A 130640-nucleotide genomic window follows, 5' to 3' on the forward strand; every position below is an offset into this window, starting at 1 on the left:
GACCCAAAGCTCCAGAATGGCCCATTCCTGCCTGCTGCAGCCGCACCCACAGACCCCCCCCCGTCCCCACAAACTCCTGGGACTTGGCAGAGACCCGGCCTGGCCACCAGGGGGCAGGTGCCACCTCGACTGCCCGCTGGGCTCCCCCCCCCCTCGTGCCTGGGGAGTCCGGGCGTGGGACCCGCCTTGGGGAACAGGCCCTGGGGGGGACTCGCCCCCCGCCTGCACCTGCCTCAGCAGCCCTCTCCCCACAGCACAGCGGGGCTGCAGGGACTCGCCAGGGTCACGCCGGGCCCCAGAACATAACAACGAGGGAGGGCTGAGGCCTAGGAGAACGAGACCTGTCCCCCCTTCCTTGGGGTTAGAGCCGGGGGGCTGGGTGCCAGGACGCCTGGGTTCTCTCCCAGCCCTGGGAGGGGAGTGGGGTCTAGTGGTTAGAGCAGAAGGGGCTGGGAGCCAGGACGCCTGGGTTCTCTCCCAGCTCTGGGAGGGGAGTGGGGTCTAGTGGTTAGAGCAGGGGGGGCTGGGAGCCAGGACTCCTGGGTTCTCTCCCAGCCCTGGGAGGGGAGTGGGGTCTAGTGGTTAGAGCAGGGGGGGCTGGGAGCCAGGACGCCTGGGTTCTCTCCCAGCCCTGGGAGGGGAGTGGGGTCTAGCGGTTAGAGCAGAGGGGGCTGGGAGCCAGGATGCCTGGGTTCTCTCCCAGCTCTGGGAGGGGAGTGGGGGTCTAGTGGTTCCCCTGCCCATACCAGACTCTTTCCCAGTAACACTATTATTTTAAGTAATTTCTTTCCACCCCCTTCCTCTATTAGCAGTTCCCAGGGGGTGATGGGGAGTAGGGCCCCAGTTCTGATACATTCCCCCTCCTCACCCCCTCACAGCAGGCATGACAGATGGGTGCCTGCCCTGGCCCCATGCTGACCCCACACCTGGCTGCAGGCTGGGTTTAGATGCTCTGGGGATTTGGGATTCCTGCGGCAGCCGACTCCAGCCTGCGGCTAGACGGGAGCGCTTGGTAGACGAAGGCTCCTTCCCCCTGCGGGAGGGGGGGTCGGTAGCTAAGTTCTCAGCCCAACTGCTGCCGCAACACTGACCGAGCCCCCTTCCATCCACAGCGACCCTAGCGCTCAGCCCGGCCAGGGGTCAGACCACACCAGGGAGCTTATTGCCCTCTGTGGGGCAGTAGCACCTACCGGTCCCGGCCGAGATCGGGACCCCGTCGGGCCAGAACCCCCCCCACACACACACCCCCAGCCCCACTCCCAGCTGCAAGGACCCAGTCCGCAGGACTTTGTCTCCCTGTCGACAGCCCCCTCAGCTGCCTTCTGCCAAGGCTGTGAGAGCAGGGGAAGGACGAGTCCTGACACCCCCCACCCCGTGCCTGCACCCAGCAGCACCTGGCTCCCGGCACCCCGGGGATCCAGCAAGGGCCTGGGTCGTGCTCTGCTGCCAGGAAAGCGCCGAGACGGGTCGGACAGTCCAGAGCCAGCGGCCACACAAGAGCTATTTACTGCTAGTGTTTACAGGAAGGTATAAACACCGGCTGGAGGGCGAGCGCCTGATCCCCAGCCCCGCACGCCACCAGCCAGAGCCGCTCAGGGCGAAGCAGGGACCCCGAGCAGCACACGGCAGGACCTGCTCCCCAGGCTGCTTCCCCCCCCAGGGCAGGGGGTGCATCAGAGCATCTGTTCCACTCATGCACGCCCCAGCTGTGCTCCTGCCGCCCGAGTCGCTCACAGGATTTGGCTTCACTGCTGGCCCTGCTTTCTCGCTGTGCAGCTGCTCGACCAGCTGCCACGTTACACCCCAGAGGTGGCACCATCTCAGTGATGGAGCCAGGCTCCATCTGGCAGGAGGAGGCCCAGCTGCGATCTTTGGGCTGGAGTCCTACCTTAGCCAGTGGCTCTGGGGGGCAGCCTCCCCCCACGTGAATTGCACCCGGGGTCGCTCCCAGGGGGTGGCTCAACTTTTCCAGCTGGCTCTGGGTTCCACGCAGGGCCACCCTTCAAGTCCCGCACGGGAGGCGGGAGTGTCCAGTTGTGCCAAGTGCCCAGCAGCATCCCAGGGCCCCGGCCGCAGCCACGCGGGAGGCGAACGGCTCAGATCTGCCCCCGGCTCGGTCAGGGAGCCCTGCGCTGGCACTCTCCTACGGCCGCTCCTTGCAGGAGCTCGGCTCCAGCCCCGCCCAGGAGGGGCTGGCATGAGCCCAGCGCTCGCCCCAGCCAGCCGCCTGCAGGATGGATAGGACCACAGGGAATGCCCGGCACATGGCTAAATATGGAGCCGAGGCGCAGCGCTCACCAGCCCAGCTGAGCCAGAGGGCACGGGGGGCAGGGCTGCTCCGCAGCCCAGGCTGGGTGTAAAGCGAGGAGGAGGAAGCAGCTGTCTGGGCGAGGCACAGCAGCAGGTTGCTGCACAGTGACCCCGGTACCAGTGCATGACCCAGCCGCCTCCCCGGGGAGGCACGAGCCGGAGACCCAGCCCAGGCAGAGCCCCTCTTCCCACCACCACCGGGCGCTGCCCCCGTGCAGGGAGCTGCAGCAGCTGCCCGGTCCCTCGGCAGGGGCATTTCCCCCTGCCCAGCCCAGCCCCCTGCCAGGCCAAGTGCCATTGAGCAGCCCCCCCAGGGCAGGGCAAGGACAACAGGGCCAGAGACAAGGTGCCATAGTGCAGCAAGAGCGGTTCCCCACCCTGCCCTGAGCCAGAGGGGTGGGGCGCTGCCCCCACTGCAGCCCAGGCCTGCTGGCTTGGGGATCCCTCCCGCAGCCAGAGAGAGGAACAGCAGCTCTCAGCACCCGAGTCCTGGCCAGGTCAGCCCAGCCCCGGGCCCGGCTGCGTGTCTAGGCAGGGCCAGCAGAGCCCGGTGCCCGCGGCAGGGAGCAGACCGAGGCCAGCTCCATAGCAAGGCTTTATTACAGACTCAGAGGCACCCGCGGAGCCCCAACCCCTCGGCTCGCCAGAGCTTTACGCTGGGGCAGGGGGCTACTGTCCAGGGGGCTGCTGGGGGGCAGGGGGCTGGGCACTGCACAGCCAGGCCTGTGCCACCCCCAGGTGCAGGGGCACAAGCTGTCGCCTCAGGAGGCTCCAGCAGCAACCCCCGGCCCCAGGCTGGATTTGCAGGGCCTCGCTGGTCCCACGCGTCTGGGGGAAGCTGCCACCGCCAAGGGCCGCAGGGGTCACACTCGCTCCTGGAGCTCCGGGCTGGGCCGCCGCTGCAGGACCTGCTGCTTCTGGAGCCCCCGCAGCTTGAGGAGCAGCTCCTGCACGAAGGCCTGCGGGAGACAAGGGTCCTTCCCCGTTAGCCTCACTGCAGCAGAGACGCTCGCTCCAGCTGTTCCCACATCACCACTGCTGCCCAAAGCTTCCCAGCTGTGTCCAACAGCTGCAGGAGCTGACGCAGCCTTGCCCCGAGCCAGCAGCTCTCTCGCCACCCAGCCCCTCCCTGCCTGGGAAACCCTGGGATGCCAGCTCCCGGGAGCCTCCGCGCCCATCACCGGGGCGTCTGGGTACCAGGCGTGGAGGTCAGGGCCGGGCACTGGGGCTCAGGCTGCTGTGCGGGAGGGATTCCCGAAGAGGAGGTGCCCCTGCAGCGCCAGGAGGGAAGGAGCCAGGTCTGGGCAGGGAGGAGACCATTGCTGGGAGAGCAGGGCCCCAGGGGGGCGGGCACCGCAGCCCCACAGGGGGAGGGGCCTGGTCCCTGCAGACACAGGAAGGCTCCGCCCTCCCTGCCCCCCGCCCATGCTGCAGAGCCCGGATATGGCTTAGCCCCCCCAAGCTCGTAGCCACAAGGCCAGGTGGCCCAGATGTGCAGCAGGCCACAGCTGGGTCTGAAGGGGAAGCCCTGAACAGGGTTTGGGGCAGGGACTGTTGGGGGAAGGGCAGGATACCAGCCCTGGGCCTTGCACCCCCTGGTCCCTGGAGCTGCCTTGTGCAAGCAGCGTCCCCCAGCCTGGGGGATGGGGCAGCTGGCCGAGCGGGAGATAAGCGGAGGTGGGGGAGGGGAGTTCCAGGGCTGCCCCCTCCCCCCCACGCCACCAAGGAGGAAGCGGAGGGAGGAATGTTTTTCCCTTTTAAAGCTCTGCTCGGCGGCGCAGCGGGGCCGTGATGCTCCGGAGCGGAGCAGCCTGGTCCCGTGGGAATCGCTGCCCGGGGTCAGTGCTGGGAAAGCTCTGGCATGTTCTGGGAAGGGGGCTCCAGCCTGCTCCCTTCGGCTGGCTGGCGACCAAGCCCTTGGCCTGAGCTGGGCGGGGGGGAGATTCAGGGGCCAGCCCGGCGCTGGCAGCAGCCCGGGGTCGCTTTGCTGGGGCAGAGCCTGCCAGCTGGGGAGCTGTGGGCAGGCAGAGGGAGCCGGCGGCTGCAGGGCCTCTGTGGGCTGTGAATGAAGATACAGGAGATGGGGCCCTGCCAGGATCGGAGCAGGGAGCAGTTCGGGTCTCGGCAACCGGCACTCACCTGCGTGTTGTTGTGACATGACTTCAGGATGCCCTGGAAATAGAGACAGAGACAGACATGAGCGCGGTGCCCGGGGTCTCCGGCACAGATCCACGCCCCGGCCCACGCGGGACGATGGGACCTGCCAGCTCCTGGTCCCAGCAGCCCAGCAGCCCGGGGACAGCCCAGCCCCAGCGGCCCCGGCAGCCCGGGGACAGCCCAGCCCAGCGGCCCCGGCCCCAGCAGCCTGGGGACAGCGCAGCCCCCAGCCCTGGCCCCAGGGGACAGCCTGCCCCAGCCCCAGTCCCAGCAGCCAGGGGACAGCCCAGCCCCCGGCCCCGGCCCCGGCGGCCCGGCAGCCCGGGGACAGCCCGCCCCAGCTCGGGACCTGCCCCCCAGCTGGCAGGTGCCCTACAGCAGGGGGGTTGATCTCCCCCGGACTCCGGAGTGAGCCCAGCACACCCAGCCGGCCTCCTGGGGCAGAGCTGTCCCCTCTCACTTGTGTGGAACAGTTCCCCCATCCCTGTGCTTGGGAGCGATTGCGGGGTGGGGGGCCTGACCCACCCGGGTGCTGCAGGAGGCCAGGCTGGCGGAAGTGCGGCCCCAGGAGAAAGTCTCCCTGGCCCCGTCAGCGCCGGCTGTTTCTCTGCCTGAATTATCCAGCCCCGGGGGGCGCCGCTGGCCGAAGTCCCACACGGCTTGGAAGAGAAGCCATGGAACAAGCCCTTGGACAGCAGCCGCTCCCCACGGCCGGCGCCGCCTCCATGCCAGGACAGAGCCCGGGCCATGCCCCTTGGTCCATGCAGAGCACAGGGCTGCCCGGACCCCGGCACGTACCTGCAGCTGCGCGGCCCGCGCCTCGTCTGCATCCAGCTCCAGGAGTTCGTCAATGTTCACTTCATCCGGCATCTCTGCCTCCTGCAATGAGACGGGGCTCAGGAGGGGAGTGGGGGGGTGCAGCCTGGACAGCTCCCCCCCCCCACACACACACTTCCCTGGAGCTGCCAGGTCTCTGCTGTAATCATCTCAGTGCTGGAGAGCGGATCCTATGCCAGCCCTGCCTAGTCCCCCGGGAGAGCCATGTGCAAGGGGCCCCATCCTCACCCTGTGCCCCCCCCCACAGAGCCCGCAGGGTCTCCTCACTTGCCAGCTCGGGGAAGCTGGGGCCAGGGGGTTCCTGGCTCCTGAGGCCAGAAGGGACCTTGTGCTCATCTCAGCCGACCTCCTGCACGGCCCAGGCAGAGCCCAGCCCCCCCAGTAACTCCTAGGGCAGAGCTGCTGCGAACCAGCCACTCTCGCTCTGAACTGGGCAGCGATGGAGATCTACCACCCCCCCATCCCGGGTGAATTGTACCGGGGGGGGGGGATTTCGCTCATCAGAAACAAGGTGCAAACATTTAAGAGTCTCGCTTCAGCCTCCAGCCTGAGGCTCGTCAGATCTTCCCGCGCCAGACGGAAGAGCCGAGGATCAAGTATTGGTCCCCCAGGGCCCATAGATGCTGATCGCCTGATCAGCCCCAACCTTCTCTCTGGGCAGCTAAATGTAGCTCGTTCAAACCCAAGGCAGCTTTTCTAACCCTCTGCTGGTTCTCGCGGCTCTTCTCAGACCCCCTCCAACTGACCCACCTCCTCCGGGGGAGCAGGACGCAGGACCCCAGCAGCGGTCGTGGGTTGGAGCATGTGGCAGGAATTCGGGCTCAGAGCCAGTTAAACCCAGCGCCACCCAGCCCTGGAGTGCCAGGCTCCAGCCCCTCGGGCAGGCTCCAGCCAGGCCCTATGCACATTCGTGGGGGCTTTGCCTCTCGCTGCACCCGGTGCCCTGCATGTGGGTGACAGAGCAGGGAGTGGGGCGGACTGACCTGGGAACGTTGCGTGGGAGTTTTATGGAGACTGTCTGCGTTGGTGATGGGATGCCAGGGCGAGGATACCTGAGCATGTAACCTGAGCCCGGGACGGGGTTGGGGCCAGGGGACCCCTTTTGCCCGGGGAGCTGGACAAAGGCTGGGGGAGGAGCCGGGGGCGGTGGCTGGAGGGGTTTCAGTTTAGAGCTGGCTGGGAAGCACAGGGAGCCCCAAAGCCGAGGGATGAGCTCCCTACCCCCTGGGGACCCGGCTGAGGGGTCCTGGTTGGACCTACAAGCCCTGCTTGGGACTGTGTCCTGTCGGCTAATAAACCTGCCGTTTTACTGGCCGGCGGAGAGTCCCGGGGGATCGCAGGAAGTGGGGAGCCAGGGCCCTGCCTTCCCCACACTCCGTGACAATGTGACCCCAGGCCGGGCCCTGTTGTCACATGGGATCTCCTCCCTCCTGGCCCGTTTGCTCATAGGAAACGCCAGCAATCAGCCTGGGGCATGCAGGCTGCTTCCTGCCAGAACCCGATACAGGGGCAGCTGGCCCCGGTCTGGCGAAGGGAGCCGGGCCAGGCCCCAGGGCCCACGTCGGCAGGTCCGTCCTCACGCCCAGTGCCACAGGACAGGGCCTGACCCAACAGCACCCGCAGGCACCGAACCCAGCCCAGTGGGTGAGGGCAGAGGGCTTGGCCCCGTGATGGGCTGGTTTTAATCCCTCTTTGTTCCCGAGCTCTGGCAGAGCCCCCCCCCCCCCCAGCCTGGCTGAGGCAGAGGCCCCCGCCCCCCCGCCCCCCGTGCTCTCCTGGCCTGGTGTCCCCGCAGACCCGCTCCTGCCCTGCCCTGCCGGAGCCCTGCACCCCAGGGCCAGCCCTGCACCCCAGGTGAACTTGGGGCCTGCTAGCGCCTGGCTCCTCCGCACCCCCCTGGCCACTCCCACCCCAGCTGGCAGCTTCCCCCTCCCTCGGGTCCAGGGCCAGGCTGCTCCGGATCTGCCTGGTACAGAGCCCCATTGTCCTGCTGGCACCCAGCGCTGCCAGGCTGTAAACCCCACGCCCAGCACCCCCCGGCTCTACCAGTCACCAGATGGGCTGCAGGCCCCGCCCCTCCCCCCACTCCGCTCCTTCTGGGCCATACGCAGCTCGGACTGACCAGCCCGCGGCTTGGGGGCTGCTCTGCAGGGACCTGCTGGTCCCCCCGGCCAGAGCCAGTGTCCAGGTTCTGGGTTCCTGGAGGAGGGAAGGAAAGAGGCTCCCATCCCCCACCAGCAATCAGCCCCCAGGGGGAGGGGAACAATTTGTGACAATGGAACAGCTGTTCCCAGTCCCACCCCATCTGGCCTGGAGAAGGGAGGGGGGGAATGAGAAGGGTTAAACCAGGATTTCCCACACGCTTACAGCCAATGGGCTCAAGGCACAACGACCCCCCCACCCCCAATGCAGCCCCTTATGCTCCCCAGCTCCCCGCCAGGCCCTGCTCTCCAAGCTGGGTGCAGCCTAGGCAGAGCCCATGGGCAGAGCAAATGGGGCCGTAGCTGTAGGGGAGGGGCTGGGCATTGCACCCGGGTTTACAGGGGATACGTGGGGCAGGCTCCAGCCCTGGGTTTTATGGCCTCTGCCTGAGAACTGGGCCATGGGCTCAGCGGACCCCCGCAGTACCAGCTCCCGCAGCCAGGGCGGGGTTAGCGGGAGAGCAAAGCGCCCGACTCCCAGAGGAGACCCTGGACGGGAGCAGGCTGGGGCCCCGGGAGCAGGTGCGGCTGGAACATGTCAACACCCCCCAAGCTCCGCAGGGCACCAGGGGGCAAGATCCTCAGTGGGCAGAGTGTGTCGCCTCCCCCAGTTTTGGGGCCAGCCCCCCTTCCCCCTCCCGAGCAGAGGATGTGAACATGGAGGCGGCTGGGGAAGTCTGAGCCATGCCACCAGCCACAGGCCACCCACGGTTCCGCTTCCTGCTGCGGAGAGCACCTGCGGCCTTGCCCAGCCAGGCATCCGCAGGGAAGCGAGCTGCCAGGTCACCTCTTCCTGCCGGCCCCCGCAGGCTCCTGCCCCACGCGCCAGCTTGAGAGCTGGCTGGGCTCCCCTGACCTGACCGGGTAGCTGTGGTTTCCCCTGCTGCAGGTTTGCAGCCATTTCCCCCCAAGCCGGCACCCGGCCTGAGCGCCAGGGGCCAGCTCCTCACAGGCTGGGCAGCACCAGGCCCCATGTGCATCTGCAGGGTGCCTTGCCTCACCCCCCCCGGCACCCAGCCAGGAGGGGCCCTGCCGTCACAGCTCGCTGCAGCTGCTCCCCAGCATCCAGAGCTGAGCCTCGCTCGACTCCCTTCCAAACAGGTCCCCCAGCGCCATGGAGCTGCCTTAGGGATCCCATGCTGGGGGCCGGTTTCCTCAGAGCCCTGGCACGAGGGAGCAGCCTGGCCTCGCCTGCTGGCCCCCTCACGCCCCAGGCAGCCGCGTTAACAGCCAAGGCCTGTTCTATGCTGCAATGGGGCGAACCCCTAGTGCAGACGCTGCTCCGGCGCAGTGTGACAAGGCTGCGCCAGTGCACGGCTCACCAGCCCCTGGCACGTGCAGCTCCCGCGGTGCGAGAAGAGCCCAGGGTGAGAGCGGCGATCTCCCTTTGCCTGGGAGGGAAACGCAGCTGGAGCTCTCCCGGCCGCCCGCGCCATGGAAGGAGGGAAGCAAAGGAGAAAGTCTCTATTTTTATAGCTGGAGATTCCTGACTCGCAGCACTTCCTGCTGCGGGTTCCCCAGGCCAGCTGGCCGGGCGGGGGCGAAAGTGCTTTAGGGTTTGGCCACCGAAGGAGAAATTAAAGAGCAGCAGCAAGGTGCATTTCAGGGCTTGGGGGCTAGGCCCTGATTCTGCACTTCCTTGGGCAGCCCCGTGCGCCCGCACAGAGCAGAGCGGGAGCCTTTGGCCGCGCTGGGTGCAGGACGGCAGAGAATCAGGCCCAATATTCGGAAGCGCGAGATGCAGCTGCTCTTCCCCAGAGATCTGCTCAGCTTGGCCGAAGCCCCGGCGCACGCAGCCCGGCACGCTGGACGGACCCAGCAGAGACAGCCAAGTTCAGCCTCTCTCCACGAGGGCCCGGCCGGAGTTCAGCAGAATCCCGGCGAATCTTCGCCCCAGAGGAAGGCAGAGGTGGGAGCCCAGGACAGCTGGGACGGGGAGGCACCTGCCGACTGCAGACCAGCCCCCCAGTCAGCGCCATTGCAGTGTCAAACAGGCCCCCGGGGCAGCCCGGGGTGGGCAGCCTGGCCAGGCCTTCTGCAGTGTGCTGCTACACTAGGAATTCGCTCCGTCGTGCCCCGGCCCCACAGACTGGAGACACCCACGTTTCACACAGCCACACACGGGCACCTGGCCCAGGCCCCACTGGAGTCACTCGGAATCAAACCGCTGCTCTCGGGGGAGAGCGGGAAAAAGTGGAGCGCGCGGCCAGCTCAGCCGGGCCGGGAGAGCCCAGTGCAGGGGCCCGACCCTCAGGCCAGGCCCGAGGCTGGAGATGGCTCCTGGGGCTGGCAGAGCCCCGACTGGAGACCCCTTGCAGGGCCCTGATGACTTTCCAGACACCACTGAGGCTGGGGCAGGCCCCTTGAAGGGTCCCCCACACGCCCGGTTGCTTTGGAAAGTCGCCCCTCCGCCCTTCCCAAGCTCTGCAGCCAGGGCAGCAAAGGGACCCACGGCGCAGCCGGGGCCACCAGCCGCTCTGTGGAGCCCCAAGAGAGGGAGGGAGCCCCGAGTTCCTTGTTCTCCTCCCCCAGACCCAGGGCAGCCGGGGAGTCCCAGCACTGGCCCAGCCCAACCTGTGGCAAGGGGCCCCAGCAACCGGCCATGCAAGGCAGCTGGCTGGGGCTACTGAGCCGGCCCTGCGGAGTGGGGCTGACTCCAGAATGTACCCAGCTGTGCCCCACCATGGCCCCCGAAAGCAAAGGCTGCACCCCAGGCCCCAGGGAACCATTCACCTCTAGCTCAGACACAGCCCTTCAAACCTCACAGCCAGAGCCACCGAGTCAGCACAGAGCTCCCCACCCCAGGAGCAGCTGTGCACCCCTATGAGCCGCAGGCTGCTGTCTCTGGGGAGGGGGTCACAGCAGAGACCCCTCCCCCACATCGTTAACAGAGCTCATACCCAGGGTCACCCCAGCATCGAGCCTGGCTCTCAGGGAAGGAGGGCCCCTGGCAGCACGGGGAGCTCCCTATCCGCCCAGGGCTCTGGAAGGGGAGTGAGGTCTAGTGGTTACAGAAGGGGGGCTGGGAGCCAGGACTCCTGGGTTCTCTCCTGGCTCTGGGAGGGGAGTGGGGGCTAGTGGTTAGAGCAGGGGTGGCTGAAGCCAGGACTCCTGGGTTCTCCCCAGCTCTGGAAGGGGACCGGGGGCTGATGGTTAGAGCAGGGGGTGGGGGCTGGGCACCCGGACTCCTGGGTTCTCTCCCTGGCTCGGGGGGGGGGGGGAAGAGTGGGGGCCAGTGGCTGTCCCATGGCCCTGCCCAGTGATCTTCACCCAGCACTAGGCAGGTGCCAAGTTTTGTCCCGAGCTCGGGGAGAAGAAATTCTGGGTGTCCCGGGACTGAGGATGGCGGAGCCGCGCCCCCATCTCAGCCCCGGCGCTCGCCCGACCCGTCCCGTCCCGTGCGCCCCGGCGCAGCTCACCCGGCCCCGGTACAGCTCCTCCAGGCGCCCGTCGATCCATTTCTCCGTGTCCAGCCGCCGCTGCAGCTCCCGCCGGTCGTACTTCACCGTCACCCGCGCCTGGCGCTTCTGGATCCCGGGGCTGCGGGCCGGCTCCGCCCGGGGACTCCCCGGAGAACGCGCCGGGGACCCCCGTCCCAGCCGCCTGCCCACCCGGTTCGCAGCCATCCCTGCCCGGCACCGCCACGGGAGCCGCAGCCCCGCTCAGCCCGCGGCTTATGGCGGGGGCCGGGCCCGTGGGGCGGGGCTGGGGGCGGGCTAGGCACTGCCCCCGGGAAGCGCACGGCCCGGGGGGGCCCGGGGCGCGAGGAGCGCGCGCCCGCGATGAGGAAAGGTTGGCCGGGCCCCGCGCGTGCGGGGCGCTGGGGGGCAGCGAGGAATGGGGGGAGGCAGGGCTGGGGGGCAGCGGGGCAGGGCTGGGGCACTGGGCTGGGGGGAGGCAGGGCTGGAGCCTGGGGCAGCATGGCATGGGGGAGGCAGGGCTGGGGGCAGTGGGGCAGGGCTGGGGCACTGGGCTTGGGGAGGCAGGGCTGGGGGCAGCGGGGCAGGGCCGGGGCACTGGGCTTGGGGAGGCAGGGCTGGGGGCAGCGGGGCAGGGCTGGGGCACTGGGCTTGGGAGGCAGGGCTGGAGCCCGGGGGCAGCATGGCATGGGGATGCAGGGCTGGGGGCAGTGGGGCAGGGCTGGGGCACTGGGCTGGGGAGGCAGGGCTGGGGGCACCGGGCTTGGGGAGGCAGGGCTGGAGCCTGGGGGCACTGGGGGCAGCGAGGCATGGGGAGGCAGGGCTGGGGGCAGCGGGGCAGGGCCGGGGCACCGGGCTGGGGGGAGGCAGGGCCGGGGCACCGGGCTGGGGGGAGGCAGGGCTGGAGCCCGGGGGCACTGGGGATTGGGGGCACACAGGGGGCTCAGTGCGAGGCCAGCACACTGCCTGGGCTGGGGTGCCCACAGTCAGGCCCCAGGCGCTGGGGGAGGGGTTTTCCCAGGCTCTGCCTGGGCACTGGGTGGGTGGCAGCCCCCCCAGGCCGCTGGGCAGGTCTCATGTGGGAGGCTGGCAGGGTTATCAGTCAGGCTGGGTCCTGGCTCTGCTGTGGCTCCCGGTCTCACCTGTGTCCTGGCAGGTGGGGAAGGGAGGTGGGGGAGACACAACCCCCAGCTGGTGTCAATCCACGTTCACTGGGTGAGGATACTTTGCACCTGGGAGGGGTTGGGCCCGGTGACACAGCCAGTCTGGGGAGGCAGGGAATTGAAACCTGGCTACATGCGCCCCAGGCCAGCATCCTAACCACTAGACTGTGCTTCCTCTCTGCAGAGGTTGGTGTAAGGTGCTTGCCCAGCGTTGCGGCAGAGCCTCCCAGAGAGCACTCAGGTGCCGTACTCCCGGGCGCGCCCTGAGAGAGGCAGGGCTGTGCCCACGGGCAGGCAGGGCAGGGGATCTGATCTCGGTCCCCTGGGGCCCAGGTGAGCACCCCAGCCACGGCCCCTCAGGCTTCCCCTGGGCTGGGTGAGCTGCGCAGGAAAGGAGAAGTGACCTGGCCCCAAGCATTAATTTGCATCGAGACGGTTCTGCTGCTTCCATCTCCGCACCGTTTTCTCCTCTCTTCCCCTGACTCGGGAACTGGGAGCATCTCCGGGGACCTCTGCATGTGTTCGTTGTTCCACCCCCATCACTAGCACCCCTCTCCTCCGGGACAGCATGGGCTCTGGGGCGCTCGCAAAGGCCCAAATTCAGTACCCAGCCTGTTGTGTTACCTGCAGTGCAAGGAACGGGCCAGAGAGTCCCAGGGGCGACGGGACCTTGGCACCGGGGCAGGGGTTCACGCAGGGAGACGCAGCCTGCTCGGTCCCATGGCAAAGGCCCCGTTCCTTGTTAGAGCATCTGTTGGGCTTCGTTTTCACAGCGCCTCCGGTCCCTGCGGCTGCAGCAGCGTGTACAGAGTCAGAGGCCGCTGAAGATGCTCTCAACCGTTCTTTCACTGTCATTAAAGTCCATCCTGCTTCTCCTAAGACTAAACAAGCTAAGCCAGGCAAAGGCAGAGAACAGAGATGTGTGAGAGAGGCCTGGGCGTCTGTCACGCACTCCCAGATCGTGCCCACTCAGGGCCCCGTGCAGTCCGTGGGGGGGAGCCCCTTCAGTGCGACAGCCCCTCTCGGGGGGCCCCTCTCTCTCGGGGTCAGGCCCCTCCACCTTCTGCAGCCGCACCTCTCTGAGCCTCAGCACGTCTGTCTCTGCCGTGGGGCCCTCAGGGAGTCCCCTCGCTCTGGGCCCCCGGGGCCTCCTCACATTGATGCCCCCTGTTCTCTAGCCCGGAGTGACTCTCACCCAGCGTAACACAGGAGGGTTTATTGAGAGTTGAACCCAGCACAGGAAACTCTCAGGGCCTCAGGCCTGGCCTCCCTCAGCCCAGCACATCCCAGTCCCCCTGCAGCCAGGGGGGCTCTGCCTGCTCCCCATCTCCAGCCCAGAGCCCCCCTGCTTCCCAGCTGGGCTCCCTCTGTCCATTGTCTTCTCTCCAGGTAAACAGGGTCGTAAACAGGGGCACCTGAGTCTTCTCTCCTCTCAGCCCCCCTCTGGCTGGAACCGGCTGGTCAGGTCGCAGCCCATTGTCCCCCACTGGCCAGAACCGGCTGCGACTCCTGAGCTGGGTCTCCGGGTCACCAGTCACTGGGGTCTCCATCCTCCAGGCCCTCGGCAGGGGTCCCGAGTCCCTCCCCAGTCCTGTGTCCCAACAAACTCCCTCTCCCCTCCCCTCGTTAAACCAGTGACACCCGGGGACACTGAGTCCCCCTCCCTCTGCCTGCAACCAACTGGAAAACACGGAAAACCCAAGAAACCCCCCACTTCATCACATCGTCTGTCTCCACCACCGACTCTCATCTGCAACCTCAGTGCTGGAGAAACACGGGCCCAGGCCGTGGTGTGACCAGCCGCGCCGAGACCTGGCAAACTCATACCAACATGAGCGGTTTAACGCTGCCTCTCTGGGCACAGGCTCCCAGCAGCCCTGGCGAACAGACAGGCCTGGCCGGCTCAGACAGGATCTTAGGAACCAGAGAGGAAAAAATACACTGAGGAAGATAAACAAACCCAAGGGAGGGGGTGGCAGCTGCCGAGCCTCAGCCCCAGTCTCGTGGCCCAGGAGGCGTTTGGAGAGTTGGCCGGAGCTGCCAGAGGGGACGATCTCATCTCTGGCCTGGCCTGGATGTCTCAGGACTCGGACGGTGAAGGTGCCGTGGCGGATGGGATCCCGGGGGCCCAGCAGACAGATGACAAAGCTGCTTCTTTCCGCCGCCCCCCCATATCCTCCTCCCGCAGTCTCTTGTCAAGGGCCCCAGAGCGGGGATGGGCAGCATAGTCCAGCCTCCTCATTACGTCGTCCACCAATTAAGCCGTTTCCAATGCACCAATTTGGCCCATTGATTTTCCGTCCCGTTCTCCTTTGTTTACCGAAGACGAGCTCCACACCGGCCGTGGCTGGGAGCCGGAGACGTTTCCGTTTGGCCCAGCCCAGTCTGTGCGTCGGCCTTGGGCCCCTGCCCCGTCAGCCTTTATTGTTACCGGCGACTCCGCCTCTCGGGAGCTCTCCCCGCGTTCCAGCGGCGCGGCCCCCGATCAGGGCAGGCCCGGCCCGGGCCTTGGCCTTGGCCCGCAGTGGGGTCAAGGTCTCTTTGCGGGATCGGGCCCTGTGTTGCTGGCAGTTCCACGTGCCCAAACAGAACCCCCCTGCTGCCCTCTGGTGGGGGAGGGAGGTCACAGCATCAAGATGGGACAGAGCTGAGGCGATTGTGGGACGCTGGTGGGACTTTGGTTGCAATGGCAGGTGTCTGTCACCACTAGGGGGCAGCACCCCGGCCCAGCTCTGGGTGGGGGAGCCTGGCTGGACCAGTTGGGACGGGGGAACTGGACTATGCGAGCTCTGGCTGGCTCCAGGGGTGCAGGGGCGGCTCCAGGCCCCAGCATGCCAAGCGTGTGCTTGGGGTGGCATGCCGCAGGGGGCGCTCTGCCGGTCGCCGGGAGGGCGGTGTCCCGCGGCTCCGGTGGACCTCCCGCAGGCGTGCCTGTGGAGGGCCTGCTGATCCCGTGGCTCCGGGGGACCTCCCGCAGGCGTGCCTGTGGAGGGCCTGCTGATCCCGTGGCTCCGGGGGACCTCCCGCAGGCGTGCCTGCGGAGGGCCTGCTGATCCCGTGGCTCCGGGGGACCTCCCGCAGGCGTGCCTGTGGAGGGCCTGCTGATCTCGTGGCTCCGGGGGACCTCCCGCAGGCGTGCCTGTGGAGGGCCTGCTGATCCCGTGGCTCTGGGGGACCTCCCGCAGGCGTGCATGCGGAGGGCCCGCTGGTCCCGCGGCTTCGGTGGAGCCTGCGGGAGGTCCCCCGGAGCCGCGGGACCGGCGACCGGCAGAGCGCCCCCCGCGCCATGCAGCCGTGCTTGGGGTGGCGAAATGTCTAGAGCCGCCCCTGCGGGGGTGGGGGTGGGACATGGGGGCTGAGTCTCCTTGGGCAACGGGAAGACAAATGTCATTAACCACCATCCCGCAGGCTGGCAGCTTTAGCGCCTCTCCTGCCTAGACAGTCCCTCGTTTGCCTCCAGCTCGTTAGGACCAGGCATAGCCCCCTGGCCCCAGCTCACAGGTGGCCTGGGGCTGGGCCGGCTCTGGGCTCGCTGGAGACAGACGGGTGCTGTGGCAGGTCCGATTGGCCAGAGGCTGCAGAAATGTGGCCTGAGCCCTTAGCTGGAAGTGGCTCGAATCTTTAACATGCACATCTCCCGCCAGGGGTGAGGCCTGCCGCTCCCCCAGGAGCCCTGGCCAGTTCCTGCAGCCGGGGGCATCTCCCCTGGGAGCACCACCCGAGGCAACACCCCGGGGGCTTAAACAGCCTGAATAAATGGGGCTTCGTCGGGGCTCCGCTCAGGCCCGAGGGGAAAGGCTTGTCCAGGTTTAGGTGCAGCCCTGGCAGCTCCGCATAAGGTCCCTGGTCAGGGCAGGGACAGGTTTGTGCAGGGCCTGCTCGGTGGCTGAGGCCCCAGGCTCTCCAGAAACACACCTCCCCCACCCCCCACAATCCTGCCCGTCCTCCCTCACCCCGCAGCCCCCTGGAGCCTGGGTCCCGGGAGTCTCCCCAAGTCCTGCGCCTTGGCACCGGGTGCTGTGGGGTGCCAGGCTGGGGGGTCCCCCTGCAGCCCCCAGCACGGGGGGGCATAGACCCCATTTCCCCTCAGGACGTGCTGTGGGGAGGGGCTGGAGTTCGGGGGGTGGGTCCCAGACCCCCGGGGTGGGGGTCCCCCTGCAGCCCCCAGCACGGGGGGGGGGATAGACCCCCGCTGGGTTTGGGGGGGTTGGGCACAAACGGGGCCGCGGGGAGCTCAGTTCCGGGGGGGGGGGCGCTGCGGCCCCACTGACCCCCCCGGTCCGGACCGGGACCCGCCGCCTCTAACCGGCCCGAAGGGCGGAGGGGAGCCATCCCCGTATGCAAACGAGTGGGCGTGGCCTCCCCGTGCTGGGGGCGTATCCCAGGTGAGGGGGCTGCGATTGGGTATTCGCGGGGGGGGCGGGAGCTCACCTGTGTGACGCGCCGAGGCGGGGCGGCGCGGATTGGTCGCGCTGCGCGGGGGGCGGGGCTCACCTGTGTGACGCGCCGAGGCGGAGCGGCGCGGATTGGTCGCGCTGCGCGGGGGCGGGGCTCACCTGTGTGACGCGGCGGCTGGGGCCGCGCCGCGCTCAGGCGCCCGGAGCCGCTCGCGGGGCTGGGGCGCGCGGGGCGGGGGCTGCTGCGGCTGCGGCTCGCCGCGCTCGGCCCCGGGGCCCGGGGCCCCGAGGGGCCGGGGGGGCCCGCGCCGGGGCCGCCGCTGCTGCAGGGTAAGGCCGGGGTCCGGGGAGGAGAACTGGGGCTGGCCGGACAGTTCGGGGTTGGGGGCGGAGTTGGGGGCGGGGAGGAGACCTGGGGGCCTGGCCGGACAGTTCAGGGGTTGGGGGCGGAGTTGGGGGCGGGGCAGGAGGAGACCTGGTGGGGCCTGGCCGGACAGTTCGGGGTTGGGGGCAGAGTTGGGGGCGGGGAGGGGTGGTGGAGCTGGGAGAACAGCTGTGCACGGGGATTGGGGGGTGGGCGCTGGGGGAACCTGGCCAACCTTGGGGGGGCTGGACATGGGGGGTGTTAGGAATGTGGGGGCATGTGAGGGACTTGCTGGGAGGATGTGGGGCCGAGCCCTGGGGGGCTGGGGGCGTAGGCTGAAAGGGGCATCGCTCATTGACTCCCTATGGCTGTGGGGTGCAGCGTGGGTCTGTGACGGGGGGGGGGCGGCGGCGAGTGACCCCAGTTGCTGCCCTGGCGGCCTCCAGGATCCGAAGCCCTGGGGCAGGGGCTTGGTAGCCAGGGGTGTGGATCGCTTCCCCTCCCCCAGTCCCTCGCTCTGCTGCTGGGTCTTTAACACCTGTTCAATGTAGATCAGGGCCAGGCTCTTTGCCAGGGACCCCCCCCCCCGGGGGGGGGGGCTGCCTGGGCTCTCCAGCAGAAGGGAGCCAGTCTTGAGACCGGGTGGGGGGTTTACACACCAGCCAGCCCAGCCCAGCCCAACCCACCCCGGCTTAGTGAGACTTCCTGGAAAAGCCTCCTGGCCGGTGGTGGATGTTCCCTGTTGCTGTGCAGTCAGATGGTGGGTGTGACTCGATGGAGGGGGGGTGTCCTAACAGTCCCAGGGCACTGGCAGGGTGTTTGCTCTAGTGTCTCTGCCTGCTGGCCTCCCACCCCAGAAGTGGCTGCACCTCACTGGGGTTTAATGGTTTGCCCCGTACACTGCGTTCCCTGGCGGAGGGTCTCAAAGCTCTTTCCTTCGCTGCCCCGCCCGTGGGCTGGGATCCCACTGTGCTAGGGGCTGCACAAACAACAAAAAGGTGCCACCTGCCCCAAAGAGCTGGTCTCCTGTCCCTAAGGTGGGACCTAAACCCAGGAGTCCTGACCCCCACGCCCTGGGCCGAGTATCCTCTGTGTTATGCAGTGGTGGTGTAGCCCTGTGGGTCCCAGGATATTGGAGAGACAGTGGGTGAGGTCATGTTATTGCACCAGCTGCTGTTGGTGACAGAGCCAAGCTGGTAACAGATATGACCTCACCCACCTTATCTCTGGGCTGCCCGTTCCTGGGGCAGGGCTCTAGAAATGGGCATGCTCATCCCTGGGGCGGATGGGATCAGGTTTCAGTAGGAGAGCGCCTGCCCTCCCCTGTAGCTAGCATGAGTTACAGCGGTGCTCAGCCAGGGGGGCGCTTACCTGTGGGGTACGCAGAGACCTTCCGGGGGGCACATCCGCTCATCTAGAGAGTGGCCTGGATTTACAGCCGGCTCCCTGGAAAGCCCCAGTGAGGTCAGTCACAGTGAACTGTCACACGCTGACTTGTTTACACGGCTCTGAGTTCTATCCATGACATGCCAGGGCCATATTCAGAGTCCATCGATGTATTGTATAGTTGTATGGTGAAGGGGAGAGAGCCAGCGATTGTTCAGCGCTACTGTGCGGGGACACTTCTGTATTTTTAGGCCTGATTTTGAAAGCAAGTAGTTAAGTGCAGTGAAACTTGGGGTACGCAAGACAAATCACCCCCTGAAAGGGGGACAGGAGTCTGGAAAGGTTGAGAGTCAGTGGCTGACAGTTGTCAGGAACCGTGTCCTGGGCACAGAGCTCCCTTGGTGTCCTTCCCCCCCCCCCCCCCCCCAACACACACACCAGAACTTGCTGCAAAGTCTAGTTGTAACAGGGGCTGGAGAGAGAGGGACGATGGCGCGGCTCGCAGCCAGGATCAGGTTACCTGGGCCATCGCATCTGGCTAAGGGCAGCCCCTGGCAGCTCACCGTGGGGGGAGCCAAGGCCCAGGCTGCAGGGGGACTGAGCAGCGCAGACCCTGGGGCAGAACCGTGGCTAACAGGAGAAGAGGGTGCCGGAGTCACTGCTAATTCCCTGGTGTAACGTGCAACCCTCTAACCCAGAACCATCCAGGCCCCCGTGGTGTAAAGATGGCTCCACCGCCCTCCTGCTCTGAGTCTGAGCAGATTGAAGGTCACTGGCCTCGGAGCAGGGAGCTTCCTCTCCCCACCCCACATCCACCTCGTCAACAAAACAACTTCCTGGTGAGCGCAGGCTGCTCCGAGGGCCCGGCCTCTCAAGGATTCTTGCTGTGGGTGAGCTCACCCTGCACCCAGTGTAACCCAAGCGGTGAATTTAAAAACGGGTGCAACCCTCAGGGTGGCTGCTCCGATTTGGGTTGTTACTGCTTAACCCAAGCCTGTTCCTGCCGGCCATAGGAAACCCGAGTACCCACACAGGTTTGCACTGTTTAACTGACTTGGCTTTTAAATCGATACAAATGGCATCAGTTTCCCCCTGTAGAGAAGTCTGTTTGGAGGGTGTAATGTGCAGAGACACAGGGGGGCCCTGGGAATGCGATGGCTCCCCCGAGCTAAAACTGGGGGGTAGCAAAGATGAAGGGACTTGCCCTGCACTGAGGCCGTGTGGTCTGGAGACTTGGGACCTGCCGATTCAGGGTCGTCTGAAGAGTTTCAGTGGGGTTCTGGTGAGGCCGAAGTGCGAGAGCATCACAAGGGGTATCTTTGATTGTTACTGGACACGTGCAGCCTGTGGGATGCTGAATTCACATGCGTGGGGTGGGAGCCGGTCACCCTCCTGCACTCAAAGGGCTGTTAAAACATTGTTAATCACATCTATTATGGGGGAGCATCTAAGGGCCGGGTGTGTGAACGGGGCCGGGTGTTCGAGAGGCTTTGCAAACAGGGGTGTGCGAAAGGGGCCGGGCGTGCAAACGGCTGTGCAAACAGGGCCGGCGTGCAAAGGGCTATATGAACGGGGCCAGGCATGCGAGGGGCTGTGCGAACACAGAGCAGGAGACTCTCTTGCTGCGGCTGCATCTCCAAACCCTTCCCAAGTGCTGCTAGTGCCATAGCTGTTCTGTGCCCCACGCAGGGCTCTCCTCCCAGCTATGGCTCAGGGGTTATTTCCTGTGTTTCTCCAGGCCAGGGCGGCTCCGTCTCTGGCCTTGGGGCAGAGAAACTCAGGGGGTCCGAGTCTCCGTGTGCTGTCGAAATGCCACGTTCCGACACGGCTGCTTTATGCCTGCTCTGCAGTGGGTTAAACACCTGCCCAAGGCGCAGGGCAGCGGAAATGGTGCCCAGGGGCTGGCAGCTCCACGAGTCTCCGGAGCCTGGTGTGTGACCCCCCCCTGCCCCCGGCTCGTCAGCGGTGCCTGTGCCAGGCGCGGGAATGAGCCCGCCGTGACTCATGAGGCGGATGTGAACCTGCCCTGCTGAACTGCTGCTCTCAAACCACAAAGGCCTGGCTGGGGAGGGCGGGTGCCCGGCCGGGGTCACAGCAAGGTGGTAACTACCTGCTGGCCGGGATCTCTCGATTGCTGCTCGGTCCGGGGGCAGGGGTGTGTGTGGTGGAGACGTGGGAACTCCAGCAGGTAAATACTCCCTCAAATACCCGCCTCTGTTGGCAGCGAGGCAGCAGCTTGCGTTTAAACTTGGCCGGGCGCGCTGGGGTGGCCTCTGATGGGAACAGAGTTATTCTTTGCAATCGCCCCCGGGCCGCTGCCCACACGAGCGGGTCACAGGGCGACAGTTCCTGGCCCAGTGAGGTCACGGTCTGACTGTGGCTCAGAACTTCCGCTCTCAGCCCCTACGTGTCTGGGATTATAGAACAAAAACCTCAGCGAACGGGATCCAGAGCAAACAGGTTCACAGTCTGTCTTGCCCCTCCCTTGTGTCTGGGGCTGAGTGAATCATAGCTCCTCTCTCAAGGCCTCCCTCTGCTCCAAGGAAAGGGGAGGAACTCGGGAGCCAGTGTGCGCCTGGGTCAGGTCCTGCCTGCCGTGGGCGGAGTGTGCCGGGACACGGGCCTAGTGAGCTCTGGTGCATTGAAAAGCCTGCCGGGCATTTCCGAACAAACCCCAGCCCGTGGCAGCTTCAGTCCAAGGTCCCGATCCTGCGATTAGCGCCACCAAGGAGCACAGAGTGTCACCGCGGCTCCCTTGCTGAGATCGGGGCCAAGGAGAGCAGGGATCTGGGGCTTTCCCGTGCGTCCTGCCTCCCACTGAGCTGCAGCGGGACAGGGAGGGGGGCTGAGCATGCCAAGCTTGAGCCGGCAACCCATTGAGGCCAGTGGGTTGGGTCAGGCCCCTGGGAGGGGACTGCTTTGGGGCAGGGGGTGTCTCTGGGTTCGTGGGGGGCCCTGGACTAGGAGTGAGGCTCTGAGGCATGACCCCAGTGTGAATAATAGTGCCAAGCACCCTGGGGTTCGGGTCATTGTGTCTTGCTGCACAGCCGCAGCTCGGGTGTGAGCCAGAGTGAAACTGCGGGCGGCAGAGCCGGTCCAGCCTGTTCTGGGTGACGTCACCGAAGGCTCTGGCCGGAATAGCTTGTGCCGGGAACGGGTGCTTCGGGGGGGGGGGCTCCAGCTGCCCTGCCTGGCACCGCAGCGCTGGAGGTGCCATGGGAGGCTCGAGCCTTGAACCTGAACGTGGAATTTCCCACAGCTCCCTGATCAACCAGCCGAAGGGCTGGTGCCTGGGCCCCATGGCGGCTGCCTGCCCTGGGAGCTGGGCTTGTCTGCAGAATAGCTGGGCATGGGAAGCTGCTTTGATCCCTTTGTTTTCTAACTCCTCCCTCCTCCTCCTCCCAGTCCCATGGGGCCAGGGACACCCACTGAGGGGCTGGGCACAGATTGTTTCATTGCTACCTGCCTTGTAAAGGAGACTTGGGGGGGGCGGCCCTGGGCCGGGCCTGAATCTTTGCTGCTTTATGGTGCTCGAGCCTGAAAGGGTTAAAACAAACTGCTCTGCGGGGTGCCTGGCTTTTGTAGGGAGCAGGGGGGCCTGGTGACCCCTCAGGGGGGAGAAGAGCAGGCTTAGCATGGGGAAGTGAGGGCTGATTTCCCCAGAGCTAGGGGAGGGGTTTTTCTGGCCCCCCTAGGGAGCTGGGAACGCAGAGGCTGGCAGCTGGCAGCCTTCCTGCCCCTTCGGGAGGAGTGCGGTGTAAACAGGCCAGGACCTCGAGCCCCGTGGGGGAGGAAGCTGGTCAGGTTTGCAGCTGGGTGGCTCAGGGCTGTTCCCGCGCCCTCTGAGCGTGCAGCCCCTGGCGCGGGGGCTGGAGCTGGGATTGTGCAATGCTCTGTCCAGGCGGGAGGGGCCTGCCTGTGGAGGGGTTGCTGGCTCCTGGCACCCCCGTGCTCCGTCCCAAGCAAGGCGAATGTGTGGGGAGCTGGCTTGTGGGCCGCTTGCCCCCCAGCCCTGGGGCGTGACCCCCGGGCCGCCCTTCTGCTTTTCTTGTCTGGAAAGCACAGCTGCTAGTTTGGGAGGGGGGTTGAGATTTCCAGGCAACGCTCCTCTGGCTGCTGCATGCAGGCTCTTCGGCTCCCCAGAGCACGGTGGGGCTCGGGATGCAGTTAATCTGGTCCTGGCCCCAGGGGAGGGGAACGGCCTCGGCCTTTTCAGAAACAACCCAGAAAGGAGGCAGGGCGAACAGCCTCGCTGAGCGTTTCCTGCTCTCCCCTGGGCCTCCTGCCAGGCCTTTGCTGTATCCCTGTTTACCAACCACAGGCTGAAACCGGAGTGTGGAACCAGGAAGCACTTGGGGTGTTTAATTTACAAACTGCTTTGCAAGAAGTGCTCTGAAAACAACAAAGCCTGGAGCCAGCCACACTGCCTGGGGGCAGCCCTGGAGAGCTGGGGTCCTTGGCACCCCATGGCCCTGGGCCCGCAGCTGCGCTCCACCCTGCAGAGCGCCGTGGGCTGAAACGCGGCAGCTCTGGCCCCGTTCTCAGCCTGCCATCCCAGGCAGTCGCTAGCGATTTGCTGGCCCCTGGCGGCCGGCACTCACTTGGCTCCAGCGCAGGGTTCTCAAACGTCCCGGCACCGCGACCCCCTTTGGACAACGAAAATTACCACCTGGCCCCAGGAGTGGGGACTGAAGCCTCAGCCTGGGGGGGGGGGGCAGAACCTCACTGCCCTGGGTGGGGGGATCACAGCCAAGGGGTTCAGCCCCAGTTGGGGGCCTCTAACCTGAGCCCCGAAATCCAGGGCTTCTGCCCTGGGCCCCAGCAAGTGTAACGCCCGACCCCATTAAAACTGGGTCCCGACCCACAGCTTGAGACCCGCTGCTCCAGCGTGTGCCAAACCCCAGGGGTGGAGCAGTTTTGAGCAGCGCTGGCTCTGCAGTGTCCTCTTTGCTGAACTGCCGCTTTGCGCTTTCACCCGGCCGGGAGGAGCTCCCTGTAGGCAAAGCCACTTCATTACCCTGGGTGTGCTGAGAGCGCGGGGCTGCCACGCTGACCAGCTGTCTGCCTAGATTGCCCTGTCGGTGCGGTGCCGAGATTGCTGGCTGCTGGGGTCAGGGCCTGTCTGGGTTCGGCTTCTGCAGCACCTAGAAACACGAGCTTATCGCTGATGAGACGCCTCTGCTTTGGTCTCCAGAACGCTGCCTCTTGCCCAAGGTGGTGGGCAAGTGCCGGGCCTCCTTCCCGCGCTGGTGGTACAACGCCACAAGCCAGACGTGCCAGCGTTTCACCTACGGCGGCTGTGGGGCCAACCTCAACAACTTCCTGGTGGAGGACGAGTGCCGGGTGACGTGCGCTGCGGCCGCAGGTGAGGGAGCAGGGGGGTCCCGCTGTTGTTTTGGGCTGCGGCCCCGTGTGGGCTGGCTGCTGCGTAGCTTGGCGGAAGGTCTAGGGAGCTGTGGGGTGCCTGGCCCTCTTCCTTCGGCTGCTCGGGCGTGGCACACGCCTGCCGGACAGGGAGCATTAAGGCAGGGACCAAGCGGGAGCAGATCAGGACTAGGGAAGAAACGTCTCTCACCCCTGAGCCGCTCAGAGGCCCGATGGGGCTGGGCTGGGACTCGGAGTCTGTGGAACGGACAATGATCTGCCCTGGCTCAGGGAGCACCTGGCTGCAGGGGAGCCCGAGCCGGGCTGCAAGGCAACAGATCTCCAGGTGCGGTGCCAACAGCCAGTGGCACTGACGCTGTCCGGGGGAAGCGCTTGGCTTGCGTGTTTCACTGGCAGTGCGGGTCTGATGTCAACCCCCCTTGATTTCTAGATGGGGAGAACTCGAGCGAGATTCCGCAGCCCAGCCAGAGTGTAGTGCAGAGCGCAGATGGTGAGCATGGGGCGGGGGGGACCTGCCTTCTGGGGGGGAGCCCCTGCCACTTGGGGGGGGAGGGTTACTGCGATCTTTAGGGACCAATCCTGCTCCCCCCGGGGCTCTCCCAGCCCTGACGTGCCGTGTGGCCCCTTGCTGGGGCCGGGCGCCTTTCCCATGCGGAGATAAGCAGCTACCAGGACGGTGACCTGGTGAACCCGGAACATCTGACGGGGGGTTGCTCAGCACCCTGCTGACTGCGGCCCAGCCCTGGTGAGCCCCGCAGCCTGTCCAGGGCCGGCGTTCCCCTTAGCCGGCCCGACCCTCCCTTCCCAGGGACCGTCAGCTGCCGTTCCTCCTGGCCCCCGGCGTCCCATCCCCTCGAGGGCACGGGTCTGTGTGTCACATCCGGAGCCCCTCAGCCCCCCTCCGGCTCTTTTCCTGCCCCCCGAGGTGGGGAGAACGCTCAGGCCAGGGTCACTGACCTCTCCTCCCCCGGGGGGTGACGCAGCCTGGGCTGCTCCCAGGGCAGGACCGACCCCACCTGAGTCTGAATAAGCAGCCAGGTATTCCCGGGGAACAATCGGTAACAGCAGCCATCGGCTCCGAGCTGCTCCCGTGTGGCCGGCGCAGCGGCACAGCATCCGGTCCAGTGCTCTGGGGCGGAGTGGGGGCGTTAAAGCCGCCCCGATGCCTCTCCTGAGGTGGGGCGTTGGCTAGGGCCTGAGACTCCCTGTGCCCTGGCGTGAGTCTGCAGACCGGGGGGCGGTGGCCAGGAAGGGGCTGCAGGGCTCAGTAGGGACCCGCCCTGCAAAGGGAGCTGGAGCTGGTTCTGCGGCAGCTCTGGGTGTTGGATCGGCTGCTGCGAGGCGCCGGGCCGGACCCCCCCCCACCAACGTGCCCGTTCTCTTCCTCCCCCCCCTTCCCGCGCTGGTGGCTCGATGCGGAGACGAAAACCTGCCCCCAGTTCACCTACGGGGGCTGCGGAGGCAACCGGAGTGAGGCGGAGTGTCTGGCCAGCTGCTCGGGTCAGCGCCGGCCTCCAGGGCCTGGGCCTGCACCTCCCAATGTCCGGCCACCGCGTGCCAGGGGCTAGGAGCCCAGGACAGGCCCTGGCTGACCTCTGTCCCTGCCCCACCAAACCCCACGGGACAGGCGGAGCCGACTGACCAGGGAGGTGCTCCTGGCGCGGGGGGGGAAGCAGGCTGAGGAACTGGCCTCTCTGGACACCTCCGGGTAAGGCCGAGCCGGTGCTGTGGGGCAGGGAGTGGGAAGCCAAGTCCCTGCGTTGATGTGCTGACCTGTCACCCCCAGAGTCCTGTACTGCGCCCCGCCTGACCGGCCCCTGCCGCGCTGCCTTCCCCCGCTGGTACTACGACCCGGCGGCCGGGGCCTGCAAGCAGTTCATCTACGGGGGCTGCAAGGGGAACAAGAACAACTACCTGCGGGAGGAGCTGTGCCTGCGCCAGTGCAGCGGGGCCGCAGGTGAGGAGACGCCGGCTCCCTGGGAGCCGCTCGGTGCCCGCCGTGGGGCAGGCTGGCTGGCGGAGCTCTGGATTGGCTGGCACGGCCCTGGGGGCTGCTGTTTGCGTGGGGCCTGACCCTGGGGGCCAGGCAGGGAAGGGGCCGTCTAGGGCGCAGCCCGTCTGAACTCGCTTTTCCCTCTTGCAGGGGGTGCTGAGGGGCCCGAGCCGGGCGTTCACTCCAGCAGAGGTAAGTGGCACTCGAGCCCTGTCTGCCCGGTGGTCTGGGCGGGATCCCCGTGGCCAGCAAGCTGGCTGTGGCCGGGTTAGGCTCCCCCCAGGCCTGAGGGTGGGGACATGGGCAGAGCTGTGCCCTGGTTCCAGCTGGGATCTCCCCTCTCCTTGGGGCCCCTGCTGCTCCGCTCGGGGTCTGGGGCCACGGCCACAGAGCGGGAGTCTGCGCTCAGCAGCTGCCGCGTGTCCCCAGCTCTGCCTGCTCAGGACTCGCCCCAGGCTCCGAATCCTGCGGCTCACCTGGCCCTCTTCTCCCCACAGTGGTGGCCCTGGCCGTGCTGCTGGCCATCCTCGTCGCTGTCCTGCTGGCCTCCGTGGTCGTCTTCTTCGTGTGGCTGTGCAGGAGGAGCCAGGAGCTGGCCCTGAGCGTGCCCTGGAGCCCGCTGGACGACAAGGAGTATCTGATGAGCAACGCCTACACGCTGTGAGGCCGGGCGGCCGGCCCGTGGGCGGCGCCTGCTCCGCTGGGCCTCGCCCGTGTGCACAGCAGAGAGACTGGAGCCGGCTGTGTAGGAATATCCCTGGGTCATAAACTCCCTGCGCCAGCAACCGCTGTGTTTGTGCCCCGGCCACACGGGCGGGGCCTTCGCTGCACCCAGGCCTGTCTCGGGGCCTTGCTTCCATTTTTTTAAACTTTTTTTTACCAGAATAATTAGTGTGAAACCTGCTAGTGGCAGCCGCCTGGGGTCTCAGACACCTGCCCACCCCTCCACCCTGCCTGCAGCCAGCAGGGCCTCGCTGGGGCTCCTCTGCTTAACAAGCCTTTCTAATCGGGGGCTGGGGGGAGATTGAAATAGCCAGATCCACAGGAGTGCCGGCCGCATGCTGCCCGTGCCTGCCTGCGGGGCCCCCTTCCCTAGAGCGCGGAGCAGCCGCCGGGGGTCCCGCCCTGCGGGGCTGCTCGGGGAGTTGGTAGCAGGCTGTCCCCGGTAGGCGGCGTCAGGTATAAATGCACAGCGGGGGGGAGCTGTGAGCCCCACAGGCAGGGGGTCTGGAATTCTGTGAGCAGCCTGCCCAGCCCCCAACCGCCCCCCTCTGCTCTGCCTGGGGGACCCCGAGGCACCTGGAGGGCAGCAGTGGCTCCTGCCCCCCAGCGTAGCATGGATATGGTGCCAGGCTGGCTGTAACTTCCTGCCGCCCGGGGCGGTAGCACCGTGGCTGCGGCTGGGGTGGGTGACCCAAACCCTGGCCCCGTAACCTGGCATAATGCCCTGGGACAGGGAGCGCCTGCGCTGGAGGGGTCCGGCACTGCCTGGGCCCTGGCTTCCTTGGGGGTATATTTCCCCTTCCCCCGTTCCTACCAAGTGTCTGAGCTGCCCCTGCCTGGGTTGCCCTGTCCCTGCAGAGCGGTGCTCCTGGTCCGTGCCGGGGATCCCAGCCACGCTGCCCCATCCCTGCAGAGCGGTGCTCCCGGTCCGTGCCGGGGATCCCAGCCACGCTGCCCGTCCGGCAGAGCGGTGCTCCGGTCCGTGCCGGGATCCCAGCCACGCTGCCCGTCCGGCAGAGCGGTGCTCCCGGTCCGTGCCGGGATCCCAGCCACGCTGCCCGTCCGGCAGAGCGGTGCTCCGGTCCGTGCCGGGGATCCCAGCCACGCTGCCCCGTCCCGGCAGAGCGGTGCTCCCGGTCCGTGCCGGGGATCCCAGCAATGCTGCCCCGTCCCTGCAGAGCGGTGCTCCTGGTCCGTGCCGGGGATCCCAGCCACGCTGCCCCGTCCCTGCAGAGCGGTGCTCCCGGTCCGTGCCGGGGATCCCAGCCACGCTGCCCCGTCCCGGCAGAGCGGTGCTCCCGGTCCGTGCCGGGGATCCCAGCCACGCTGCCCCGTCCCGGCAGAGCGGTGCTCCCGGTCCGTGCCGGGGATCCCAGCCACGCTGCCCCGTCCCGGCAGAGCGGTGCTCCCGGTCCGTGCCGGGGATCCCAGCCACGCTGCCCCGTCCCTGCAGAGCGGTGCTCCCGGTCCGTGCCGGGGATCCCAGCCACGCTGCCCCGTCCCTGCAGAGCGAGCGGTGCTCCCGGTCCGTGCCGGGGATCCCAGCCACGCTGCCCCGTCCCTGCAGAGCGAGCGGTGCTCCCGGTCCGTGCCGGGGATCCCAGCCACGCTGCCCCGTCCCTGCAGAGCGAGCGGTGCTCCTGGTCCGTGCCGGGGATCCCAGCCACGCTGCCCCGTCCCTGCAGAGCGGTGCTCCCGGTCCGTGCCGGGGATCCCAGCCACGCTGCCCCATCCCTGCAGAGCGGTGCTCCCGGTCCATGGTTGAGCAGGGCAGTTCTGGCCTGCAGGCTGCTCCGGTGGCCAGTTCGAACCGGAGCTGGGTGCAGCCCACACTCCAATGCCTTTCCATGGCATAAACCTCATTGAAACACACCAGGAAACCGGAACCCCTGTGGCTGGGTCTCCCCTTTGCCGTGTCCCCAGAGGTGGGACTGGGGGGTGCTCACTCCCCCCTTCCAGCTCCACCTCCGCTCGGTGTCTGATGCCAGCCAGCACCTGGGCCTGCTGCAGCCACCTGGCTCCCAGCGCTGTTGGGGGGGTCTAGTGTCTGAGCCCCATGTCATGGGTGTCGCTGGCAGGGTTGTTTTAGAGGGTGGGAGGTGGAGCTCGCCCGAGTGGGAGGGGTGGAGTCGGGCACTCGGCCGGGGTAGCTGTTAAATTTGTTTTTTACACTGAGATTTCTTTGAATAAAGGAAAAAAGGAAATGGTGCCTCTCCTGTGCCGCCTCCAGGTGGGGCCCGGCCGTACCCCAACACCTGTGAGCGGCGCTCAGGGCAGGTCTACACATGCTGTAGTGCTTCAATGGAGATGCTCTGAGTGCGCAGGGGGGAGCAGCTCTCCCAACCCCATAGCGCTGGGGCCAAGTGTCGCCCGTTGTCTCCCTGCGCAGGCTGAGCTGCAGGCCACACACCCTGTCCGGGTGCAGCGACCTGCAGCGCTGGGACATCAGCCTCCCCCTGTGCGTGTGGCTGCTGGCCCCCGAGCCGCTGGGCTGGAGGGCAGAGCCGGCTGCTACGAGACGCCTGCAGCCCAGGCCAAGCACCGAGCGAAGCCAGCCCCGGACCTGGCCCCGTTAGCTGAGGCGCGGGGGCAGGGCCCCTGGGCGAAGCCGGAGACCTCGCGGCCCCGGAGCGGCGCTGGAAGAGAGCAGGGACTGAGCCCTGTCCAGTCTCTCCGCAGGGCTCCAGGCTGCACCAGACTGAAGCCCGGAGCGGGTCCCTGGCACGCCGGGGGCTGCTGCATGGCGGGGGGGCGGGGGGCTCTCCAGTGTCTGTCCAAGGCAGAGCAGGGGTGGGGCTGCCCCAGGGCAGGGGGAGCAGAGTTCGTATAAAATGGAAACCGGCTGCTGCTGAAGCTCTTTATTTACACAGGACCCCCTGGGTCGTGCAGGTATCCGGGCTGCACCGCGCGGCCGTGTCCCCTCCTCAGCCCCCGTGGGCTCCTCTCAGTGGAGGGGACCAGGCCCCTGGGGCTCCAGTGCGCAGGGGGCAGAGCGCTCCACTCCCACGCTTGCTGCTCCCCATTGCCCAGGGGGCTAGAGCAGAACTGAGAGCAGCCCCGAGGCTGCTCTAACGGCGCAGGACCCAGCACAGTGGCCTGCACCCCCGCAGAGGGGCTAGTTACGTTTCGTGCCTCCCCCAGCAGCTAGCTCCACATTAGCCCCGGGGCAGGGGGCGGTTGCACTGGAGGCCTCACAAAGGGGAGAAGAACCCAGGCGTCCTGGCTCTGGATACCAGCCATGGCCTGCAGCACCAGCGCTGCCTCTGTCCCTCCAAGTGTGGGGTAGGGGATGGGGCCATGTGCCCCTCCCAAGCTCCAGCAGCTGGGCGCAAGTCCTAGCCCCCGATGCCCTGGCTCCCGTCGCTCTGCCAGCTGCGCACACGGGTCCCTCACCGGCCAGGGTTCAATACGGTGCCTGGCTGGGGTCTGAGCCCGGTGGGGGCAGCAGGAGCCTCCTACCCTGGGATCCCCACCTCTGACCTCGCGTCCTCCAGCCGGCCAGGGACCAGCCGTGTGCTCGTCTTCCCCAGCCGCTGTGCTGGGAGCAGGTCGGCGGCCGGCCCGGCCCAGCGCTGCTAGGAGACAAAGCCTGGATCAGAGACGTTCAGCCCCGTGTGCTCCCGCAGCCCAGCCTGCAGCCGCGCTACCCCAGGCCAGCGCTGCCCCAGGCCAGCCCTGCTGCTGTTAGCCGGCCCGTGGGCAATATACCCCCCCCCCGACTGTGCAGCCCGTGGGCAATATACCCCCCCCCGGCTGTGCAGCCCGTGGGCAATATACCCCCCCCCGGCTGTGCAGCCCGTGGGCAATATACCCCCCCCCCCGGCTGTGCGGCCCTTGGGCAATATACCCCCCCCGCCTGGCTGTGCAGCCCGTGGGCAATATACCCCCCCAGCTGTGCAGCTCATGGGCAATATACCCCCCCCCCGGCTGTGCAGCGCATGGGCAATATACCCCCCCCCGGCTGTGCGGCCCGTGGGCAATATACACCCCCCCCCGGCTGTGCGGCTCATGGGCAATATACCCCCCCCCGGCTGTGCAGCCCGTGGGCAATATACGCCCCCCAGCTGTGCAGCCCTGGACACAGCCCCCGGCCTCCCCCAGCAGCACCCAGCTCCACCTACGGCCTTGGCTTAGCACTTGCCCCAGGGCCCGACGGGGATCGTCTCTGCCAGGCGGGGGGAACGGGCCCAGCTGGGGGTCCCACTAACGTGCTCAGGGCTGTTCCCGAGCGAGCAGCCGGGCCCCCCGGGACCCCGAGAGTTCACAGAGCAAAGGCTCGGTGCCGGTTCTGTACCTGGGCTGCCGGGCGGGACCTGGAACCAGCAGGTGCTCACCTGGCGAAGATGTAGAGCACGTGGCCTGGGTCAGAGACCAACACCCTGCAGGCGGGAACAGTCTGTCAGCCAGGGCCCATCCCCCTGGCCTCTGGGCCCCACCACCCTGTACTTTCCTCCTGGCCTCCCTGGGGGATGGACCGAGCTGCCCCAGGGGAGGTGGCAGCAGAGATGGTTCCTGAACCCAGCGTGCCTAGGGCCAGGCCTGACCCTGCCTCGCTGGCCACGGGGGCCATGGGGCTTGGTCACGGGAGCAGGCTGCTTCCAAGGCACCGGATCCAGCCCCGCTGAGCCCAGGGAGAGCCACAGCCACCCCCTGCTATCCGCTGCCATGGGGGGCAACAGGCCAGAGGGGTCTGAGCTTGGGGCAGGCTGGGAGCCAGGACTCCTGGGTTCTGTCCCCGGCTCTGGGAGGGGAGTGGGGGCTAGTGGTTAGAGCAGGGGGGGGCTGGGAGCCAGGACTCCTGGGTTCTCTCCCTGGCTCTGGGAGGGGAGTGGGGGCTGGTGGTTAGAGCTGTGTGGGGCTGGGAGCCAGGACTCCTGGGTTCTCTCCTGGCTCTGGGAGGGGGCTGGGAGCCAGGACTCCTGGGTTCTCTCCCTGGCTCTGGGAGGGGAGTGGGGGCTGGTGGTTAGAGCAGGGGGCTGGGAGCCAGGACTCCTGGGTTCTCTCCCATCTCTGGGAGAGGAGTGGAGGGGGCTGGGAGCCAGGACTCCTGGGTTCTCTCCCATCTCTGGGAGAGGAGTGGAGGGGGCTGGGAGCCAGGACTCCTGGGTTCTCTCCCATCTCTGGGAGAGGAGTGGAGACTATTGGTTAGAGCAGGGGGGGCTGGGAGCCAGGACTCCTGGGTTCTCTCCCTGGCTCTGGGAGGGGAGTGGGGACTAGTGGTTAGAGGGGGGGGGGGCTGGGAGCCAGGACTCCTGGGTTCTCTCCCTGGCTCTGGGAGGGGAGTGGGGGCTGGTGGTTAGAGCCGGGGGGGGCTGGTGGGTAGAGCAGGGGGGGGCTGGGAGCCCGGACTCCTGGGTTCTCTCCATCTCTGGGAGAGGAGTGGAGGGCTGGGCGCCAGGACTCCTGGGTTCTCTCCCATCTCTGGGAGAGGAGTGGAGGGGGCTGGGAGCCAGGACTCCTGGGTTCTCTCCCATCTCTGGGAGAGGAGTGGAGGGGGCTGGGAGCCAGGACTCCTGGGTTCTCTCCCATCTCTGGGAGGGAGTGGAGACTATTGGTTAGAGCAGGGGGCTGGGAGCCCGGACACCTGGGTTCTCTCCTGGCTCTGGGAGGAGTGGGGACTAGTGGTTAGAGGGGGGCTGGGATCCAGGACTCCAGGGTACTCTCCCTGGCTCTGGGAGGGTAATGGGGGCGGGTGGTTAGATCATGGGGGGCTGGCAGCCAGGACGCCTGGGGTCTCTCCTGGCTCTGGGAGGAGTGGGGGCAGCAGGGGGCTGGTGGTTAGAGCAGGGGGCTGGGAGCCAGGACTCCTGGGTTCTCTCCTGGCTCTGGGAGGAGTGGGGCTGGTGGTTAGAGCGGGGGCGGGGAGCCAGGACGCCTGGGTTCTCTCCCTGGCTCTGGGAGGGGAGTGGGGGCTGGTGGTTAGAGCAGGGGGGGCTGGGAGCCAGGACGCCTGGGTTCTCTCCCGCTGTGGATTCCCTGCCTGCAGCTCAGGCCGCTCCCATTGCTTAGGGCAGTTCCACTCCTTGGCCCCTCGCCAGCTCCGCTCCCTGCCTGGGCCCCTGCCTCTGGGGCAAGGCAGATGCTGAGTCGCTGGGGAGCAGCCAAGCTCCATGTTGCACCGGAAGCGGCCTTGGCGCCCTGCAGAATTGGCCCCTCTCTGGGCAAGAAGCTGGGGGAGGCACTGGCAGCTGGGCCCAGGACCACCCGGACCCCTCGTAGCTCTGCACTGGGGCAGGAGCTGGGAGAGAACCCAGGAGTCCTGGCTCCCAGCCCCCCAGCTCTGACCACTAGACCCCACTCCCCTCCAGAGAACCCAGGAGTCCTGGCTCCCAGCCCCCCGCTCTAACCACTAGATCCCACTCCCCTCCAGAGAACCCAGGAGTCCTGGCTCCCAGCCCCCAGCTCTGACCACCTCCCAGGCAATCTTGCCCTGAATTAACCTCTTGTGCCAGCTTGGGGTCCCGCTGAGCCGGGCCCTGGGAAGCCGGGCGGGCGGGGGTGTGTGTGTGTGTGCAAGGCCCATGGGCGGCCTGCGTGTGGAGGTGATGGGTGGCTGGCCTGGCTGGGGGGGGCTCCCATGGGCCTTGCCCTGGCACCTGGCCCAGGCGGGGACCCCCCGGGACTCACCGCTCCCCCCAGTGGTAGAAGGCTCGGTCCTGGTAGAAGTTGCACAGGAAGAGCCAGAGGCTGATGGTCTCCATCCAGAAGATGAGGAAGAGGAACCAGAGGGAGGAGAGGAGGAAGAGCTCGCACGCCATCCTGCCGGGGGAGAGGGACGCTGCTGGGACAGGTAGTTCCACCCCCCGGGCTGGGGGCAGGCCGCCAAACCCACACCAGGCCACGGATGGAGACCCAGCACGCAGCCCCCAGCTTCGCACAGGGAGCGAGACCAGAACCGGGCCCCTTCGATAACACTGCACGCATGTGCTTTCACGTGGCACCGTCGTGTGCTCGCACGTGGCCTGCCCGCACGTGGCACCGTCGTGTGCTCGCACGTGGCCTGCCCGCACGTGGCACCGTCGTGTGCTCGCACGTGGCCCCGTCGTGTGCTCGCACGTGGCCTGCTCGCACGTGGCACCGTCGTGTGCTCGCACATGGCCTGCCCGCACGTGGCACCGTCGTGTGCTCGCACGTGGCCCTGTCGTGTGCTCGCACCTGGCCTGCCCGCACGTGTCACCGTCGTGTGCTCGCACGTGGCCTGCTCGCACGTGGCACCGTCGTGTGCTCGCACGTGGCCCTGTCGTGTGCTCGCAGGTGGCCTGGTCACACGTGGCACTGTTGTGTGCTCACACGTGGTACCATCGTGTGCTCGCACGTGGCTTGCTCGCACGTGGCACCCAGCACACGCGTGTGCTCTGCTCTCTGCCCACCGCAGGCTGCCGGTTCTGTGCAGCCCGGGGGGGTGGCGCTGGGCTAACCGGGTGCTGGGGTCCCAGGCTCCAGCGGGACGCCCCTGCCCCGGGGTTCAGAGTTGGCGCTTGCTGCCCAGACGCGATTAACGGCTGGAGCAGGAGGCTGGGGGGGTCACTGGCAGCAAGCGGCATCCAGACCCCTTTGCGCCCCGGCTGGGGCGCCCCCCACATCCTCGGGCACTGGGGCCAAGGGGCAGGAAATGCTGCCCGGGCTGGGGGCGGCGCTGGGCACCTGGGACAAGGGCGGGGACGGGGAGAGCTGCACCCCGGGGGGTTCGTGCTCCCACCCCCAGCTGCCCTCGCACCGGGGCACAAACACACACGTGCCAAAGACGTCGCACAAGTGTCCCCAGGTGCCCCTCACTCCCGACCTGCAGCCCCTGCTCCCCCAGCCCTGGGCTCCCCCCAGCCCTGCCAGTGCCCCTCACTCCCGACCTGCAGCCCCCTGCCCCCCACAGCCCCGCTGCTGCCCCTCACTCCCGACCTGCAGCCCCTGCTAACCCAGCCCCGCTCCCCCCAGCCCCGCCGGTGCCCCTCACTCCCGACCTGCAGCCCCTGCTAACCCAGCCCCGCTCCCCCCAGCCCCGCCGGTGCCCCTCACTCCCGACCTGCAGCCCCGGGCCTCACTCACCCTCTGCCCCAGAGCAAGACCCGGGAGCTGCAGCAGCGCCCTCGGGCCCGGGGATCACCAGGCCCCGCCTCTCCGAGCGGAGCCTCCCCTGGGTCCTAGCGCCGCCTAACAGGGCTGCCAAAGCTCCCCCACCCCGCTGTAAAACTCCCCGCCAGGGCCCCCCCGGCCACTGCCCCGCCCCACGGCACCGCCCCCCCCCCCAAAGCTGCATCGCTCAGACTTCGGCTTCGCCCCGGGTGCCAGGCCCGGGAGCCCCCCAGCCCCCAGGTGTGAGAACCGCTGGTCTGGGGGGGCTGGGAGCCCGGACGCCTGGGTTCTCTCCCCCGCCCGTCGGTGCCAGGCTGAGCCCCAGGCTGGGGCGAGGCGTTTGCACGCAGAGCCGGGGGGTCGGGGGGGGGGGGCCGGGCACAAGGTTCGCTCGGTCCCGCCCTGGAGCTGCCCATAAAGCCCCGCCCGGCCCGGCCCCGCCGCGACTCGGGCTGCGGAGCAGGATGGATTGTAACCGGGCGGCGGGTGAGCGGAGACCCCCGGCAGAGACCCCAGGGGCCAGCAGCCCCCCCCCAGAGACCCCAGGGGCCGGGAGCCCCCGCAGAGACCCCCGGGGCCGGGAGCCCCCCCCCGACAGAGACCCCAGGAGCCGGGAGCCCCCCCCGCAGAGACCCCAGGAGCCGGGAGCCCCCCCCCCAGAGCTCCCCACCCCCCCAGCAGAGACCCCAGGGGCCGGGAGCCCCCCCCGAGCAACACCCGCCCCCCGGCAGAGACCCCAGGCCGGGAGCCCCCGCAGAGACCCCAGGAGCCGGGAGCCCCCAGCAGAGACCCCAGGGGCCGGGAGCCCCCAGAGCTCCCCAGCAGAGACCCCAGGGGCCGGGAGCCCCACCCCCCCGGCAGAGACTCCAGGGCCGGGAGCCCCCAGCCGAGACCCCAGGGGCCAGGAGCCCCCAGCAGAGACCCCAGGAGCCCGGCAGGCCAGACCCCAGGAGCCCCAGGCAGAGACCCCAGGGGGTGGGAGCCACCCCGGAGCTCCCCTAGCCCCCGGCAGAGACCCCACAGGGGTCAGGAGCCCTGGAAAGAGACCCCCACAAGGGGTCAGGAGCACCCCCAGAGCTCCCCCAGGCAGAGACCCCTGCAGGTGTCAGGCACCCCCAGAGCTCCCCCGGGGCAGAGACCCCCCCCAGGCCCCTCCCCAGCAGAGGCCCCTGGGGCCCAGAGCCCCCCCTGAGAGCTCCCCACAGCAGAGCCCCCCAGCAGGAGACCCCTGGGCAGAGCCTCCGGGGACCTGCCCCAAGCTGGTCCGGGCTGGGGGGTCGGGTGCTGGGGGCTGCGGTGGACGGGGAGCGGGAGACACCGCAGCAGCCTGGCCCGGGGGCCCCGCCCGCCCCCTGTGCCCCATATTCCATGGGGGCGGGGGGCTCCTGCGGCACACCGGGCTGGGCGCGGCCTGACACGCTCCCCTCTGCCCCACAGCTCTTGGCTCGGACCCCAAGAACCATGAGGCGGGGAAGAAAGAGGGGCACGCGGGGCACCCCAAGCACAAGGTGAGGAGGGGCTGGGGCCTGGCCCCCAGCTCTGGTAACGGGCAGAGACTAGACCCCGGCCCGCCCCTCCCCTCCCCTCTCTGGAGTGGGGGTGGTTCGCTGGGTGGGGGAGGGGCCCCTCCCCGTGACGTGCTGGGACCCCCATGCTGCGCTGCGAGGGGGCCCCGGGCCTGGGGGGGGGGCCCAGACAAGGCTGAACCTCTTCTCTCTCTCAGGACGGGCACGGATCCTCCTCGGACTCCAGCAGCAGCTCCAGTGAGAGCGACGGGGGGCACCACGGCAAGGTAGGGGGTGGGGGCCAGGACCCCCCTGAGCAGCCCTCCCCCGGGGCCTGCTGCCACCATTGCAGGGAGCCAGGACTCCTGGGTTCTCTTCCTAGCCCCACGCCAGGGGAAGGGGGGGGGTCTATTCCTCACCCAGGTGCCGGGAGCCCCCCCCAGCAGCCAGCGAGGGTACATGGCCAGCAGCCCCTGCATGGGAGCCTGGTTCCTGGCCCCCCGTCCCTGTTTGCCCAGGTCTGGGGGCCATGGCTGGCTGCCAAGGGCCGTCCCAGGTCCCCAGGCGGCTCTGCTGCCCCACACACTGCTAACCGCTGCCCCACACACTGCTAACCGCAGGGCTGTTTGCACCCGTCGGCCCAGCCTGGGGCCCGGGGCTCGAATCCAGTCTGCTGCAGGCAGGGCGGGACCCACAGCCTCCGGGCAGAGCTGGGACCCGCCGGATCCAGGCAGGGCGGGACCCACAGCCCCAAGGCAGGGCGGGAGCCACGGGACCCACAGGCCCTGGGCAGGGTGGGACCCAGAGTCCCCGGGCAGAGCTGGGACCCGTGGGATCCAGGCAGGGCGGGACCCATGGGACCAACAGCCCCCAGGCAGGGCGGGACCTGTGGGACCCACAGCCCTCGGGCAGGGCTGGGGACTGGCTGCAGAGGGCAGTTGGCGCTAACCCCCCCCACGCTCTCCTCCAGCCCCCCGCTAAGCCCCCCCTGCTCTGCAGCCCCACGGCCCTGCCTCACTAACACCCCCCACGCTGTGCTCCAGCCCCACAGCCCTGCCCCCCCGCTAACCCCCCCCCCCGCGCTCTCCTCCAGCCCCACGGCCCTGCCCCCCCGCTAACCCCTCCCCCGCGCTCTCCTCCAGCCCCACGGCCCAGGCCACGTGCACAAGGAGAAGAAGAAGAAGCTGAACAAGGAGAAGAAGCCGAAGGAGAAGAAGGAGAAGTCCAAGGAGAAGAAGAGCCACTGATGGCAGCGCCAGGCCCGGCCGCGTCTCACCCAGACTCCACCCCTGGATCTGGGCAGAGACCCGGCGCCAGAGCAGGGCTGGGAGGAGACCCAGCGGCTCAGCCTGGCACCCGCGGCCGTCGGCTGGTATCTTGGGAGCCTGCCCTTTGGAGCCTTCATTGAAATAAACAAGCTCCGACCCAGCCTGGCCCTGATTAGCCCGAGCTACCGAGCGGGAGCTTCCTCCAGGTGCGGCCGAGCCCAGAACAGGTTCTGGAGAGGCAGGAGCTGCTCTCAGCCCCACCTGCGGGGAAGGGAACGGCCGCTTGGCAGGTGGCCCCGGGGAGGGGGGCGGCTCCAGGCTCTGCAGCCTCCTGCCTGGGCACAGCAGAGCTGGCGTGTGCCAAGCCAGCTCCAGCGTGGACAGCACCTGGGCGCTGCTCTCCTGGGGGCAGGGAGCCTCCCTGGGGTGCCCCCCCATGCACTGAGCAAGGCCCCAGTGAAGCCAGCACACAGAGCCACCATCACGGCTGTTTATTGGCTTGTTGTGGGTACAGGCGTTGTGGGGGAGGTCAGGCACATGCAGTCCCCGTGGGCCCTGGCGAGGCAGGCCTGCCCCCCAGCAGCAGCAGCACAGTAATACTGAGAAACCACCAGGCAGCAGCGCACATGCACTAACATGCACCAGGGGGGCGGGGTGGGGGGCTGGCAAAGCGGGGAGCTGGGGGCCTGCTCAGGCATTAGCGGGAGCTGCAGGAAGCCAGCCCGAAGGCAGCGTTCAGGGCAAGACTGGCCCCCGCTGCCCCACCCCCAGCCCCCCAGAAACCAAAGAACAGCGGCTGGTTCAAAATGGCCGGTGGGCCATGCACCGAGCAGCCCCCCTGAGTGCTGGCCCGGCCCTGCCCAGCCTGGAGATGGGGGCGGCGCCAGGCATTTCACACGCACCCCAGCTTGGTGCAGAAGCAGGCAGGGGCAGGGCTGGCGCGTACAGGACTCCAGGCAGGTTCCTCACGGCCCGGCTGGAGGAGACACTGCAGGGTAAGGGACACCCCCGCCCCCCAGACACTGCCCAGCGGAGGGTCCCACCCCTCCACAGACACTGCCAGGGCAGAGCCTGGCATCTCCCACGTTGGTCCCAGAGACAAGCCAAGCTCCAGCTGCCTCCCCCGCTGCCAGGGGGAGGGGACACCCTCCCTTCCACACCCCAGGTTGGGGTCACAGGCCCTTCAACAAAACCCTGCAGTGGCTAAACCCATCAGAGAGGGACCCCCCCCGATCCTGGCCGGGAGCCGCTCACACAGACCCCCCCCCGCTAGCCCTAACACGAGGACGCACCGCAGCCCGAGCCTTGTTTGACGCCCGCAGGGAGCCCGGCTGGGCCTGGGGAGCGAGGGGCAGGGGCCAGGCAGCAGGGAGGCCCCATCACCTGACCAGGTGGAAGGTCAGCCAGTACATGAAGAGCGGCTGCAGGGCGGCGATGGCCATGGTGAGGTACATGCGCAGCTGGTTCTTGGCCCCCCGCACCAGCACCCCCTCCGCAGCCGCCTCCGACAGGATCTTCAGCCGCAGCGTCCTGATCTGGGGGGAGAGGGGAGAGCGCTGGGCCACGAGCCCCATGCTGCCACCTCTTCCCCACCCAGCGCTCTGAGCCCAACGTGCTGGGCACCGCTAGCCCATTGGTCTCCAGGACACGGGCCTGGCATGGGACCCTCTCCTCGGCTCCTGCATCCGGACAGGAAGTGCAGGGGAGAGGCTGGTACCATGGGGCCCGGCCCCAGACAGTGCAGCCCTGAGGTCAGGACACCCACCCTCCCTCCCTCCCAGGGACTGATCCAGGCCGCCTGCCCCAGAGCCGCGGCCGGCCCAGGCCGCCTACCCCAGAGCCGCGGCCGGCCCTTACCATGAAGACAAAGATGGACAGGCAGCACCAGCTGAGCAGCAAGTAGTAGCCGGTCTTGCCGAAGAGCAGGCCAGACACGATGCCGACAATCATCCTACCACAGGAGAGGCATGAAGTGAGCGGGTCTGGGGTGCCACCCCGAGCCCTGCCATGCCAGGGCCCTCAGGCAGCACCCCACTGTGGCAGCGTCACTCACAGGGGGGGGCAGGGATATGTTCCCAAACGCATCCCCTGGCCCCAATCTCATTTGAGGGGTCTGGACCCACACCCGAGTCGTGCCCCTGTTAACTCTGCACACAGCATGTCTGCCGGCACCAGAGCGCTGCTCCAGCCGGGTCTCCCAGGAGATCCCAGCCTCTCTGCCGCTCAGAGACTGGGACATGCTCCCCTCGCGGGCACAGGACTGGCCTCCTCCCCCCATTCGAGTGCAGCTCCAGGCCGGGGAGGGGCCAGCACTCACCCGACGTACTTGTACCCCGAGAAGGCGACGAGGTCGATGGTGGTGAGGTCCGTGTTCACAGTCACCAGGTAGAGGCTCAGCAGGGTGGCCAGCACCTCCACAATCAGCCAGGCCAGGGCCGAGCTGGCCTGCAAGCCCAGGATGTCGGGAGAAAACCTGCATTCGCACAGGGGTCAGGAGGGTCAAAGGGCATCAGCCTGCAGACGGGCAAGTTCCTGGCAGCCTCCTTTGCCATCTGCTGGCAGCAGAACCTACAACCCTTCCCACGCAGCCAGCTCCCAGCGCCCAGGGGAGCAGGGGCACCAGCAGCAGGGTCAGGCTGACCCCGCGGCCTCCCTCTGGGCACGGAGAGACGCAGAAAGCGCCGGTGCTGCTGGCTACAGGCCACCACAGAACTGTCTCCTCCAGGAACAGGAGCCCGGCGTTCCCAACTGAGACTCCTGGGAAGCTGGGGTCCCCCCACCTGGAGGGCATTCCTGGACAGGCGCCAGTTTTACCCTGGTGAAGCTTTCGTTCACATGGATCAGCCTGGCCTTTGGTGCCTCAGCCCCAAGCTCGGCCGTGCCCCGGCCGCAGCAGGTGCAGAGTGTGGGGAAGAAGCTGCTTTGTGACTGTCACAAACCCACCCCCAGCACGAGGCTGCTGCGCCCCAGAGCTCGGCGAGAACCACACGCAGACGGGGCAGATGCGAGTCCTCAGGAGAGCACAGACCCAAGGCTGCTGCTGTACCTGGGGAGCAACGTCCTCACCTGTTCTGGGTCCCCAGCGCTAAGCCAGCCACCAGGATGTACGTGATGAAAGCCATGACTGCGAAGGAAAGAGACACAAGACTCACTGCTCCCATGCGGTGGGGACCGTTCCGGCCCGGCCCAGCCTATGGGATAGCGAACGCATAGATCTCCCTGGAAGGGCACATGCAAGATGCCAACCTGGGCTACTAGCAGGGCCAAGAGGGCTGCCAATGCCCACAGGAAACTCCGAGATGGGGGAGGGAGTAATTCTGCGCCCTTTACTCCCGGAGAGGGCCTCACAAGGAGTTAGCAGCCTAGCGGCAGCAGAATAATTCCTCCACCGTGGCCAGGCTGCTCAGCTGCCTCCCGTAGACAAGGCCTCGGAAACCAGGGAAGGTTTCAGGGAGGAAACCAATCCCTGTGCCTGCTCGGTTTGTGATCGGTTTATTTATATCCATGGTGACCTGCGCGACTTTCGACCCCCCCATGCAAACACCCCCCAAAGTCAGGCCATAACACCCAGGGCTGCAATTTGCATGGCTAGGGTCTGCGGGACTCAGCCTACAAGCCTGTCCGGAAGGATGAGACCCACCCTCTGCACGGGGTCAACAGACCACGCTCTGCTGCCCAGCGAGGTACCTGGGATGTAGAGATCAGGGGCGTTGATGTCAAACCGGGGTGCTACGGGCGTGTCCTGCTGGTATCGCACCTGCCAGTCCTGCCAAGAGACACCCCTGTGAGGGGAACCCCAGACACCCAGCTGCTGCAGAGCCAGAAGGAGTGAGCTGGCAAGGGAGGGCAATCTCTGCATGGTGCCCATCCTCCCGAACCAGCCTCACAGCACGAGCCAGCCAGGCCACCCAGTGAGTGTCCCTCGGTGCAGCGCTCAGCAACCAGGAGCCAGCGCCCTGGGGCCAATTGCCCTGCACTGGAGAGTCACTTACGCAGTGTAAAAGCAGCAAAGCGTCCTGTGGCACCTTATGGACTAACAGACGTATTGGAGCATGAGCTTTCGTGGGTGAATACCCACTTCATCAGACACATGTAGTGGAAAGTGCGGGTCTGGGGTGCTGCATCGCCCTGAGCCCTGCCGGCAGCACGGCCGTGCCACCAGCGCCCCCCTCCGATGGGTGTAACTCTACAGCAGAGTGGTTGTAAGGCGCTGCAGAACGGCCCTGTGGAGTCAGACTGGCTCTGGATGGGGCGACACACATGACCCTGTATGCGCAGGAGATATGTGATTGCAGGAGTCCCTTTGGGGCACCGCTCAGACTTAGGAGCCGGCTGATTTTGGTGGTGGATGGTGGAGGTGGCGTCCTGGACTCTTCAATCCTCCATTTAAAGTTTTCAGGCCAAAGAGCCCTTTGCAACACCCATCACCCAACCTGCTGCTGAACAAGGCCGTGGCTCCGGTTACCCAGCCAGGTTCAGCCTTTCTGGGCTCACCTGGTGCATGAACGGGAAGAGAAGCAGCCCCAGCTTCCTGCCCACATAGACGGTGTCCACAGCAAAGTAATATTTCAGCTTGGTCACGGGGATGAAGCGGTCAATCTGCAAGGAGAGAAAAGCAGTTCAGGGCACGGGGTGGGGCGGCTGGGGGGTCCAGCACCAAGGGCAGAGCAGGGGCATCACAAGGAGAGGGCAGGGTCAGAGAGAAGCAGCCCCTGGGTCTATGGCAGCAGCGGGACGAAGTGGAGGCCGCGCTGTGGGGTGGGGACGTCTCCCCCGGCCCCACTCACATTCCTGTCGACGATCTCCTTGCCCTGGCTGGCCAGGGTGGTGCCGTAGGCCACGGCGAAGCTGGAGACGGGCTCGGCCAGGAAGGAGCCCGCAGCGGGGGGCTGCTGGGCAGCGTAGCCCCTGCCCAGGGCGCCGGCGCTGGTGTCATCGAAGAGCTGGTGAGGACTGGCCATGCTGGCGGCCGGCAGCCGGCGCTTGGAGGCTGCGGGAAGGAGACGGCAGGTGAGTTGGGGCGATGGGACCTGGCACAGGGGGGCTCCCCCCCAGCGAGCTGCTTAGGGGCCGGAGACGCTGCCTCTGCGCATCCCCTTCTGCCGTGGGCCCACGGGGCGGCCTGCGACGCCTGCCCCCGGGGGGGCCCCGAGACAGCCCCGGGGACGGGGCGAGACACCCCAAGCGCCCCCCCCCACGGGCTGGGAGGCAGCAACCACCAGAGGGCACGGCAGGGAACTGCCCCGGACCCCCACACACCCCCCACGCCGGGCTCCAGCCCCGGCCCCGAGACCCCTCCCCGCCGGGCTCCAGCCCCCGCCTCCGAGCCCTCCCTCCGCCGGGCTCCAGCCCCGCCTCCGAGCCCCCTCCCCGCCGGGCTCCAGCCCCCGCCTCCGAGCCCCTCCCCGCCGGGCTCCGGACCCCCGCCTCCGAGCCCTCCTCCCGCCGGGCTCCAGCCCCCGCCTCGAGCCCCTCCCCGCCGGGCTCCAGCCCCCGCCTCCGAGCCCCCTCCCCGCCGGGCTCCGGACCCCGCCTCCGAGCCCCCTCCCCGCCGGGCTCCAGCCCCGCCTCCGAGCCCTCCCCCGCCGGGCTCCAGCCCCTGCCTCCGAGCCCCCTCCCCCGCCGGGCTCCAGCCCCCCGCCCCGAGCCCCCTCCCCGCCGGGCTCCGGACCCCCGCCCCTGAGCCCCCTCCCCGCCGGGCTCCAGCCCCCGCCCCGAGCCCCCTCCCCGCCAGGCTCCAGCCCCCCCGAGCCCCCCACCGGCGCCGCCATCCGGGTTCATCTTGCTCCGCTCCTGGGGATCTGTCACCCGCGCCTCGCAGCCGCTTTAATCGAAGCCCCGCCCACTTAGGGCCAACCGACCAATCGGAAAACGGCACTGTCCGCCATCGCTGCCAATCAGCGCTCGTCGACGCTGCCCTGCCAATCACGGGTCGGGCGGACGCGTCACGTGCCGGCGCGCCGCCGCGTTCATTGGGCAACAGCCGGGGGCCCGTTGCCTGGCGCGGTGTCGTAGCGCGTGCGTTTGACAATGCGCCGGAACGTCACGTTGCCAAGACGCTGCGTTGCATGAATGGTCGCGTGACCAGAAGTGCCCCCTGACCAAGATGGCGACTGCGGGGCAGTCACGTGGCTGCAAGTCCCCTTTCCAAGATGGCGGCCGGTTACTCTAGCTCAGGCTTTCCCCAGTGCTGCAGGCCCAGGACCAGGCGCGCCCCTCCCGCCAGGGCCTGGAGCTGGGACCCCGCGTGGCTGGAGTCTCCCTCCCAGCCTGGGTGTCAACTGGGCCCTGCGGCAGGGGGGGCCCTGCGGCGGTGGGGGAACCCCTGGGACCTACGCTGCCCTGCCGTGCCGCGCACCCCAGAGCCCCCAGCCCCCCCCCCCCCAGCCCCCAGCAGGCAGCCCCAGCCCCCACACCCCACACCTGACAGGGCACCACCTGCCTGTGCAGCAGCGCCCCAGCAGCAACTGCTGCCCTCCCAGGCCTCCCTCCCGCCAGTGCAAGGCCACAGTGCAGCAAAGCTGGCCAGGCCCCGCCCTCCCGCCCCGCCGCCCGCGCCGCCAAGGCATGCTGGGACTGCCGCCCCAGGCCCGGCTCGCCATACAGTGCAGCAAGGCATGCTGGGACTGGCCATACAGTGCAGCAAGGCATGCTGGGACTGCCGGCCCAGGCCGGGCAGGGGCCGGCCCTGGCGGTGGGAACCTGGGCCTGGGACCTAATGCTGCCCGTGCGGCAGGGCACCCTGCCCCAGAGCCCGCAGCCCCCGCCGGGCCCAGGCAGCCCCAGAGCTCACGCAGCCCTGCTCACACCATACAATGCAGTGAGTCATGCTGGGACTGCCGCATCCGCAGGCCCAGCCGCCCCAGTGCAGCAAGGCATGCTGGGACTGCCGCCTCCCCAGGCCCGGCTCCCGCCATACAGTGCAGCAAGGCATGCTGGGACTGCCGCTTCCGCAGGCCCGGCTCCCGCCATACAATGCAGTGAGGCATGCTGGGACTGCCGCCTCCGCAGGCCCGGCTCACGCCATACAATGCAGCAAGGCATGCTGGGACTGCCGCCTCCGCAGGCCCGGCTCACGCCATACAGTGCAGCAAGGCATGCTGGGACTGCCGCCTCCGCAGGCCCGGCTCCCGCCATACAGTGCAGCAAGGCATGCTGGGACTGCCGCCTCCGCAGGCCCGGCTCCCGCCATACAGTGCAGCGAGGCATGCTGGGACTGGTATCTCCATAGGCGACAGCCCTCAGCTCAGGCTGGAATGCTGTTTGCTGGGCCTCGCTGGGTTCTGGCAGTTGGGTCAAGCAGGAGCATTGCAAGCTGGGACCTGGCGTTTCTGCAGACTGCGTGTCTGGGCAGCACATTGGCTCCACCTGCATTATACACCCGAGCTCCTAGTTGGAGGGGATTGACTGAGGTAGTTCCTGTGAGCCCCAGGTCAGGGAAGACTGGCAGAGGTGCCAGATCGAACCTTCGATCTGGTGCTGCTTGAAAATAGCAGGTTCAGTCCAATACTCACCCCCTTGGTGGTGATACGAGGGGTTTCCTCCGTTCTCATAGGAACTGTGAGGCTGGGTCCAGGGGCGGCTCTAGGCATTTTGCCGCCCCAAGCACGGCAGGCAGGCTGCCTTCGGCGGCTTGCCTACGGGAGGTCCCCGGTCCCGTGGATTCAGCGGCAGCCTACGGGAGGTCCCCGGTCCCGTGGATTCAGCGGCAGCCTGCGGGAGGTCTGCCGAAGCCACGGGACCACGTCCGCAGGCTGCGACCGGCAGACAGCCCCCCATGGCTTGCTGCCCCAGGCATGTGCTTGGCGTGCTGGTGCCTGGAGCCCCCCTGGCCGGGTCAGGCCTGGGGTCTACCTAGCCCATTAGCCCTTCTCCAGCAATGGCTGGTAGCCGCTGCTGGGAGTCCAATGGACCGTGGAGGAGGTGAGAACGCCTGCAGTGGAGCATTCCTGACCCTGCACCCACAGGGAAGTTCCCCCAAACTCCAGCCCACAAGGGGCTCCGCTGTGAAGGGTTTTAGGGGCATTACAGCTTCCTCTTTTTAGGTGAAAAGAGGAAACTTAAAATAGTGAGTCACAAACTGAAAACTCCTCATTTACCTGAGTTTCCATCACCTCCTTGGTATGAACAGGGCTTAACTTGAACTTATCAAATCCCAATTAACATTTCTATAAGTGCTGAGTGGCCCCGGGCCGGTAAACACAGATCCTTTCATGCCCATTTCTGAGCTTAATTGCCAAGCTTTGCAGGCCCTGGCTCCTCTGTTCACAGCTCTCCAGGCTGTCTGTATTTCAAAGGGCCAGCCTGGCGGCTGGGGAATGGCAGGGGCTGGGGGATGCTGCTTCAGCTCTTTATCTTGACTGATTGTTTCCCGGCAAGCAACTGAAGGGAGATGTGCTCAGGCAGGTCAGAGCCCAGGCCCCTGCAGTGGGAAATGGCTTCACCCAGGGGGAGCCCAGCAGGGCCTCAGCGAACAGGGTGGTGGCACAGGCCTGGCACCACAGGGAAACCAACCCCTGTGCACAGACTGTGGCCTCATGACGGCTCCTCCAGTGCCCTGATTCGAGGTTAACACCTGCTAACGCCCACTGCCTGCTCTGCGTAGGGCTTGGCTGCGGTGGCACTACCCGTGCCCACCTCCCCAGAGCGGCAGCTAGCTTGGCCGGACTCTCCTCCCTTCCCCGGACGCTGTCTCCAAGGGTGGGGGTGGGTAAGTTGGTTTAAGTGTGTTACACTCACACCCCTGCCCTGGGGGCGTAGCTGGGTCCAGCTCATTTCCTAGTGTAGACGGTCCCCGAGCTGACCTGGTGTTTGGCCCAGCTGCTAGCGCGGTGCAGTTTGTGCTTCCCCTTGTGTTTTAGTGTCACGCAGGCCAGCGCTACAGCTGTGCCGAGCGCCAGCTACAAACCAGGCCGTGCACTGAGGGCTGGGAGGCCGTGTGCTGGGCCGGTCCATACGCCGGCTTGGTCTGAGCCAGACAGTGCCCAGTGACCCCTGCAGGGGATAATGAGCCCAATGGTTGCCCACTAGGCCCTAGAATGTGTGATGCAAGGCAGGGGGCGGGGGCTGCACCTCTGTGAAGGGCTCGTAGTCTGGAGTCAGGTGACGTGAGTTCCTGTCAGGCTCAGTCAGGGCCCCCCCCCCAGGGTCATGACACCCCTGGGGGCCCCCAGGACAGATCGAAGGTGCTGCCAGGGGCTGGGATAGTTCCTTACAAGCGCTGCCCAAGCTGGGCTTTCCTGGTAGGTGGCTCTGGCCCAGACGGCGCAATCTGCAGTGTGAGGGGCCGATGGCAGAGGGACGAGGACTGTGACCTGCTCCCCGGGCCCCTGTCCCTCCTTCCCCCGGGGTCGAGTTGGTTCCTCTGCGTGTTTTGTTCAGACAGTGACTTTGGACTGGGATTTTCGAAGCTGCCTAGGGGTTGGGAATTGGGCGCTAGGTTCCTTAGGATGCTTTGAAAAGCTCCAGCAGCCTCAGCGTTACTGGGAACAGAGGGGAGGGGAGGGGACGTGCCCTATGGCGCTGCTGGGATACACAGGCACCCCAGCACTCTCCCTCCTGCACCCCCTGCCAGTCCCCCTCCTGGCAGCTCCCTTTGCCCGCTCCTCTTCCAGGCTGCCCCTTATGCCTGGTGCATAGAGGCTCTGTCCTCGCGACCCACCAAATCCCTGGGCTGGGTTCGCTTTGCAGTTTGTGCTGGTCTGGCCTGGCCCAGCTGGGGACCTCAGACCAAGCCCTGGAGCAGGAACGCGGCGTTATCAGCAGGGCATGGTTCACTCCACGCTGCACAGCAAGGATGCTAGGGCAGGGTGTCCCCCCCCCCCATTGCTCAGCAGGCTGAGAGGATGAAGAGAGGGGAAGGGGGTTACACAGGGACAAAGCTCGGTCAGAAGATCAGGAGAACACCCAGGCCTGAATCTCCTCCCACCTGCACCAGTTTTACCCTGGTGCAATTTCACTGACCTCAGCTGCTCCACTCCCAATTGACCCTGGTGCCTGAGACCAGAGCCAGGCCCAGACTGCACAGGTCAGGGAACGGGGGCGGGGGGAGGGGGGGGGCTCAGAGGGTACCACTGGAAACAGCCAGGAGGCCTTGTGGCACCTTAGAGACTCACATTTATTTGGGCACAAGCTTTCCTGGGCTAGAACCCACTTCCTCAGCCGCACGGAGGGGAACATACAGTAGCAGGTATCAATACCCAGCACATGAAACAGGGGAGCTGCCTTCCCAAGTGGGGGTCGGTGCTAAGGAGCCAGTTCAATCAAGGTGGAAGTGGCCTAGTCCCAGCACTGGACAAGAGTGTGTGAGTAACAACGCAGGGAAAACGACTGTTTGTAGCAACCCGGCCACTGGGGTCCCACTGGCACCCAGCAGGTCACCCCTGAGCCGCTGATCCTGCCTGCAAAGAGAGTGTGTGTGTGGGGGGAGAGCGAGACCGCCCCATGCCCTATTTACTCCGCACAAGAGAACCAGCTCCGGCCTGGCCTTGGAATCCGCCTCCCCCCGGGGAATCCCCTCGGGTCCCCCGAGGGCGGGCGGGCAGGCGGGGCGCCAGGTCCCGCCCCGCCGGGCGGGGCTTGTCCCGAGCCCAAGGAGCCGCGCTGGGCGGCAGGCAGGGGTCGCTGCGCGGCCGCTCGGGGACCGGCCCGGCTGGGCTCGCTCGGGGCTCGCTGCAAGGTGCCGGCAGCTGCAGCAGGAAGCTCCGCTCCGGACACGTAGCCGGGAGGCGAGCAGCGGCCGAGGGGCTCCGGGTCCCCCCGTCCCCTGGGCGCGCACCGAGGGCTCTGTCCGGGGGGCCCCGGTCCCTCCCCGCGGGGCGCTCCGGGCTCCGCTCGCCTTCCCGCGCCCAGGGCGCACGGGGCTCCGGCCGTGCCATGAACCGCTGCGCCCTGCTGGGGCTCTGCCTGCTCGGCTACCTGAGCTACCTGCTGCTGGGCGCCCTGCTCGTCTCCTCCATCGAGCGCCCGTACGAGAGCCGCCTGCGGGCCGAGCTGCGCGACCTCAAGGCCGCCTTCCTGGGGGCCAGCCCCTGCCTGAACGAGAGCGCGCTGGAGCGCTTCCTGGAGCGGGTGCTGAGCGCCAACCGCTACGGGGTGTCGGTGCTGCGGAACGGCTCGGCCGGCGCCTCCAACTGGGACTTCGCCTCCGCCTTCTTCTTCTCCAGCACCCTGGTCACCACCGTGGGTAAGCGCGGCCCCCCCGCGCCCCTGCGCGCCCCCTCCCCAGCGGAGCGCCCCCCGCCCCTGCGCGCCCCTCCCAGCGGAGCGCCCCCCGCGCCCCTGCGCGCCCCCCCCAGCTTCGTAGGCCGGGCACAGGCCCCCGCGTGGGGCAGCCGCACCCAAATACCGCGTGAGTCTCTCGGTACCACCCCCAGGCCCCCTGTGCTCCCCCAAGGAATGAGGTGTCCCCAACAGCTTCCAGCCCATGGCGCCAATCCCCAAGGGGGTCCCTCCCAGGACCGTATCCCTAGGCTAGAGCCCCCCCGCGCACACACGCCCTGTTCCCGAGCGCATTACAGCACCAGGGCGAATCCCGTGCTTGGTTGCAAGTTTACAAATCCAGCAGCGCTTGGGGGGGGGGGTGCGATTCGCGCTCTGCTCGGGCAAGGGGGGGCTGTTCCCGACGGATGCTGCCCGCCCCCCTCAGGCCGGGCCCTGCCCTGTCCCGAGCCGGAGCCAGCTGGAGAAACTTTCAAAAAGTTTGTGTGTGTGTGAGGGAAAGTGTATGAGCGCCGCCCCCGCTAACACAGCCCCCCCTCTCCTCCCCGCTAACACAGCCCCCTCTCCTCCCCGCTAACACAGCCCCCTCCACCCCCGCTAACACAGCCCCACTCTCCTCCCCGCTAACACAGCCCCCTCCTCCCCTGCTAGCACCCCCACTCTCCTCCCCGCTAACACAGCCCCCTCTCCTCCCCGCTAACACAGCCCCACTCTCCTCCCCCCCCGCTAACACAGCCCCCCTCCTCCCCTGCTAGCACCCCCCACTCTCCTCCCCCCCGCTAACACAGCCCCCCCCTCAACACAGCCCCCAAACCAAACATTGCTCCTCCCCACAGTGCCCAGTGGCCCTGAGACCTTGATCCTACCTGGGCTCTGCCCCACGCGGCCCTGACCCATGGGGGTTCCCTGCAGGGCCTAGGGTGGGATCGGGTTTGGAAAGGTGCCTTAGCAGGGTATTTGGCCGTGGGCCCCTCTTCCTGCCCTGTGTGGGGAGGGGACCTGGGAGGTCTGTGCCGGGTCCATGGGGTGGTGCTAGGGGCCTGGGGTGTCTCTGGGCCCAGCTCCCTTAGCCAAGGCGGCTGCAGCTGTAACTCTGAGGCCCTTTCTCCAAAGTGTCTGCTGGGCCTTGGAGTGACCTGGGGTGGGAACGGGGCGCTGGGCCTGGTGACTGGGCTGACGTGATGCCACATGCTGCCAGGGTGGCAGGAGTTCCTCCTCCCTTGCACCCGCCTGAGCAGAGATCAGGGCCTGCCAGGCCCCTGCCAGCTGTCTAGGAGCAAAACTGACTGGAGCAGGTCTCTGGGCTGGTGCCGGCTGGGCTCACTGGCTCCTGCCCTGGGTCCTGAGCCCACCCCTGTGCTGGGACTCTGGGACTGGCTCCTGCCCTGGGGGGTATGTTGTGAAATGCTGGGGCTTCTGAACGTGGCTTTGGAAGAACTGGCTCCGCCCCCGCCCCCAATCCGGCACCTGGGCCCCAGATGACAAGGAAAGTGAAAGTGCAGAGTTGGCAGCCCCAGCGCGCCCCCCCCCCCGCCGGTCTGGGTTAGTTCCTTCCCCAGGAAACCCTAGAGCCCAAAGGTGCTTGGGGGCTGGCTGCTGGGCCGTGGATCCCCGGGTGGGGGGGCTTGTGAGGCCTTAGCTTCGGGGATTCCCGGCCTGGCCTACACCAGAGCCAGCAGCCCCGGTGCTCAGACTGGTCCATGGGGTCTGACCCCCAGCCTCCGACAGGCTGCCCTAAATGAGCAGCGCTCTCGGGTCGGCAGGTCCTGGGGTGGGTGCGTTGGTGCTGATTACAGCTGGGTCCAGCCAGAATCCCTGCTCCCCAGCCTGGCCCCTGCCCCCACTGCTCTAACCACCAGGCCCCACTCCCCTGCCAGTGCAGGGGGTGGAACCCAGGAGTCCGGGCTCCCTGATCTGACTCATGAGCCCACACAGCTCAGTCCTTCAGCTGCCTCTGGCTCATGTGACTCGTGGGTCCGGCGCCCTGGGGGTTGGGGGGGGGGGAGTGTGGCTGGCCCCATGTGCTGTTAGAAACGCTGAGCCAGCTGCTGGCCAGGAAGGGAGAGCGGGTCCCAGCTCAGCTGAGCACTGCCACGCTCCTGACAGAGTGTTGAGCGCTCCCTGCCGGCAAGCGCAGCCCCCTGCCCTGTAGCCGGCCCCGGGGCTCTGGGGCTCTTTCCCGCCCCTGTACGGGGGTTCGGAGCTGAGCCCTGGCAGGGAGGGGGTTAACCCGGACGTGAGCTGGGCCAGGGCGTTCTGGCCCTGCCCGGGGCTGGCACCGAGCCAGGGAGTCCTGCTGCCAGGCCAAGGGTGTGTGCGTTGCCAGTGACGCCAGGGCAGGGGCTCGGGGCCTGGGGCTGGGCTCTGACCCCGCAGCTGGGCTGTCCCTGGGGGGGATGGGGCCTGTGGTGCACCCCTTGGGGGTGTCGGCTGCATGGCGCGGGGTGGGGGGGAGACATGCCCGTCTGTCTCCAGGGTCAGTGCTGAAGCTGAGAACTGTCTGGCTCTGTGTCTGTCAGCCCCCCGCCCCCTGCCCACGGAGCCGGCAGGACTCCTGGGTCCCGAGGCAGCCTGCCAGCGGGGGGATCCCAGGGCAGGGCTCACCCTGGGGGCAGGGAGGTCCCGCTGACGCAGAGCGAACTCTGCCCCATGCCTGCCTTGGGTCAACACTCCGAGTAAACAGCTCCCTGGCAGCTGGGAGGGGAGCGGGCTGGGCTGCCTCCCAGGCTGGGTGGGCAAGGCCCTAACGGGGCTGGCTCTGGTGGGGGGGAGCCGGGCTCTCCCCTGTGACTCAGCCCAGCCCCCCCCGGGACTCACCCCCACAGCACGGGCGTTCCCTGGCGTCCGGCCCCAGCCCCCGGTGCAGCCGCCCCTGGTGCGGATTGACTAAGGGGCCGGAGCACCGCCCCGGGGCTGGGGGGTGGCGGACGGAGCCAATCCCTGGGGTAGGAAAGGCCTGGGGATGCAGCCGTGGCTTTGCCGCTGGATGAGCGGCCGGTGCGGCGCTGCCCCCCACAATGGAGCCTTTCAGTGCCCCCTGCAGCCGCCTAATTGCCCGGCTTAGAACCCACCTGGGCGTGAAATCCCATTACCCAGCTCCCCGCGCTGGAGCCGTTCCCGGAGCCGGCCTCACGCAGAGCCCAGGCGCATGCACTAGGGTGGGCACGACGCCTGGGACCTGCTGGACTGAGCAGGGGCTGCACAGGGCCAGGCTGGGCTGGGAGCCAGGACTCCTGGGTTCTCTCCCCGGCTTTGGGAGGGGTGTGGTACCTAGTGGTTAGAGCAGGGGGGCTGGGAGTCAGGACTCCTGGGTTCTCTTCCCAGCTATGCCAAGCATAGTTCCTTTGCCCGGCTGTGCCTCAGTTTCCCCTGGGGAGACCCCCTGCACAGACGTGGGGGTAACATCGTCTCCCCTGTCCCCCTGCCCAGGCTACGGCTACACCACGCCGCTCTCGGACTCCGGCAAGGCCTTCTGCATCTTCTACGCCCTGCTGGGCGTTCCCTTCACCATGCTGGTGCTGACGGCCACGGTGCAGCGCCTGGCCCGGCTCCTCACCCACCGGCCCCTCGCGTACCTGCAGCTGCGCTCTGCCTACAGCCACCGGGCGCTGGCCCGGGCCCACTTCCTGCTGCTGCTGCTGGCCGTGCTGGTCGCCTTCTTCCTGCTGCCGGCCGCCGTCTTCAGTGCCCTGGAGGAGACCTGGAGCTACCTGGATGCCTTCTACTTCTGCTTCATCTCGCTGTGCACCATCGGGCTGGGCGACTACGTGCCGGGCGAGCAGCCGGGCCAGAGGCTGCGGGCGTTGTACAAGGTCTCGGTCACCGGTGAGCGGGGGCAGGGGGAGCCCTGGGGGCAGCTCCGGGGGGCGACGTCATCCTGACGCGTCTCCCCTCAGGGCACCGGTGAGCAGGGGGCCGGGGGAGCCCTGGGGGCAGCTCCGGGGGGCGACGTCATCCTGACGCGTCTCCCCTCAGGGCACCGGTGAGCGGGGGCCGGGGGAGCCCTGGGGGCAGCTCTGGGGGGCGACGTCATCCTGACGCGTGTCCCCTCAGGGCACCGTGAGCGGGGCCGGGGAGCCCTGGGGGCAGCTCTGGGGGTGACGTCATCCTGACGTCTCCCCTCAGGGCACCGGTGAGCGGGGGGCCGGGGGAGCCCTGGGGGGAAGCTCCGGGGGGCGCCGGCACCCGGAGGCGTCTCCCCTCAGGGCACCGGTGAGCGGGGGCCGGGGGAGCCCTGGGGGCAGCTCCGGGGGGCGACGTCATCCTGACGCGTCTCCCCTCCGGGCAGCAGGGGGCAGGGGGAGCCCTGGGGGCAGCTCGGGGGGGCGACGTCATCCTGACGCGTCTCCCCTCAGGGCACCGGTGAGCAGGGGGCAGGGGGAGCCCTGGGGGCAGCTCCGGGGGGCGACGTCATCCTGACGCGTCTCCCCTCAGGGCAGCGGTGAGCGGGGGGCAGGGGGAGCCCTGGGGGCAGCTCCGGGGGGCGACGTCATACTGACGCGTCTCCCCTCAGGGCACCGGTGAGCGGGGCGGGGGAGCCCTGGGGCAGCTCCGGGGCGACGTCATCCTGACGCGTCTCCTCAGGGCACCGGTGAGCAGGGGCAGGGGAGCCCTGGGGGGCAGCTCCGGGGGGCGACGTCATCCTGACGCGTCTCCCCTCAGGGCACCGGTGAGCAGGGGGCAGGGGGAGCCCTGGGGGGCAGCTCTGGGGGGCGACGTCATCCTGACGCGTCTCCCCTCAGGGCACCGGTGAGCGGGGGGCCGGGGGAGCCCTGGGGGCAGCTCCGGGGGGCGACGTCATCCTGACGCGTCTCCCCTCAGGGCACCGGTGAGCGGGGGCCGGGGGAGCCCTGGGGGCAGCTCTGGGGGGCGACGTCATCCTGACGCGTCTCCCCTCAGGGCACTGGTGAGCAGGGGGAGCCCTGGGGGGCAGCTCTGGGGGGCGACGTCATCCTGACGCGTCTCCCCTCAGGGCAGCAGGGGGCAGGGGGAGCCCTGGGGGGCAGCTCCGGGGGGCGACGTCATCCTGACGCGTCTCCCCTCAGGGCACCGGTGAGCAGGGGGCCGGGGGAGCCCTGGGGGCAGCTCCGGGGGGCGACGTCATCCTGACGCGTCTCCCCTCAGGGCACTGGTGAGCACGGACCGGGGGAGCCCTGGGGGCAGCTCCGGGGGGCGACGTCATCCTGACGCGTCTCCCCTCAGGGCACCGGTGAGCAGGGGGCCGGGGGAGCCCTGGGGGCAGCTCTGGGGGGCGACGTCATCCTGACGCGTCTCCCCTCAGGGCACCGGTGAGCAGGGGGCAGGGGGAGCCCTGGGGGCAGCTCTGGGGGGCGACGTCATCCTGACGCGTCTCCCCTCAGGGCACCGGGGAGCAGGGGGCCGGGGGAGCCCTGGGGCAGCTCCGGGGCGACGTCATCCTGACGCGCCTCCCCTCAGGGCACCGGTGAGCAGGGGCCGGGAGCCCTGGGGGCAGCTCTGGGGCGACGTCATCCTGACGCGTCTCCCCTCAGGGCACTGGTGAGCACGGACCGGGAGCCCTGGGGCAGCTCCGGGGCGACGTCATCCTGACGCGTCTCCTCAGGGCACCGGTGAGCAGGGGCAGGGGAGCCCTGGGGCAGCTCTGGGGGGCGACGTCATCCTGACGCGTCTCCCCTCAGGGCACCGGTGAGCAGGGGGCAGGGGGAGCCCTGGGGGGCAGCTCTGGGGGGCGACGTCATCCTGACGCGTCTCCCCTCATGGCACCGGTGAGTGGGGGCCGGGGGAGCCCTGGGGGGCAGCTCCGGGGGGCGACGTCATCCTGACGCGTCTCCCCTCAGGGCAGCGGCACCAGGGCACGGAGCCTGCTCAGATCTAAGCTGGGAGCGTTCAGCCCCCTGGACCCCGCAGGGACGCCTGGGGGAGCCTCGCACCCCGAAAGGGCCCTGCCCCCCACTCCCCAGGCAGCCGTGACTCAGCCACCGTGGAAAACAGGTTTATTAGTCACCAGGACAGTGCGGAGGACAGAACTCGTGAGCACAGGCAGCAGGAAGTTACAGAAAAGGCCGGGGGGCGGCTCTGCCCCCCCCCCCCGCACACAATCCAGCCAGGAGACTGAGCAGCCCAGCCCCGACACACCTGCTGCCCCTCCTCCTCCCGGGCAAACATGCCACGGCCCCCACCTGGCTCCCGGGAGAGGGCCCCAGCCATCAGCTGCCAGGTTAGGGTACAGAGTCCGGCCCACGCACCTGCCCGCTCGGGTCCCTACAAAAATCACACCCCCGTGTCCCAGCACCGAGGTCACGTGTCGTACACGGGGGAAACCGAGGCTCACAGTGCTCATGCAAAACGTTACGGGAACCCCCCCCACACCCACTTTGTGGGCAGGTACCTGAGGGGGAGGCGTCATTTCAAGCTAGCCGGGCTGGTGCCCCATGGGGACGGCTACCTCCTGAACATTACCTAGGGTACTGTGGAGTTGGGTGGGTTAGAGCAGGGGGGGCTGGGAGCCAGGACTCCTGGGTTCCACCCCCGGCTCTGGGAGGGAAATGGGGACTAGTGGTTAGAGCAGGGGGGGCTGGGAGCCAGGACTCCTGGGTTCCACCCCCGGCTCTGGGAGGGAAATGGGGACTAGTGGTTAGAGCAGGGGGGCTGGAGCCAGGACTCCTGGGTTCCACCCCCGGCTCTGGGAGGGAAATGGGGACTAGTGGTTAGAGCAGGGGGGCTGGAGCCAGGACTCCTGGGTTCCATTCCCTACTTGCTGTGTGGCGGGGCCTGGCACCATGGGGGGCGCAGCGCCACGATAGCTCCAGCGGCTGCCCCCCAGCCCCCCGCAGTGGCTGACGCCCTCTCGCTCTCTCTCTCCCAGTGTACCTGCTGCTGGGCCTGATGGCCGTGCTGCTGGTCCTACAGACCTTCCACAAGGCGGCCGACCTGCACGGCCTCACCGACCTCCTCCTGCTGCCGGCCGAGCACCACCGCGACCAGGAGCCCATCCTGGAGGCCGAGGCGACGCCGGAGGAGCCGGCGCCAGGCGCGAAGCTGCCACCCGCCAGCAGCCAGCTCAACACGGGCAGCCGTGCCAACTACTCCTCCATCAGCAGATAGCGGCAGCCCTGCCCCCGGGGGCTGCTCTGGCTGGCCCGGGGTGTGGGCTGCCGAGGTGGCTCCGTTCTCGGGGCAGCTCCCTCAGGGACCGTGCCTGCGTCTGCGGCCGGCTCTGGCTCTGGCTCTGGCGTGGGCCCGTCTGCATGTTGGGGGGGAGGTCGCGCGGGGTTTTAATAAGCACCTCCCTGTTTTCACCCTGTTGTGTCCCCGGGCAGGGGGCTGGGACCTGCCCTGGTTCCCAGCCCTGCCGTGCTGGGGCCCCTGGAGCCGGCCCATCACCCCCAGCGCCATGGGCTCTGGCTGATGGAGGGAGGGGGAAGGCGACGCTCTGTGTGACGGGCTGAGCCCTGCGGGCCGAGCAGGGACCTGGCCCAGGCCCAGGTTGAGCAAATTCTGTGCATGCCTGAGGCTCGGGGTCAACGCCCCGGCTGCCCCCAAAACTGCCCCTCCCCCCACCCGGGCTCTGAGCCCCCTGCAAGGGGCAGCGTGTCACGGGGCACCCCCAAGGGAGGGGAAGCCCCTTTCCCTGGGGGGCCCAGCGGTCTGTGCGGCCGTGGCAGAGACCCCAGCCCTGGGAGCGGGGATCCCTGGCAGGACCAGCGAGGTGGGGGCAGGGCCGGCTTTAGCAAGGGCGGGGCCCAATTCATACTCACCCGGCGGCACTTCGGCGGCGGGGCCTTCACGCGCTCAAGGGCCCGGGGTGCCGCTGGGTGAGTAAAAAGGCGCCGGCGTGGGGCCCGATTCTGGGGAGTCGGGCGACTCGGCCTAAACCCGGCCCTGGGTGGGGTGACTTTCTGGTGCTTTGGCAGGAGCCAGAGGGGGTGGGGAGCTGTGCTGGGTTGGGGGCCCCGTGTCCCACCCCCAGGCCTGGGGGGCCCATCTATGATGCGACGGCAGCTGCTCCGTACCCTGCACTGCTGGTGGTGCCTGCACCCTCCCCAACTTTTTAACGAGCCGGGTTGAACAGTCATGGGGGTTTTGCCTGGCACCCCTCAGGGAGGGTTCTGGGGCCACCACATGTGCAGGACAGAGCGTGGCAAGACGGGCACGGCCCACGAGGGGTGATGGCCCCTCCCAGCCTGCCTCGTGCCACCCCTCAGCCCTGACAGGGCGTCGCGTGGCAGCACCCAGGACTCAGCCTGGGGGGACGGGGACGGGAGGCCCAAGAGCGAACACCTGTGCCCCTGGGAATCCCCCGGCCTGTGGGTGTGAGCTGCAGGGGGTGGCCTGGCACAGATGGTCACCAGGAATCTGAATAAAACATTGCTGGAAGGAGCTGGCGGTGTGGTATGGATCTGCCCTGGCCCTGCCCGCCCTTTGCCCACGCTCAAGGCAGGGTAGAGCCAACAACAGAACCCAGGAGTCCTGGCTCCCCCGCCCCCCACTCCCAGCCGTGGGGCTAGAACCCAGGAGTCCTGGCTCCCCGCCCCCCACTCCCAGCCGTGGGGCTAGAACCCAGGAGTCCTGGCTCCCCGCCCCCCACTCCCAGCCGTGGGGCTAGAACCCAGGAGTCCTGGCTCCCCGCCCCCCACTCCTAGCCGTGGGGATAGAACCCAGGAGTCCTGGCTCCCCGCCCCCCACTCCCAGCCGTGGGGATAGAACCCAGGAGTCCTGGCTCTCCACCCCACCCCCCGCCAGAACCAACCCCCCCACACACCATAAAAGGGAAGCAGGAGCCCTGAGCAGCTGTCCCTGGCCGGCCTCTGGGCCATGTGGCTCCCAGGTCCCTGTAGCTGGGGGGGGGCTGGGCCCTGTCACCCCCCACCCAGCCCAGCCCCCAAACCCTGCCCTCAATGCCCCCCTGCCGGAGCCCAGGGAGGCAGGAAGGAGGCAGAAGTTACAGACCGTGGTCCCCTCTGCTCCCCCTCGGCAGCCCCTGGCGCTCCCGGTGCCCGCACACCACCCCCACGTCCTCACTGTGGGCGCAGTCGTGCTGCCTGGGGGGGGCGCTCTGGCACTCCAGTAGGCTGCGCTCCGAGCCCCGGCACTGCACATCGTCCAGCAGGATGGGCAGCGCGGCCCCTTGCCCGAACTCTGCCCGGCGGGCCACCCGCACCACCTGCCCGTAGCCCAGCTGCCGGCACACCACAGCGGCCGCCCGCCTGTCGAACAGATCGTCGCAGACTGTGCCCCACTGGCCCCCCACCAGGATCTCCAGCCGGCCCCGCCCGGGCACTGCACCCCTGTGCACCAGCCGCACCGTGCCAGGGGGCAGCTGCCGGGCGGGGCCCTTTGCCCCCAGCCGCCTCCGGGGCCCCATCTTCCTGGGGTGGTGCCCAGCCTCCCGCCTGGGGGGATGGGGGGTGGCAGGGGATGGCAACGTTCTGTGGGGCAGCTGGGGGTTGGGGGCTGGGTGGGTTGTGGGGGGATGGTGGGTGCTGGGGGAAAGAGGGGGTTGGGGGTTGGGTGGGGCAGCCCTGGGCTGGGATGCAGGTGGATGCTGGGGGAAAGGGGAGGGTTGGGGGCTGGGTAGGTTGTGGGGGGCTGCCCCGGGCTAGGGGGAAGGTGGGGGCTGGATGCTGGGTGGGTTGTGGGGGGCTGCTCCATGCTGGGGTGCAGGTGGGTGCTGTGGGAACGAGGGGGTTGGGGGCTGGGGGATTGTGAGGTGGCCCTGGGCTGGGGGATGGTGGGTGCTGGGGAAAGGGGAGGGTTGGGGCTGGGTGGATTGTGGGGGCAGCCCCGTGCTGGGGTGCAGGTGGGTGCTGTGGGAAAGAGGGGTTGGGGCTGGGTGGATTGTGGGGGCTGCTCCATGCTGGGGTGCAGGTGGGTGCTGGGGAAAGGAGGTTGGGGGCTGGGTGGATTGTGGGGCAGCCCTGTGCTGGGGTGCAGGTGGGTGCTGGGGAAAGAGGGGGTTGGGGCTGGGTGGATTGTGGGGCTGCTCCATGCTGGGGTGCAGGTGGGGGAAAGAGGGGGTTGGGGCTGGGAGGGTTGTAGGGGCAGACCCGGGCTGGGGATGGTGGGTGCTGGGGAAAGAGGGGTTGGGGGCTGGGGTTGGGGGCAGCCCCATGCTGGGGATGGTGGGTGCTGGGGAAAGAGGGGGTTGGGGGCTGGGGGTTGTGGGGCAGCCCCGTGCTGGGGATGGTGGGGCTGGGGAAAGAGGGGTTGGGGGCTGGGTGGATTGTGGGGCAGCCCCATGCTGGGGTGCAGGTGGGTGCTGGGGAAAGAGGGGTTGGGGCTGGGGGTTGTGGGGCAGCCCGTGCTGGGGATGGTGGGGCTGGGGAAAGAGGGGTTGGGGCTGGGTGGATTGTGGGGCAGCCCCATGCTGGGGTGCAGGTGGGTGCTGGGGGAAAGAGGGGGGTTGGGGGCTGGGGGGGTTGGGGGGGGCAGCCCCGGGCTGGGGGGATGGTGGGGGCTGGGGGAAAGAGGGGGTTGGGGCTGGGGGTTGTGGGGCAGACCCGGGCTGGGGATGGTGGGGGCTGGGGAAAGGAGGGTTGGGGCTGGGGTTGTGGGGCAGCCCCGGGCTGGGGGGATGGTGGGTGCTGGGGGGCCGGGAGGCGCGGCTCCGTGGGCTGCTCTTGGCCTCCAGGTGCTCCAGCAGCTGCTGGTACCAGTTGGGGGTGGTGTGGGGCAGGCTCACCCCTGGCCGGGGTGTGGGAAGTGGCTGCAGCACCCCATAGTCCTGGCGAGCCGGGGGCCTGGCGGCTGGGCTGGGCTGAGGGGTGGGCAGGGCGGGGGGCACAGGGGGCCCTGGGCACGGGGGGGGGGTGGCAGGCGCCACGGGGGGTCCAGCTGTTCCCGTCGGGTCTGCGGCGGTGCCCGGCCGTGGGGTGGTCACTGCGGGCGGTGGGGCCGGTGTGATGAATTCTGAAACAGGAACCCGGCGGGGGGGGGCTCATTGGGGATACAGCTCTGCCCCTGACACCCGTATCCCCCATCTACAGAACTCCACCCCCAGTGAGTCGGCACCAGAGCTGGGAAAGAACCCAGGAGTCCTGGCTCCCAGCACCCCTCTGCCCCCCCCCCGCCAATGGCCCAGCAGCTTTCCAGAGCCCTCCGCCAGCTGCAGTGGTGACCTCGTACCCCCCCCCGGCTCAGTGACCCCCCCGCACTCACTCTGTGTTGGGCGGAAGGGAATCAGCTTCCCTTGGATGGGGACGGGCACGGGGCTGATCTCGCACTGTCCGGGGGACGCCCGCCTGTGGGGAGAGACGCCTGTTATGGGGGGCACAGGGGCCGGGGCCCATGCGCAGCCCCCCCCCCCCCCGCCCCCTGGGAGCCAGCCAAGCTGTGTCAGATCGAGATGGGGCCACTTCTTGCCCAGAAACCTGCCAGGGCCAGCGGGCAAACGGTGGGTACCTGGAGGGGTCCACGATCCGGTACAAGATCCCGGCTGGCACGGCTGCACTGGGGATGGCCGTGGCGAGGAAATAGAGCTCACCTGCAGGGACAGCGGGGTTAGGGACTGGCCACCAAGCCCCCCCCCCTCAGCCACAACACAGGGGAAACTGAGGCACAGGAGGGCAGCCACAAGTTTGTGGAAGCAACCAGAATAGAAACCAGGAGTCCTGGCTCCTGGCATTACCCCCTCCACTCTCACCACAGGACCCCAGACCCCTCCCAGCACCGGGGTGAGAACCCAGGCGTCCTGGCTCCCAGACCCCTCCCAGCACCAGGGCGAGAACCCAGGCGTCCTGGCTCCCAGCCCCCGTGGGACCCCAGACCCCTCCCAGCACCGGGGTGAGAACCCAGGCGTCCTGGCTCCCAGACCCCTCCCAGCACCGGGGCGAGAACCCAGGCGTCCTGGCTCCCAGACCCCTCCCAGCACCAGGGCAAGAACCCAGGTGTCCTGGCTCCCAGCCCCCATGGGCCCCCAGACCCCTCCCAGCACCGGGGCGAGAACCCAGGCGTCCTGGTGGGGCTCTGGCTCTAGGGTGCCAGGGCCCCGGCCTGGGCACCATGCACTGCCAGCCGCCCCCCCTTGGCCCTGGCGCGTCCTCGGCCAGGCCTGGCTGTGCCCCCCCGCTCACCGGCCTCGTCCTCGGCGAAGGAGATGATGTGGGGCACGTGGTGGTTGAGGAGCCCAGGGAAGGCGCAGGTCTGGCCCTGGCCCATGCACAGCTCCTTGTAGTGCCAGTGCCCGGAACCAGCCTCCTCCCGCAGCGACATCAGGCGCCTGGGGGAAGACGGAGCCATGGGGCCGGGGGGTCGGTAACCAGCATGAGCCATGGGGGGGGGGGGCTGTACCCACCCCCTTCCGTAGGAGCTGTGGAGATGGGTATATTGCCCCCCTGCAGCCCCCTGGGGCGCTCAGGACCTTACCCCCCCACCCCGCCACATCCCCCAAATCAGAGTCTGTCCTGGGGGGGGGTGTTTCTGTGTCCCATGCAGAAAATCCCCCTCCCCCTCATCCATGGGGCACTGGTCAGGGAGACGTCCTGAGAGCAGTTAGGGGGCAGCCCCATATCCCCTCTGGGCCATGGCTAGTCCTGTTGGCATGGCCACGTGCCCACAGCCCCCCAGCTGGGTCCCCAGCAGGGGGTGACGACCCCCGGGGCGCTCCCTCCAGCCTGCAGCAATAGCAGGCTGTTCTCCCCGGGCCCGGCCCAGGCACCCAACCTACCCGCTCATGAAGTCCCCGAAGATGTAGAGGCCGCGCAGGTTGGGGCTGTGGCAGCCCCGGTACACGTAGCCCCCCGTCACCGAGCGCCCCAGCTCGTGCGAATAGGCGAATATGGGGGGGACGTCGTCTGCAAGACACGACGCAGGAGCAGCTCAGCTGGGGATCGGCCCCTGCTTGAGGCAGCCTCCCTCTCCCGCCCCAAGGTGCTGGCACCACGGGGCGGGGGGGAGGGGGGGACGGGGACGACAAGGGTTTATTGTACCTGGGACCCAGAGCAACGGGTCTCAAAGCCCTTTCCCTGCCCCCTCCCCAAGCCATCTGGTCCCCTCACCAGGGCCTGGGTGGAGACAAGGCCCCCCTGAGGGGACCGGCCCCGTGTCCCAGTCCCTGCCCTGGGGCCGGATGGGAGCTGGCACCCCATAGAGGGACAGGCTCCAGCCACATTCCCACCTCCTGAGCCAGCCAGGCCCCGCCCTGGGGCCGATGGGAGCCGGTGCCCCGAGGGGACAGGCCCCTGCCCCAGTCCCACCCCCTGAGCCAGCCAGTCCCCGCCCTGGGGCCGATGGGAGCCGGTGCCCCCTGAGGGGACAGGCCCCTGCCCCAGTCCCACCTCCTGAGCCAGCCAGTCCCCGCCCTGGGGCCGATGGGGGCCGGTGCCCCGAGGGGACGGGCCCCAGCCCCAGTCCCACCCCCTGACCCAGCCAGTCCCCGCCCTGGGGCCGATGGGGGCCGGTGCCCCCCGAGGGGACAGGCCCGTCCGGCCCATGGCGCCCTGGGCGTGAGGCGGGGCCGTACCGAGCGAGGCGTTGGCGCACAGTGCCTGGTCGTAGCAGGCGAACCCTTCCTTCGCCCGCCAGCCGTAGTTGGCACCCGGCGCGATGACGTCCACCTCCTCGTACTTGTTCTGCCCCACGTCCCCGCAGAAGATGCGTCCGCGCCCGGCGCCGCTGGTGGGGTCACCCCTGTCCATGGAGCAGCGCCACATGTTCCGCACCCCGTAGGCGTAGACCTCAGGCCGGGCCCCCGGCTCCCCCACAAAGGGGTTGTCGGGCGGGATGCGGTAGGGGGGGGCGTCGGGCCCCAGCTCCACGTCGATCCGCAGCACCTTGCCCAGCAGGGACGACCTGGGAGGGAGGCAGGGGAGCCAGGAACAGATGCTGCAGGGGCAGAGCCGGGGGCTGGGTCGGGGGGATCAGGGCCCCCGGGGGTTCAGGGGCAGACGCTGCAGGGGCAGAGCCGGGGGCTGGGCCGGGGGGATCAGGGCCCCCGGGGGTTCAGGGACAGACGCTGCAGGGGCAGAGCCGGGGGGATCAGGGCCCCCGGGGGTTCAGGGGCAGACGCTGCAGGGGCAGAGCCGGGGGATCAGGGCCTCGGGGGTTCAGGGACAGATGCTGCAGGGGCAGAGCCGGGGATCAGGGCCCCGGGGTTCAGGGGCAGACGCAGGGGCAGAGCCGGGGCTGGGCCGGGGATCAGGGCCCCCGGGGGTTCAGGGGCAGACGCTGCAGGGGCTGGACCGGGGGCTAGACCGGGGATTAAGGCCCCCGGGGTTTCAGGGGCAGATGCTGCAGGGGCTGGGCCGGGGGGATCAGGGCCCCCGGGGGTTCAGGGACAGACGCTGCAGGGGCAGAGCCGGGGGCTGGGCCGGGGGGACCAGGGCCCCCGGAGGTTCAGGGACAGACGCTGCAGGGGCTGGGCCGGGGATCAGGGCCTCGGGGGTTCAGGGGCAGATGCTGCAGGGGCAGAGCCGGGGGCTGGGCCGGGGGAATCAGGGCCTCGGGGGTTCAGGGGCAGACGCTGCAGGGGCAGAGCCGGGGGCTGGGCCGGGGGGATCAGGGCCCCCGGGCGTGCAGGGGCAGACGCTGCAGGGGCAGAGCCGGGCGCTAGACCGGGGGGATCAGGGCCCCCGGGGGTTCAGGGGCAGACGCTGCAGGGGCAGAGCCGGGGGCTGGGCCGGGGGGATCAGGGCCCCCGGGGGTTCAGGGGCAGACGCTGCAGGGGCAGAGCCGGGGCTGGGCCGGGAATCAGGGCCCCAGGAGGGGGGTTTCGGGGGAGCTGCCCCACACAGCGCCAGCCAGTCTGCATTTTGGCCACCAGGTGGCAGAAAGGAGCCAAGTTCTCACCTATCAAGCCCCCATCTCCCGCCGCACTGCCCGCCCAGGATGATTTCCCCTAAAATCTCCCCCCCTCCAACAACTGCAAGGGGGCATCTCCCCCAACGCCCCATGCCGCCACCCCCCAGGCCCCTCCAACGCCCCATGCTGCCCCCAGGGCCCCCAACAGCCCCTGCTGCCCCCCCAGGGCCCCCCCAGGCCCTGCTGCCCCTGGGTCCCCCAACACCGTGCCTGGCTCTCACTTGTTCTGGGCGTTGCCGAAGGCCCCGAAGGGGTCCCCCGCTCGCCCCCCATCCCCCGTGAAGATGTAGAGCAGCTCGTCGGCCCCGAACAGCAGCTGCCCCCCGTTGTGGTTCGACGCCGGCTCCACCACCTCCAGGAGGATCCTGCCGGGGAGAGCAGCCGGGTGAAGTGGGGGGGGCACCCCGAACCGGTGGGGCAGATGGCGCGGGGAGGAAGGGTCTGCATGACAGGGGGGCTGGCTCAGACGTGGAGGGGCGAGGGCTTGTGGTTACAGTGGGGGCGGGGAGCCCGGACGCCTGGGTTCTGCCCCCAGGAGTGCCCAGGCGGGAGGCCACTCACCTCTCGGAACGGGGGTCGGCGGCGTTGGGGTCGTGGGCCGAGACGCGGAACTGGGAGACGCGGATGGTCTCGTGGGGCCCGGCGCGGGCGGAGTAGTAGACGTAGAAGGTGCGGGTGGCGTGGAAACGGGGGTGGAAGGCCAGGCCCAGGAAGCCCCGCTCGTCGCCCGCCCAGGGCGAGGTGAGCACGGCCGCCCGCAGGTCCAGGAAGGGGCGCGCGGCCCGCGAGCCGTTGGCCAGGAAGACCCAGACGCAGCCCCGCTGCTCGGCCACGAAGAAGCGGTGGGAGCCGTCCCCGGCGTGCACCATGGCCACGGGGTTCCGCAGCCCGTTGGCCACCTCCCGCAGGCAGAGCTGCAGGCAGCCGCGGGCCCCCTCCCGCACCCGGCCCAGCCCGTGGCTCAGCACCGCGCTGCCCAGCACCGCCGGGTAGCAGTAGGTGGGGTCGCCCAGCTCCAGGGCGCCGCAGAAGCGGGCGCGGTTGCCCTCCAGCACCAGGCTGGCAGGGTCCTCGGTCAGAAGGCTCAGCACAGAGCGGCACCGCAGCCAGAAGGCCGCGCAGTACGCGGGGCACAAGCCGGGCAGGGCCCGCACCGGGGAGCTCACGTCCTCCGCATCGTACAAGTGGGCAGCGTAGGGCGAGCACTCCTGCAGGGGCAGGGGAGGGGGTTAGCTAGAACCCAGGAGTCCGGGCTCCCAGCCCCCCCTGCCCTAAGCCACCAGAGCCTGGGATGGAACCCAGGTGTCCAGGCTCCCAGCCCCCCCTGCCCTAAGCCACCAGAGCCTGGGATGGAACCCAGGCGTCCGGGCTCCCAGCCCCCCCGCCTGCCCTAAGCCACCAGAGCCTGGGATGGAACCCAGGCGTCCGGGCTCCCAGCCCCCGCCCCGCCCTAAGCCACCGGAGCCGGGGATGGAACCCAGGTGTCCAGGCTCCCAGCCCCTGCCTGCCCTAAGCCACCGGAGCCTGGGATGGAACCCAGGCGTCCGGGCTCCCAGCCCCCACCCCTGCCCTAAGCCACCGGAGCCGGGGATGGAACCCAGGCGTCCGGGCTCCCAGCCCCCACCCCTGCTCTAAGCCCCCGGAGCCGGGGATGGAACCCAGGAGTCCGGGCTCCCAGCCCCCGCCCCGCCCTAAGCCCCCGGAGCCGGGGATGGAACCCAGGAGTCCGGGCTCCCAGCCCCCCCAGCCCTAAGCCACCAGAGCCGGGGATGGGACCCCGGCGGCCGCGCTCCCAGCCCCCACCCCGCCCTAAGCCACCGGAGCCGGGGATGGAACCCAGGCGTCCGGGCTCCCAGCCCCTGCCTGCCCTAAGCCACCAGAGCCGGGGATGGAACCCAGGAGTCCGGGCTCCCAGCCCCCCCTGCCCTAAGCCACCGGAGCCGGGGATGGAACCCAGGAGTCCGGGCTCCCAGCCCCCGCCCCCCCCGCCCTAAGCCACCGGAGCCGGGGATGGAACCCAGGAGTCCGGGCTCCCAGCCCCCGCCTGCCCTAAGCCACCGGAGCCGGGGATGGAACCCAGGAGTCCGGGCTCCCAGCCCCCGCCTGCCCAAAGCCACCGGAGTCGGGGATGGAACCCGGGAGTCCGGGCTCCCAGCCCCCCGCCTGCCCTAAGCCACCGGAGCCGGGGATGGAACCCAGGAGTCCGGGCTCCCAGCCCCCCCTGCCCTAAGCCACCGGAGCCGGGGATGGAACCAGGCGCCCGGGCTCCCAGCCCCCCGGGTTGCAGGGCTGTGTGGGGTCCAGGGGGTCCAGGACTCCTGGGTTCTGGTCATGCCAGGCCTGCTGAGGTGGGGGGTTGGGGACAGCCTGGGAACGGTCCCATGTGCAGCCTCCGAGGCCCAGCTGGAGCCGCGGGGTGAGGTCACCCCTGTCCCAGCCTAGACAGGATGTGGGGAGGGCTGGGCCGCTGCCTGGAGCCGCCTGGAGCCATGGGGTGGGGGTGCCAAGGGCACCCAGCAGGCCATGTGTCCCACGGAGCTGCTGGGGGTCCCCCCGGCTCCCTCGCCAGGCATGTGGGGCAGCAGCCTGGTGCCTGGCGCTGGACGCGTCCCCCGAGCCCAGGGCAGCTGGGGGAGGCGCGTCGGGAGAACCCGGCACCCAGGCTGGGAGCTGGGGGGGCCGGGGCCCAGTGGCTGTAGCCCAGCCTGGAGCTCCCCAGTACTCCCTGCCCCCCCCCCCTGTGCAGTCACTGCCAACAGGGGCACCCAGGCTGATGGGGGGGCACGTGAACGGGTCCCCCAGGCCCCCCCCCATGTCTGTATGCAGGGGCCCCAGCAAACCTGACATCGGGGCCAGAGTTCCCTTAACCGCCCCCCCCATTCCATTGCCCTGTGCCACCAGCCCCACAGCCCCCTGCAAACACCTGTGCCCCCCCCCCACGCCCAGCCAGGGTGCCTGGCCCATGCGCCCCCGACGCTAAGCCGGGCTGCCTGGCCCCTGCCCCCACGAGCCGGGCTGCTTGGCTTCTGCCTCCCCATGCTCAGCCAGGCCCGTGCACCGCCCCAGCCAGGCTGCCTGGCCCTGCCCCCACGCCCAGCCGGGCTGCCTGGCCCCCGCCCCCCCCAGCCGGGCTGCCTGGCCCCTGCCCCCCCCCGAGCCGGGCTGCCTGGCCCCTGCCCCACACACCCAGCCGGGCTGCCTGGCCCCTGCCCCCCCAGCCAGGCTGCCCCCCTCACCTGGCACACCAGGTCACGCAGGAAGTGCCCGCAGCTCTGCAGGCCGGCGGGGTCCAGGAAGCTGCCCAGCACCTGGAACCTGGCGCTCAGCTGGGCGTCCCGCCGGCCGTCGCAGCAGCCGAAGGCCGAGTACTCGGGGCAGAAGGCCAGGGGCTGCGGGGGCTGGAAGGGCGGCTTGTAGTCCAGGCACTGGGGGTGGGGGTGGCCCCGGGGGGCCTGGCCCAGCAGCAGCAGCAGGGCCCCCAGCGCTGTGGCCCCGGGCCCCATGGCAGTGCCCTGCGTGGGGGGCTCCAGGCGGCTCTGCCCGCGCCGGCCAGGAACACGTGTGCAGGGAGCCGGGGCCAGGCCGGTAATAGCAGGGTGAGCCTGGCGGGAGGCCTGGAGGGGGGAGTGTTAACCCCGCACGCCCCGGCCTGCTGCACACTGGGGCAATCCCTGGTTGTAGGGAGTGTGGGGCTGGGAGCCAGGACTCCTGGGTGCTGTCCCGGCTCTGGGAGGGGAGTGGGGCTAGTGGTTAGAGTGGGGGCTGGGAGCCAGGACTCCTGGGTTCTCTCCCCGGCTCTGGGAGGGGAGTGGGGGCTAGTGGTTAGATGGGGGCTGGGAGCAAGAGGGCTAGTGGTTAGAGCGGGGGCGGGAGTCAGGACTCCTGGGTTCTCTCCCCAGCTCTGGGAGGAGTGGGGGCTAGTGGTTAGAGCAGGGGCTGGGAGCCAGGACTCCTGGGGTCTTTCCCTGGCTCTGGGAGGGGAGTGGAGGCTAGTGGTTAGAGCGGGGGGGGGGGGGCGGGGAGCCAGGACTCCTGGGTTCTCTCCCCGGCTCTGGGAGGGGAGTGGGGGCTAGTGGTTAGAGCAGGGGGTGGGGCTGGGCACCAGGACTCCTGGGTTCTGTCCTGGCTCTGGGAGGGGAGTGGGGGCTGGTGGGGTAGAGCAGGGGGGGCTGGGAGCCAGGACTCCTGGGTTCTTTTCCAGGCTCTGCTACTGAGGCACTGTCCTTTGGCAAATCCCTCCCCTGGGCCTCAGTTTCCCTGCTGTGAAGTGGGGATGACGCCTGTGGCCTCCAGAGGTGGGAGGCTCCATTTTCCTGGGAGCGAGGCAGTCGGTGGGGGAGGGGGGACATGCATGGGGGCTGGGTGCCAGCCCCACGGCCCCAGGAGAAGGGCGGGGGGTGGGGGGGGGAGGCCCAGGGCTGTGGCGGGGGGGAGATGACCCCGCCCCCCCCAACACGGCACAGATGCTGCGTTCCTTTTATAGAAAACCTTTATTCCTGTAACACGGGGGTGGGGGAGGCCCAGGGGCCCGTAGCTCCAGCAACCCCCCACCCCCCGGGTTGAGTGGGGCCACGGTGCTGCCTGGCCTGTTAACTCGTCACTTCCCACCAGCCGCAGGCAGATGCCCCATTCCCACGGGGACCCCCCTCCCGCACCAGTGGGCCCCGAGCCTCCCCGAGCCTCCCGCCAGGCTGGGCACCCCAGGGTGAGGCTGGTTCTCCCAGGGGAGGGGAGTGGGGTAAATTGGACGCCAGCCCCCAGGGCCCCCCCACCTCCAGTTGCCGCCTGGCTCCTGTGCCCCCCTCAGTCCCTGGGGGCCCCCATCGCCCCAGCCTGCTCTGGGGGGAGCCCCACACCCGTTACCCCACTCAGAGCCATGGGCGCTTGGCAAATCACCTCAGAGGGCTGGGGGGGTCTAGGTGAGGGGGCTGGGGGACCCACTGACTGGAGAGAAGCCTCATGTGGCCCCCCCTCCCCCAGGGTCAGCCTGCTGGAGAGGTCTCAGGGTAACAGCCTCCTAGTGCTGCCGGCTGGAGTCGCTCCCTGAGCCTGGGGGGCAGGCTGGGCTTAGCACGGACCGGGGTTCATGCCCCAGGGGGGAATCGCTTGGCCCCAACCCCTGGGGACTCACCTCCCGGGGGCCCCCTGCCCCGTTCCCGGGGTGGGCAGCCCGAGAGCCATCCAATAAATACCTCCCTGCCCCCGCCCCCCGGCACGGGCTCTCCAGCCGCGCCTCAGGCCCGGGGCCGGGCGGGGACGCAGGAGTGGGGGGGCTGGCTCAGGACGGAGCCGCGGGGGCAGAGGCAGCGGTAGGAGCCGTCCGTGTTGAGGCAGCGCCCGTTGAGGCAGAGCGCGGGGGGGCCTTCGGCCTCGGCGCACTCGTCGATATCTGTGGGGAGGAGAGGGAGAGGGTGAGGGGCACGGGGGGGTCCCCTGAGGCGTTCGCACCCGGGCCACGTTGGGGTAGGTTGGTGGGGCCGGGGGTGGGCTCTGCGGGATACTCAGGGAATCAGAGCTGGGGGGCTCACCCAGGCAGGCCATGGGCCTGTGGAGAGGGCCGGCTATGGGGCTGGGCAGGGGGCAGGGTTCACCCAGGCAGGCCATGGGGCAGTGGAGGGGGGCTGGCCGTGGGGCAGGGCTCACCCAGGCAGGCTATGGGGCAGTGGAGGGGGGCTGGCCGTGGGGCAGAGCCGGCCGTGGGGCAGGGCCAGCCATGGGGCAGGCTATGGGGCAGTGGAGGGGGGCTGGCCGTGGGGCAGGGCTCACCCAGGCAGGCCATGGGGCAGTGGAGGGGGGCTGGCCGTGGGGCAGGGCCAGCCGTGGGGCAGGCTATGGGGCAGTGGAGGGGGGCTGGCCGTGGGGCAGGGCTCACCCAGGCAGGCCCTGGGGCCGTGGAGGGGGCTGGCCGTGGGGCAGCGCCAGCCGTGGGGCAGGCTATGGGGCAGTGGCGGGGGGCTGGCCTTGGGGCAGGGCTCACCCAGGCAGCCCTTGGGGCAGTGGAGGGGGACTGGCCGTGGGGCAGGGTCAGCCGTGGGGCAGGCCTTGGGGCCGTGGTGGGGGGCGGGCACTGGGGCAGTGTCTCACCCAGGCAGGCCATGGGGCAGTGGAGGGGGACTGGCCGTGGGGCAGGGCCAGCCGTGGGGCAGGCTATGGGGCAGTGGAGGGGGGCTGGCCGTGGGGCAGGGCTCACCCAGGCAGGCCATGGGGCAGTGGAGGGGGTCTGGCCGTGGGGCAGGGCCAGCCATGGGGCAGGCTATGGGGCAGTGGACGGGGCGGGCCGTGGGGCAGGGCTCACCCAGGCAGGCCATGGGGCAGTGGAGGGGGGCTGGCCGTGGGGCAGGGCCGGCCATGGGGCAGGGCCAGCCGTGGGGCAGGCTATGGGGCAGTGGAGGGGGGGCTGGCTGTGGGGCAGGGCTCACCCAGGCAGGCCATGGGGCAGTGGAGGGGGACTGGCCGTGGGGCAGGGCCAGCCCTGGGGCAGGCTCTGGGGCAGTGGCGGGGGGCTGACTGTGGGGCAGGGCCGGCCGTGGGGCAGGGCCAGCCGGGGGGCAGGCTATGGGGCAGTGTAGGGGGGCTGGCCGTGGGGCAGGGCCAGCCGTGGGGCAGGCTATGGGGCAGTGGAGGGGGTCTGGCCATGGGGCAGGGCTCACCCAGGCAGGCCATGGGGCAGTGGAGGGGGACTGGCTGTGGGGCAGGGCCAACCGTGGGGCAGGCTATGGGGCAGTGGAGGGGGGCTGGCCGTGGGGCAGGCCATGGGGCAGTGGAGGGGGGCTGGCCGTGGGGCAGGCCATGGGGCAGAGGAGGGGGGCTGGCCATGGGGCAGGGCTCACCCAGGCGGGCCATGGGGCAGTGGAGGGGGGGCTGGCCGTGGGGCAGGGCCAGCCGTGGGGCAGGCTATGGGGCAGTGGAGGGGGGCTGGCCGTGGGGCAGGGCCAGCCGTGGGGCAGGCTCTGGGGCAGTGGAGGGGGGCTGGCCGTGGGGCAGGCCATGGGGCAGTGGAGGGGGGCTGGCCGTGGGGCAGGGCTCACCCAGGCAGACCATGGGGCAGTGGAGGGGGCTGGCCGTGGGGCAGGGCCAGCCGTGGGGCAGGCTATGGGGCAGTGGAGGGGGGCTGGCCATGGGGCAGGGCCAGCTGTGGGGCAGGCTATGGGGCAGTGGAGGGGGGCTGGCCGTGGGGCAGGGCCAGCCGTGGGGCAGGCCATGGGGCAGTGGAGGGGGGCTGGCCGTGGGGCAGGGTCTCCCCCTGGCTGGCCTTGGCGCAGTGGAGGGGGGCTGGCCGTGGGGCAGGGCCCGCCATGGGGCAGGCTATGGGGCAGTGGAGGGGGGGCTGGCCGTGGGGCAGGGCTCACCCAGGCAGGCCATGGGGCAGTGGAGGGGGGCTGGCCGTGGGGCAGGGCCAGCTGTGGGTCAGTGGAGGGGGGCTGGCCGTGGGGCAGGGCTCGCCCAGGCCGGCCGTGGGGCAGTGGCGGGGGGCTGGCCGGGGGGCAGGGCCGGCCATGGGGCATGGCCAGCCGTGGGGCAGGCTATGGGGCAGTGGAGGGGGCTCACCGTGGGGCCGGGCCCACCGCGGCAGGCCATGGGGCAGTGGAGGGGGACTGGCCGTGGGGCAGGGCTCACCCAGGCAGGCCATGGGGCAGTGGAGGGGGGCTGGCCGTGGGGCAGGCCATGGGGCAGTGGAGGGGGGCTGGCCGTGGGGCAGGCCGTGGGGCAGTGGAGGGGGGCTGGCCGGGGGGCAGGGCCAGCCGGGGGGCAGGCCATGGGGCAGTGGAGGCGGGCTGGCCGTGGGGCAGGCCATGGGGCAGTGGCGGGGGTCTGGCTGTGGGGCAGGGCCAGCCGTGGGGCAGGCTATGGGGCAGTGGAGGGGGGCTGGCCGTGGGGCAGGCCATGGGGCAGTGGAGGGGGGCTGGCCGTGGGGCAGGGCTCACCCAGGCAGGCCATGGGGCAGTGGAGGGGGGCTGGCCGTGGGGCAGGGCTCACCCAGGCAGGCCATGGGGCAGTGGAGGCGGGCTGGCCGTGGGGCAGGCCATGGGGCAGTGGAGGGGGGCTGGCCGTGGGGCAGGGCCAGCCGTGGGGCAGGCTATGGGGCAGTGGAGGGGGGCTGGCCGTGGGGCAGGCCATGGGGCAGTGGAGGGGGGCTGGCCGTGGGGCAGGGCTCACCCAGGCAGGCCATGTGGGCGGTGTCCAGCCGGAAGCCTGGGTCGCAGCGGCAGGTGAAGCCGTCGGGCACGCGGACGCAGCGCCCGTTCTCGCAGCCGTTCAGCACCCCGCACTCCTCGGCCTGCAGCCCCTCGAACCGCTCTGGGGGGCACTGGGGCATTAGGGGGGCCCCTGCTCGCCCTGCCCCTGCCCCCGCCCAGGCTGGCCCCACCCCTGCTGCAAGGGGGCCCTCTGCGGGGGGGGCTGCCTCTGCCTGAGCTGGAGCAGCCCCCCACACCTGGCGTCGGCTCCTCTCCCCAGCCCCCGCTTTCCCGGCACCCCTCCCCCCACCCTACCATGCCTGGCGCCCCCTGCATTCCCCCCGCATACCCGGGGCTCCTCCCCCCAGTGCCCCCACGCCCGGCGTCCGCTCCCGGCCCCCAGCCCCCATCTCCCCAGTGCCCCACGCCCGGTGTCCGCTCCCGGCCCCAGCCCCCATCTCCCCAGTGCCCCCACGCCCGGCGTCCGCTCCCGGCCCCCAACCTCCATCTCCCAGTGCCCCCACGCCCGGTGTCCGCTCCCGGCCCCCAGCCCCCATCTCCCCCAGTGCCCCCACGCCCGGCGTCCGCTCCCGGCCCCACAACCCCTCCATCTCCCCGAGTGCCCCCACGCCCGGCGTCTGCTCCTGGCCCCCCAACCCCTCTGTCACCTCCCATGCCCGGGGCTCCTCCCCCCGTCACTCACCGGTGTGGGTCTCGCTGGCCCGGCCTGGCTGCTCGGGGAAGGGGCTGGCGGGGTTGGGGGGGTAGTGCCAGGCGGGGCCGGGCTCAGGGTCCGGGGGGCTGCGGGGCCGGTAGGTGCGGGGGGGGTCAGGGCGCCGGTAGGGGGCGGGCGGCTCCTCCGGGCGGGCGTCCACGTAGGCCAGGTCCTCGAAGTCGCCGGCCTCGTAGGTGGGGGGGCCGTAGAGCGCGTCGCGGCGGCCGGCGTAGCCCCCCAGGGCGTAGGGGTCGTAGTCGGGGCGCAGGCCGGGCTGGGGCCCCCGTGCTGCGGAGCCGGCGAACAGCTCGGGGCCGTAGGGCAGCCCGTAGCTGGGGACGAACTCCGGGCCGTATTCGTAGGGCAGGCCCAGGCCGGGCCGGGCCGGGCCGTAGCTGGGGGGGCGCAGCACGTTGCACAGCGCCTCGAAGTCATCTGGGGGGCAGAGACCTTCGCTGGGGGGCAGGGACCCCACTGCAGGGTGCAGGACCCCCGGATGCCCTCGCAGGGCCCTGACCCCCCCACCTCACTGCAGGGCCCCCGGCCACCACCCCCAGGGCCCCCAGCCACCCCCACTGCAGGGCCCCAGCCACCCCCACTGCAGGGCCCCCACCTCACTGCAGGGCCCCGGCCGCCACCCCAGGGCCCCGACCCCACCCCACAGCAGGGCCCCGGCCGCCCCCTTGGGCCCCCACCTCACTGCAGGGCCCCTGGCCACCACCCCCAGGGCCCCCAGCCACCCCCTTGGGCCCCCACCTCACTGCAGGGCCCCGGCCGCCACCCCAGGGCCCCTGACCCCACCCCACAGCAGGGCCCCGGCCGCCCCCTTGGGCCCCCACCTCACTGCAGGGCCCCGGCCGCCACCCCAGGGCCCCCAGCCACCCCACTGCAGGGCCCCGCCACCCCAGGGCCCCACCTCACTGCAGGGCCCCGGCCGCCACCCCAGGGCCCCCACCCCACAGCAGGGCCCCGGCCGCCACCCCAGGGCCCCCAACCACCCCACTGCAGGGCCCCAGCCACCCCTTGGGCCCCCACCTCACTGCAGGGCCCCGGCCGCCACCCCAGGGCCCCCAACCACCCCCACTTCAGGGCCCCCGGCCACCACCCCCAGGGCCCCCGACCCCCCACCCCCCAGCAGGGCCCCTGGCCACCCCCTCCAGGGCCCCCTATCCCTAACCCCACTGCAGGGCCCCCAGCTGCCCCTCCAGGGCCCCTAGAGCAGGGGGGGAGGAGCTGTGGGTTGGGCCCCTCACCTGAGTCTCGGGCAGGGCATAGGGCGCAGTCCATGCCCCAGGCCTCCCCGTAGAGGCAGCAGCACTCGGTGTAGGTGACCTGCCGGTCGAGGCGCGGGCGGCTGCAGACCAGGTCCGGCCCCACCTCCTGCCAGCACACGGCCTGGTTCTCGTCTGGGGGAGACACGAGCGTGTGGTGGGTGTGAGTGACGGGGTGTGTGAGCCTGACAGTGCCGTGAGCATGTGATGAGTGTGTGCATGTGGGCGTGATGGAGCGTGAGAGCCAGACAATGGCGTGCGATGAGTGTGCAATGAGTGTGTGCACTTGGGTGTGATGGAGCGCAAGCCTGACAGTGCTGTTCCATGAGCGTGCATTGAGTGTGTGCACGTGGGTGTGATGGAGCGTGAGAGCCAGACAATGGCGTGCGATGAGTGTGCAATGAGTGTGTGCACTTGGGTGTGATGGAGCGCAAGCCTGACAGTGCTGTTCCATGAGTGTGCAATGAGTGTGTGCACGTGGGTGTGATGGAGCATGTGAGCCCACCAGTGCCATGCGATGAGCAAGTGCAGGTGGGCGTGATGGAGCGTGAGAGCCAGACAATGGCGTGCGATGAGTGTGCAATGAGTGTGTGCACTTGGGTGTGTGTGATGGAGCACGAGCCTGACAGTGCTGTGCCATGAGCGTGCAATGAGCATGTGCACGTGGGAGCAACAGAGCATGTGAGCCCAGCAGTGCCGTGTCATCAGCATGCGATGACCATGTGCACGAGGGCGTGACGGAGCGTGAGCCGGACAGTGCTGTGCGATGAGTGAGCCAAGGCCTGCACGTGCCCTTTCACTCTGTCCGTGCGAGCGCCCCCCAGAGCTGAGTGCCTGAGCCCACGGACCGCCTGGCCCTTGAGCTGTTCCCTGTTGGTGCCGGGGGGGGATGACCCACAAGTTACCTGTAATATTTTGGGGAGCGAGATGCCTGGCGCACTGGGGACGGGGACCCTGCGGGCGCTGAAGCCTTAAAGCTGGGGGCTGGGTGGAGACGCAGGGTCGGTGGCGCTGCTGTGGGGGCTGGATGGGCCTGGGTCACTGGTAGGTCCAGATGGACATGGGGACCCCTGCGGCCGGGGCAGCCACGCCTCACGGCCAGCGAGGAAGGAGATTCCCCCCCACCCCGCACGGGCAGAGCTGGGGAACAGAGGGGAGGTGTCGGGGGGATCAGAGTTGGACTCTGGGCCACAGAGCCAGGGCCAGAAACGGGCCTGGCTGGGCACCAGGTGACTGAGAAACTCACCCTGGCCCACGCTGGAGCCCCACAGCATGTGTGGGGGGCCCCTAGGATGTGGGGGGGCCCCAGACCATGTGGGGGGTGGTCCGGGCAGGGGCGTCACTCACCCATGGCCTGGCTGTCGTTGGCCACGCAGCGGCGCTGGGACCCGTCCAGCACGAGCGGGGGTGAGCAGGTGCAGTAGAAGGAGCCGATGGTGTTCATGCAGCCCCCCCCCACGCAGGGCTCTGCCTCCTCGTCACGGCACTCGTCATTATCTGGGACCGACACGGGGGGTCACCGCGGCCTCACCCCCACAGCCACTCCAGGCGGCGCATCTCAGAGCAGGGGCCAGTTTGGAGGGGTGGGGGAGGAGGCCTGGGGGACAGGGGCTGGGTTGGGGGCTGGGGCTGGGTTGAGGAGCTGGGGAGGAGGCCTGGGGGCAGGGGCTGGGTTGGGGGCTGGGGAGGAGGCCTGGGGGCAGGGGCTGGGTTGGGGAGCTGGGGAGGAGGCCTGGGGGCAGGGGCTGGGTTGGGGATGGGAGCTGGGGAGGAGGCCTGTGGGGCGGGAGCTGGGTTGGGGAGCTGGGGAGGAGGCCTGGGGGCAGGGGCTGGGTTGGGGGCAGGAGCTGGGTTGAGGAGCTGGGAGAGGAGGCCTGGGGGCAGGGGCTGGGTTGGGGGACGGGAGCTGGCGGAGGAGGCCTGCGGGGCAGGGGCTGGGTTGGAGGGTGGGAGCTGGGTTGAGGAGCTGGGGAGGAGGCCTGGGGGCAGGAGCTGGGTTGAGGAGCTGGGGAGGCCTGCGGGGCAGGGGCTGGGTTGGGGAGCTGGGGAGGAGGCCTGGGGGGCAGGGGCTGGGTTGGAGGGTGGGAGCTGGGTTGAGGAGCTGGGGAGGAGGCCTGGGGGGCAGGAGCTGGGTTGAGGAGCTGGGGAGGCCTGCGGGGCAGGGGCTGGGGGGGGGGGCTGGGGGAGGAGGCCTGGGGGGCCGGGGGGGCTCACCGATGCACTTCAGGTGGTGCGTCTCGTAGTAGTAGCCGTTGGGGCAGTAGCAGGCGTAGCCGGGGGCCTTGTTGACGCAGACGCCCCCCCGGCACAGCTGGGTGCTGAAGAGCGCGCACTCGTCCATGTCTGGCGGGGGAGACACACGGCCTGACCATGGGGGGACTGTCTGGCGGCCCCTGCCTGCCTCAGTTTCCTTCTGCACTTGGCCTCGCTACTTGGGGGAGGAGGGGGCAGCGCAGAGACGGGGCGTCTGCCACGGGGGGTGGGATGGACGGGCCAGGGGAGGGTCCAGAAAGACACCGCGAGCCCCCCGACCTGACCCCGAGAGCGGCAGGAGGAGCCGGGGAGCCCTCGGACCTGGGCTGGACAGAGGAGAAATGGGTCCCCTGGCAACTTGGCCGGGACGGGGGCTGGCCTGGGGCGCCCCATCTGCCCCCAGTGGGTGGAGGGAGACGGACGCTGGCCTCACCGGGCAGAGCTCCGGGGGTGAAGCAGCGGGGGGAGGCATGTGGGCGAGTGGGGCCCCTGGGAGGCCCGGCACCCTGGGGTTCCTCCGAGGGGCTGTTTAATGGCTAGGGCGTGGCGCCGAGCGGGTGGAGTCAGGAGCACCCAGAGGCCTGGCTCCTGCCAGCTGTTACCCACCCCTGCCCCCTGCACAGCACCCACCTGTGAGTGCGCTGAGGGGTCCTGCCGTGGTGTAGCCGTTCCCACGGGGGCACAGGGCCTGGTACTCCACTGGAGCCGGAGAGCGCATGAGAGCCGGGAACCTCCCCCCGCGTCCCACGGCGCCCCCCCGCACTCACAGGGAGGGCCCACTCCCCTCCCAGAGCCAGGAGAGAACCCAGGAGTCCTGGCACTCAGCGCCCCTCCCCGCCCTGACCCCACTCCCCTCCCAGAGCCAGGAGAGAACCCAGGAGTCCTGGCACTCAGCGCCCCCCCCGACCCCTCTCCCCTCCCAGAGCCAGGAGAGAACCCAGGAGTCCTGGCACTCAGCCCCTCCCGACCAGACCCCACTCCCCTCCCAGACCCAGGAGAGAACCCAGGAGTCCTGGCACTCAGCCCCTCCCGACCAGACCCCACTCCCCTCCCAGAGCCAGGAGAGAACCCCTGCCCATGAGCCGGGGCGGGGGCTGTCCAGCGGGACGCAGTGAACGGGGCCAGGGTGGGTCCTGTTTGGGATGCTGGGCTGGGGCTCAGGGCCGGGCACAGGAGCTGGCTGGCTTAGGAGCCACAGAGGGGCAGCTCCAGCTGCCAGGGCAGGTCCTGGCAAGCACCCAGCTCCTGAACCTGCGGGCACCGGCTGGACAAAACGTGAGGGCTGCAGCGGGCGCTGGGATTAGAGGGAGTTTTTGACAGGGAGGGGGGCTGGCAGGGCAGGGGGCTGTCACTTGTGGGCTCGCAGCAAGGCTGGATGTGAGCCCTACCTCAACCCCCAGAGCGGAGGGGGGGCTGGACCAGGCCCCCCATACCTGTGCCCAAGTCGGGGCCGGGCCCCCCTGTACTGTGCCTGGGTGGGGGCAGGGCTGGGCCGGGCCCCCCTACCTGTGCCCGGGGCGGGGCAGGGCTGGGCCGGGTCCCCCTACCTGTGCCCAGGGCAGGGCCCCCCTGTACTGTGCCCGGGTGGGGGCAGGGCTGAGCCAGGCCCCCCTACCTGTGCCCGGGGCGGGGCCGGGCTGGGCCGGGCCCCCCTACCTGTGCCCGGGTCGGTGCAGGGCTGAGCCGGGCCCCCCTACCTGTGCCCGGGCTGGGCCGGGCCCCCCTACCTGTGCCCGGGCGGGCAGGGCTGGGCCCCTACCTGTGCCCGGGCGGGGCAGGGCTGGGCCCCCTACCGGGGCCGGGGGCGGGGCTGGGCTGGGCCCCCTACCTGTGCCCGGGGCGGGGCCGGGCTGGGCCGGGCCCCCCTACCTGTGCCCGGGGCGGGGCAGGGCTGGGCCGGGCCCCCCTACCTGGGCCCGGGGCGGGGCAGGGCTGAGCCGGGCCCCCCTACCTGTGCCCGGGGCGGGGCAGGGCTGGGCCCCCTACCTGTGCCCGGGCGGGCAGGGCTGGGCCCCTACCTGTGCCCGGGCGGGGCAGGGCTGGGCCGGGCCCCTACCTGTGCCCGGGCGGGGCAGGGCTGGGCCGGGCCCCTACCTGTGCCCGGGCGGGGCAGGGCTGGGCCCCTACCTGTGCCCGGGCGGGCAGGGCTGGGCCCCTACCTGTGCCCGGGCGGGCAGGGCTGGGCCCCTACCTGTGCCCGGGCGGGCAGGGCTGGGCCGGGCCCCCCTACCTGTGCCCGGGGCGGGGCAGGGCTGGGCCGGGCCCCCTACCTGTGCCCGGGGCGGGGCAGGGCTGGGCCGGGCAGGCCGGGCCCCAGGCATGGCCCAGGCTGCAGCAGCACTCCTGGCGGGTGGCGTTCCTGGCCAGCACCTTCTCGCAGGCCTGGTAGTAGCACTCCTGGCGGCTGGGATCCCGCACGGGCGCTCCAGGCTCGGGCTGGGGGACGGGCAGGCGGCCGGGGGGCTGGGCTGCAAAGCAAGGGGGGGCGGGAAGCCCCAGTGAGATGGGCAGGCCAGGAGCTCGGCCTGGGGAGATGCCGCCCAGGAGCCCCCTGTGGCCATTACGCCCCTGGTCCTTCCTGGTAATATCGGGATACGAGTGGGCGAATTCTGACGTATTTGACACAAGCTGGGTCCTGGGAGGGGTCGTGGGAAGGTCCCGACTCGCGGACTCGATTGGCCTGGTGGGGTGCAGGTGTCCCTGGGGTAGCTGAGGGTGGGAACATCGTCTGAGCTCCTGTTACCCCGTGTTTACACCCGGGGACGCCCCCCAGGCGGATGCACAGTCCACGGCCATTGGGGGAACAATAGAGGCAGCTAATCTCTCGTCTTCCTGCGGATGCTACACACAGCCTGAGTCCTGGCCGCTCTGACGTTATGGGGTCATGTGACCAAGTCACCTGGTACCGGACTCCATCTTGTTTTTCCAGGGAAAGGCCTGGGACCCGAGATAAGGGATTCCTGCCATTAGGGCAGGGGAGCGACACCCCCAGGGTTCCTCGCTGGCCTAGAGCCTCCTGGAAAGACGGACGGACCGCGGGGGAAGGGCTGAGTCCAGGCTGGGGGATTTCTGGCCTGCGAGAGCAATTCCCGGGCTCTGCAAGTCGCAGGCCAGAGCAGCTGCCCCCCAGGAGTCTCTGCAGCCTGCGGAAGGCGCCGCTGGGGGGGGACTCGCTCCTCAGATCCAGTCTCTGGAGTCTATTGAGCTCAGAGTCGGGGGGGGGGAGTATTTGCTGGTCGGTTTGTTCTCCCGTAACGTCCCTCGGCTTGTCTGAGATCAGGGCGCGGCACCCAGTACCGGGGCGAAGCGGCTGCACCGGGGGGGGGGCATCAGCTCCCGCTGTGCAGGTCCTGCTGCCGACCCCCACAGACCACACACCCCTGCCCCCACCTCCAAATGCCCCCTCCTGCACCCTCCCGAGCAGCCCTCCCCAGTGCCCAGTCCCCTCCCGCCCCTCCTCGGCACCTCCCCTCTCCCCAGTGCCCAGTCCCCCTCCTCCTCACCCCCTCCTCGGCACCTCCCCTCCCCCAGTGCCCAGTCCCCTCCTGCACCCTCCCGCCCCCTCCTCGGCACCTCCCCTCCCCCAGTGCCCCCTCCCCTCCCTCCCGCCCCTCCTCGGCACCTCCCCTCCCCAGTGCCCGGTCCCCTCCTCCTCGCCCCTCCTCCTCGGCACCTCCTCCTCCCAGTGCCCAGTCCCCCTCCCCGCCCCTCCTCGGCACCTCCTCTCCCCAGTGCCCAGTCCCCCTCCTTGCACCCTCCCGCCCCTCCTCGGCACCTCCCCTCCCCCAGTGCCCAGTCCCCCTCCCGCACCCCTCCTCGGCAGCCCCCTCCCCAGCGTTGCCCCCCACTCACAGAGGCTGGGCAGGCGGGTGCAGCGTCCCGTCATGGGGTCGAACTCCTGGGCACTGCTGGGGCAGATGCAGAGGAAGGAGCCTTCCACGTTCTCGCAGAGCTCGGCTCCGCACACGCCCTGCAGCGTCTCGCACTCGTTCACATCTGGGGGGGGCAGCTGGTGAGTGGGGCGGGCGAGCCACCGTCCAGCTCCCCCCTCCGCCCTGTCCCCGGCAGGCCCCCCGGCCCCCAGCGTGCCCCCCCGGCAGCTCCCCAGACCCGGGCCTGTCCCCGCCCCCAGCTTGCCCCCAGCTTGCCTCCCAGACCCTGGCCTGTCCCCGCCCCAGCTTGCCCCCGGCAGCTCCCAGACCCTGGCCTGTCCCCGCCCCAGCTTGCCCCCAGCTTGCCCCCAGACCCTGGCCTGTCCCGCCCCAGCTTGCCCCCGGCAGCTCCCAGACCTTGGCCTGCCCCCGCCCCAGCTTCCCCCGGCAGCTCCCAGACCCTGGCCTGCCCCGCCCCAGCTTGCCCCCAGCAGCCCCCAGACCCTGGCCTGCCCCGCCCCAGCTTCCCCGGCAGCTCCCAGACCCTGGCCTGCCCCCACCCCCAGCTTGCCCCCAGCAGCCCCCAGACCCAGGCCTGCCCCCGCCCCCAGCTTCCCCCCCGGCAGCTCCCCCGCCCCTGGCCTGCCCCCCTGGCAGCTCCCCGCCCCTGGCAGCCCCCCAGACCCTGGCAGTGGCGCCCATCGCGGGTGGTCTCATAGCCCTGGTCGCAGAGGCAGTGGAAGGAGCCGGGCAGGTTGTGGCACATGGCATGGTCCCCGCACAGCGTCCCGTTCGCACACTCGTCCACATCTGAAACAGCCAACAGCCGGTCACCACGGCACCTGCAGCCCCCCCCACGGTTCCCACGGTGCCCGCAGGCCCCCCCACAACTCCCACGGCACCTGTAGTCCCCCCCACGGTTCCCACGGCGCCCGCAGGCCCCCCCACAACTCCCACGGCGCCCGCAGGACCCCCACGACTCCCACGGCACCTGTAGTCCCCCCCACGGTTCCCACGGCGCCCGCAGGCCCCCCCACAACTCCCACGGCGCCCGCAGTCCCCCCCACGGTGCCCACGGCGCCCGCAGTCCCCCCCACGGTTCCCACGGCGCCCGCAGGCCCCCCCACGGTTCCCACGGCGCCCGCAGGACCCCCACGACTCCCACGGCACCTGCAGCCCCCCCCCCGGTTCCCACGGCGCCCGCAGGACCCCCACGACTCCCACGGCACCTGCAGTCCCCACGGTTCCCACGGCACCCGCAGTCCCCCACAGTTCCCACGGCGCCCGCAGTCCCCCCACGGTTCCCACGGCACCCGCAGGCCCCCACGGCTCCCACGGCGCCCGCTGCCCCCACGGCCACCACAGCCCCCCGCTGTTGTTCCCACGGCCCCCACTGGCCCCCCACATCTCCCGCAGACCCCCGCCATGGCTCCAGCGGCGCCTGCAGGTCCCCCACGGTTCCCATGTTGCCCGCAGCCCCCCCAGGGTTCCCACGGGCCCACTCCCATGGCCTGTTCTCCAAGCTCAAACCCAGAGCTCACTGGCACAGCCCCTCCCTGGGCAAACACCCCCCGCCCCCCGGGCACTCACCGACGCAGGCCCCGGCAGCACCGGCCCGGTAGCCCGGCTCGCAGGCGGGGACGCAGCGGTAGGAGCCGGGCTGGTTCTCACAGCGCTGCGCCCCACACAGGGCGCCCCCGTACTCCTGGCACTCGTCAACGTCTGGGGGCGGGTGGGGGACAGCGTCAGGATCCGGTCATGGGAGATAGGGGGGCAGCTGGGCCCAACCCGGGGCTAAGGGGAGCAGGGTTGGTTCTGTGCCCCTGGGGGGCAAGGACTCTCCATGGCCGGGGCAGGGGCTGCCCAGCAGGTGCGATCCCAGTGTGACCCCTGGGAACGGGGCATGTTACCCCCAACGCTCCAGGATGGGATCCGCCAGCCCCCTACCCCCTCGACACCCCGGCACTCACCGACGCAGGCCCCGGCAGCACCGGCCCGGTAGCCCGGCTCGCAGGCGGGGACGCAGCGGTAGGAGCCGGGCTGGTTCTCACAGCGCTGCGCCCCACACAGGGCGCCCCCGTACTCCTGGCACTCGTCAACATCTGGGGGGGCAGGGGGGCAGTCAGCCACACAGGCAGGGGTGGGAGGGCACTGGCTGAGCCCCCCGGGTTCCCCCCCACCCCCCCGGAGCTGCGAAGAGTCCAGCAGAGCAGTGACAGGATGAGATCCCGGCCTCTGGGCAGTGGGAAGGGGCCAGAGCACCCCACACGTGGGGTGAGGGGCAGAGCCCTGGCCCTGCCCCCGGCGATTGGTCTGCCCCAGGGCGAGGGGGTGTCAGGTCCCAGTGCTGTGCCTGGGTGGGGGCTGGAACCAGCCACAGCAAGGGGGGACCCCAGCCCTCCCCACAGAGCTCCCCCCGGCGTCTCACCCTGGCAGGCGCGCTTGTCGGGGCCGGCGCGGAAGCCGGCTGGGCAGTGGCAGTCGAAGGAACCGTCCGTGTTGGCACAGCGCCCGCCCTCGCACACACCCCCGGGCTGGCATTCGTCCACGTCTGCGAAGGGAGACACGGCTCAGCGGGCGGGATGGACCCCCCCACGCCCCAGGGGACCCGGACCCTCCCCTCACATGCGCGGTGTCCTCTGCTCCCCGGACGCCTGGATCCCCCCGCAGGAGGCGCTGTGGTCCCCGGACGCCTGAGTCCTCCCCCATCCCCCCGCAGGAGGCGCTGTGGTCCCCGGACGCCTGGGTCCTCCCCCATCCCCCTGCAGGAGGCACCGCGGTCCCCGGACGCCTGGGTCCCGTACCGAGGCAGGTGGTGCCGCTGGGTGCGGGGGCGAAGCCCGGGGCGCACAGGCAGGTGTAGGAGCCGTCAGTGTTGAGACATTCGCCGTGCGGGAAGCAGAACTCGCCCTCCAGGCATTCATTGACATCTGCAAAGGGGGGTGTCAGCAGGGTGGGGGCCCGGCCCGGCCCAGCCGGCCCCCCCGTGTCCCGCACTCACCTGCACAGGGGCCCCCTGGCGCGCCCGCCCGGTACCCCTGGCCGCACTGGCAGCGGAAGGAGCCCTCGGTGTTGGAGCAGCGGCCGTGGGGGCCGCAGGGCGAGCCTGTCACGCACTCGTCAATGTCTGCAGGCGAGGGGCAGAGTGAGGGGGGGGAGCTGAGGGAGAACAGAGCCGGGGGGGCAGCGCCCAGAGGCAGGTTGGGGGGCCCAGTGCTTGCGGGAAGGGACAGCCGGGAAGGGGGCCGGGGGAAGGGGTCAGCGCCAGGGACAGCCTGTACCTATGCTGTGCCCGCGGGGGCAGGGTCAGTGCGGGGGGGGACAGGGCCTGCTGGGGCTGCCTGTACCTGTGCAGCGCCCGCGAAGGGGAGGGGCCCGGGGGTCAGTGTGGGGGTCTCAGGGCCCATGGGGGCTGTACCTGTGCAGCGCCGCGAAGGGGACGGGCCCGGGGGTCAGTGTGGGGTCAGGGCCGGGGGCGGTACCTGTGCAGCGCCCACGGGAAGGGGAGGCCCTGGGGTCAGCGTGGGGGGTCAGGGCCGGGGGCTGTACCTGTGCAGTGCCCGCGGGAAGGAGGGGCCCTGGGGAGGGTCAGCGTGGGGGTCAGGGCCAGGGGCTGTACCTGTGCAGCGCCCGCGGGAAGGGGAGGGGCCCTGGGGGGGGTCAGCGTGGGGAGGGGTCAGGGCCGGGGGTGCGGTACCTGTGCAGCGCCCGCGGGAAGGGGAGGCCCTGGGGTCAGCGTGGGGTCGGGGCCGGGGCGGTACCTGTGCAGCGCCGCGGGAAGGGAGGCCCGTGGGGTCAGCGTGGGGTCAGGGCCGGGGCGGTACCTGTGCAGCGCCGCGGAAGGAGGAGGCCCGTGGGGGTCAGCGTGGGGGTCAGGGCCGGGGCTGTACCTGTGCAGCGCCCGTTGCGGAGCCGGTGCCCGTCCCGGCAGGGCCGGCACTGGAAGGAGCCGGGCGAGTTGACGCACTCCTGCCCCGGGCAGGCCAGGTGGTTCTCGCACTCGTCGATGTCTGCGCGGGGGGCGGGGGCGGGGGCTTAACAACCCGCAAGCTGGCCCCCGGGCCGGTTCTCCAGGGGCCATTCAGACACCTGGCCAGGCATGGAGCCCCGTCCCTGCCCCCACCCCACAGCCCCATCCCTGCCCCCCAGAGCCCTGCCCCCACCCCCACAGCCCCATCCCTGCCCCTCCAGTGCCCTACGCCCCACCCCCACAGCCCCGTCCCTGCCCCCACCCCCAGAGGCCCCTCCCTGCTCCTCCAGTGCCCTACACCCCACCCCCACAGCCCCGTCCCTGCCCCCACCCCCAGAGGCCCCTCCCTGCCCCTCCAGTGCCCTACGCCCCACCCCCACAGCCCTGTCCCTGCCCCCCAGTGCCCTACGCCCCACCCCCAGAGGCCCCTCCCAGTGCCTGGCAGCCCCCAGCTCACCCTGGCACTGGCGCTGCTGGGGGTCGAGCCGGAAGCCGGCCGGGCAGACGCACTGATAGCTGCCAGGCGTGTTCTCACAGCGCCCGTAGCTGCAGGGCCGCGGGGTTTGCCGGCACTCGTCCACGTCTACGGGGTGAGAGAGAGAGCGACAGCGGGGGGCGGGGGGTGCTGCCTGGCATGTCCCACTGCCCCCAAGCTGCGTGCTTCCCCACGGGGCAGTGCCCTGGGCCCCACACACTCATGCCCCTGGGTCCACCCCACCCTGGAGCAGGGACATGCTGGTGGGGGGCGCTTGTCCCAGCCACAGCCACCCCAGCTCCCCAGCACAGCCAGACACCGGGGGCAGCTCTGCACCCGCCCCCCCAGCCCAGCTCTTACCCACACACTCGGTGCTCGTGGGGCTGGGCCGGAAGCCGCCGGGGCAGAGGCAACGGTACCCGCCGGCCACGTTCTCACAGCGCCCAGGCTCGCAGGGCTGGGGGCTCTGCCGGCACTCGTCCAGGTCTGCAACGGTCACGGCCTGGCATCAGAGCTGCTGGGCCTCGGGACGGGACCCCCCCCGAACCGCCCCAGGCCGTGCTGCCCCCGCCTCTGCTCAGCTCTCTGTCTGGAGCCAGGGGCCCTCGTGCCCAGGGGAGCGACAGCTGGGCTCCCTGCAAAACCGGGCTTGCCAGGGGGCAGGGGCCTGGCTCTGCTTCCCTGACAGAGGGGGCGGGGAACCCCCCCACCCCGGGAGGCAGGGGAATCCCCGTGGTGGGGGTGTGACAGGTGACAGGGTCCGAAAGAGTTAATTACCTCCCAGACCGACCTGGCCCAGGGCCCAACTCTAGAGACTAGTTAGGAAAATATGTAAATGAGCAGAGCTTTGAAATGCAAATGGCCATTGTTAGAGGGAGAAGGGGGGCTGTGTGCTCAGGGCTGGATGGCAGCAAACAGGCCTTGGCTATTGCTAGAGCTTTGATTCACAGATCAAAGGGAATATTAACATTTATGATGATACTTGAGGGAAATAGTGTTTGTGTCTCTGTGTCTCTTTGCAGGTTGTGGTAACCTGCATCTGAACCGTGTAATGGATTAATTCCCCTGGGCTAATTGCCAGGCTGGTTGGGAGAAGGAGAGTTGAGCCGATCGTTTTCTCAGGCCAAAAGGCTGCTGGAAACGTGTAAGAACCTGGGACACGATCCTGCTGCATCTCAGATCTGCTTTGGGTTTCAAGAGAGGGAACCTTAAGCCACAAGGACTGAGGTCCCCAGTCATTGACTGGAGTCACCTTGAATATGGACATTGGACTGTAACCTCTGGACTGTTTCTAAAAGGACTGTTGGCAGCTACAAGCTCATCTCTGCTGTGTCTGAACCTCCAGAATTGAATTCACGTCTGTCTGTAGATTGATCTTTTAACCAACTCTCTCTCTTTTCTCTTTTAATACATTTTAGCTTAGTTAATAAGAACTGGCTCTAAGCATGTATTGTGGGTAAGATCTAAGTTATAATTGGACCCGGGTGTGTGGCTGATCCTTTGGGGTTGGAAGAACCTTTTCTTTTGTATGATGAGAGAAGATTTTCAGGAATCATCAGCATCTCTGCCAGGTGTGTCTGGCCGGAGGCCTGGGGCTGGGCACTTGAAGGGAGCTGCGGGGTTTGGACTCTGAGGAACCAGGGAGGTGCTACAGACGCTGTTCTGCGCTGGCTGGTAAATCTCAGTATTGGAAGATCCACCAGCGTTTGGGGTTTGTCTGCCCCGGTCTGTTTGCAGCTCACCCTGATTGAGTGACCTCAGCGGGCTCCCACGGGCAGCACCGTCACAGGAGTCACTGCGCTGAGCTGGGCAATGCAGCCGCGTTGCTAGAGACCCGGACGGGGGCTGTGCTCAGGGCTTGTGACCCAGGGTCTGTTGCTGGCTTTGATTCAAAGCTCAGGCCGGGAGTGTGAACATTCAGGAGGACACTTGGGGGAAATGGCGTCATTGTCTTTCACTCTCCTTGAGGGTTGTGGCGACCTGGACCGGAACTGTTAATGGGTAAATTCCCCTGGGCTAATTGCCAGCATGGTTGGGAGAAGGGACGTTGAGCCAATTGGTTTCCCAGGCCAAGAGGCTGCTGGAAATGTGTAAAAACCCTGGGCCATGATCCTGCTGCATCTCAGATCCGCTTTGGGTTTCAAGAGGGGGAAACCCGGAGCCATAAGGATTGAGATCCCCAGTCACGGACTGGAGTCTCCCTGAGCGCCGACATTGGACTGTAACCTCCGGACTCTTTCTAACAACTTGTGGCAGCTACAAACTCACCGTCTCTGCTCCAGGTCTGGACCACAAGACACTGAACTCAAGCCTGGCCGTGTATCGATCTTCCAGCCAATTCTCTCTCTTTTCTTTTGTAATAAAGTTTCGTTTAGTGACTAAGAATTGGCTGCAGCGTGATTTGTGGGGAAGATCTGACTGGTCTGGGCCTGGCCCTTTGGGATCGGGAGACCCTGATTTCTTTTACTGGGGCGCTGGTTTTCATAGCCAGTCGTGCCCATGACGGTGGCCCTGGTGGGGATACCGGGAAGCTGGAGTGTCGGAGGGAATTGCTGGTGTGACTGGTTAGCCAGGGGGGAGCCCGAAGCCCTCCCTGGCTGGCTGGTCGGTTTCCTTGGTGGGCAGAGACACCCAGCCTGGGGCTGTGACTGCCCTGCTCCGAGCAATCTGTCCTGAACTGGCACCCACAGTTGGGTCCCGCCAAGGGCAGCATCATTACGGGGGGAACCCCCGGGAGTGGGGTGGGGCATAGCCAGGAGCCCCTGGGGGCGGGGCAGTGGAGGGGAACCCCTGGGGGGGCGGAGTGGGGCAGACCAAGGAACCCCTGCGGGCAGGGCAGGGCACCCCCAGAGGCAGGGCACCTCCAGTGGAGGGGCAGTCACTGGGGGCGGGGGCAGGGCACCCCCAGAGGCAGGGCACCCCCAGAGGCGGGGGCAGGGCAGCCCCAGAGGCAGGGCACCCCCTGGGGAGGGGCAGTCCCTGGGGGGGGGGGCAGGGCACCCCCAGAGGCGGGGGCAGGGCACCCCCGGGGGCAGGGCACCCCCCGAGGCGGGGGCAGGGCAGCCCCAGAGGCAGGGCACCCCCTGGGGAGGGGCAGTCACTGGGGGTGGGGGCAGGGCACCCCCAGAGGCGGGGGCAGGGCACCCCTGGGGGCAGGGCACCCCCAGAGGCGGGGGCAGGGCAGCCCCAGAGGCAGGGCACCCCCGGGGGAGGGGCAGTCACTGGGGGTGGGGGCAGGGCACCCCCACAGGCGGAGGCAGGGCACCCCTGGCGGCAGGGCACCCCCAGAGGCGGGGGCAGGGCAGCCCCAGAGGCAGGGCACCCCCTGGGGAGGGGCAGTCACTGGGGGTGGGGGCAGGGCACCCCCAGAGGCGGAGGCAGGGCACCCCCGGGGGCAGGCACCTACCCAGGCACTCAGTGCTGGCCGGACTGGCGCGGAAGCCCCGGGGGCAGGTGCAGCGGTAGCTCCCGGCCGTGTTCTCGCAGAGGCCCTGGGCGCACGGGCGGGGGATCTGGGCGCACTCGTCGATGTCTGCAGGGCACAGGGGGGCTGTGAACCCCCAGTTACCCCCACCCCCCATCCTCCTGCCCGGCCCTCCCCCATGGCACCACCCCACCCAGCCCCGCCTGCCCTCAGGGCACAGCTGCCTCCCAAGTGGCATCACACCTATATCATTGCCCAGCCCGCCGTCTGCCCCCCTGCTCCCTGCCAGGTGCTGTGTTACCGGCGCAGCTGGTGCCAGGGGGGTTGGGCCGGTACCCGGCGGGGCAGACGCAGCGGTAGGAGCCGGGCGTGTTCTCACAACGGCCCTGGGCGCACGGGCGGGGGCTCTGGGCGCACTCGTCGATGTCTGCAGGGCACAGGGAGGAGGAAAGAGCAGAGTCAGTGGGGGGGGTCAGGGACTCACTCCCCCAGCCCCAAGGACCTAGGGGTGACAAAGGGGGAATTTTTTGTAATACTTTGTGTGTGCCTCAGTTTCCCCCCTTTGCGGCCTTGTTCCCTAGCAGGGGCGGGTCCATGCTCTGGCCACCCCCGTCTCCATGGAGCAGGAGAAGACAATGGCAGATCCAGCCACCGGGACGCTGGCGACCAACAAGCCAGAGGGTCTGGCCACCCGCCTCTCGCCCCGGCTGGAGCCCGACGGCCGGGAGACGGGGGGGAGGGGGGCAGGGGAGTGGGCTCCCCTCGGCCTGAGGAAGGAGAGCGGGCAGAGCGGGCGGGCGGGCAGGCCTGGCTCTGGGCTGGCTGAGCTCCGGCTGCCCGGAACGGCCGAGACCCTACGGGCTGCCCACGCTGGGTGCCAGCCAGTGACTGCGCCGGGCACACATCCCTGCAGAGCCCAGACAGCAGGACCCCGGGCCCCTCGCCCAGTGCCCGCTGCCCTGAGCCCCCCGCTGCCCTGGGGCCCCTCGCCCAGTGCCCGCTGCCCTGGGGCCCCTCGCCCAGTGCCTGCTGCCCTGGGGCCCCTCGCCCAGTGCCCAGTGCCCACTGCCCTGAGCCCCCCGCTGCTCTGGGCCCCCCGTGCCCGCTGCCCTGGGGCCCCCCACCCAGTGCCTGCTGCCCTGGGCCCCCCATGCCCGCTGCCCCGGGGCCCCCCGCCCAGTGCCCTGGGCCCCCCCCCCTGCCCTAGGACCCCCCCCCCACTGCCCTGGGGCCTCCGCGCCCGTCTCTCACCTTGGCACTCGGGGCCCGGCGGGGCAGCGCGGTAGCCGGGGGCGCAGACGCAGCGGAAGCTCCCCACCGTGTTCTCACAGCGCCCGTTGGCGCAGGGGCGCGGGCGCTGCCGGCACTCGTCCATGTCTGGTGCAGACAGACACCGAGAGACGATTCCCTGAGCCACGTGGGGACGCAGGGGCCCCTTGCTGGCTCAGGCCGAGCCCCCCGCCCCCCGCCGCCCCCCTCACCGATGCAGTGGGTGCCCTGGGTGCTGAGCCAGAAGCCGGGGTGACAGAGGCAGGTGTAGCCGCCTTGGCGGGGGCCGCACCGCCCCGGGCCGCAGATCTCGGGGTTCCGCTCACACACGCTGCTGGGCTCTGCCGATAATGGGGGGTGATTGGGGTCTGCCCCCTGCCCCCCCACCAGCCGCCCCCCCACTCCCCAAACCCCTCACTGGGGTCCCCCACCCCCGCCTTACCCCTCAGCGTCCCAATCCTTGCCCCACCCCTCACCTCCCAGCGCCCCCACCTCCTGCCCCACCCCTCAGCCCCCAGTGCCCCCACCCCTCAAAATCCCTATCCCGCCCCTACCCCTCACCCCCAGCAGCCCCACCCCATACCCCACCCCTCAAAATCCCTATCCCCACCCTACCCCTCACCCCAGCAGCCCCACCCCATACCCCACCCTCAAAATCCTATCCCCACCCTACCCCTCACCCCTCAGTGCCCCACCCCTGCCCCACCCCTGCCCCACCCCTCAAAATCCCTATCCCCGCCCTACCTCACCCCTCAGTGCCCCCACCCCTGCCCCACCCCCACCCCATAGCCCAGTGCCCCACCCCTCAAAATCCCTATCCCCGCTACCCTCACCCCCAGCGTCCCCACCCCTGCCCCACCCCTCAAAATCCCTATCCCGCCCCTCACCCCTCAGTGCCCCACCCGCTGCCCCACCCTCAAAATCCCTATCCCCGCCCCACCCCTCACCCCCAGCGTCCCCATCCCCTGCCCCACCCCTCAAAATCCCTATCCCTGCCCTACCCCTCACCCCAGCAGCCCCACCCCTGCCCCACCCCTCAAAATCCCTATCCCCACCCTACCCCTCACCCCCAGCAGCCCCACCCCATACCCCACCCCTCACCTCAGTGCCCCCACCCCTGCCCCACCCTCAGTGCCCCCACCCAAGTGTCTCCACCCTCCAGCCTGCCCCACTGTTTTACTACCCCCACCAAATCCCTACCTGAGGTTGGCCCCTCACGGGCGGCTTTGGGGATAGGTGGCAGGGTTGTGGGGGGCTGGGCAGGGCGCTGCCTCCCCGGTGCCGTGGGCTGGGCACTCCAGTGGGCTGCAGGGGGACAAGGAGGGGGGTGAGGATGGGGAGGGGAGGGGAGGTGAGACCAAGGGACACCCAGGAACCTTCACGGCCCCGGCCCCGGGGTGGGGGGCTCAGGCTCCGGGCCCAGCCAGCCCCTCTGCTGGGCCTGCCAGGGACGGGGCTGAGATGCAGGTGGGCAGGAGGGGGGAGCAGAGTGGGGGAGGGGGGTGCTGTGGTGGGGCTTGGCGAGGGAACGGGGATGGGTGGGGGGGAGACAAGCGGGGGAGGGGCACGGATGGGGGTGCTGGGGCTTGGCGGGGAGGGGCTGTGACGAAGTGGGGGGTTTCTTGGGTTTTCTGTGTATCCCAGAGGGTTGCAGGCAGCGGGGGTGGGACTCAGTGTCCCCGGGTGTCACTGGAGTAACGAGGGGAGGGGAGAGGGAGTTTGCTGGGACACAGGACTGGGGAGGGACTCGGGACCTGGCCGATGGCCTGGAGGATGGAGACCCCAGCGACCGGTGACCTGGTGACCCGGAGACCCAGCTCAGGAGTCGCAGCCGGGTCTGGCCAGTGGGAGGACAATGGGCTGCGGGGAGAGGACCCCCCGACCTGACCAGCCGGTTCCAGCCCAAGGGGGGCTGAGAGCAGAGGAGACCCAGGCCACCCTGTTTATGACCCTGTGTCCCTGGAGAGAAGCCAATGGGCGGGGAGGGGGGGGGGGGCTTGGGGCCGGGGGTATCGGAGCCCAGCTGGGAGCAGGGGGGCTCGGGGCTGGAGAGGGGGAGCAGGCAGAGCCCCCCCGGCTGCAGGGGGACTGGGATGTGCCGGGCTGAGGGAGGCCAGGCCTGAGGCCCTGAGAGTTTCCTGTGCTGGGTTCAACTCTCAATAAACCTCCTGTGTTACGCTGGGGGAGAGTCGCTCCGGGCTAGAGAGCAGGGCGCGGGGCATCGTCCCTTCGGGTGAGGAGGCCGGGGGCCCAGTGCGAGGACTCCTGAGGCCCACGGCAGAGACAGACGTGCTGAGGCTCCGAGAGGTGGAGGGGCCTGACCCCGAGGGAGAGGGGCCCCCCGAGAGGGGCTGTCGCACTGAAGGGGCTCCCCCACAGACCGCACGGGGCCCCGAGTGGGCACGACTGGGCGTCTGTGACGGGGCGCAGTGTGGGAGGGGCACTGATGAGGGTGCTGTGAGGGGGGACATGGATGGGCAGGGGAGGGGCGCAGTGCGGGAGGGGCACGGATGGGGGTGCTGTGGGGGGGACGTGGATGGGGAACAGGGACGGGCAGGGGAGGGGCGCGGCACAGGAGGGGTGCGGCGGGGGAGCTCTCACACGTGGCAGGCAGGGCGGGTGGGGCGGCCGTGCGCCCCCCATGCTGGCGGCTGACGGGCACGCGGGGCAGGTCGGAGCCCAGGAAGCGGGTGTTGTAGCGTAGGTCGGAGGCGGAGAAGTGGTAGCCGGGACCCGCTGGGCAGATCTCCTTGAAGCCATCTGCACGGGAAGCGGCAGCGTCAGGAGCCCGGAGCCCCCAGCTGTGCGGGAACCCAGGCGTCCTGGCTCCCCACCCCTCGCCACCAGCCCCCACTGCCCTCCCAGCACCAGAAAAGAACCCAGGCGTCCTGGCTCCCCACCCCCGCTGCCCGGAGAGGACCCAGGCGTCCGGCGGAGCTCACCGGAGCCGAAGAGCGGGCAGCGCTCGCAGCCCCAGCCCCAGGCCTTGCCGACGCGGCTGCAGCAGCAGATCTGCTTGGTGATGTTGCGCAGGGTGGGCAGGGAGCAGGCGCCGTCCCGCAGGACCCGGTAGCAGGGGCCCTTGGCCTCCGAGATCACGTGGTGGGCTGGGGACAGACGGACAAGGGGACAGACGGGTGCTGAGCCCCCCCACGGAGCCGCTGCCGGGGGCCCCTGGGCCCTAAGCCAGCCCCCCCATGGCCCGTGCCCCACCCCTGAGCCAGCCAGCCAGCCTCGGCCCCCGGCCCGTTCCCTAGCCCCGAGTCAGCCCCACGGCCCGTGCCCCACCCACTGAGCCAGCCAGCCCCGCCTCAGCCCCCGTCCCGTTCCGCCCCCTAGCCAGCCCCCACGGCCCGTGACCCACCCCTGAGCCAGCCAGCCCGCCGGCCCCCGCCCATTCCCTAGCCCCCGAGTCAGCCCCACGGCCCGTGCCCCACCCCTGAGCCAGCCCCCGCCCTCAGCCCCCGGCCCGTTCCCTAGCCCCGAGTCAGCCCCCACGGCCCGTGCCCCACCCCTGAGCCAGCCAGCCCCTCGGCCCCCGGCCCATTCCCAGCCCCCGAGTCAGCCCCCACGGCCCGTGCCCCACCCCTGAGCCAGCCCCGCCTCAGCCCCCAGCCCATTCCCTAGCCAGCCCCCACACGGCCCGTGCCCCACCCCCTGAGCCAGCCCCCGCCCTCGGCCCCCCGGCCCATTCCCTAGCCAGCCCCCACACAGCCTGTGCTCCACCCCCCAAGCCAGCCCCCCCGGCTCAGTGCCCAGTCCCATGAGCCATCCAGCCCCCCACCTTGGGCCTCCTGGGGGTCTGTTCCCCACCCCGCAGCTCTCCCCTCCCCCCTGCCCCCCCACTCACAGATGCAGCTGCTGCGGGAGGAGTCGAGGATGTAGCCCGTGTGGCAGAGGCAGGAGAAGCTGCCGGGTGCGTTGGTGCACAGCCCGTTCTGGCAGAACCCGCCCTCCCGGCACTCGTCCACATCTGGGGAGAAACAGGAGGGGGTCAGAGTAGGGCCAGGGAGCTGGCTGCTCTGGTGCCCTAGAGAGACGGGGGGCTGGGGGCTGGCCCCACACAGCCTCTTTCCTGGAGAGGGAAGTGCTGGTGCCATATGTGGCTGAGTGGGGATTTTTCAGAATATTTTGGATGAAGGGTGTGTGTGCCTCAGTTTCCCCTGCGTGGTGCATGAGTAATGAGGGGATGGGAAAAGGCAGTTGGCTCCTCGCAGAGACCCAGGCAGGGGTCCTGCCCCATGCTCATGGGAGTCCACAAAGACACCGGCCCCTCCAATGGCCCGGACATGTGGCACTCGGGGGGGGGGGGGGGGCTGCCCCGGGCACAGAGGCAGCTGGGTGTGACCCGCTGGGGCAAAGGGCTAGGAGGAGGCCAGGGGACCACGTCTGCCTGGTGTCACGGCGTGTGAGGGAGTCCGGGCCCTGCACCCCCCACGTCCTGCGATTCCCCGGGACTCTCAGCCGGCCAGTGACACAGAAGGTTTATTAGCCGACAGGACACAGTCCCAAGCCGGGCTTGTAGGTACCAGGAGGTCACCTGATTCCTTTGTTCCCCTTTAGCATCCCCTTGCAGGGGGGAGGGGTCCCGGCCATTAGTTGCCAGGAGACAGAGTGTCGGCCATTTATGCACACTGGAGACTTAAGAAATGCACAGGGGAAACTGAGGCACCCCCCCCCACAGTATTCAGAGGAAACATTAAGAACAGCCCCACTTCGTCACACCCCGTCTCCCCAGCCAGCTCCAAACTGAACCCCCTCCCGCCGTCTCACCCAGCCACACCCCCGGCCCCTCCTTCAGCCTTTGTCCAGTTTTCTGGGCTGAAGGTGTCACCTGCCCCAACCCCCTCCTGTAGAAGCAGCAAAGAATCCTGTGGCACCTTATAGACTAACAGACGTTTTGCAGCATGAGCTTTCGTGGGTGAATCCCCACTTCTTTGGATGCAAGCAGTGGAAATTTCCAGGGGCAGGTGTGTATATATAAGCCAGCAAGAAGCAGGCTAGAGATAACGAGGTTAGATCAATCAGGGAGGATGGGGCCCTGTTCCAGCAGCTGAGGTGTGAAAACCAAGGGAGGAGAAACTGGTTCTGTAATTGGCAAGCCATTCACAGTCTTTGTTTAGTCCTAAGATGATGGTGTTAAATTTGCAGATGAACTGGAGCTCAGCAGTTTCTCTCTGGAGTCTGGTCCTAAAGTTTTTTTGCTGGAGGATGGCCACCTTAAGATCTGCTATTGTGTGGCCAGGGAGGTTGAAGTGTCTCCTACAGGTTTTTGTATATTGCCATTCCTAATGTCTGATTTGTGTCCATTTATCCTTTTCCTTAGAGACTGTCCAGTTTGGCCGATGTACATAGCAGAGGGGCATTGCTGGCATATGATGGCATATATTACATTGGTGGACGTGCAGGTGAATGAACTGGTGATGGTGTGGCTGATCTGGTTAGGTCCTGTGATGGTGTTGCTGGTGTAGATATGTGGGCAGAGTTGGCATCGAGGTTTGTTGCATGGATTGGTTCCTGAGTTAGAGTTACTATGGTGCAGTGTGCAGTTACTGGTGAGAATATGCTTCAGGTTGGCAGGTTGTCTGTGGGCGAGGACTGGCCTGCCACCCAAGGCCTGTGAGAGTGTGGGATCATTGTCCAGGATGGGTTGTAGATCCCTGATGATGCGTTGGAGGGGTTTGAGCTGGGGACTGTATGTGATGGCCAGTGGAGTCCTGTTGGTTTCTTTCTTGGGTTTGTCTTGCAGTAGGAGGCTTCTGGGTACACGTCTGGCTCTGTTGATCTGTCTCCTTATTTCCTCGTGTGGGTACTGTAGTCTTGAGAATGCTTGGTGGAGATTTTCTAGGTGTTGGTCTCTGTCTGCGGGGTTAGAGCAGATACGGTTGTACCTCAGTGCTTGGCTGTAGACAATGGATCTTGTGGTGTGCCCGGGATGGAAGCTGGAGGCATGAAGGTAGGCATAGCGGTCGGTAGGTTTTCGGTATAGGGTGGTGTTAATGTGACCACCACTTATTTGCGCCGTGGTGTCTAGGAAGTGGACCTCCCGTGTAGATAGGTCCAGGCTGAGGTTGATGGAGAGGTGGAAGCTGTTGAAATCATGGTGGAATTTTTCCAGAGTCTCCTTCCCATGGGTCCAGATGATGAAGATGTCATCAATGTAGCGTAGGTAGAGAAGGGGCGTGAGTGGACGGGAGCTGAGGAAGCGTTGTTCCAGGTCGGCCATAAAAATATTGGCATATTGTGGGGCCATGCGGGTGCCCATAGCAGTGCCACTGATCTGGAGATATATATTGTCATTAAATTTGAAATAGTTGTGTCTGAGGATAAAGGCACAGAGCTCAGCAACCAGTTGTGCTGTGGCATCATCAGGGATACTGTTCCTGACAGCTTGTATTCCATCAGTGTGTGGGATGTTTGTGTAGAGAGCCTCTACATCCATGGTGGCCAGGATGGTGTTTTCTGGAAGGTCACCAATGCATTGTAGTTTCCTCAGGAAATCAGTGGTGTCACGGAGATAGCTGGGAGTGCTGGTAACATAGGGTCTGAGTAGAGAGTCCACATATCCAGACAGTCCTTCAGTGAGAGTTCCAATGCCCGAGATGATGGGGCGTCCAGGATTTCCGGGTTTGTGGATCTTGGGTAGTAGATAGAATAACCCTGGTCAGGGCTCTAAGGGTATGTTGATTTGTTCTGGTGTTAGTGTAGGGAGTGTCCTGAGTAGATGGTGCAGTTTCTTAGTGTATTCCTCAGTGGGATCTGAGGGAAGTAGTCTGTAAAATTTGGTATTGGAGAGTTGTCTGGCGGCCTCCTTTTGGTAGTCAGACCTGTTCATGATGACAACAGCACCTCCTTTATCAGCCTCTTTGATTATAATGTCAGGATGGTTTCTGAGGCTGTGGATGGCATTGCGTTCTGCACGACTTAGGTTATGAGGCAAGCGATGTTGTTTTTCCACAATTTCTGCCTGTGCACGTCGGCGGAAGCATTCAATGTATAGGTCCAAACTGTCATTTCGACCCTCAGGAGGAGTCCATGTGGAGTTCTTCTTCTTGTGCTGTTGGTGGGAGGGTAACTGTGTATCAGTGCGCTGTTCAGTGTTGTCCTGGAAGTATTCTTTGAGTCGGAGACGGCGAAAGTAGGCTTCCAGATCGCCGCAGAACTGTATCATGTTGGTGGGGGTGGCAGGGCAGAAGGAGAGTCCCCGAGATAGGACAGACTGTTCTTCTGGGCTGAGTGTGTGGCTGGATAGATTGACGATATTGCTGGGTGGGTTAGGGGTATCACGGTTGTGGCCCCATGTGGCAGGTAGGAGTTTAGACAGCTTACAGTCCTTTTTCCTTTGTAGAGAGGTGAAGTGAGTGATGTAGATCTCCTGTCTTATTTTAGTGAAGTCCGTTTGTATGGAAGTTTGGTTATTGATGAGAGTCTCTAGGTTGGAGAGCTCTTTTTTGATGTTTTCCTGTTTGCTGTATAGGATGCTGATCAGGTGGTTCCTCAGTTTCTTTGATAGAGTATGGCATAAACTCTCACTGTGGTCTGTGTAGTATGTAGATAGCAGTGGATTTTTTACCTTTAGTCCATTAGGTATGATGTCCATCTGTTTGCATTTGGAAAGGAAGATGATATCCGTCTGTATTTGTGCAAGTTTCTTCATGAGGTTGATGGAAAATCTCCACCAAGCATTCTCAAGACTACAGTACCCACACGAGGAAATAAGGAGACAGATCAACAGAGCCAGATGTGTACCCAGAAACCTCCTTCTGCAAGACAAACCCAAGAAAGAAACCAACAGGACTCCACTGGCCATCACATACAGTCCCCAGCTCAAACCCCTCCAGCGCATCATCAGGGATCTACAACCCATCCTGGACAAAGATCCCACACTTTCACAGGCCTTGGGTGGCAGGCCAGTCCTCGCCCACAGACAACCTGCCAACCTGAAGCATATTCTCACCAGCAACTGCACACCGCACCATAGTAACTCTAGCTCAGGAACCAACCCATGCAACAAACCTCGATGCCAACTCTGCCCACATATCTACACCAGCAACACCATCACAGGACCTAACCAGATCAGCCACACCATCACCAGTTCATTCACCTGCACGTCCACCAATGTAATATATGCCATCATATGCCAGCAATGCCCCTCTGCTATGTACATCGGCCAAACTGGACAGTCTCTAAGGAAAAGGATAAATGGACACAAATCAGACATTAGGAATGGCAATATACAAAAACCTGTAGGAGACACTTCAACCTCCCTGGCCACACAATAGCAGATGTTAAGGTGGCCATCCCGCAGCAAAAAAACTTCAGGACCAGACTCCAGAGAGAAACTGCTGAGCTCCAGTTCATCTGCAAATTTAACACCATCAGCTCAGGACTAAACAAAGACTGTGAATGGCTTGCCAATTACAGAACCAGTTTCTCCTCCCTTGGTTTTCACACCTCAGCTGCTGGAACAGGGCCCCATCCTCCCTGATTGATCTAACCTCGTTATCTCTAGCCTGCTTCTTGCTTGCTTATATATACACACCTGCCCCTGGAAATTAGGGTGACCAGACGTCCCGATTTTATCGGGACTGTCCCGATATTTGCTTGTTTGTCCCCCGTCCAGACCAATGTGAGGACGGGACACTGGACAAACAAGCAAAGGCTCGCGCCCTCCCCTGCCCCGACTCCGCCCCCTCCTTCCCCCATTGGATCCGTCCCCAAATCCTCGCCCCCATCCCCGCCCCCTCACTGCCCCATTGGCTCCCTCCCCAAATCCCCGCCTCTTGCCAAGCATGCCATGCCCGGGAGACTCAGGGGAGTGCGGGTCCGGGGTGAGTGTGAGTCTGGCCTGGCCCCGAGCAGGCAGGACTCGGTACCTGAAGGGAGAGTAGGGGGGCGGCCCGTGGGGCTAGGTGGTGGCTGTTCTCCCCACCTGGGCAGGGGACTCGGGAGCAGCCGCTGCTGCAGCTCCCACTGCTGCGGGGGGAGGAAGTGGCCAAGCAAGTGGCGCTCGGCGGCTGAGGCTTTGGTGCCCGGCCCGAACCCCCCGAGCCCGGGCCTGCTGCAGGGACCCAGCAGCGCGCACGCTGTGCCCAGCCCCTGGCCAGTCGCGTCTGCGCTGGCTGCCCGGCTGGTGCAAGCCCGGGGCGGTGGCTTCGGCCGCCCAGGCCCGTTCGTCCCCCTCATGGACCCGAGCGGGATGGGGGGGCTGGGGGCTGCTGCCCCCACTCCGAGGCCGCCCGCGGGATTGCACCAGCCGGGCAGCCAGCCCAGACGCGAGTGGCCAGGGGCTGGGTGCGCGCTGGGTCCCCGCAGCAGGCCCGGGCTCGGGGGGTTCGTGGGCGCCAGAGCCGCAGCTGCCGAGCTTGGCCAGCGGCCGCTTCCTCCCCCCGCGGCAGTGGGAGCTGCAGCAGCGGCTGCTCCCGAGTCCTGCTGCCCAGGTGGGGAGAACAGCCGCTGCCTGGCCCCGCAGGCCGCCCCCTACTCTCCCTCCAGGTACCGCGCCCGAGTCCTGCCTGCTCGGGGCCAGGCTGGACTCACACTCACCCCGGCCCCGCACTCCCCTGAGTCTCCCGGGCCTCCCTCCAGCGCTTGCGGAGGGAGGAGGAATCGGGGGTGGGGGATTTTTTTTTTTTTTGCTCTGCCCCCGCCCCGCCCCCCCGCCCCCCGATATTTGACCTGGGTGATCTGGTCACCCTACTGGAAATTTCCACTGCTTGCATCCGACGAAGTGGGGATTCACCCACGAAAGCTCATGCTGCAAAACGTCTGTTAGTCTATAAGGTGCCACAGGATTCTTTGTTGCTTTTACAGAACCAGACTAACACGGCCCCTCTGATCCTTAACCCCCTCCTGGGCTCAGGTTACGCTCAAGTGACGTCACCCCCCGACATCCCACCACCGTCCAGCACCAACGCAGACAGTCCCAGTAACGCATCCCCAGGCCAGCCCGCCCCACGCCTGCTCCGTCACACCCGGGAACAAGGACAGAGGTCAGAGGTGGGGCCCTTGGGGCTCTTCCGTGGGGGCTGCGGGAGACGGTCCTGGCCCGGGACTCGGGGGGCTGGACCAGCTGGACTGCTGGGACTTTCCCTTCCCTCATTAACCACGGGCTTGTCACGCTGGGTCTCCCCCCTGGGCACCCTCCCCCCAGCCCAGGGCTCGGCCCAACTCACCCTGGCAGGAGCCGTTCAGCCGCTGGAAACCTTTGGGGCACGGGGCCTCCTCTTGCCCCAGGGCAGGTGCATTCGCTGTGGGGAGAGAGTGGGGCTCAGAGCCAGGAATGCCTCTCCCCGCCCCTGCCCCCCATACACTGCCCTCCCCAGGGCCACCCAAGCTCCATGTTCCACCCCCAGTGTCCCAACAGCCCCAGGGTGGGGCCCCCCGGCAGGTCCTCCCCTGCCCCCAGCCCCCGCCCCTCACTGACCCAGCCCCCACCCCTGCCCCTAGCCCCGCCCCCGCCCTTCACTGACCCCAGCCCCCACCCCTGCCCCTAGCCCCGCCCCTCACTGACACCAGCCCCACCCCTGCTCCTCACTGCCCCTAGCCCCAGCCCTGCCCCCGCCTCACTGACCCCAGCCCCACCCCTGCCCCTAGCCCCGCCCCTGCCCCTAGCCCCAGCCCCCGCCCCTCACTGACCCCAGCCCGCACCCCTGCCCCTAGCCCCGCCCGCCCCTCACTGCCCGCCCCTCACTGACCCCAGCCCCACCCCTGCCCCCGCCTCACTGACCCCAGCCCCGCCCCCGCCTCACTGACCCCAGCCCCCACCCCTGCCCCTCACTGACCCCGCCCCACGGCTGCAGCCCTACCTGTCTGGGTGGCGCAGGGCAGACACTCATGGACACCCCAGGCCACGCCAGCACCGCGGCAGCAGATGTCCTGGGTCCGCAGGCCGGGCAGGGGTGCACTACACTGCAGGGAAAGGGGCTGGGTCAGCGCGGCCAGCTGGGAGGGTCTTCCTGGAGGGGGGTGGGCGGGTCCAGGCCAGGACATGGCCCCTGGGAGCCCCCGGCCAGAGACGTTCCTGGCTGAGTGGCTGGAATCGTACCCAGCTGCTGCCCAGCGCCCGTCGATTCACACAGCCAAGGGTGCGAACGGGGCATCGGCTGGCGGGAGTGCACGTACCGGGGTGCACGGCTGTTTGCACGCCGAGCGTGCGAACGGGGCATCGGCTGGCGGGAGTGCACGTACCGGGGTGCACGGCTGTTTGCACGCCGAGCGTGCGAACGGGGCATCGGCTGGCGGGAGTGCACGTACCGGGGTGCACGGCTGTTTGCACGCTGAGCGTGCGAACGGGGCATCGGCTGGCGGGAGTGCACATACCGGGGTGCACGGCTGTTTGCACGCCAAGTGTGCGAATGAGGCATCGGCTGGCGGGAGTGCATGCGCTGGGGATCACGCACATGTGGGTGATTGAGCGTCTGTGTGTCACACGAGCATGGTGGGGTTTGGCCGGCCCGGCACGCTCAGTGCACACAAGTGCCAGCAGGTGAGCGTCGCACGTGGCCACGGGTGGGTGTGAGGCTCCGTACGAACGTCTGCCTGTGCCCAGCTCCCCCTGCCCGTTACCTCTCCGGCGTGGAGCTGCCGGAAGCAGTACCCATAGCCGGCGTCCTCATCGTACCCGCTGGCCCGGGGGCTGCTCTGGGCCAGGACGCTGTAGAGGGCCGGGCGGGCGGGCGGGAGGGCGTTGGCGGGCGGCTCCCCTGGGCTGCTGGGCTCGCTCACCCGCTCCACCTGGTGGATGGTCACCGAGGCCTCGGGGGGGTGCTGCACGTGCACGTTCACCATGGACAGGGCACCTGAGGGGGCAGAGAGGGGCAGTGCCGGGGGCAGGGGATGGGGCAGTGCTGGGGGATGGGGGCAGAGAGGGGCAGTGCTGGGGGCAGGGGATGGGGCAGTGCTGGGGGATGGGGGCAGAGAGGGGCAATGCTGGGGGCAGGGGATGGGGCAGTGCTGGGGATGGGGGCAGAGAGGGGCAGTGCTGGGGCGGGCGGTGTTGGGGGCAGGGATGGGGGCAGAGACGGGCAGAGACGGGGATGGGGGCAGTGCCAGGGGTGGGGATGGGGGCAGAGAGGGGCAGAGCCGGGGATGGGGCAGAGGGGCAGTGCCGGGGCAGGGATGGGGCAGTGCTGGGGGATGGGGGCAGAGAGGGGCAGTGCTGGGGGCAGGGGATGGGGCAGTGCTGGGGATGGGGGCAGAGAGGGGCAATGCTGGGGCGGGGGCGGTGTTGGGGGCAGGGGATGGGGGCAGAGACGGGCAGTGACGGGGGATGGGGGCAGTGCCGGGGGCGGGGGATGGGGGCAGAGAGGGGCAGAGCCGGGGGATGGGGCAGAGAGGGGCAGTGCCGGGGGATGGGGGCAGTGCCGGGGGCAGAACCAGGGACCGGGCCGCCCCAGGGGGATGAGGTTGCATATGGATCCAGTCCCTGAGAAGCCCCCATGATGCACGACCCCTCCCCCCCATCGATCCCGGCCTAGCCCCCCCGGGGCCCCTTACCGTCCCGCTCCTGCTGGTGGTTGCTGAGGGGCAGGGTGTAGACGGATTTGGTGAGGGGCTGCGCCCCCCCCGGGCTGCCGACCTCCTGCCCTGGGGCCGGGACCTGGGGCCGGGGGGCCGGGATCTGGCAGAACTTGCCGGTGAAGCTGGGGGGGCAGAGACACTGGTCCTTCCTGACGCAGACCCCCCCGTTCTGGCAGAGCAGGGGGCACAGGACTGCAAGGCAAAGGCAGAAGTCAGGGGGTACCGGGGGCGTCTCCCCCCGAGGGGCGCCGCAGGGCAGGCCCAGGGACTCCCCCCAAGTGCCCCTCCCAGGGCTTCCTGTGGTGGGAGGGGCCAGCTGGGGAGGTCTGGTTGTGTCACATGGTGGGTGGGGCTGCGTGACAGGGCCTGGATTGTGTCTGGCTCAACCAGCGCGTCCCGAAAGATGGGGCTGGGCCAGCCCAGAACCTGAGCTACACACACGGGGCTGCGGGTCGGGAGTGAGGGGCACCGGCAGGGCTGGGGGGGGAGCAGGGGGGCTGCAGGTCGGGAGTGAGGGGCACCGGCAGGGCTGGGGGGTGGGGGCTGCGGGTCGGGAGTGAGGGGCACCGGCAGGGCTGGGGGGGCAGGGCTGACAGGGGGGCTGCGGGTCGGGAGTGAGGGGCACCAGCAGGGCGGGGGGGGCGGCGGGTCGGGAGTGAGGGGCACCGGCAGGGGTGGGGGGGCTGCGGGTCGGGAGTGAGGGTCACCGGCCGGGCTGGGGGGGGGCAGGGGGCTGCAGGTCGGGAGTGAGGGGCCCTGGCAGGGCTGGGGGCTGCGGGTCGGGAGTGAGGGGCACCGGCTGAGCTGGGGGGGGCAGGGGGCTGCGGGTCGGGAGTGAGGGGCACCGGCAGGGCTGGGGGGGAGCAGGGGCTCCGGGTCGGGAGTGAGGGGCACCGGCAGGGCTAGGGGAGTAGGGGCTGCAGGTCGGGAGTGAGGGGCACCGGCAGGGCTGGGGGAGCAGGGAGGCTGCAGGTCGGGAGTGGGGGGCACCGGCGGGGCTGGGGGTCGGGTGTGAGGGGCACCGGCTGGGCTGGGGGGGCAGGGGGCTGCGGGTCGGGAGTGAGGGGCACCGGCAGGGCTGAGGGAGGGGAGCAGGGGGCTGCGGGTCGGGAGTGAGGGGCACCGGCAGGGCTGGGGGCTGCGGGTCAGGAGTGAGGGGCACCGGCAGGGCTGGGGGCTGCGGGTCGGGAGTGAGGGGCACCGGCAGGGCTGGGGGCTGCAGGTCGGGAGTGAGGGGCACCGGCAGGGCTGGGGGGGCTGCAGGTCGGGAGTGAGGGGCACCGGCAGGGCTGGGGGAGTAGGGGCTGTGGGTCGGGAGGAGGCGGCTCAGCCCTTGTCTGGCTGTTCCAGGGTCCCAGCACAAAGGCACAGCTGGGGGGGGGGGGAACTGGCGGGATCCAGATGTTTCTCCAACACAATTCAGCCATTAACCCTTAGGGTGCTGGGGCCAGTTACCCCAATTCCCCCCCCCCCGGCACGGAGCAGGATGCCGCGGAGGGTCCATGCTGGGGGGCCGTCCAGGGACCCAAAGCTCCAGCCCCGCTGCCCCCCCCCCCCGGGCTGAGGTCCCACCAGGACCCCCCCGGAGGCCTGGGACGGGCAGAGACCCAGCGGCTCATCTCACTGGACCCACGGCAGCCGAGTGCCCCCCCAGCTGCCTCCCCCCAGCCTGGCCCTGGTCCCAATGCACAGATGTTCCCAGCCCAGCCAGCTGTGCCCCTCCCCCGCCCCCTTGGCAGCCCGTGTCTCCCCCCGCCCCATGCGGGGGCTGAGCAGCTGGGACGGGGTCAGACCGAGGGGACGCCAGGAACCGAGATGGGGGGGTCAGGCAGCCTCGGAGCTCCTGGCACGGGGCCCCCTGGGCAGAAGCCAGCCCCTCCCGGGAAGGGGGCAGAGCCCTCCTGGGGGAACTGGGGGGCTTTGCCTGCACCCCCTGCTCTGCCCGGGGCCTGCGAGGGGATGAGCTCGGGGGGAGGGGGCGGCTGGTGCCCAGGACTGAGCCCCACAGGGCTGGGAACATCCCCCCACCGGGGGACGCCGCCAGCCACAGCAGCTGGGCCCTGCCATCCCCCTGTCCTGCCCCCCCCCCGCTGTTCCAGACTGGGCGGGGCCCTGCCGCCGGCCCCACAGCCAGCTGGTCCCTATGGGGTGGCAGTGCCTGCCCAGGGCGTGGCTGTGGGTCCAGCCGGGAGGGACGCCAGGGCCAGCCGAAGCCCAACGCCCGCAGCAGGACGGGGTCTCGGGGGCCCGGCGGTGGCAGGGGCCGTGCCAGGGCGGGGCCAGAGGGTGCCCGGGGGGCCCAGGGGGCCGGGCCGTGGCTCATGCTCTCACTGCCTCCCCCGGCCCCCCAGGGACGGGGCCCAGGCTGGGCAGACACCCCCAGCCCGGAGCGCTGGGACATGGGGGGGCTCGTCTGGGTAACGTCAGCCGGAGACATGGTGCCTCGGCTCAGCCCCACGCCGGGGGAAACTGAGGCACCGGGAGGGGAAGGGCTTCACTCAAGGTAGAGCCCAGGTGCTCTGGTGCCCAGCCCCCTTCCCCCCCCCTGCAACCGCTGGACCCTGCTCCCCTCCCCGAGCCGGGAGAGAACCCAGGCGTCCGGGAGGGGGGGGGGGAGGACGGGACTGGGACTCCCTTGCCTGAGGCCCTTGTTTATTCTCCAAATTCCCAGGTTTCGCCCCCGGAAATTCGGGTGGGTCCAGCCGTGGAGCTGGGGCGGAGCTGGCTCCGGACGAGGGGCCCACACCCACCCGGGGCTGGGGGGGAGCGGGGGTCACACGCGAGGGGCTGGGGATGAGCTCATGGGCAGCGTGGGTGGGACCCGGAGCAGCTGGGACAGGCTGGGGAAAGCCTCCCCCAGTTCCCGGGCAGAGCGAAACCTACAGCCCCTGCAGGCCCCCCCGCCAGCCCCCCCGCCAGCCCTCCAACCAGCCCCCCCGCCAGCCCTCCACCCAGCCGCCCCACCAGCCCAGCCCTCCAACCAGACCAGCCAGCCCAGCCCCGCCAGCCCTCCAACCAGCCCAGCCCCAGCCCCGCCAGCCCTCCAACCAGCCCCCAACCAGACCCCAGCCAGCCCCCAACCAGCCACCCCAGACCAGCCCCCAACCAGACCAGCCAGACCAGCCCCCACCAGACCAGCCCCCAACCAGCCCTCCCACCAGACCAGCCCTCCCACCAGACCCCAGCCAGCCCAGCCCCGCCAGCCTCCCAACCAGTCCCCAGCCAGCCCCCCAACCAGCCACCCCCCCCAGCCCAGCCCCCAGCCAGACCAGCCAGACCAGCCCCCCCGCCAGACCAGCCCCCCAACCAGCCACCCCCCCCGCCAGCCCTCCAACCAGCCCAGCCCCCAGCCCCGCCAGCCTCCCAACCAGACCAGCCCCCAACCAGTCCCCAGCCAGCCCAGCCCCGCCAGCCCCCAACCAGACCAGCCCCAGCCAGCCCAGCACCAGCCAGACCAGCCCCAGTCAGCCCAGCCCACAGCCCAGCCCCAACTAGCCCAGCCCCCAGCCAGCCCAGCCCTCTGCCAGCCGTCCCCACCAGCCCAGCCCCCACATTCAGCTGTGACCCCCACCAGCCCCGACCCCTGCCAGCCCCCCAACCAGCCCAGTCCCCAGCCAGCCCCCACATCCAGCTGTGACCCTCACCAGCCCTGACCCCTGACAGCCCCCCCCCCCCCCAGCAACTCCTCAGCCCCAGCCCCCGAGCCCTCCCCCTGTGCTGGGCCGAGGAGCGACTGAGCTGGGGGGGGGGGGGGGGCATGGTGCACACCAGACTCTCAGGCCTGCCCCACAGCATGGGGGTGCCCGGGGACGGTATAGGAGGCATTGGTTCTCCCAGGCTGTGGGGCAGCCTGGGGGTCTGAGATGCAGCCTGGGGCCCCAACCCCCAGCTCAGCCTGATGGGGTGAGGTGGGGGCAACCCCCCAGGAGCACAGGGGGCAAGTGGGAGGGCAGCCCGGCCCCACCTACCCCACAGAAATGGCGTCCAGGGCGAGATGGGCAGCTCGGCTCCCTGCCACGCACCCCACAGCCCCTCCCTCAGCCAGAGACCGGGCGGGGGGAGTGCTGGGAACCCCAAACCGCCCCCTCCCCAGCCCCGACGCCAGCCGGCGGGTGCAGGTGCAGGTGCAGGCCCGTGGCTGCCAGCCGGGCACCGCCCGGGTACTCACAGACACGGAAGCCGGTGGCGCGGGCGGCGGGGCCGGCGGGCTCCCCGCTGTACAGGACGGTGGCATTGCCCCGCTCGCAGCGGTGGGTGCAGCGGTGCCCGGCGCAGTGCATGCGGCACACCGTGGGCGTGAACAGCACCCGCAGCTGGCCGGGGCCTGGGCGGCGGGCGGGGCAGGCGGGCGGGCAGCAGGAGCAGGGCCGCGGGCAGCAGCAGGCGGGCGAGGGCTCCGGCCATGCCTGCGTCTGCCCCCGGGGCCGGCGGCGCAGGCAGGAAGCGACGGTGCGCGGCTCCGGCTCCGGCTCCGCACCGAGTGTCCCGACGGCTAATTGGAAGCAGCGCGTGGAGCTGGGCTGGGCCGGGCGCCAGCAACAATGTTTGTGAGGGACCTCAGCCCCCGCCGGCTGCGTTAACCCCCCCCGGCCCGGCGCCCGGCCCCACCCAGGGCCCTGCCGCCCCTGCCCAGCTCCAGGCGCTCACGGGTGTCGCCCGCATTCACTAGTGCCAGCTCACGGGCACCGGCGGCCGTGTCTCCCCCGCCCCCCCCACACAGAGCCACGGCTGTGACCTGACCGTGACCCCCCCAGCCCCAGCGCAGCCCCCCCATTTGTCTCTGTTATACTGCGGGACCCAGGGCAGAGCTGGGGGGAGCAGGGGGCCCTCCTGTGCATTGGGTGGGGGCAGCGTGAGCAGAGGCTGGGTGCCAGGTCTCCCAGCGGAGGGGGGGGGGAAAGCTGGGCCATCCCCAGAGGGACAATTCACCCATGATGTCATGCCCAGTTGCCATGGAGACAGCTGTGATGTCACCTTTTCCTGCCAAAGTCGGAGGGGGGGGGGAGCAGAGATGCAGATGCCCCCCCTCACCAATCCCCCCACACAAGCTCCTGACTGCCCCCTCCCCACCCCGGTCACCCAACCCTGCACAGGACCCACTGAGTGGGAAACAGGAGACGCCCTGGGCTCCCCCCAGCTCTGCCGGTGCCCCTCACTCCTGACCCGCAGCCCCTGCCAGCCCAGCCCTGCCCCCCCAGCACTGCTGGTGCCCCTCACTCCCGACCCGCAGCCCCTGCCAGCCCAGCCGTGCCCCCAGCCCTGCCGGTGCCCCTCACTCCCGACCCGCAGCCCCTGCTAGCCCAGCCCTGCCCCCCCCAGCCCTGCCGGTGCCCCTCACTCCTGACCCGCAGCCCCTGCTAGCCCAGCCCTGCCCCTGCCAGCTCTGCCGGTGCCCCTCACTCCCGACCCGCAGCCCCTGCCAGCCTGGCCCTGCCCCCACGACCTCTGCCGGTGCCCCTCACTCCTGACCCGCAGCCCCTGCTAGCCCAGCCCTGCCCCCACCAGCCCTGCCAGTGCCCCTCACTCCTGACCCGCAGCCCCTGCTAGCCCAGCCCTGCCCCCCCAGCCCTGCCGGTGCCCCTCACTCCTGACCCGCAGCCCCCTGCTACCCCGGCCCTGGGCTCCCCACATGCCTCTATCCCAGTGACCCCTGTGCAGCGAGAGGGGTGGGGCTCTGCCTTGGCTCTGGGGGTCCCAGGGGGGTGTCTCTGGTGCCCCACCCCCGCTGAACTTTCATTCTCCCATGTCAGACCCTGGGAAAAGTGCCAGTTAATTAGCTAAATGCTTCTTACAGCTGCCAGGGTTGGGGTGGGGGGGGGCAGAGCCCCCTCCTCAGGGAGCCAAAGAGGGAGGGGCAATGGGGCAGCTGGCCCCAGTGAGCCCCCTCCCTGCCAATGGGGGGTTGGGGGCACCTACCTGCCTGGGGCAAGTGGTGGGGGAAGGGACCTGGTGGGTGGGGCCACCCCTTCCCCCGCCCACCCACCCATCTCCCACCCCCTGCATGGCCCACCCCCCACCTCCGCCCTGCCCCCTTACCAGGCCGGGAGCTGTGGTGCAGGGTCTGCCCCCTCTGGGGGGGCCGGGTGCTGGGGGGGGGCATGGGGCGGGCTGTCCTGCCCCGCTGGGCTTCCAGGTGCTTGGCCAGCACCGACGCCATCTTGTCCATGGGGCCGGCGGCCCGGCGCTGCAGCACGGCCTGGAGCTCAGCCAGCCTGGGGGCGGGACACTGAGTGGGGGGGCACCACGCCCAGGGACCTCCCTGTGCCCCCACCGCTTCTGACACCCTAGTGACCTCCTGCCCCCAGTGACCCCTGCCCCTTCCCCACCTAATGACCCCCAGTGACCCCCTGCCCCCAGTGCCCCCTCAGTCCCTTCCCCACCCAATGACCCCCAGAACCCCTGTCCCCAGGGACCCACTCTGCTCCTTCCCCCCAACCCCCGCCCCCCTCCAGCTCCTTGGTCTCCTGCCCTGGCCAGCCGGGAAGGGCAGGGCCGGGGAATCGCTGGAGCCCCCCCACCCCCAGCCAGGGCCCGGGGGGGTGAGCCCAGGGTGCCCTGCTAGCCCCGCCCCCCCAAATCACACACCTCAGCCCCCGCATGGGAACGTGACCCCTGCAGAGGGACAGACCCTGCCCCCAAGGCTGGGAACAGCACAGGAGACCTCAGCAGCTGGGGGGGGGCTGGGGGGTGTCAGACCCCCCCAGGGGGGTCGGCCGAGCAGGCCAGGGGCCCGCTGCTGCTGACCCCCTCCCGGCCCCCTCTCCTGCCGTCCTAGAGCGTCTGCTACCAAATAGAGGCAGACAGCAGCAGGCGGGGGAGGGGGGGGGTGATAAATGGCCGCGGGGGGGGGGGTCAGTCTGGGAGGGAGAGAATTTTAATAGGTCTATAAATAGCCCCGGAGCTGCCGCCGGAGAGACTGGAGCGTCGCCCCACAGGCCCCAGGCGGGGGGCTCCACTCTGGGGGTGCCGCCCCCCCAGCCAGTAGCTCCCCGTGTGGTTCCCCCTGGGGGGCTGTGTCTCCTGGGGGGTGTCGGGGGCTCGCAGGGAGTCTGCCTTGCCCCTGCCCCCAAAGAACTCAGAGCCGCCCCCCCGTGTACCCCAAACCAGGGCCCTGGAGCACCCAAAATCAGCCAGCCTAATGGGGGGCCCCCCACGGGGCCCGGCCGGAGCTGAGGGAATAATTAGCAGTGAGATTTTAGAGGAACAGATCAGAACCACAGAGGCCCCCCCAGTCACCCCCAATCACCCCACAGGCCTCACCCCATCACCCCCCTCCATGGCCTCGCCTCCCAATCACCCCACGGCCCTCGCCTCAATCACCCCAATCACCCCGGCCTCGCCACCCCAATCACCCTCCCACGGCCCTCACCACCCCAATCACCCCACGGCCTCGCCTCAATCACCCCAATCACCCCGGCCCTCACCCCAATCACCCTCCCCACAGCCCTCACTCCCCAATCACCCCACGGCCTCGCCTCAATCACCCCAATCACCCCCGGCCCTCGCTCCCTCCATCACCCCTCCCACGGCCTCGCTCCCAATCACCCCACGGCCCTCGCCCCATCACCCCAATCACCCCACGGCCCTCACCACCCCAATCACCCCCCTCCCCACGGCCCTCGCTCCCCCCAATCACCCCACGGCCCTCGCCCCCGCAATCACCCCAATCACCCCCGGCCCGCCCACCCCAATCACCCCCCTCCCCACGGCCCTCGCTCCCCCCAATCACCCCACGGCCCTCGCCCCCTCAATCACCCCAATCACCCCCGGCCCTCGCTCCCTCAATCACCCCCCTCCCCACGGACCTCGCTCCCCCCAATCACCCCATGCCCCCCATCACCTCACTCACGTCAGCGGCCGCCAGTTCACAGACGCTGCTCTCCTGGCGCTGGGGCCTGTGGGGCGCGGGGCGGAGGCGCTGGCTGGGCGGGGGCTGGGCCCTGGGGGGAGCCCCGAGTTGGGGTCAGGGGGCACCAGCTGCTCACACCGGTGGCCAGCGAACCCTGGGCGGCAGGTGCAGACTTGGGGCTCCCGGCACAGCCCCCCATTGCGGCACTTCGGGGTGCAGATGGCTGGGGGGAGAGACGAGGGGTCATGGGGGGGGAAGACCTACCCTTCCCCCACCCACATGCCCCCCCAGTGACCCCCTGCCCCATCCCCAACCGCGGCTCCCCAATTCCCTCCCTCCCCACAGCCCCTGCTGCCTGGCCCCCAGTAACCCCAATCCCGAACCAGCCCCCAGCTCCCCAGCCCCCACTTCCTGGCCCCAGCCCCGCCCCAGCCCCACTTCCCAGCCCCAGCCCCTGCCCCAGCCCCAGCCCCAGCCCTCCCCCAGTTCCCCAGCCCCAGGCCCCCCTGCTCCCCACAGCCCCCCCCTTCCCATGGCCCGGGGGGCTGTGCCCTGAACCCAGGACAGGGGCAGATCGGCTTCCTCCGCAGGGTCCCCGCTCCTGGCCTGGGGAGGCTGATGCTGACCCCAAGCGTGTGGGTGGAGGGAGGGAAGGGGGGGGTCTGGCCAGGCTCCCCCCGGGAGTCCCCAGCCCTGGGCCTTGCAGGTGCGGGTCTGCTGCCCCCTACAGCCCAGACTGGGAGCAGCACCGGGGCAGGACGGGGCCAGGATGAGACAGACTGGGGCGGGGGAGGGCACAATTCCTCAGTGATTGCCCTGGGGACGGGGGCCCCACTCCGTGTTCCTGCCCCCCCCCCCGGTACCTTTTGTGCACTTCTGGGTTTTGGGGGCCAGGCTCCAGCCGGGGCAGCAGGTCCTGCCGCACACGTGGGGGGGGCTGCAGAGGGGACAGAGCGCGGTGAGGGGGGGACCCCCCGGCCAGGCAGACCAGCCCCCCCCAGACTCTGCGCCCCCCCGGCCCTGCCTGACCTGCCCCCTCAGTCCTTGGGCACAGAGCAGATCCAGCCCCCCCAGCAGGGCCCCCACACCCAGCCTCATGGGGGGCCAATGGGGGAGTGGGGGCTGGGGCTGCCCAGCTGACAGGACCAGGAGGTGGCCATCAATGGGGGTCCGCCCAGTGGGGGGGGCGGACTCCTGGGTTCTGTCCTGGCTCGCGGAGGGGAGGGGAGTCGCGGGGGGGGGGCAGAGCTGGTCTCTGGTTCTCACCCGGACTCTGGGGCTGCAGGAGACGCTGGGTCCCATCTCGCGGGGCGGGGGGGGCTCCTGGCCCCAAGGCCCCAGCACAAGTTGGAGTGAAACTGAGGGGGGGCGTGGTCAGACCCCCCCCCTGGGCAGCACAATGGGCCGGGGGTGGGGGGAGGTCCCCTGGCTCTAGGGGTGGGGGACAGGAGGAGGCAATTCCACAGGGCAGATAGGAACGGCCAGCCCCCCCCCCAACCACCAGCCCCCACTCCCCTCACAGAGCCAGTGAGAGAACCCAGGACTCCTGGCTCCCAGCCCCGCCCCCCCCCAACCACCAGCCCCCACTCCCCTCTCAGAGCCAGGGAGAGAACCCAGGAGTCCTGGCTCCCAGCCCCTCCCCCCCCCAACCACCAGCCCCCACTCCCCTCACAGAGCCAGGGTGAGAACCCCGGAGTCCTGGCTCCCCCCCCCGCCCCCCCCCCAACCACCAGCCCCCCCGCCCCTCACAGAGCCAGGGAGAGAAACCAGGAGTCCTGGCTCCCAGCCCCTCCCCCCCCCCAACCACCAGCCCCCACTCCCCTCTCAGAGCCAGGGAGAGAACCCAGGAGTCCTGGCTCCCAGCGCCCCCTCCCGCTCTAACCACTAGCCCCCCACTCCCCACCTAAGCTCCCCCTAAGCTGTGGGGCCCTGCAGCAGACTATCACAGCGGGGAGACGCGCCCCTCCCCCGGCCCCAGACAGCTGCAGAGAGAGGGCTGGGGGGGAGGGGGGAGCCCTCTCTCCCCACTGTAGCCACGGGGCAGCCTGCACCCCAACCCTCTGCCCCAGCCCTGAGCCCCCCCCGAACCCCTTTGGCCCCACCCCCACCACACCTCACCTCCGTAAGGGGCACATCATAAAATTCATTCGTTAGAGTGAACATTGCACCCCCCCCCCGGCCCCACAGCAGATCCAGGGGTGGGAATGGAGGGGGCTGGGGGGGCTGTCCTGGGGGACTAGAGGGGGGGTTGGGGGTGCTCTGTCCGGGGGGGCTGGAGGGGGGACTGGGGCTGCTTTGTCCTGGGGGCTGGAGGCCGGGGAGGCTGCTTTGTCCTGGGGGCTGGGGGCTCTGTCCTGCGCAGGCTGGAGGGGCTCTGGCTGGGGGCTGGAGGGGGCTGAGGCTGCTTTGTCCTGCGCAGGTTGGAGGGGCTCTGGCTGGGGGGCTGGAGGGGGGGCTGGGGCTGCTTTGTCCTGGGGGCTGGGGGGGCCGGGGGGGCTGGGCTCTAGCAGAGCCTCCTGTGGCCCAAAAGCCTTTTGCAGCCGGGAGCCAAGCGCAGGAACCGGCCCCCAGGCTGGGGCTGCCTCCCCCCCAGCTGCACTGGCCGGACCCCCCCCCTCGCCCTGCCCCTCCCTGCCACGCACCCACCGCGGGGTCTCCTCTCCTGGCAGAATCAGGCCCCCCCTCCCGCGCTGCAGAGATGTGGTGGGGGAGGGGCAGCACCAGGAGGTGGAAACTTGGCCCCGAAACTCCTCAGCCACGTTTCCTCCAGGAGCTGCCAGAGCCCCTCCCCCGCAGCCCCCCAGCCGCACGGAAAAGCCATCAGCCGCCCACCCCCTGCCCCACAGAGCGCAGCCAGGGGGCCAGGCCTGTGGGGGGCAGTGCGGGCAGGGGGGGCGACCTCTAGGCCAGCCAGGGCATCTGACCCCTGCACCGGCCCCGACTCCCAACCCAGGGCCAAGGCTGATCCAGTTCCCAGGCCACTGCCCCCCCCAGCCCTGCCGGTGCCCCTCACTCCCGACCCGCAGCCCCTGCTAGCCCAGCCCTGCCCCACCGCAGCCCTGCCGGTGCCCCTCACTCCCGACCCGCAGCCCCTGCTAGCCCAGCCCTGCCCCACCGCAGCCCTGCCGATGCCCCTCACTCCCGACCCGCAGCCCCTGCTAGCCCAGCCCTGGGCTCCCCAGCCCTGCCGGTGCCCCTCACTCCTGACCCGCAGCCCCTGCTCGCCCAGCCCTGCCCCACCCAGCTGTACTGGTGCCCCTCACTCCTGACCTGCAGCCCCCTGCTAGCCCAGCCCTGGGCTCCCCCCTGCCGGTGCCCCTCAGCCATGATCCCCTCATAGTTACATGATCCCATTACAAGGTGGTTTTGCAGAAGCAGGAGTGGAGGGTGGGGGGCAGGAGTGGGGGCCCCCTTGTAACCCAGGATGTTCTGAGCCAGGGACCCCGATGGGCTCCAGGGACTCAGCCCAGCGCCGACCCCAGGGCAGGGCCCATTCTCCCCTCACAGCTCCTGCAGGTTGTACCCGGGCAGGATCCCCCAGCGAGTCTGTCTCTGTCCCCCACAGCACCTCGCCCTGGAGTCCGAGACCCTCCCTGCCAGGTGGCTGCAGGTCTGACCCCTCCAGGTGCCCTTTGAGGGTGTTTCCCTTTGGGGCAGCCATGGGCCAGAGCTCCCTCAAATGCAAATTCCCCAAACACTCCCCTCCCCACCCTCCCAGTTACCCGCAGGCCCTGCTGGACAGAGCTGGCCCCTGGGGCTACACGAAGGGGGGAGTTTGCAGCCGGCTGACTGGGGCTCTGGGCTGGAGACTCGCTGATGGCAAAGGATCCGGGCTCCAGGTACTGGCCAGAGCACGGGGACCAGAACCAAAACCCTGTTCCCTTCAGCGAGGCTTGAGAGGCAACAGAGCTGGGCTGGGGGGAGCCCAGGGCTGGGCTAGCAGGGGCTGCGGGTCGGGAGTGAGGGGCACCGGCAGGGCCAGGGGAGCCCAGGGCTGGGGGAGCCGGGGCTGCGAGTCAGGAGTGAGGGGCACCAGATAGGGGCAGGGGTGAGGTGCGGGGCAGGGGTTGGGCTGGGCAGGGGTGTGGTGGGATGGGTGGGGCAGGCAGAGGGGATGGGGGCAGGGGTGAGGTGGGAGGGGGGGTTGGGGGGGGGGAGGGGGGATGGGTGGGGCAGGCAGGGGGCAGAGGGGGGATGGGTGTGGTGGGCAGGGGTGAAGGGCAGAGGGGATGGGGGCAGGGGTTGGGCTGGGCAGGGGGTGTGGTGGGATGGGTGGGCAGGGGGCGGGGCGGGCACAGCAGCCCCTCCCCATGGCAGGACCCTGCCACCGCCAGCTCAGCGCCTGCCTGGCCCCTGAGCGGGTTTCCAGATGGAGCCGGGCCCCGGCCACCCCCCGCGGCCTGACGAGGGGAACAGATGCAGCCCAGCCCCCGCACGGAGCTTCCAGCCTGGAGCTGGGGGGGCCGCCTGGGGCTTGGGCTCAGCTCAGCCGATCCCACCCCCCACTCGCCCCTGCCCCCAGCTCTGGGCTCCTCGGCCGGGCACGGGGCTGGGAGCGGGGGGGGCGGGGGGCAGAGAGGGGTGGGGGCTGAGAGGGGCAGGGAGCGAGGGGGCGGGTGCTGGGGGCTGGAGAGGGGCAGGAGCGAGGGGATGGGTGGGGGCAGAGGGGGCTGGAGAGGGGCGGAGGGGGCAGCGGGGGTGGAGACGGATCTGAGCCCAGAGCCCTGGGGGGGCCCCACTCACCTGCCTGCCTTGGGGGGCCGCTGCCCCCGACGGGCCAGACTCCGGCTGCGCTTCTCCAGGCGGGGGGGCTGGTCCCTGGGGGCGGTGCTCAGCACCTGGGACCCCGCCCCGCCCAGGCCTCGCACCTCCAGCAGCTGCAGCGCGGCCAGCAGGGTGAGGGCAGCCAGGGCCCGGGGCTGCATCTTGGCGGGGAGCCCTGGGGCATCCCCCGGGGCGGCGGCGCACGGGGGGTCCTGGGGCGCGGATCGGGGCGCGGGGGGGCCCTGGGGCGCGGATCGGGGCGCGGGGGGGTCCTGGGGCGCGGGGGGGACCTGGGGCGCGGCTCGGGGCGCGGGGGGTCCTGGGGTGCGGATCGGGGCGCGGGGGTCCTGGGGCGCGGATCGGGGCGCGGGGACCTGGGGCGCGGATCGGGGCGCGGGGGCCTGGGGCGCGGGGGCCCTGGGGCGCGGATCGGGCGCGCGGGGGCCCTGGGGCGCGGATCCTGGGGCGCGGGGGTCCTGGGGCGCGGATCGGGGCGCGGGGGCCCTGGGGTGCGGATCGGGCGCGGGGGTCCTGGGGCGCGGATCGGGGCGCGGGGGCCCTGGGGCGCGGAGGGCCCTGGGGCGCGGATCGGGCGCGGGGTTTCTGGGGCGCGGATCGGGGCGCGGGGGTTTCCTGGGGCGCGGATCGGGGCGCGGGGGGCCCTGGGGCGCGGATCGGGGCGCGGATCGGGGTCCTGGGGCGCGGATCGGGGCGCGGGGGCCTGGGGCGCGGATCGGGGCGCGGGGGCCCTGGGGCGCGGATCGGGGCGCGGGGGTTTCCTGGGGCGCGGGGACGCGGCTCGGCGCGCGCGGCTCGGGGCTCCCTCCGGCAGGAGACAAGAGCGAAGCGGCGGAGCCGGCTCCGCGCCGCCCGCCAATGGGAGCCCGGCCAGGCCCGGTCTCCGGCCCTCCCTCCCCGCAGCCAATGGCCGGGGGCCGGGGAGGGGCCCCGCAGCGCAGGTGCCTGGAGGGGGCTGCAGCCCTGGGGCGGGGCCGAGCGGGAGACACCCCCTGGACCCTGGGGGACAGACTGGGAGCAGAGAGAGAACCCAGGAGTCCCGGCCCCCACTCCCCTCCCAGAGCCCGGGAGAGAACCCAGGAGTCCTGGCTCCAGCCCCCCACCCCCCACCTGTGTTGTTTCTGGGCTGCCATGTGAGGGTTGCTGGGGAGGGAGCGTGGGGGGGGGACAGGAGCTGACCCTGCCGCCTGGGTCCGGCCCCCGGACAGCGCCCCCCCACCCCACCCCACCCCCGCCAGTGGTGAGGCGGGGAAGGCGAAGGGCTGACGGGACAGCCAGAGGGACGGACACTAACCACGTGGGGATTTCCTGTCCTATTCTGATGGTGCTGATGCGTGCCTCAGTTTCCCTCTGCCCGTGGCCTAGCTACTCAGCGGGTGCAAAGGGGTTAAAGCCGCCCTGGGGGTGGCACAGAGATGGGAGGGGCTGGGACGGGCAGGTTCTGAACCCAGCCGGGTCAGTGGAGGGTCCAGAAAGAGAACGGAGCCTCCCGGCCTGACTGCTGACCCTGGAGGCCAGGAATCCCCAGCCACTGGCGCCGGGGAGCTCCGCAGGGCTGGACGATGGGGCCGCAAGGCGCCCGGTGGGGAGTGGGGACAGACAGAGGGACACCCAGCCAGACCCCCTGGTGGGGCAGACCGGGGCTCCCTGCACCCCCCACCCCATCCAGCAGCATTTCCACCAGCCAGGCACTGAAGTCCATTAATATTTCATTGTGATTGTTTCACACCCCCCTTACATATAAAACCACCCAATTACCACAGGATCGGTACAAAAGCTGCCCCCCCCCCTTGTTTGGCACAATTCCCTCGCCAGAGCAAACACCGGGCACGGAAGAACCGGGGCTGCGGGGAGAGAAGTCTGGAACTCTTCCCAGCTCAGGCTGTGGTGTTTGGGGGGGTCGAGAGCTAGCCCCCCGCCGGGCAGGGGCCTTGGGGACTCTCCTGGCTGGCCGGGCAGGTGAGGGGCTCACCCTGCAGATTCGCTCCATGCCCCCCTTGCCGGCTGCGGCTGGAAAGGGGCCCAGACTCCGCCAGCCTTCGAGCCCCCTGGCCAGGAGCATTCGCCCAGGAGCGGTGCCGGCCCGGGAAGTGGGGAGCGATTCTCCTGCCCAGGCGGGGGTCGGCCTGTGTTCGTCCCCCGGGCTCTGCACAGCGGGGGGAGCAGGGATACCCCCCCCCCAGTGCTCGGAGAGGAAGGCCGGGGCGTGCCGGGGGCTGCAGAGTCCTGCCGAGCCAGGCGGCTGCCTGACACCCCCTAAAGCACTTGGATGGGAAGAGCCCCCGTCGCCCCTTGGGGCAGTGGCAGCTGGGCCCCCCGTGTGGCAGCTGGGGGCTAAGGCTGGGGGCGCCGGGCAACCCCCTCTGATGAGCCAGGAAAGCCGAGAGCCCATCAAAACAGAGACTCTCAACAACCGAGGTGACTGGAAGGGGGCTCAGGGCCTGTCCCCTCTAGCAGGCGCCGGCTCCCATCGGCCCCAGGGCAGGGCCTGGCTGGCTCAGGGGGTGGGAATGGGGCAGGGGCCTGGCCCCGCCGGGGGCACCGGCCCCCATGGGCCCCAGGGCAGGGCCGGGCTGGCTCAGGGGGGTGGGACTGGGGCAGGGGCCTGTCCCCTCGGGGGGCGCTGGCTCCCACCCGGCCCCAGGGCAGGGCCTGGCTGGCTCAGGGGGGTGGGAATGGGGCAGGGGCCTGTCCCCTCTAGCAGGCGCCGGCTCCCATCGGCCCCAGGGCAGGGCCTGGCTGGCTCAGGGGGTGGGAATGGGGCAGGGGCCTGTCCCCTCGGGGGGCACCGGCTCCCACCCGGCCCCAGGGCAGGGCCTGGCTGGCTCAGGGGGTGGGGCAGGGGCCTGTCCTCTCGGGGCACTGCTCCCACCCGGCCCCAGGGCAGGGCCTGGCTGGCTCAGGGGGTGGGACTGGGGCAGGGGCCTGTCCCCTCGGGGGGCACCGGCTCCCACCCGGCCCCAGGGCAGGGCCTGGCTGGCTCAGGGGGTGGGACTGGGGCAGGGGCCTGTCCCCTCAGGGGGCGCCGGCTCCCACCCGGCCCCAGAGCAGGGCCTGGCTGGCTCGGGGTGTGTGGCAGGGAATGGGGCAGGGGGCCTGTCCCCTCTCGGGGGGCACCGGCTCCCACCCGGCCCCAGAGCAGGGCCTGGCTGGCTCGGGGTGTGTGGCAGGGAATGGGGCTGGGGCCCGTCCCCTCGGGGGGCGCCGGCTCCCACCCGGCCCCACAAGCTGTTCAAGAGGCTGCACTTCTCGGCCATGGGCCTGGCTTTTGCTCAGGGTCCCAGGGCTGAAATCGGGGGTGTCCCTGCTCGCCGGCGGCCCCCCAGCCTGGTGCAGACTCAGCTGCCGGGGGCGGAGTCGCCCTGTGGCTCTGGGGTGGCCTGGACAGGGGTTGGGAATGGGGAGGGCCCAGCACTTGGTCCCCGAGAGCGCCAGGCCGGGCTGGGCTCCGCTGGCTCAGAATCACCTGTTTGGAGCAGACCCTGTTCTTGGCATCTCTGCCAGGGTAAACGCCCCCCGGGCCCTCCATGCCCCTCCCAGCCCCATGTCCGGAGCCCCCCAGCTCAGAGCCCCACGTGCCTCCCCCACCCACAGCACAGTCCCTGCCCCGGCTTTCACTCCCAGTGTCTCCTCTCGCAGGTCCCCCGGATCCAGGCTTTGGGGGCCGGGCAGCAGGCGCAGTGTGGGCCCCCCCCAGTGCCCCCTCGCTGTTCTGGGGGGCAGCCCCTTGTGCTTGTTGCTGTCTGGGGGCGGCAGGTCGCTGGGTGCCTGGCAGGGGCAGATCTCCGCGTGTCCAGGGGCAGGGTCCAGGGCACACACACAGAAGGGGGGAGAGGGTCTCATTGCCCCACGGGCACCTGCCAGGCCCCATCAGGCTCCCGGCACGGCCCTGGTGCGGGTGTCGCTGGCTGGCGGGTCCCTGGCGCGAGTGTCGCTGGCTGGCAGGACCCTGGTGCGGCCCCGGCGCGGCCCTGGTGCGGGTGTCGCTGGCTGGCGGGTCCCTGGCGCGAGTGTCGCTGGCTGGCAGGACCCTGGCGCGGTGTCGCTGGCTGGCGGGTCCCTGGCACGGGTGTCGCTGGCTGACACGGCCCTGGCGCGGGTGTCGCTGGCTGGCGGGTCCCTGGCACGGGTGTCGCTGGCTGGCGGGTCCCTGGCACGGCCCTGGCGCGGGTGTCTCTGGCTGGCGGGTCCCTGGCACGGCCCTGGCGCGGGCCTGGCTGGCACTAGACGGTCGTGTAGATGTAGACGAAGATGATGACCAGCAGGTTCAGCACCGTCCCCACGATGCCCAGCGCGGCCAGGACTCGCTCCTCACGGTCCTCCTGGGACTCCTGGCCTGGTCCCGGGCCCAGCCCCCTGCTGCCAGCGCCCCCGGGCACCATCTTCACATCAAGCTTCTCCACCCGCAGCTTCAGGTCCACCTGCTGGGGGGCGGGGCAGGGTGAGGGCGGGGTCCCCGATTCCTCCCTCCCTCCCCTCATTCCAGAGCCCCCCCCCACCGTCCCCGTCCAGCCCCCGCACCAGGGAAGGGTCCGTTCCAGCTGCGGCGCAGGCGCCCAGAGCCCCCATCCCCACCCAGCACCAGGCAGGAGCGGACGTGACACCCCCACCACGTGGGCCCCTCCATCGCCCCCCAGGCGGGGGGTGGGGGCGGGAACACGGATCCGAAGGGTTTGCTCAGCCTGAGACAAATGAACAAACGGCTGGGCTCCCCCACCCCCGCTACCGTCAGCAGCCCCCAGTGACATGAGCACTACGTCAGCAGGGAGAGTGGGGCTCCCCCCAGCCCTGCCCCCCAGCTCTGCCGGTGCCCCCCACTCCCGACCCGCAGCCCCCTGATCTCACCCCCCCAGCTCCACCGGTGCCCCCGACCCGCAGCCCCTGATCCCACCCCAGCTCTGCCGGTGCCCCCTCCCGACCCGCAGCCTGCTAGCCCAGCCCTGGGTTCCACCCCCAGCCCTGCCAGTGCCCCTCACTCCCGACCCACAGCCCCCTGATCCCACCCACCCCCACTCCCGACCCGCAGCCCCCTGCTCTGGGCTCCCCCCAGCTCTGCTGGTGCCCCTCACTCCCGACCCGCAGCCTCCTGCTACCCCGGCCCTGCTGGTGCCCCTCCCGACCCACAGCCCCTGACCTCACCCCAGCTCCTGACCTCACCCCCCCCAGCTCTGCCGGTGCCCCCCACTCCCGACCCGCAGCCCCTGCTGTCCCAGCCCTGGGGTCCCACAGTTCTACTAACACATTTTTCACATGGGGGGGACCCCCCAGGAAACATCCCCAGCCAGTCCTGGTATGATGGGGGACAGGATGGGGTCGGGGGCTCCCCGGGTCTGGGCTCTCAAGGACGCCATGGGAGGAGGGGTTTGAATCCCACACGGGGGGAGGGGTCGGATCCCTGGGGGGCAGAGCCACAGACGGAGCCCCCCCAGCTGATATTAATGAGGTGGGGAAGTGTCCCCCCCCAGAGGCACCAGGGAGGCACAAGAGCCTGATCCCCCCCCTCCCCTGGGGGGCCCAACTGCGGTGCCGCATGGCCCAGAGGGGAGCCGGGGGGAGGGGGGGCAGTTCCTGGGGGAGAAGGTGATGGGGGTTATTCAGGGTCCCCCAAAACCCCGGGGCAGGTGAAAGTCAGCGTCCCCATTTTACCGACAGAGAAACTGAGGCCCAGAGAGAGGAGAGGTCAGGCGAGAACCCAGGAGTCCGGGTTCCCCAAGCCAGGGACAGAACCCAGGAGTCCTGCCCCACCTCCCCTTGTTAACAATAACCGGGCCGGGGGTGCAGCGGGACCCGCTGTCTCCGGGTCTGGCGGGGAGCTGGGGGGGCTCTACGCGCAGGGGGGTCCCCCCGGACGCCTGGGTTCGCGGCCCCATCCCCCGCCCCCGCCGGGGGCACCTACCACGCACTGCATCGGGAGCAGCCGGCGCGTCACGGCTCCTTCCGGGCCGGCTGGGGCGGGCTGGGGAGACGGAGCCGCGCGTTACGGGGGGGCGGCTCGAAGCCCCCCCCAGACTCCCCCGATGGGCTCCAGCCGCGGCAGGGGGAGAGCGGGCCTGGGCCGCGGCCGAACCCCGCGCGTGAGTGTGCAACGAGGGCGCGTGCAAGGGACGAGCATCTGGGGGGCGAACGTGCGCGGGACGCGAGTGTGTCGGGCCGCCCGCTGGGGGGGGCGGCAGCGGGGGGGCTTGGATGAATGCGCAACGGGGCTATGGGTGAGTGTGCAAGGGGAGGGTGATGAGCGTGCAAGGGGCTGTGAGTGTGCAAGGGGAGGGTGGAGATGAGCGTGCAAGGGGGAGGTGGAGATGAGCGTGCAAGGGGCTGTGTGTGTGCCCGGGGTGGGGGGAGATGAGCGTGCAAGGGGCTGTGAGTGTGCAAGGGGAGGGTGGAGATGAGCGTGCAAGGGGCTGTGAGTGTGCGAGGGGAGGGTGGAGATGAGCGTGCAAGGGGCTGTGAGTGTGCGAGGGGAGGGTGGAGATGAGCGTGCAAGGGGCTGTGAGTGTGCAAGGGGAGGGTGGAGATGAGCGTGCAAGGGGCTGCGAGTGTGCGAGGGGAGGGTGGAGATGAGCGTGCAAGGGGCTGTGAGTGTGCAAGGGGAGGGTGATGAGCGTGCAAGGGGCTGTGAGTGTGCGAGGGGAGGGTGGAGATGAGCGTGCAAGGGGCTGTGAGTGTGCGAGGGGAGGGTGGAGATGAGCGTGCAAGGGGCTGTGAGTGTGCGAGGGGAGGGTGGAGATGAGCGTGCAAGGGGCTGTGAGTGTGCGAGGGGGCTCCGGGGGTCGGTCCCTGGCCGCGCTCCAGCCGGTACCCGAGGCCACGGGGAGGGGCGGGCTCCGGCCCCATTTCCCCGCCCGCCGCCTGGAAGCGCCTAGAACCGCCCCGCGCAGCCCGGCCCGGGGATGCTCCAGGCGAACCCGGGGGCTCCCCCCGCCCCGTCTCCATCTGCAGCTGCCCGAGCTGGTTGCTAAGCAACTGCCTCCGGGAGCAACACCCTGCATCGCAACCAGGTTCCAGCGATGGCGCGGGGGCTGGAGGGGGCACCGACTGATCGCGCGCGGGGGCAGGAGGTGGGGCACCATTTCCCATCCCGCGGAGGGGGGGGCTGGCACACAGGCCGCAGAGTCCCCCCCTGCTGAGGACCCAGGCGTCCAGTCCCCCAGGGATGCAGATGCAGAAGCTGCCCCCCCCCCCGCCTGGGCAGGTGGCCCGGGGCTCCCAGCAGAGGGGGGGGGTATCTGGGAGGGCTGAGCCTCTGCGGGGAGGGGGCCTGAGGGGCTGGGAAGGGAGCGGAGTGAGGAGGTGTCTTGTGGAAATGGAGTGGGGCTAGTGGTTGGGGGGAGCCAGGACTCCTGGGTTCTATCTGGGCTCTGGGAGGGGAGAGGGGGCAGGTGGGTCAGAGCATGGGGGCTGGGAGCCCGGACGCCTGGGTTCTATCTGGGCTCTGGGAGGGGAGTGGGGGCAGGTGGGTCAGAGCAGGGGGGGCTGGGACCCCGGACGCCTGGGTTCTATCTGGGCTCCCGGTGGGACGCGGGGCAGGTGGGTCAGAGCAGGTGGGCTGGGAGCCCGGACGCCTGGGTTCTATCTGGGCTCTGGGAGGGGAGTGGGGGCAGGTGGGTCAGAGCAGGGGGGCTGGGAGCCCGGACGCCTGGGTTCTATCTGGGCTCTGGGATGGGAGTGGGGGCTGGTGGGTCAGAGCAGGGGGGCTGGGAGCCCGGACGCCTGGGTTCTATCTGGGCTCGGGGCGGGCTGCGGGGCAGGTGGGTCAGAGCAGGGGGGCTGGGAGCCCGGACGCCAGGGTTCTATCTGGGCTCTGGGAGGGAAGAGGGGCAGGTGGGTCAGAGCAGGGGGGCTGGGAGCCCGGACGCCGGGGTTCTATCTGGGCTCCGGGAGGGGAGTGGGGGCTGGTGGGTCAGAGCAGGGGGGCTGGGAGCCCGGACGCCTGGGTTCTATCTGGGCTCTGGGAGGGGAGTGGGGGCAGGTGGGTCAGAGTAGGGGGGCAGGGGGGTTTTCTCCCTGGCTCTGCTGTTAGCTCAAATGTGACCATGCCCAAGTTCCTGACCCTCTCTGCCACTGGGCATCAGCTGCCTCCTGCCCCAGGCATAGCAGCTCCCCGCGCGCTTGGATGGGAATCCTGGCTCGCCAACCCCACGGGCCGGGGCCCAGGTGTTCTGGGCTGTGTGGGGAGCTGGGCACCCAGAGCCGGGGGTGGGGGGTCAGAGGCTGGTGGGAGGGCACAGCCTGGAGCCCTGTCTCCTGCAGTCAGACTGACCGGAGTGGGCGAAGCAGTGAGATGAGCCTCCCCGTGCCAAGCGCCGGGGCAAAGCCACCGCCCCCCGGCTCTCCTTGCTGGGGCCCTGTGGCCTCGGCCCAGCACAGGGCCCCTGGCTCACTCCCCCCCAGACGCTGCGTGACCCTGGGCAGACCCTCGCATTGCTCTGGGCTTCAGGCCCTCTCTGCCATGGGGAGAACCACCCACTGGCTACGCAGACCAGGAGCTCTGGGGGGCAGGGGGTGTCTCACACTTGGGGTCTGGGGGCGTCCGGCCCGACGGGGCCCTGATCTCAGCCAAGGTCTGGGCGGCGCCCGGCCCGACGGGGCCCTGATCTCGGCCGGGGTCTGGGGGCGCCCGGCCCGACGGGGCCCTGATCTCGTCCGGGGTCTGGGGGCGCCCGGCCCGACGGGGCCCTGATCTCAGCCAGGGTCTGGGCGGCGCCCGGCCCGACGGGGCCCCGATCTCGTCTGGGGTCTGGGCGGCGCCCGGCGCGACGGGCCCTGATCTCGGCGGGTCTGGGCGGCGCCCGGCGCGACGGGCCCTGATCTCGGCTGATCTCGGCCGGGTCTGGGCGCCTGCCCGGTCTCTGCCAGTCTCAGGGCAGCACCCGGCGAGACCCTAACACTCCAGGTGCCGTACAGCAGGGGTCCGTATCATTATTTTTGTTTTACAAATGGGGAAACAGACGTACAAAGTGGGGGCAGGGATTCGCCCAGTCCTGCGGGGCGTCTGTCACAGCGATAGGGACGGAACCCAGGAGTCCTGGCTCCTGGAGCTGCCCCAGTGTTGCACTAGCCCCGGTTACATAACCCTGCGCAGGCTCCGCTCCAGCTGACTCACAGGCTGTTCTATAAACAAGCGGGAAGGTCCCTGGGGGGGGTCCCTTTCCTGGGGCTGGGCCAGGTGCCACCACCTCCCCTTCACCAGGGGGTGTCCAGCAAGCCCCACCAGCAGCACCAGGCCCTGTGACAGAGGAGGTGGGGGGGCCCTGGGGACAGGTGCTGCCCCCACGGGCCAAAGCGGGTGTTCGGGGGGTAGGGAGGAGGGCGCAGGGCCGAGGGTTCAAGGGCCGAGCACAGGGCAAGGTCACTGGACTTTAAATCGGGCACATAAGTGTAATGAGTGTCTGTGCACAGGGCACGTGTCCCCGTTCCTGTGCACGGGGCGTGTGTCTCCGTGTGCGCACACAGGGCGTGTGTGTGTCCCCGTTCCTGTGCACGGGGCGTCTCCCCCTGTGTGTGCGCACAGGGTATGTGTGTCCCCTTGTTTGTGTGCACGAGCGTGTGTCTCCGTGTGCACACAGGGTGTGTGTGTCCCCCAGTTCCTGTGCACGGGGCGTGTGTCTCTGTGTGCGTACAGGGTATGTGTGTCCCCCAGTTCCTGTGCACAGGGCGTGTCTCCCCCTGTGTCTGTGCACAGGGCATGTCTCCCCCTGTGTCTGTGCACAGGGCATGTGTGTCCCCCTGTTCCTGTGCACAGGGCATGTGTCTCCGTGTGCGCACAGCATGTGTGTGTGTGTCCCTGTTCCTGTGCATGGGGCGTGTCTCCCTGTGTGCGCACACAGGGTGTGTGTGTCCCCCAGTTCCTGTGCACGGGGCGTCTCCCTGTGTGCGCGCACAGGGTGTGTGTGTCCCCCTGTTCCTGTGCACGGGGCGTGTGTCTCCCTGTGTGCGCACAGGGCATGTGTGTCCCCTTGTTCCTGTGCACGGGCGTGTGTCTCCGTGTGTGCACACAGGGCATGTGTGTGTCCCTGTTCCTGTGCACAGGGCATGTGTCTCCCCGTGTGCGCGCACAGGGTATGTGTGTCCCCCGTTCCTGTGCACGGGACGTCTGTTCCTGTGTCATACCCAGGGCATGTGTAGGTCCGTTCCTGTGCACGGAGTGTGCGTGTGTCAGTGTCCGTGCGTGGGGCCTATCTGTGTCCATGTCAGTGCACGGGGCGCATGTGTGTCCCTGTGTCCAGGGCATGTGTGTGTCCGTGCCCGGGGTGTGTATGTGTCCGTTTCTGTGCACGGGGTGTGTGTGTGCCCCTGTTTCTGTGCACGGGGTATGTGTGTGCCCCTGTTTCTGTGCACGGGGCGTGCGTGTGTCCCACTCTGACATCCCCGCTCCGTTTCCCTGCACTCTGACCAATCCCAGGCTGCGGGCAGGCGGGATTAGCCACGAGGCCAGGGGTCAGTCACGTGCCGCTGGCACAGCCGCTGGGGAGCCCCGGGCGCATGTGTGGGGCTGTGTACCACGCTCCCAGCACCCCCCCATACCCAGCCAGGCAGTGCCCCCTCCCAGCAGTCCACGCTGCAGCATGCCAGGGTGACCTGGGGGCCAGGAGCACTGGGGAGGGGGGCCAGCTGGGCTGGCTCCACCCACAGGCTGCTGGGGGGAACCTCCTGCCTGCCCTTCCGGCAGAGGGGCCCCCGCCCCGAGCCCCGCCCGCTGGTGCTCTCCCAGGTGCAGGCAAGACTGTTCGGCAGCCCAGGGGGCCTGAGGCTGCTCTGGGCAGCCAGCCCCCAGCCCAGGAGTTTGCACAGGACCGAGGACCCCAGAGGGCTGAGTGGGGCTCAGGCCGTGGGGGGCCTCGGGAGGCCCCTCCCCTGCTCAGCCACTCACCCCACCCCCCCCCCGGCTTTCCGCCACAGATCCCCCAGGGCCCGGCTCCTCTCCCCGCACGGCCCGGACCTGGCTGTGGGGCCAGTAATGGCCGGGGCCCACCCAGGCGTGCCAGGGAGCCGGGCCTGCCCCACGCCGGCTGCCGAGCGAGAGGCCTGCAGCCCAGCCAAGCCCTCCGCTGCCAGGAGAGGGGGCGAGTTCGGAACCCAGCACCACTGATGTCGCGCGGGGGGCCGGCCCCCCAGACACACACACGCAGGCAGGTGGAGTGTGGGGAACGCGGGTGTATTTGCCTTGGAAGCCGCACCTGGGCCCCACCCCTGGCACAGCGCCCCCTTATTTCTGCCAATAGGCTTTGGCTTGCTGTGGGGTGGGAGGAGCCACCAGGCTTAGGCCCCGCCCACCAGCTGGGACCTTTTCCCACCTGCAGTAGGATTTCCCCTCCTGGGCCCAGCTGCCCCGGGCCAGCGAGCCGGAGCTGGCACCTGAGGGGCCCAGCGAGGGGGCGGAGGTAGCCCCCGGGAGGAGGGACGCCAGCGAATCCATTGCTCTGTGACCAGAGCGTGATCCTGCCTTGGGCAGGGTGCCCGGCCCGCCCCAGCAGGGCACGGCTGCAGAGGGCCCCTGGCTTGCTGCAGGTCCCGGGGTGGCCGAGTCCGAGGCACTGGCAGGCCGGCCGAGCTGCGCAGAGCCTGAGTCGGGCAGCGGGCGTAAGGCCTCTGTGGTGAGTCAGTCACGGCCAGGCCGGAGTCCCCGGCCCCTCCGCGGATGCTAAAACGAGGTCTCGTTGAGCTGGGCTTTGGGCGCTGCCAGCGGGACGATAGGCAGGGCCTCGCTGGCTGCCGAGGGGGAGGAGGAGGAGCCGGACCCCGGCAGGGCGGGGGGCAGGGTCCTGACAGAGGGGGTGGGGCTGGCTCCGGGGGGCCTGCGGGCTGGCATGCCGGGGGCACGTAGCAGGACCCTGCCCTTGGCTCCAGGCTCCCCGGCTGGGCCAGGCCGCCTGCCCTCGAGCCCGGAGGAGCGGGCCAGCTCGTGGCAGCGCTCGACGAAGCTGCCCCCCCCACGCAGCCCGTGGGGAGCCCGGGGGTCGCCGTCCGGTCCCTCTGCTGGCCGCCGGGGGCAGGGCTCCGGCGCAGGGCCCTCGCCGCGGTTCAGGGAGCTCTGGCTGGCCGTCAGCACCGGGAAGGGGCCCTCACGGGGTCTGGGCAGCAGCAGGCTTGCGCGGGCAGAGCTCAGCAGGAGCCCAGGGCTGGCAGCCCCCTTGGCGGGTCTGTCTCGGGCACCGTCGCTCCCCTGGGACTGGAGGCTGTCGGGAGAGGAGAGGGGCCGGGTGTCAGGCAGCCAAGCGGGCAGAGCTCACGCAGAACCAAGCGGGCTGACTTGAGTGCCCGGCTGGGAGGCACCAACGCGTGGGGTCTGGTATGACCAGGCCCGCAGCCCTGGGCACCCGCCCCCGTACCTGGTGCTGGAGGCCTGGGGCGTGCCGGGGTGAGCGAAGGAGCAGGCGGGGCTCATGTCCGGAGTGCGCGTCAGGGCCAGGTCGCACTGCTCCAGCTGCTGCAGCAGCTCCTCCTCCGACAGGCCCCCCACCTCTGAAAGAGGGGGCAGAGCACGGGTCAGGCCGGCCACGCGCCTGGGGGGACAGAGTGTCCCAGAAGGGAGCGCTGGGGGTAGCACCCCACACTGCCAGGACAGGGGCCATGGGGGATGGGAGGGGTCGGTCCCTGGGTTCCCATGGTGATGGGAGGGGGGCAGTCCCTGGTTCCCATGGTGAGAGGAGGGATCAGCAGGGTCAGGCGCTGGGTGCCACGGTGATGGGAGAGGGGGGTCACTGGGTTCCCATGGGGGATGGGAGGGGGTCGGTCCCTGGGTCCCATGGTGACGGGAGGGGTCGGTCCCTGGGTTCCCATGGTGACGGGAGGGATCAGCAGGGTCGGTCCCTGGGTTCCCCTGGTGATGGGAGGGGGTCGGTCCCTGGTTCCCATGGGGAATGGTGGCGGTCGGTCCCTGGGTTCCCATGGTGACGGGAGGGGTCGGTCCCTGGGTTCCCATGGTGACGGGAGGGGTCAGTGGGGTCAGGCACTGGGTCCCCCGGCGATGGGGTACCTGGCGGCTTGCCCAGCATCTCCATGGCGGTGGTGAGGTCCCACATCTGGAGGCTGCCGTTGGCGTGGCCCGTGAAGAGGTAGCGGCGCGGCCGGGAGCCGATGCGGCTGGAGCCTTCGCACTCGTGCACCGTGAAGGAGGTGATGGCCGTGCTGTCCACGGAGCGCACCTCGCAGATCCTGGGGCAGGGGGCAGAGCGGGAGCTGGGGACCAGGACACCTGGGTTCCACCCCCCGGCTCAGCCACAGGCCTCCAGTGCCCGTCTCCCCCTTTGTACAGCCGGGAGAACAGCAAGGCCCCGTCGCCCCCCTCCCTCGGGGCCCCTGCACCACGGAGCCTCCCCCGCCAGATGCCGCGCCAGCAAAGGGGGGCACCCGCGAGTCACGTGACCCCACCCCACCACTGGCCGGGCCGTGTGGCCCGTGACCCAGGCTTGGGGGCCCCCAGGCACCTCTTGCCGGTGGAGGAGAGACGCACGAAGACCTGGCTGGCATCCGGAACCACCTTCTGGATGAAAACCTGCTGGTCGTCCCGCTCCCCGAAGGGCCCTGCCGAGAGCCGCCAGTCAGTGTCCCTGGCCTCCGCTCTGGGGGCAGGGACACGCCCGCCCCTCTGCCCCCCAGCGCCACCACCCTGTTCCTGAGCACCGTCACCACGCCCCCTGCCCCCAGCGCCATCGCCTGCCCCCAGCACCATCGCCCTGTCCTGCCCCCAGCAGCGCCACCACCCCATTCCCGAGCACCGTCACCACGCCCCTGCCCCCAGCACCATCGCCTGCCCCCCAGCACCATCGCCCTGTTCCCGAGCACTGTCACCGTCACAGCGCCACCACCCCATTCCCAAGCACCGTCACCACGCCCCCTGCCCCCCAGCGCCATCGCCTGCCCCCAGCACCATCGCCCTGTTCCCGAGCACTGTCTCCGTCACAGCGCCACCACCCCATTCCCGAGCACCGTCACCACGCCCCCTGCCCCCAACGCCATCGCCTACCCCCCAGCGCCACCACCCTGTTCCCGAGCACCGTCACCACGCCCCCTGCCCCCCAGCACCATCGCCTGCCCCCCAGCGCCACCACCCCATTCCCGAGCACCGTCACCACGCCCCCTGCCCCCAGCACCATCGCCTGCCCCGAGCACTGTCACCGTCACAGCGCCACCACCCCATTCCCGAGCACCGTCACCACGCCCCCTGCCCCGATCGCCATCTCCTGCCCCCCAGCGCCACCACCCCATTCCCGAGCACCGTCACCACGCCCCCTGCCCCCAACGCCCTCGCCTGCCCCCCAGCGCCACCCCCCCATTCCCGAGCACCACCACGCCCCTGCCCCCAACGCCATCGCCTGCCCCCCAGCGCCACCACCCCATTCCCGAGCACCGTCACCACGCCCCTGCCCCGCCATCGCCTGCCCCCCAACGCCACCGCCCCATTCCCGAGCACCGTCACCACGCCCCCTGCCCCCCAGCACCATCGCCTGCCCCCCAGCGCCACCACCCTGTTCCCGAGCACTGTCACCGTCACAGCGCCACCACCCCATTCCCGAGCACCGTCACCACGCCCCCTGCCCCCAGCGCCATCGCCTGCCCCCCAGCGCCACCACCCCATTCCCGAGCACCGTCACCACGCCCCCTGCCCCCAGCACTATCGCCTGCCCCTAGCACCATCGCCCTGTTCCCGAGCACCGTCACCACGCCCCCTGCCCCCAGCACCCTCGCCTGCCCCCAAGCACCATCGCCCTGTTCCCGAGCAGTCACCATCACAGCGCCACCACCCCATTCCCAAGCACCGTCACCACGCCCCCTGCCCCTAGCGCCATCACCTGCCCCCCAGCACCATAGCCCTGTTCCCGAGCACTGTCACCGTCACAGCGCCACCACCCCAATCCCGAGCACCGTCACCACGCCCCTGGCACTGTCACCGTCACAGCGCCACCACCCCATTCCCGAGCACCGTCACCACGCCCCCTGCCCCATTACCTCCCAGCACCTTTGCTCCAACCCCCTCCCGCCCCCCAGCGCCATCACCCACCGATGTCGGTGCCGGCGCTGCAGCCTGCGTGCCCATCGAGGTCCTCCAGGGACAGGATCTTGAAGGAGGCCAGCGGGGTGGAGCCCGGCTGCGTGGAGATCATGCCGCGGAAGCGCGTCACCGTCCAGGTGCGGACATGGTTATTATCGGCACAGACTGGAGGCCGGGGGATGGATTCATTTCACCAAAGGCTCCCTGCACCCCACTGCCTAAGGTGCTCCCTGCCCCCCGCCATGAACAGGACAACAGCTGGAACTAGGCCCCGTGCCCCTCCCGACCCACAGCCCCCGCTACCCCAGCCCCGAGTCCCCCTCCCTCCCCCCAGCCCAGCCGGTGCCCTTCCCTCCCGACCCACAGCCCCTGCTACTCCAGTCCTGGGTCCCCCCAGCCCAGCCAGTGCCCCTCCCTCCCGACCCACAGCCCCTGCTACTCCAGTCCTGGGTCCCCCCAGCCCAGCCAGTGCCCCTCACTCCCGACCCACAGCCCCTGCTACCCAGTCCTGGGTCCCCTCCCTCCCCAGCCCAGCCAGTGCCCCTCCCTCCCGACCACCATCCCCTGCTACTCCCGCCCCGACTCCCCCTCCCTCCCCCCAGGCCAGCCAATGGCCCTCACTCCCGACCCGCAGCCCCTGCTAGCCCAGCCCTGGGTCCCCAGCCCAGCCAGTGCCCCTCACTCCCGACCCACAGCCCAGCCCCGGTCCCCCTCTCTAGGCCAGCCAGTGCCCCTCCCTCCCGACCCGCAGCCCCCCCGTTGCCCGGCCGGACAGCAGCACCCACCCGAGATGAGGTGCTTCTCGGACAGCATGATCCTGGTGACGGGGCTGCGGTGGACGGTGAAGGTCTGGAAGAGCTGGGGCCCCGAGCCCACCGTCTCCGGGTGCTGCACGATCACCCGCACCGTCCCCGAGCTGGTCCCGTAGGCAATCTCGATCCAGTTCCCGCTGTCGCCTGCGGGGCCCCAGGTCAGCCGGGCAGAGCTCCCCCACCCCGCCCGGGTCACGGCCCAGCCCGAGCCACAGGTCAGTGGGGGGCAATGGGGAGAGGACTTGGAACATCCAATGCACTATAGGAACCACAGCCAGGGGGCTGGGAGCCAGGACTCCTGGGTTCTCCCTGCTCTGGGAGGGGAGTGGGGTCTACTGGTTAGAGCAGGCAGGGCTGGGAGCCAGGACTCCTGGGTTCTCTCCCCCGCTCTGGGAGGGAAGGGGAGTGTAGTGGTTAGAGCGGGGAGGTCAGGGAGCCAGGACTCCTGGGTTCCGTTACTGACTCCCTGGATGTCTGGGGACAGTCCTTTTCCTTCTGGGGCGTGGGGCTGACCCCTGGATTCTGGGGCAGGGTGAGGGTGGGGCAGGCCTCTTACTTGTCTTGGGGGTGAGGTAGACGCTGAGGGCGGTGACGGCGTCCTCCGAGGGGTCGCGGTACAGCTCCGTCACCAGCAGGTCGTTGTCCTTCATGCGCAGGGGGAACTTCTGCACATCTGGGGGGGGCACGGACGTCAGCCCAGCCCCAGCACCTGCAGCCCCCTGCCCCCGTCAGCCTGGCGGGGCCAGAGCTAGCCCCAGGCTACCCGCAGGGCCCACCCCCAGCCTGGGGCCCTGCCCCTAGGCAGCAGCAGGGCTTGGCGAGGGCAGCGCCGGCGGGGGGTGTGTGTGTGTGTGTCTGAAAGAGGCTCCGCCCCCATCACCACGCAGCCTAGTGGTTAGTGCACCAGGCTGGGACGCAGGAGACCGGGGATCAGTTCCCTCCCGCTGGCACTGCATCTGCCTGACCCCCAGGCCCCCGTGCGGCTGGCAGAGCCGGGCCCTGGGGCCGGTGGGAGAGCGGCTGCCCCGCACCCCACGGCTGCACCCGCCCCGCCCCACCCCACTCACCCACGTAGTAGATGGAG

At 69.4% G+C, this 130640-nt stretch overlaps 9 protein-coding genes across 13 annotated transcripts in view; 3 read left to right on the forward strand and 6 right to left on the reverse strand.

The window, feature by feature from the left end:
• Positions 1 to 2074: 2074 nt before the first annotated feature.
• Positions 2075 to 11177, reverse strand: PPP1R14A (protein phosphatase 1 regulatory inhibitor subunit 14A). Its single transcript, XM_039509859.1, has 4 exons — positions 10925 to 11177; positions 5266 to 5346; positions 4450 to 4482; positions 2075 to 3269 (listed from the first exon to the last, which is right to left on the reverse strand). The coding sequence occupies exons 1-4, from the start codon at positions 11129 to 11131 to the stop codon at positions 3174 to 3176; spliced, it is 417 nt and encodes a 138-aa protein (XP_039365793.1). The 5' UTR covers positions 11132 to 11177; the 3' UTR covers positions 2075 to 3173.
• Positions 11178 to 16425: 5248 nt separating this feature from the next.
• Positions 16426 to 26497, forward strand: SPINT2 (serine peptidase inhibitor, Kunitz type 2). Its single transcript, XM_039510870.1, has 7 exons — positions 16426 to 16472; positions 16681 to 16814; positions 23429 to 23599; positions 24050 to 24109; positions 25406 to 25576; positions 25763 to 25804; positions 26110 to 26497. The coding sequence occupies exons 1-7, from the start codon at positions 16426 to 16428 to the stop codon at positions 26274 to 26276; spliced, it is 792 nt and encodes a 263-aa protein (XP_039366804.1). The 3' UTR covers positions 26277 to 26497.
• Positions 26498 to 29178: 2681 nt separating this feature from the next.
• LOC120388787 lies at positions 29179 to 33918 on the reverse strand. Its single transcript, XM_039510872.1, has 4 exons — positions 33754 to 33918; positions 32963 to 33594; positions 30670 to 30714; positions 29179 to 29910 (listed from the first exon to the last, which is right to left on the reverse strand). Exons 1-4 carry the CDS (start codon positions 33916 to 33918, stop codon positions 29739 to 29741), a joined length of 1014 nt encoding a protein of 337 aa, XP_039366806.1. The 3' UTR covers positions 29179 to 29738.
• An 823-nt stretch (positions 33919 to 34741) lies between these two features.
• On the forward strand, positions 34742 to 37338 carry C22H19orf33 (chromosome 22 C19orf33 homolog). The gene is made up of 4 exons (XM_039511040.1): positions 34742 to 34891; positions 35843 to 35913; positions 36129 to 36197; positions 37053 to 37338. Exons 1-4 carry the CDS (start codon positions 34870 to 34872, stop codon positions 37155 to 37157), a joined length of 267 nt encoding a protein of 88 aa, XP_039366974.1. The 5' UTR covers positions 34742 to 34869; the 3' UTR covers positions 37158 to 37338.
• Positions 37339 to 37818: 480 nt separating this feature from the next.
• Positions 37819 to 43090, reverse strand: YIF1B (Yip1 interacting factor homolog B, membrane trafficking protein). Its single transcript, XM_039511039.1, has 8 exons — positions 42938 to 43090; positions 41966 to 42168; positions 41673 to 41777; positions 40866 to 40944; positions 40245 to 40302; positions 39496 to 39651; positions 39036 to 39129; positions 37819 to 38713 (listed from the first exon to the last, which is right to left on the reverse strand). Exons 1-8 carry the CDS (start codon positions 42957 to 42959, stop codon positions 38558 to 38560), a joined length of 873 nt encoding a protein of 290 aa, XP_039366973.1. The 5' UTR covers positions 42960 to 43090; the 3' UTR covers positions 37819 to 38557.
• A 4704-nt stretch (positions 43091 to 47794) lies between these two features.
• On the forward strand, positions 47795 to 56756 carry KCNK6 (potassium two pore domain channel subfamily K member 6). Its single transcript, XM_039509803.1, has 3 exons — positions 47795 to 48363; positions 51828 to 52223; positions 55243 to 56756. Exons 1-3 carry the CDS (start codon positions 48054 to 48056, stop codon positions 55479 to 55481), a joined length of 945 nt encoding a protein of 314 aa, XP_039365737.1. The 5' UTR covers positions 47795 to 48053; the 3' UTR covers positions 55482 to 56756.
• A 562-nt stretch (positions 56757 to 57318) lies between these two features.
• Positions 57319 to 66676, reverse strand: LOC120388788 (HHIP-like protein 1). The gene is made up of 10 exons (XM_039510873.1): positions 66410 to 66676; positions 63735 to 64381; positions 63395 to 63538; positions 61837 to 62165; positions 61042 to 61168; positions 60449 to 60594; positions 59778 to 59859; positions 59535 to 59617; positions 59177 to 59285; positions 57319 to 57769 (listed from the first exon to the last, which is right to left on the reverse strand). The coding sequence occupies exons 1-10, from the start codon at positions 66674 to 66676 to the stop codon at positions 57319 to 57321; spliced, it is 2385 nt and encodes a 794-aa protein (XP_039366807.1).
• Positions 66677 to 67674: 998 nt separating this feature from the next.
• LTBP4 (latent transforming growth factor beta binding protein 4) lies at positions 67675 to 113731 on the reverse strand. 4 transcript variants are annotated; one of them, XM_039510814.1, is made up of 34 exons: positions 113714 to 113731; positions 109834 to 109907; positions 108971 to 109193; positions 107158 to 107333; positions 101098 to 101313; positions 100168 to 100400; positions 99408 to 99510; positions 98775 to 98849; positions 92450 to 92572; positions 91542 to 91706; positions 91201 to 91359; positions 89800 to 89904; positions 88812 to 88940; positions 88582 to 88707; positions 87632 to 87757; positions 87313 to 87438; positions 84267 to 84392; positions 83889 to 84014; positions 83352 to 83471; positions 82463 to 82588; positions 82266 to 82391; positions 81890 to 82012; positions 81432 to 81563; positions 81052 to 81183; positions 80146 to 80271; positions 79442 to 79585; positions 77860 to 78057; positions 76220 to 76288; positions 75551 to 75679; positions 74684 to 74833; positions 73319 to 73471; positions 72054 to 72500; positions 71331 to 71471; positions 67675 to 68562 (listed from the first exon to the last, which is right to left on the reverse strand). In XM_039510814.1, the coding sequence occupies exons 4-34, from the start codon at positions 107285 to 107287 to the stop codon at positions 68408 to 68410; spliced, it is 4539 nt and encodes a 1512-aa protein (XP_039366748.1). In that variant the 5' UTR covers positions 107288 to 107333; positions 108971 to 109193; positions 109834 to 109907; positions 113714 to 113731; the 3' UTR covers positions 67675 to 68407. The 4 variants fall into 4 exon arrangements, with proteins under 4 accessions (XP_039366748.1, XP_039366750.1, XP_039366751.1 ...); XM_039510816.1 differs by lacking the exon at positions 82463 to 82588; XM_039510817.1 differs by lacking the exon at positions 81052 to 81183.
• An 11157-nt stretch (positions 113732 to 124888) lies between these two features.
• The window catches only part of SHKBP1 (SH3KBP1 binding protein 1), a 13686-nt gene continuing 7934 nt past the window's right edge, over positions 124889 to 130640 (reverse strand). For both annotated transcript variants that reach the window (XM_039510987.1, XM_039510986.1), the window contains 8 exons: positions 130624 to 130640; positions 130113 to 130229; positions 129530 to 129700; positions 128754 to 128909; positions 127180 to 127276; positions 126729 to 126907; positions 126082 to 126214; positions 124889 to 125928 (listed from right to left, as the gene is read on the reverse strand). The exon at positions 130624 to 130640 is cut by the window's right edge and continues 71 nt beyond it. In XM_039510987.1, the coding sequence (XP_039366921.1) occupies positions 125394 to 125928; positions 126082 to 126214; positions 126729 to 126907; positions 127180 to 127276; positions 128754 to 128909; positions 129530 to 129700; positions 130113 to 130229; positions 130624 to 130640 (1405 nt within the window). In that variant the 3' untranslated portion in view covers positions 124889 to 125393. The remainder of the gene's footprint in view (positions 125929 to 126081; positions 126215 to 126728; positions 126908 to 127179; positions 127277 to 128753; positions 128910 to 129529; positions 129701 to 130112; positions 130230 to 130623) is intronic.

Source organism: Mauremys reevesii, linkage group 22, assembly GCF_016161935.1.
Source record: "Mauremys reevesii isolate NIE-2019 linkage group 22, ASM1616193v1, whole genome shotgun sequence".
NCBI classification, from domain to species: domain Eukaryota; kingdom Metazoa; phylum Chordata; order Testudines; family Geoemydidae; genus Mauremys; species Mauremys reevesii.

Excerpts from the sequence above, each read along its gene's own strand:
- PPP1R14A (XM_039509859.1), bottom strand. The coding sequence starts at position 11,131 with ATGGCTGCGAACCGGGTGGGCAGGCGGCTGGGACGGGGGTCCCCGGCG. Across the intron at positions 5,347-10,924 it reads AGGAGCTGTACCGGGGCCGG|GAGGCAGAGATGCCGGATGA; the intron begins GTGAGCTGCGCC and ends GTCTCATTGCAG. Across the intron at positions 3,270-4,449 it reads CATGTCACAACAACACGCAG|GCCTTCGTGCAGGAGCTGCT; the intron begins GTGAGTGCCGGT and ends TGTCTCCCGCAG.
- SPINT2 (XM_039510870.1), top strand. The coding sequence starts at position 16,426 with ATGCAAACGAGTGGGCGTGGCCTCCCCGTGCTGGGGGCGTATCCCAG. Across the intron at positions 16,815-23,428 it reads GGGGCCGCCGCTGCTGCAGG|AACGCTGCCTCTTGCCCAAG; the intron begins GTAAGGCCGGGG and ends TTTGGTCTCCAG. Across the intron at positions 25,577-25,762 it reads CCAGTGCAGCGGGGCCGCAG|GGGGTGCTGAGGGGCCCGAG; the intron begins GTGAGGAGACGC and ends TCCCTCTTGCAG.
- LOC120388787 (XM_039510872.1), bottom strand. The coding sequence starts at position 33,918 with ATGTGGGGGGCGCCCCAGCCGGGGCGCAAAGGGGTCTGGATGCCGCTT. Across the intron at positions 33,595-33,753 it reads GCCTGGGACCCCAGCACCCG|GCCACCTGCGAGCACACGAC; the intron begins GTTAGCCCAGCG and ends ACGTGTGACCAG. Across the intron at positions 29,911-30,669 it reads GTGCTCTACATCTTCGCCAG|CAGCGCTGGGCCGGGCCGGC; the intron begins GTGAGCACCTGC and ends TTTGTCTCCTAG.
- C22H19orf33 (XM_039511040.1), top strand. The coding sequence starts at position 34,870 with ATGGATTGTAACCGGGCGGCGG. Across the intron at positions 35,914-36,128 it reads CGGGGCACCCCAAGCACAAG|GACGGGCACGGATCCTCCTC; the intron begins GTGAGGAGGGGC and ends TCTCTCTCTCAG. Across the intron at positions 36,198-37,052 it reads ACGGGGGGCACCACGGCAAG|CCCCACGGCCCAGGCCACGT; the intron begins GTAGGGGGTGGG and ends GCTCTCCTCCAG.
- YIF1B (XM_039511039.1), bottom strand. The coding sequence starts at position 42,959 with ATGAACCCGGATGGCGGCGCCG. Across the intron at positions 40,945-41,672 it reads TCTTCCCGTTCATGCACCAG|GACTGGCAGGTGCGATACCA; the intron begins GTGAGCCCAGAA and ends GTCTCTTGGCAG. Across the intron at positions 39,652-40,244 it reads GCGCTGGGGACCCAGAACAG|GTTTTCTCCCGACATCCTGG; the intron begins GTGAGGACGTTG and ends GTGCGAATGCAG.
- KCNK6 (XM_039509803.1), top strand. The coding sequence starts at position 48,054 with ATGAACCGCTGCGCCCTGCTGGGGCTCTGCCTGCTCGGCTACCTGAGC. Across the intron at positions 48,364-51,827 it reads CACCCTGGTCACCACCGTGG|GCTACGGCTACACCACGCCG; the intron begins GTAAGCGCGGCC and ends CCCCCTGCCCAG. Across the intron at positions 52,224-55,242 it reads GTACAAGGTCTCGGTCACCG|TGTACCTGCTGCTGGGCCTG; the intron begins GTGAGCGGGGGC and ends TCTCTCTCCCAG.
- LOC120388788 (XM_039510873.1), bottom strand. The coding sequence starts at position 66,676 with ATGGGGCCCGGGGCCACAGCGCTGGGGGCCCTGCTGCTGCTGCTGGGC. Across the intron at positions 61,169-61,836 it reads GTGCGCCAACGCCTCGCTCG|ACGACGTCCCCCCCATATTC; the intron begins GTACGGCCCCGC and ends CGTGTCTTGCAG. Across the intron at positions 57,770-59,176 it reads GCGCCTGCCACCCCCCCCCC|GCGGGAGGCTGGGCACCACC; the intron begins GTGCCCAGGGCC and ends CCATCCCCCCAG.
- LTBP4 (XM_039510814.1), bottom strand. The coding sequence starts at position 107,287 with ATGGACAAGATGGCGTCGGTGCTGGCCAAGCACCTGGAAGCCCAGCGG. Across the intron at positions 82,013-82,265 it reads CAGCGGCACCACCTGCCTCG|ACGTGGACGAATGCCAGCCC; the intron begins GTACGGGACCCA and ends CTCCCTTCGCAG. Across the intron at positions 75,680-76,219 it reads ACCCCTCAGCGCACTCACAG|ACATGGACGAGTGCGCGCTC; the intron begins GTGGGTGCTGTG and ends CTCCCCCGCCAG.